Source organism: Bos indicus x Bos taurus, chromosome 7, assembly GCF_003369695.1.
Source record: "Bos indicus x Bos taurus breed Angus x Brahman F1 hybrid chromosome 7, Bos_hybrid_MaternalHap_v2.0, whole genome shotgun sequence".
NCBI lineage: Eukaryota > Metazoa > Chordata > Mammalia > Artiodactyla > Bovidae > Bos > Bos indicus x Bos taurus.
In genome coordinates this window covers 67,013,103-67,148,601 of record NC_040082.1, presented here as the reverse complement: position 1 = coordinate 67,148,601, position 135,499 = coordinate 67,013,103, and the positions used below count along the sequence as shown (strand labels likewise).

Genomic DNA, 135,499 nt, shown 5'->3' with positions numbered 1-135,499 from the left:
AGAGGAAAAGGTAGACTGACCCCTCCATCCCCCTATCTAGCTTCAACCAGTATCGACTCCAGATGAGTCTTGTGTTCCCTCTAGTCCACCCTTGGATTATTTTTTTCCAACCTTTTATTATGAATATTTTCAAGTGTGGAGAAGAATTGAAAGGATTTTGTGGTTAAAAACACAAAACCTACTTCCTACGACTAACACTTTATTTAGCACATAACTGAACATTCATCCTTTCCTCTATGTGGCTGCATGTTTGCGCACGCATATGTTAATGTGCCACCTATCTGAATGGTAAAGCCAAAACCAAAAAAAAGTAGACAAAACCAACTGCTGGCAAGGAGGCAGAACCACCGGGCCCCTCAGATGTTGTTGGCCAGTGGAATGCAGCCACTTTGGGAGACGGATCAAGGGTTCTCAAAATGGGAAATCCAGAATTGCCAGGTGATTCAGCTGTTCCACTCTTGGGTGTTACCCCAAGAGAAATAAAGTCTTCTGTACACCAAAAAAGCTGTGCACATGTATTCACAGCAGCAGGATTTGTAATCGCAGAAAACTGAAGACAGCCCAGATGGTCCTCAACTGGTGCATGGATGGAAAAAAACAACAACACAGAATGTCCATATGAACGGACATCATCCAGACCTAACACGGAGCCAGTGGTCACAACATATGCATCTCAGACGAATTCTGTGGGTGAATGAAGGAAGCCAGGATCATACTTTCCTACTCCATTGTATGGTACCTCAGAGAAGACCAAGTTATGAGGCCAAACTCAATGCGTGCTTGGGGAGGGCTAGGGGTGGAGGGAGGTGACTACAGGGGGCAAAGGGGACCTTTTGGGGTGATGAAAATATTTTATTTCCTGATTATGGTGGTGATTACACAACTATATCCTTTTGTCAAAATTCATAGAACTGTGCACTTAAAAAGGGTGAATTTTTCTGTAATAAATAATTCTCAGAAACTTGCATATGAGCTTTCTGGGTCTGCCATAAAAATGGCCTTTAAACAACAAAACTGTACACAGTCATACTGTGCAGGCCAGACTTCAGAGGTCAAGGTGACAGCAGTGTTGGAGGCTCCAGGGCAGGGGCCTTCCTGCCTCTTCTGGGGGCTGTAGGTGCCCTGGCTTGTGGCCGCACTTCTCCAGTCTCTGCCTCCATCTTCACATGGCTTCTCTCTGGCAGTCAGATCTCCCCTGTATGATTTTTATAAGGACAACTGTCATTGGCTTTAGTGCCCACCTAAGTAACCCAGAGCTGACTATGGCTCAGATCATGAACACCTCATTGCCAAATTCAGACTTAAAATTGAAGAAAGTAAGGAAAACCACTAGACTATTCAGGTATGACCTAAATCAAATCGCTTATGATTATACAGTGGGAGTGAGAAATAGATTTAAGGGACTAGATCTGATAGACAGAGTGCCTGATGAACTATGGACTGAGGTTCGTGACATTGTACAGGAGACAGGGATCAAGACCATCCCCAAGAAAAAGAAATGCAAAAAAGCAAAATGGCTGTCTGAGGAGGCCTTACAAATAGCTGTGAAAAGGAGAGAAGTGAAAAGCAAAGGAGAAAAGGAAAGATATACCCATTTGAATGCAGAGTTCCACAAAATAGCAAGGAGAGATAAGAAAGCCTTCCTCAGTAATCAGTGCAAAGAAATAGAGGAAAACAATAGAATGGGAAAGACTAAAGATCTCTTCAAGAAAATTAGAGATACCAAGGGAACATTTCATGCAAATATGGGCTCGATAAAGGACAGAAATGGTATGGACCTAACAGAAGCAGAAGATATTAAGAAGAGGTGGCAAGAATACACAGAAGAACTGTACAAAAAAGATCTTCATGACCCAGATAATCACAATGGTGTGATGACTCACCTAGAGCCAGACATCCTGGAATGTGAAGTCAAGTGCCTTAGGAAGCATCACTATCAACAAAGCTAGTGGAGGTGATGGAATTCCAGTTGAGCTATTTCAAATCCTAAAAGATGATGCTGTGAAAGTGCTGCACTTAATATGCCAGCAAATTTGGAAAACTCAGCAGTGGCCACAAGACTGGAAAAGGTCAGTTTTCATTCCAATCTCAAAGAAAGGCAATGCCAAAGAATGCTCAAACTACTGCACAATTGCACTCATCTCACACGCTAGTAAAGTAATGCTCAAAATTCTCCAAGCCAGGCTTCAGCAGTATGTGAACTGTGAACTTCCTGATGTTCAAGCTGGTTTTAGAAAAAGCAGAGGAACCAGAGTTCAAATTGCCAACATCTGCTGGATCATCGAAAAAGCAAGAGAATTCCAGAAAAACATCTATTTCTGCTTTATTGAGTATGCCAAAGCCTTTGACTGTGTGGATCACAATAAACTGTGGAAAATTCTGAAAGAGATGGGAATACCAGACCACCTGATCTGCCTCTTGAGAAATTTGTATGCAGGTTAGGAAGCAACAGTTAGAACTGGACATGGAACAACAGACTGGTTCCAAACAGGAAAAGGAGTTCGTCAAGGCTGTATATTGTCACCCTGTTTATTTAACTTATATACAGAGTATATCATGAGAAACGCTGGACTGGAAGAAACACAAGCTGGAATCAAGATTGCCGGGAGAAATATCAATAACCTCAGATATGCAGATGACACCACCCTTATGGCAGAAATTGAAGAGGAACTCAAAAGCCTCTTGATGAAAGTGAAAGTGGAGAGTGAAAAAGTTGGCTTAAAGCTCAACATTCAAAAAACAAAGATCATGGCATCCGGTCCCATCACTTCATGGGAAATAGATGGGGAAACAGTGGAAACAGTGTCAGACTTTATTTTTCTGGGCTCCAAAATCACTGCACATGGTGACTGCAGCCATGAAATTAAAAGACGCTTACTCCTTGGAAGGAAAGTTATGACCAACCTAGATAGCATATTGAAAAGCAGAGACATTACTTTGCCAACAAAGGTTCGTCTAGTCAAGGCTATGGTTTTTCCTGTGGTCATGTATGGATGTGAGAGTTGGACTGTGAAGAAGGCTGAGCGCCGAAGAATTGATGCTTTTGAACTGTGGTGTTGGGGAAGACTCTTGAGAGTCCCTTGGGCTGCAAGGAGATCCAACCAGTCCATTCTAAAGGAGATCAGCCCTGGGATTTCTTTGGAAGGAATGATGCTAAAGCTGAAACTCCAGTACTTTGGCCACCTCATGTGAAGAGTTGACTCATTGGAAAAGACTGTGATGCTGGGAGGGATTGGGGGCAAGAGGAGAAGGGGATGACAGAGGATGAGATGGCTGGATGGCATCACTGACTCGATGGATGTGAGTCTGAGTGAACTCCAGGAGTTGGTGATGGACAGGGAGGCCTGGCGTGCTGCGATTCATGGGGTCGCAAAGAGTCGGACACGACTGAGCGACTGATCTGATCTGATCTACTCCTTGAAAGGAAAGTTATGACCAACCTAGACAGCATATTAAAAAGCAGAGACATTACTTTGCCAACAAAGGTCCGTCTAGTCAAGGCTATGATTTTTCCAGTAGTCATGTATGGATGAGAGAGCTGAACTATACAGAAAGCTGAGCACCGAAGAATTGATGCTTTTGAACTGTGATGTTGGACAAGGCTCTTGCAAGTCCCTTGGACTGGAAGAAGATCCAACCAATCCATCCTAAAGGAGATCAGTCCTGAGTGTTCATTGGAAGGACTGATGTTGAAGTTGAAACTCCAATACTGTGGCCACCTGATGTGAAGAGCTAACTCATTTGAAAAGACCCTGATTCTGGGAAAGATTGAAGGCAGGAGGAGAAAGGGACGGCACAGGATGAGATGGTCAGATGGCATCACTGACTCAGTGGACATGAGTTTCAGTAAACTCCGGGAGTTGGTGATGGACAGGGAGGCCTGGCATGCTGTAGTCCATGGGGTTGCAAAGAGTGAAACACGACTGAGTGACTGAACTGCACTGAAGTAACCCAGGCTGACCTCAAGATCCTTATCTTGATGACCACTGCAGAGACCCCCTACTTCCAATTGAGGTCCCATTCACAGGTTCTGGGGATCTGGACAGGAACATTTCTTTGGGGAGCTTCCACTCAACATGTTACATTTTACTTAAAAATGAAAACAGTAGTGACAGGACTTCCCTGCTGGTCCAGTGGCTAACACTCCACTCTCCCAGTGCAGGGGGCCTGGGTTCGATCCTTGGTCAGGGAACTAGATCCCACATGCCACAACTAAGCATTCACATGCTGCAACTAAAGATCTTACATACAACAGCTAAGACCCGGTGCAGCCAAATAAATAAATATTTTTAAACACACACACAAAACAGTAGTGGCCACATCAGAACACTTTCTTCCAAATCCTTGGGCCTAAACAGCACACCCAGGAACATTTTGAAGGAAAACCCTGGACATTATGTCCTTTTATCTGTAGATAATTCAATGTGTATCTCTAAAGCTCTGATTGCCAACTGGGGGTGTGGGGTGGTCCTGCCCCACAGGGGTCACTGAGCCACCTCTGGGGGCATCTGCAGTTGTCACCACTGGGGACTCTCTTGGCATGCAGTGGATGTTGGCATGCATACTCACACACACACATACACACAGAGATACTCATACACACACACACACATGCACAGAAGCTCATACATATACACATATACATACACAGATGCTCACACAGAGACGCTCACACACAGACAAATGCTCACATATACAACATGCACACACACACACAGAAGGTCACACACACATACACACACAAATACATGCTCATACCACTCCAGGCCAGCCTCAGCCATGATCCTTACCTGCCCCCTGGTGGCCACACTAGCCCAGGCTGAGCCATCCCCTAACCAATGCCTGCTGGATTCCTGGTGGGGACTGACCTTGATTTTGGAAGGACCCCTCGGACTCCCAGCATTCCCTGGTGGCTCAGATGGTAAAAGCATCTGACTAAGACATTACTTTGTCAACAAAGGTCCATCTAGTCAAGGCTATGGTTTTCCCTGTGGTCATGTATGGATGTGAGAGTTGGACTGTGAAGAAGGCTGAGCGCCGAAGAATTGATGCTTTTGAACTGTGGTGTTGGAGAAGACTCTTGAGAGTCCCTTGGACTGCAAGGAGATCCAACCAGTCCATTCTGAAGGACATCAGCCCTGGGATTTCTTTGGAAGGAATGATGCTAAAGCTGAAACTCCAGTACTTTGGCCACCTCATGCGAAGAGTTGACTCATTGGAAAAGACTCTAATGCTGGGAGGGATTGGGGGCAGGAGGAGAAGGGGATGACAGAGGATGAGATGGCTGGATGGCATCACTGACTCGATGGATGTGAGTCTGAGTGAACTCCGGGAGTTGGTGATGGACTGGGAGGCCTGGTGTGCTGCGATTCACGGGGTCGCAAAGAGTCAGACACGCCTGAGTGACTGAACTGAACTGAACAATGGGGGAGACCTGGGTTCAATCCCTGGGTTGGGAAGATCCCCTGGAGAAGGAAATGGCAACTCACTCCAGTATTCTTGCCTGGAGAATCACATGGACAGAGGAGCCTGGCGGGCCGTCACGAAGAGTTGGACACGACTGAGCAACTTCACTTCACTTTCTCTGACTCCCAGTGGCCTCATTTCTCAAGTGGGGACCTCAGCTGGGCCCCTGGAAAAGGGGTGGCCCTGGGGCCAAGAGCTTAACATTTAAGAGACGCACCAACTGGGAGGAGACCCAAGGTGGGGCAGTCAGCCAAGAGAAGGGCCAGAAGGACGTCTGCCTCCTCGGTTCTCAAGGAGGGGGTAAGAGGGGACTTGGCATCAGAGGGAAGCAAGGGGGTCAGCCAGAGGAGTGCGAAGGAGCAGACGGGTCTGGGGACCAGCTGTGCATGCGTGTCTGTGAGAATTGTAGCAGGGCGGGAGAAATGATAGAGGTGTGAGGGATGGGGTAGGCAGAGGGGATGACTGAGCCCTAGAGGGGTCTGAGTATAACCTGCCTCTCCCTGTAAGCTACAGCTCTCCATTTATAATCTGAGGCCACCAATGTTTGCCCTGGAGTCCTCCACCTGTAACCAGGGCCCCCTGCTATGACCTGGGGCTCCGATCTATAACCAGGTGTTCCCCACTTGTACCTTAGCTCCCCCAGCTATTACCTGGTGCCCCTACTTATAACCTGGGGTCTCCACCTCAATCCTGGGGCCCCTCACTTTTAACATGAGCCTATAACCTTGGGTCTCCCAGTATAACCTGGGGCCCCCATCTATAACCTGAAACCTCCCACCTGTAACCTGGGGCTCTGTACCTATAATCTGGGACTCCCATCTATAACCCTGGACCCCTTGCTATAACCTGGGCCCCCAACCTGTAACCTAGAGCCTCCACATGTAACCTGGGGACCCCACCTAGAAATGGGCCTCTCAGTGATAACTTGAAACCCAACCCTGGGACCTCCAACCTATAACCCAGAGTCCTTAGTAGAACCTGAAGAATGGTGAGGGTGAGAGCATGCCGTAAAAGCTGTTTTTCCCCAGGGTTACGGAAGGAAAGTTATGACCAACCTAGATAGCATATTGAAAAGCAGAGACATTACTTTGCCAACAAAGGTCCGTCTAGTCAAGGCTATGGTTTTCCAGTAGTCATGTATGGATGTGAAAGTTGGACTGTGAAGAAAGCTGAGTGCTGAAGAATTGATGCTTTTGAACTGTGGTGTTGGAGAAGACTCTTGAGAGTCCCTTGGACTGCAAGGAGATCCAACCAGTCCATTCTAAAGGAGATCAGCCCTGGGATTTCTTTGGAAGGAATGATGCTAAAGCTGAAACTCCAGTACTTTGGCCACCTCATGCGAAGAGCTGACTCATTGGAAAAGACTGTGATGCTGGGAGGGATTGGGGGTTAGGAGGAGAAGGGGACGACAGAGGATGAGATGGCTGGATGGCATCACTGACTTGATGGATGTGAGTTTGAGTGAACTCCGGGAGTTGGTGATGGACAGGGAGGCCTGGCGTGCTGCGATTCATGGGGTCGCAAAGAGTCGGACACGATTGAGCAACTGAACTGAAATGAACTGATAAAGTAATAGCACACCTCACTTCCAATGGCCTCTTATATTTCATGACATACGGTACTCCTACTCCTCACTCAGAGGAATGGGAAGCCCCGCCTACATCAGCAGCCACACCCCCCCCACCTGACTCCCATCCCCACCCCAGACACTGACAGCCAGGAATCCACTCTCCTGTCTCTGTGGACTTGCCTGTTCTGGATGTTTTCCATCAATGGAATCACACACTATGTGATTCCTTCCGTTTGGCTTCTCTCACTGAGCATCGAGTTCTCAAGTTCATCCATGTGTGTCAATGCCTCTGTCCTTTTCATGCTGAATAATATTCCAGTATGTGGACATGCCATGATGAGTTTGTCCATCATCTGTTGCTGGATATGTGGGTTGTTTCCACTTTTTGACTATTGTGAATTGTGCTGCTGTAAACATCCGTGTACAGGTTCTTATGTGGATGTATGTTTCTTCCTCTTGAGCAGAAATCTCAGGTTGGAATTAAAGGGTCATATGGTGATTCAGTGTTAACCTTTCTTTCTTTCTTTTTTTTTTTTTTGTTTCATTCACAAAGTGTATTATGACCTTTTATTCCTGCTAAGTCACTTCAGTCGTGTCTGACTCTATGCGACTCCACAGACGGCAGCCCATCAGGCTCCCCCGTCCTTGGGATTCTCCAGGCAAGAACACTGGAGTGGGTTTAGTGTTAACCTTTCAACTGGTTTTCCAACCTGGCTATACCATCTATATGAAAGTTCCAGTTTCTTCACATCCTTGCTGATACTCCATTGAAAAAAAATCATAACCATCATAGTGGGTATGAAGTGGTTTTGTTGTTGTTTAGTTACTCAGTTGTATCAGACTCTTGCAACCCCATGAACTGTAGCCCACGAGGCTCCTCTGTCCATGGGATTTCCCAGGCAAGCATACTGGAGTGGTTTGTCCTTTCCTTCTCCAATGAAGTGTTACTTTTATATTATTTTATTTATTTTTTTGTTTGCGCCCTGTGACTTGTAGAATGTTAGTTCCCCAAACAGGGGTTGAACCTGGGCCCAGGCAGTGAAAGCACCCAGTCCTAACCACTGGGCCACTGGGGAATTCCCTGAAGTGGTTAATTTTAATAATATATTTCTTTTAACCTAATATATCCAAAATTTATCATTTCACTATGCGATTAATATGTTATTGAGTGCTTTCATATTACAGTTATTAATAAGATATATACATATATTGTTGTTGTTGTTTAGTCGCTAAATTGTGTCTGACTCTTTTGTGACTCCATGGACTGTAGCCTGCCAGCCTCCTCTGTCCATGGGATTTCCCAGGAGAGAACACTGGAGCAGGTTGCCATTTAATCCTCCAGGGGATCTTCCTGACTCAGGGATTGAACCTGCATCTCCTGCATTGGCGGGTAGATTCTTTACCGCTGAGCCACCAGGAAGCCCCATACGTAAATATCATACATACTTTTTTTCCCTTCACATTAGGCCTTCAAAATCCAGTGTGTAGTGCTTCCCTGGTGGTCCAGTGGTTAAGAGTCTGCCTTGCAACGCAAAGACACCAGTTCAGTCTCTGGTCTGGGAAGCTCCCATATGCCAAGGAGCAGCTAAACCCACGCACCGCAACTACTGAACCTATACTCTAGAGCTCGTGCTCTGCAGCAAGAGAAGCCACTGAAGTGAGAAGTGCATGCACCACAACGAAGAGTCGCCTCCACTCACAACTAGAGAAAGCCCGAGCATAGCAACAAAGATCCAGCGCAATAAAAAATAAATACATTATATATATATATATACATGTATATATATATGTGTGTGTGTATGTATATATAAATCCAGTGTGTATTACACTCATAACACATCTCAGTTCCAGCAGCCACATTACAGGAGCTTAACAGACACATGTGGCCAGTGGCTGTTGTACTGAATGACACAGCTCAAATTGCTGAGGACACAGCAGTGGCCAAGACATATCCAGCCTCAGCCCCAGAGAGTTTCCAGTGCAGTTCCAGAGACTAAAGAAATATGGGAAAAGAAATATATAAATAATTTCTGCTGGTGACAAGTGTTAAGAAGAAAACTAAACTTGAAAAGGGCTACATTCGAGGGAATGACCAGGAGGACTTCTTGGAGGAGGTCACATCTGAGCCAAGATTTCACCTTCATGTACTCTTTCTGCAATGGTCACCAAACATTTCCTATGTCCTTCCATATGTCCTGCACATCAGGAGAGTGGGATGCCAAGATTATCAAATACCCCCAGATTCTAAGAAAGTTGGGCATAAGTCAGCAGTTAAAAACAGAAAATACCAAAAGGAATTTGAGTTGGGCAGTGTTGCCTCTTCTTCGTTTTCTGCAAGATTGTTTAGAACCAATGTCATTTCTTCTTAAAATTTTTTATTATTAAAAATTTTTGGGGGGTGCCCTGGGTCTTCATTGTTGTTTGTGGGCTTTCTCTAGTTGCATCAGAGTGGGGGCTTCTCATTGCTGGGGGCTTCCCATATTGCAGAGCAGAGGCTCTAAAGTGCTGGCTCAGTTTTTGTGGCACAGGGGGTAAGCTGCCCTGATGCATGTGGCATCTTCCTGGACCAGGGATTGAACTGGTGTCTCCTGTATTGGCAGGCAGATTCTCAATTAACCACTGGACCAGCAGAGAAGTCCTTCCTAAAAAGTTTGATGGAAATTCATGAATGAAAACATCTGGGCCTTAATTGTCTTTGTTGAAAGGTTTTTCCCTACAGATTTAATTTCTCTAAAAGATATAATACTATGCAGATTATCTATTTCTTCTTCATTGAGTTTTCATTTTAGTGCCTTTTCAGGTGTTGGTCTATTTCCTATTGAATTTTGGGCATAGAGTTGTTCCTATATCTAATGCTTTTAGGTCACCTAGTTTTCTTGGTTAATCTTGCCAGAGTTTTATCAGTTGTTTTGATCCTTTCAATGAATAGTCTTTTGGCTTCATCAATTTTCCCTGTTTTTTTTTTTTTTTTCTATTCTGTTTCATTGGTTTCTGCTCTGCTCTTTATGATTAAGGAAAAGGAATTTGGGGCTAATCTACATGTTCTAATTAGGGCTGGCTTGTATGTTGGTGTGACTTGTGGTCCCCCCATCCCCAAAGCCACAGCAATCTGCCTTCTGTGGGTCATTTGAGAATCTGATGAAAGTCCTAGATGTCCCCAAGAACACACACAAGGACACACTCAATTTCACACATAGATTTAGGCAGTCCACAGGTGTCAGGCTCAGAACTCGCAGCCTAGAGCCCGAATCTGACAGTGTCAGCTCCCATCGTTCCCACTCAAGACAAGCAGTTTGCTCTGGCAAAATAATCAAGTGATAAAAAACAGAAAGGTAGAAAAAACCCACAGGCCTGGAGGAATTTTCAATTTCATCAAGCCCTAGTATTTTGCCATCTCTGTATTTTTCATCCAAAGCACTTTGCTGGCACCATGCCAGCTGAGTACTGCGTTTTACCCCGTGAGATTCTTTAGGGTAGAGACGGTCCAGCGCACTTCTCGCCCCGTCTGGCCTGAGAGATGCTTAATAAAGGCTTTCTGCCTTCAATTGGCCACTTTCGGCTACTTTTTGACCCTTGACCTCGCTTCAAAAGAGATTTCGGGGGACAGGCCCTAGCAGGCGCCCACCAGCATCTGTGAGCCGTATCCGGGACAGCCAGGGCTGTGCTCAGACACCCTCCCTCCCACGTCTCCCGGTTCCGAGGCGACCCTCGGCCTTCGCGAACTCCAACCCCAGCCTTCAACCCCTCCCAGGTCAACGCCACGGCCTCACCTCCCCGCACTTGCTTCCCGCCCCCTCCACTTGACGGGCGTGTCCGCGGACCAATGAGCGAGCAGTAACCACCCCTGGGGCGGGGCCGAACGAGAACCAATCCCCGCTCCGGGGCCCGCCTGGGTCCAGATGGCCCAATGGGCGGTGGCGGCAGGGTTCGCTGAGGGGACGGGGCTGGTAGGCTCGGCCAACGGGCGTGCACGTCGGCGCCGCGAGGGGCGGGCCCGCGGCGGGCGTGCGGCGGAGAGGCGGTGCAGGGCGGGGGAGGAGGTAAACAAGATGGCGGCGGCGTGTCGGGCGCGGAAGGGGGAGGAGGCCCGGGGCGCCCGCGACTGAGGCGGGGCGCGGCGGTAGCGGCGGCGGGCGCCGGCCGGCAGAGCGGCCGCTTTGCATGGGCTGGGCCCCCGCGCCGCCCCGCCTGCTCCACGCGCGCGGCGGCCGCGGCGCGATACGCGCCGCCCGGGCCCCGGCAACTCCGGGAACCCCGGTCCGGGGCCTGCGGCCTGCGCCGCCTCGGCTGCCCGGAGCCCCGCGCGCCCCGCTGTCCGCGACCGACGGCGTTCGGGCGGAGAGCGAGCGCGGGCTGCCGTTTGGGGCGAGGCGCCCGCCGGGCCCGCGCGGTCGCTGGGTGTCCCGGGCCGGTGTGCGGGCGCCCGGGCGACGGCTGGTTTGGACGAGCCTTGCTCCTTGCAGCCGGCGGGCCCCGGGCAGCCCCGGCGCTGGCGGGAGCTGGCCGAGCTGGACGAGCTGGACGAAGGTGCCCCGCGCGCTCCGGATACGCACCTGCCGGCGTCCCGGGCGCCCCAGACGGCGGGAAACGCCCCCGAGCTGCGCGCCCTGCTCCCGGCAAAGCTCACCTGTCCAGCTCTGGAAGCCCCAGAGCTGGCCTGCGCGGGACCCCGGGCGCGCGCCATGGCCCGCTGGTAATGGACGGCGCGGAGAAGACTCGGCCCGGCCGCGTCCGTGTTCGTTCGAGGGTCTAAAGTCCCTGGAGGATGACCTAGCACTTCCCGGCCCCACCGGCCTCCCGAGGGCCCCCGTGGACGCGCCTGCCCGCCCCGAAGGTCCGAGGTCGGGCGGCCCCCAAACTTGGGACGCTGCGCACGCCCGGCTGCCCGGGCTCTGGACCAGCCGCGCCTTTTGAACTTACGTTCAGTACAATCGTTTCTTTTCCAAGAGGGTTTTCCTTTGTTATTTTTTTTCTTTTTCTCTTATTTTTTCGATTTTGTTGACTTTTAATTTTGGAGAAGGGAATTTTGAGGCGGGGCGGGGAGGGAGAAACAAAAGGAAGAACCGCTCCCCGCGAAGTTCACAAAGGGGATAAGGGACCGCCGGCCGGAGTCGGAGGCCTGGAGTTCAGGATGGAGGTGGCGGACCCGCAGCAACTGGGCATGTTTACAGAGGGCGAGCTGATGTCGGTGGGGATGGACACATTCATCCACCGGATCGACTCCACCGAGGTCATCTACCAGCCCCGCCGCAAGCGGGCCAAGCTCATCGGAAAGTACCTGATGGGGGACCTGCTGGGGGAGGGGTCGTACGGCAAGGTGAAGGAGGTGCTGGACTCGGAGACACTGTGCAGAAGAGCCGTCAAAATCCTCAAGAAGAAGAAGTTGCGGAGGATCCCTAACGGGGAGGCCAACGTGAAGAAGTAAGTCCGGGCTTCCTGGGTGGGGACGCGCGCCGCTGGGCGGCCCCCTTCTTCCCCCTTCCCTCCCTTCCTCTTCCCTTCTCTTCTCGGTTATTTTCTTCCGTCCTCCGTTTCCTTAAGCACCCGAGTCGACCAGCCAGGGAGAGTCGTGGGCAACTCTTTGGGGAACTTTAGTGAAGTCAGGATCGCTCGTTGCGTCCTGCTCTCAGCCGCGGCGGGGCCCTCCTCGGAAGGGGGCGCCCCTCTCCCTCTGTGCCCTCTTAGCTGTCCGGAGGGCTCAGGTACCCGGCGGAGGCGGCCAGCGTTGGTTTGGCTTCGGAAAACCAAAAGCAGTTGGGTTCGGAAAGGGCTCTGCCTGCCGCCAGCAGGTTTCGTCCCAGCGTGAGGCTGTTTCTAGGGCCGGGACACGCCATTTGTTTACCTTGTTGGAGGGGGACGCTGCGGTTGCCAAAAATAATTGTTTGCACCGGTTTATCAGTCTGCAGAGGGGAACTTGGCCTTTTCTCACTCGCCTGGGATGTGCCACAGGACACATCCACGACTTGCAGGCTTGGTGGCTCCTGAGAAGTGGGGGTCGGCTTGTGTCCAGGCGAACTTTTTACACAGATTTTTTTCAGGCGCTTGTCTGGCCATAGGCATCCCCAAGGCGGTGGGAGCCCTGCCTCCGTCCTTTATGCTAGTTCTGGAAGGGGACACCCTCTCCTTATCTCTGCTGCCTGGGGATCCCACCCTACCCCAGCCCAAGGCTTTATCTAACCGGGCAGGCGGCAGGACTGGCTGGTGACCTTGGCAGGTCCTGGGAGTGCTGCTCCCTGATCACTCTCACCCCTCCCCCCAGCCCCGCTGCTCTCCGGGCAGTTTGACAGTGAGCGCCCAGCTGCTTTTGTCTGCTGTGGGACACCTGGAGAGCAGGGCAGTGGGGCCAGACCGGTTGCAGACCGTGCCCCAGCCATGGACCCCCAGCAACGGCAGGACCAGGCGTCCCAGAGCCAGCCCAGCCAGTTCTCTGTGCACATCTGCCACCTGCATGGTGAGGGTTAGGCAGGGGCCACCAGTGTCCTGGGTGAGACAGGCCAGGTGACAGTGGGTGCCAGTGCCCTCCTGCAGGCTAAGTTAGGCCACACTTCTGATCCAATCCCCACTCCCTGTTTCTCTGAGTCACCTTTTCTTCTTAATCCAGAAGTGTGTGGGGAAGAGGTGACCCTCGGGCTACCAGTTGGCCACCGCTGTGGTTTGAGGGCCAGTGGGCTTCTGGATGCTGCTGGCAGAAAGGGAACCCCCCCACACACACATTCTCTCCAGGGCTGGTCCTTGTCCTCCTGGCTCCTCTTAGGCCTCATTCCTTGGTCTGTCCCAGGAGTGGGGTGCTGGACTCTTCCAGCCTGGACAAGCCCTCCTGGATGGAGTTGGCGCAGGTCGCCCTAGTGTCTGGTGCCTTATGCTCTGCTGCATCCCAAGCTGGGAGGGGCCAGGCTCATTTCCAGCACCAATTGATGTTTGGTTAGGGCCACCCCAGCCACTGCTGGCCATCCCGGGGGCTTCAGAGAAAGTGGGGCACCCGGAACATCTGCAGATGCCCCACCCTGAGATGAGGGAGAGGTGTCAGGTGGGTGAGTGCCCAGTTCTTCCAAAGGGTGACGCACACCTGAGGTAGCCCCTCCCCATCTGCAAATGTATGTGCCCAAGGTCAAGTTACAGGGCGATCACCACCCAGAGATTCCCTCCTGCTTGGCCATCCGACGGAAGATCACGGCTCCCAGTTCTGGTTTCCTGAGCCATCAGCTGTGGTCTCTGGAACTGTGAAGACAGTGTCCATTGGAGGAAGCCTTGGGGAGACTGAGCCTGGGGAGGCAGGGTGGTTGGCATCCACAGCGGCCTGGGGGTTGCTGTGAGGTGCCACAGCTGCAGGGTCGGGCCCTTTTGTCCGTCTCAGCCCCAGAGGCACAGGTCTTCCCCTCTCGGAGCTCAGCTCTGGCCCCGTGCCAGCTGGCCACCTGTGGGCTGGTGCTGGGAGGGCCTGCTGGGTATGTGCCTTCAGGTTAGAACCCCCGTGCCTCCTTCCTGAATGTCATGAGGGCGAGCCCTGCTCTGAGTGCCCTGTTCCCTTGTCCTGAATCCTGACGATATGTGCTGGACTGTTCTGTGCGGGCATTCAAGCAGGGCCCCAAGATCCAGGCTTCTGGGTCAGCCTTGCTGGCAGGCAGCTACAAAGAAGAAAAAAGGCTCCTTTGTCTTGGAGAGACTTAATAAACTCAACTCCAGACTCTTCTCATGGAGTGAAGTGTCCAGAACTTTCCAGACAAGCCTCAGGAGTCCCGCAGCTCCAGTTGGGATGGACGCATTCCTTACGAAATGCAGTGTGTGACAGAGGAAGTCTCCCCTCCTGTGACTCCTCCCAGGAGGGCTGCTGTGGTTTGTGCTTGTCCCTCTTTGTTCTTTTTTTTTATGTGTGTAAGTCTCTCAGTCATGTCTGACTCTGCAACCTTATGGACTGTAGCCTGCCAGGCTCCTCTGTTCGTGGGTTTTCTACTGGAGGGTATTGCCATGCCCTTCTCCAGGATCTTCCCGACCCAGGGATGGAACCTGGACCCCCTGCATTGGGAGCTTGGACTCTTAGCCACTGGACTGCCAGGGAAGTCATGCTAACTTGTTCTTGTTGTAAAATAGGAACATTCAGAAAAGCATCAAGAAGTGAAAAAGAAAGCAGTTGTCATTTTAACACTGACACCTTTGAACTTCTCTTTACCAATCCAAGGACTTTGAATGAAAAGGGTCATTTTCCATATAAGTTGTATCTGCTTGTTTTTCCGGTCAGCCACAGAGGCCATGCTGGTGCCTCCCTGGCTGGGAGCAGCCCTGGGGCTTCATGCCTGTACAGATGGTGGGTACACACCCCTCTCCCCTGACCCCTGGGAGGGCAGATGGGCCCAGCTCACAGGATTCTCACCTGTCACAAGGTCCTATTCTTTGTGAGCTTTTCCATCAGCTGTTGAGAAGCAGGGACAGTCTCCATGCTCCCGCCCCACGTTCCCTCTGTGAGAGGGCAGCTCAGGGCCTGTGCCTGCTGTGTGCCTGATGCATGTGCTCGGTGAGCTGTGCAGAGCCGGGACTGGCAACTTGGGGCCCTGCCAGCCTCCTTCTTTATCAGTGTTCCTGGTGCTCCTGCCTTGCGTCCTGGCCCCAGTGCCCAGTGCCAGTCTCCAGGCCAGCAGTGGTGACTGGTGGGCTCTTGGACCCGAGAGTGAGTACTTGGGATTGTAGCTTAGCCTGGACTTTCCTGGCCCTCGTTCCCATCCCAAGTGGCCTCTGCCAGGTCCTGGCATCTGCTGGTACCCCCACTATCCAGGTATTGGTAAAGCTTCCTCCCTGAGGCCACCTGTCATCACTAGGGCACAGCTGCTCCTTGAGGCACCCAGGATCTCATTGCACGTCCTGACTTAGGGGTGACTATATGCAATGGAGCCCAGGGGCCATAGGGACAGCCCAGGCTAGAGCATGGGGGACGCTGGCCCCTCACCCAGAAGCCTGTTGGAAGTCACAGCCCAGTCGCCCATCATCATGTGTCTACTACACAGCTGGAGGTGGCATGTTCTCTGAACAGCTTTAGTGAGACACGTTTTACATGATTTGAAACTCAGCTGTGAGCAGGTAACTCAGGGTCAGGTACTTTCCTGGAGAGTGCGACCACAACCTATCTCTAGTTCTGGAACAGCCCATGTCCGAAAAGGAAGCCCCATCCCTGTCATCAGTTACCCCTGCTCCCCCTCGCAGCCCCTGACAACCAGGAACCCACTCTCTGTGGATCGGCATGTTCTGGACGTTTCCCATCAGTGTAATCACACGCTATGTGTTCTGTGTCTGCTCCTCTCGTGTTCTCAGGTGCATCCACATGATAGCGAGTGGCAGAGCTTCTGATGCTGCCCGTGTGTGTGGGGGGATGTGTATCTGACCCCATCAGTGGATGTGTGGGTCATCCCCTCCTGATGCCCGTGGGTGTGTTGTGTGGACGTGTGTATCCATCCTTAGCAGTAGACGTGTGGGTTATCTACTCCTGTTGCCCCTGTGTGTGGACATGTGTATCCATCCCCATCAGTGGATGCATGGGTCATCCCCTGTTGATGCCCATTAGGAATTGTGGTGCTTGGCAGTTGTGCGAGCACGTGTTGTGTTGAACTTCACTTTTCTTGAGTTTCTCCTCATTTTCGTCTCTTGCCCCTCGCCACATGATTGAAAGCATCAGCAGAAGGACCAAGGGGTGAGGGGGTCTTGCTCAGTGTCCCTCGGCCAGAGCAGCCATCACCCCTTCCTTGCTCTCTGTGGACCCGTCAGCATCTAGAGGGAACGAGGTGGCCGGTCCCGGGGCCCTGAGGTGGGTTGCCATGGGGGCAGCTGCACTCTTCTGTGAACTCCAGTGCTTTAGGACCCGGCTCTTTCATTGCCCTCCCCTTGTGGGCGGTCAGCGAGCCCACCCCAGCTCCACTCTGCTCCCAGCACCACAGGCAGGTCCCTGCGATGCCCGCCCTGAGCAACTGCGGCTGGACCGGAAGGCTTGCTTCCTCTCATTTCACTTCCTGCATCCTGGCTGAGCGCCCGGCTTTCCTCTTTCTTTAAATAATGTTTTTCTTTTTCTCTGGCCAGTGGTGCTATTCCTAGGTGACGAGAACATCTCGGCCCCTGCAGTGCATGTTTCAGGGATCCTCCTGCATCCCCTCACCCACTCGGAGTGTGTGTCTGTGCTGTCTCCGCTGCAGTCCTGGCCTTGTGGGTGTGCAATTCTCTTCTCATAGAGTTTGACACCGTGACCCCTTCCCTGGTGGTGGTGCCCCTTCCTTGGTGTTGACATCGGGCTCACTCACTTCTCAGGAGGCTGATGGGGATGGTCACCTGAGCTGTCCCTATGCCTCAGGAGTTTGGTCTGCACTGGGCCCTGTGTCCCATCCCCGCCCCAGCCTGCGGGCTCTCTATTGAGTTTGCCGCCATGTGCCGCTTTCCCCTCTGGGCTGCAAATCCCGTCCCCGTGGTGGGTGCCCTTGCTGGCCAGTTACCTTAGCAGACATCAAACACTGAGGGAGCTGCCCCAGGACCCCTCCCTGGGGCCCTCTCTCCTGGCACCTCTGCAAGGAGCTGCTTTGTACTCCGACCAGGCAGCACGCGGCAGAGACCCCAGAGGCCTCGTCACTACTGTCAGGACAAAGGCTTCCATTTGGGCGGCCTGGGGTGTCCACCTCTCCGTCGGATAGAAGGGGTGGAGAACTTAAAGGCAGGGGAGGGGCCCTGAGTCACCACAGTTGAGCTCTGGCCCTGGGGAGCCGGCAGCAGGCTGGGAGTCAGAGCTATGAGATGATGGGGGAAGGAAGCCTGGGAGCACAGGGCCACTGCCAAGGAGTGCTGGTGGGCCTGGAGCGTCTGAGGGGACCCCCAGGACAGGGTGCCCACGGACCCAGTGCCTGGCCCACAGCAGCCTGGGAAGGCCTGTTGCAGGAGTGAGTGGGACCTGCTGGTCCACAGTGGGCCCAAGCTGGGCAGGCTGAGGGAGGCCCTGCCAGAGGCAGGCTGGGGAGTCTGCTCCCACCTACCAGGACTCACCATACTGCCTTGTCCCCAGGGACACCCAGAGATACTGGGAGACATCGTGGTGGTTGTGTCACGATGTAGGGGGACTCCTCACATCAGAGTCTGCTCCCCACGTACCCACAGAGCCCGCACAGCCAGGGTCAGTACCCAGGTGGAGCTGCCGTGTGTGTGGTCCCTGCTCACCCTGGTGGCCAGATGATGTGAACCCGGGGCTAAGCCTCTGAGTCACCTCCCCCTGCTTCAGTTCAGAGGAGAATTTAGATGTGCATCCTCTTGGCCTAGAGGGGACCCTGGGCAGGGACGGAGCAGCCAGTGGGCTTGCAAGAAGCCACTGTGAAGCTGTGTTTCCTCCTGCAAGTGGAGGGCCTCCTGCGCACTGGCTCTAGGAAGTGGGGGCTCTGAGTGCCGGGCCATGATCGCGTGGAAGGAGGACCTCCACTATGAGGGCCCAGGATCGTGCACTGGTCTGTGAGGGTGGGGTGTGGGTTTTCTGGAATAGGCGACCTTTTCATGAAATGTGGACAGTGGGAGGGGTGGGAGCTGAGTCTCAAGAGGGCAGGCCCTCACCTGCCGTGATGTTCTTATGTATCACGCATGGGCTTCCTGGTGAGGACTTTACAAAACCTTTATTGAGGTATTACTCACATATCATGCAGTTTCGTGGCACTTGGTATCTTTTTAGTAATGGTCATCTCTGTGTAGGTCCAGGACATTCCATCACCCCAAAAAGAAGCCCTGTCTCCTCTGTCACTCTATCCCCTCCCCAGCCCCTGACAACCAGGAACCCACTCTCTGTGTCTGTGGATCAGCCTGTTCTGGACGTTTCCCATCAGTGGGATCACACCCTGCGTGTCCTGTGTCTGCTTCTCTCACTGAGCATCGTGTTCTCAGGGCCCGTCTATGTGGTAGCAAGTATTAGGGCTTCTCTCCTTTTCAGGGCTGAGGGATGCTCCTGGGTGTGGAGGGACACTGTGTCCACCCTTGGGCTTCCATGCCATGGATGGTGCTGCCATGAGCACATGTGCACATGTCGCATGTTCTCAGTCCTCCAAGGCACATACCCTGAGTGAAGGTGCTGGGTCAGTTGGTGACTGTTCGACGTTCTTCGAAGCCGCCTCACAGACCTCCGACTTTTCCCCCTTTACTACCACCGGCTCCTGCAGAGAATCCTCAGGAGCTGCACTGGCAACGGGGTGGGGGTGGGGGTGGAGAGGGCTGTCTCTGGAGTCCCAGCTCCCACACCCCTTGTGCTGCCCCTGTGCGCCCTTGCTGTGGTCTCCATGCATCTTCAGTCCAAGTGTTGGACGTTCCTGGTCTTGTTGCTATGTTGAAGCCCTGCTGGGCTCTGGCAGACCTGGCACCCTCCATGCGGTGCCCTCCACATGTTGGGTGTGCCCGGGCTGCCGGGACTCGACTGACCACCCGTCCTCTCTCCAGGGAGATCCAGCTGCTGAGGAGGCTGCGGCACAGGAACGTCATCCAGCTAGTGGATGTGCTGTACAACGAGGAGAAGCAGAAGATATATCCTGCAGGGGGTGGGGAGCTGGGCATGTCCCCACGGGTGGGTGGGCATATTGGCAGTCTGCTTGGCCTTCCCCTCTCCTCTTGAGCTGCGACTCCCAGAGGCCAGGTCTAGGGGCCTGGGGTCCTGCTGAGGGGTCTATCTCTGACCTTTTAGATGCAGAATTACTGGGCTTTTCACAAAGAGGTGTGGCTGGGGGGCCTCGACCTGACCCTGGCTCCCACCCTTTCTCACTCCCTCCCCACCCCCCCACTATTCCAGCCTTCTCTTCCCCAGGGCCCCTGGGCCTCTATCCCTCACTCCCCTTGGGGGCGAGGCTTAAGCTCCTCCTTGGGATGGAACAACCAGGGGCCTTCATGCTGGGCTGTGTGGCCTGAGCCCAGAGGCGGCACAGAGCTCCACAGGAAGGCGCTGGAGGATCTGTGGAGAGGTGGGGATCCACTGCAATGCCCATGATCCCTCCCAAGTGCTCCTACTCACTCCTCTGGTGCAGCCCCACCCCCAGCATTTGTCTGTGTCCCAGGGCCTGTCCTGTCCAGAGCGGGGTGCTTGCTGCGTATTTTCCTTAGCACGGCCCACGTACATGGTGATGGAGTACTGCGTGTGTGGCATGCAGGAGATGCTGGACAGTGTGCCAGAGAAGCGCTTCCCTGTGTGCCAGGCCCATGGGTGAGTGAACTCGAGCCCCGCCACTGCCCCCGCCCCTGCAGGTCACTCAGGGCCAGGGCCTTAAGGGACCTGGTCCTGTGTTCAGAGAGGTTATTCTGAGCACGAGTGAGATGGAAGTTCAAGTGTGTTTTAAAACTCAGGGCTTTGGCGCCCAGTTTGCGACTGTGTACCCTGGCTGCTGTGCATGCCCTGTGACAGCCCACTGGCTCCTCTCTGCACACACACTGCCCTGCATGCCCGTTGCCTGAGGCTGTGAGGCCTCCTGGTGCTGGGGGAGCCCCTGACTGGGCCTCACTGCCCCAAGGCCAACTTCTCCTGGAGAGTCAGCCCCCAGTTGCTTGGAGGACCAGCTGGCCTGTGGTAGGAGGGGACGGGGGGCAGGGGCGGTGAGCAGGATGGCTCTTTCCAGGCCAGAGACTAGGGTGACAGCACAGCCCAGGTGGCTGGCCCTGGGTGGTGGTCACAGAGCTGTGCCCGCAGGTATTTCTGCCAGCTGGTGGACGGCCTGGAATACCTGCACAGCCAGGGCATCGTGCACAAGGATATCAAGCCTGGCAACTTGCTGCTCACCACTGGTGGCACGCTCAAGATCTCTGACCTGGGTGTGGCTGAGGTGCGTAGGGGGGCCCGGGGCGGACGGGGCACGGGGTCCAGTCCCTGGGGCCATTTCCTAAGGGCTACCTGGCGCTGCCACAGGCACTGCACCCGTTTGCTGAGGATGACACGTGCCGGACCAGCCAGGGCTCTCCAGCATTCCAGCCACCTGAGATTGCCAATGGCCTGGACACCTTCTCTGGCTTCAAGGTGGACATCTGGTCAGCTGGAGTCACGCTGTAAGTGCCCTGGGCCTGGTGCCTTTAGCCCAGGGTCCCTCTAACTCACCCAACCCAGCCCCAGGCACTCGGTTCAGACTCCAGGCCTTCACGACCTGCCCCTCCTGGCAGGTCCCCTATGTCTGGGGAGGCCACGGTCAGGAGGCCTGTGGGGAGGGGCACATGCACTGGGACCAGTTGTCCTCTTGCCCACCTCGGCCTTGTGCTGGTGTTCCCCTGCGCGAGTCACCCATCACTGTTCGGGCGAGGCTTTCTGTCCTGACTCCTGGGCCTGAGTTCTTAAAGATACCACAAGTCGCCAGTGATGCTTGGCTCCGACCCAGACTGCCTTGCATCTATCCCTCTATAAGCCCGGCAGCAGCGAGGGGGCCTGTGTTCTCCCGCCCAAGGCGAGTTGGTGCTGCAGCCCCGTGAGGCAGCCAATGGTCTGGGCAAAGAGGCATCCGTTTTATTCCACTGAGAGCTCACTGACAGATGTCCCCTGACCCATCCTGTTAGAGCGCGCAGTCCAGTGGCTTTCCGTGTCTTCACAGTGAGCCAGCAGCACTGTGTGTTCCAGACCATCGTCCTCACGTCCGATCCCTGCAGGGGGTGGGGTGTGTGTGTGTGTAGTGGGGGTGGGGGAGTGTGGCAGAGGCTCCAGGGCCACAGGGCAGGCTCTGACTGGTCTGTCCTCCTGGGTCACAGCTACAACATCACAACAGGCCTGTACCCATTCGAGGGCGACAACATCTACAAGCTGTTTGAGAACATCGGGAAGGGGGACTACACCATACCGGGGGACTGTGGGCCCCCACTCTCAGACCTGCTCAGAGGTGAGGCCTTCAGGGTGAATGCTAGGCTGCAGGTGTGGGGGCTCCCGAAGGTCTTCCATAGACCACTGGCTTCTTGAGAGCTGAGCCATCTCTGTGCTGCAGCCGCCTGCACCACCGCGCCCCCCCCCCCCCCCCCCCTGCCATGGGAGGTGGGCACAGCCTAGCCAGGCTTGGAGAGCAGCCCGAGTGGAGCATGGGAGGGGTCGCTGGCTCCTTTGGGCTCTGCCACCTGCCCTGGGTCTTGGTTCCACCCTGTCCTGATTACCCATCCCTAGGGGAAGTAACAGTGAGTGGGGGGGTCTCCTGCAGGACCTCTTTCTGCTGCAGTTCCCAGGATGCTCAGCAGGTGGCACTGCCCCCCCCTCCAGGAGCCTGACCCAAGGTGGCCCCCATAAAGCCACACCAGCATCCTGGGGTTTGGCTGAAGTTAGTGTTTTATGTTTTTGTACACCACACGTGGCTTATGGGATCCTACTCCCTGACCAGGGATTGCACCCAGGTCCACAGCAGTGAAAGCACAGAGTCTTCACTCCTGGACTGGCAGGGAGCTCCCTGGTGAAGCTAGTTTTGATGATACAGCACATCCAGGATATTGCCTGTGTGACTGGTACCGTCCTAGGTCCTCTGCCGGCAATCCCGGGGCCTTGTGTAACTGACCTGACGTTCGGCTTGTGCCGGACACCTAATCCGTGCTTTAGCCTGTATGTGGCCTACAGATGAACAAGCAGCTTCACAGTCCTGCGTGGCTCCAGAGCCTCCTGATGACGGAGTCACGCCAGTTCTCTGGTTGTTAGTGAAGGTGAAGTGAAGCTGAGCAGCTGCAGTTCAAGTGCTCTGCAGTGGTGCAACCCAGTCCCGCCCTCCGCATCAGGGTCACCCTGGCAGCCAGGCACTGGGCTCCCGCCCTCCCAGGGTGTTGTTGGAATGTGGGAGGTGGCAGCCCCACAGACTCAGACCTGGCCCTCCCTGCCCAAGTGTTCCTTGAAGGCTCACAGCCCAACCCCCCACCACACACCCCCAGCCTCCCCCAGCTCTAGCAAGGACTGATGTTTTAGACCTTCCTTCATCGAGGACTGATGGGTTGGAATTCTCTCAGTTTTAAGCTTTCTTTGCTCCAGTGACACAGATGATGACCTGTTATTGCCTTCACACTCATAAAACACTTGAAACAGTCCCAAGTTAGGGGGACTTCCCTGCTGGTCCTGTGGTTACAACTGCAAGTTCCCAATGCAGGGGGCCCTGGCTCGATGTCTGGTCAGTGAACTAGATCTCATGCCTCACCTAAGACCCAGTGCAACGAAATAAATAAGAAGCAGCCCCAAGTCTGGCTGATGAGATGGCGGAGGGTCTTGGTTGTCCCTGTCCCCCAGGTCCAGGCAGTGTCCTGTCCTCTCTGCCTGGGCCTGCCTAGAGGTCTTGCCTAGCTGGGTGGCAAGCCTCCTGCCCACAGGTCTCTGGAACACCACCCCAGCCCTGCCTTTGCTCTCCCACAACAGGGCTGTGACCATGATCTTTCCTCTTCTGCACCACTCAGGCTCAGCTCTGAGTGCCAGCATCCCAGAGTTACACTTTTCTGAGAACAGAGCTACCTGCGGGGGGCGGTGGTTGGGGGGTGGCGGGCAGACAGGGACTGTGGGCTCTGCACCCCTGTAGCCCTGCCACCTCAGGGCAGCCCAGCAAGACCTATGGGCTGCCTTGCCCATTCTGCATGTCCGGGTTCCAGGCAAAGGCCTTCACACAGGTTCTAGAGTGTGTCCCCCTGGAGGCCCCTGGTTCTCCTGCTGCCGCCTTGGGGATTTGGGGTTCCGGCAGGAATTGCCAGTCACAGGCTTTGCTGGCCAGAGCCGGGTGGGCACTGCAGGGTCGACCCCTGTGCTTTGTCTTCCTGGGACGTGTGGACAGGTTCAGGATCCCTGGGGTGGGCTCTTGTCCTGTGTTCCAGCCTGCTCCGGTCTCCTTCCTGACCTCGCTTTGCAGCGGGGGCGGGGCTCCGCTCACATGCGCCACGCCCTCCGCCCCCACCCCTCCCAGGCAGGGGCGGGGCCTCTGCCCGCGCTGACCCCGCCCCCGGCTGGTCTCCTGGCAGGGATGCTGGAGTATGAGCCGGCCAAGCGGTTCTCCATACAGCAGATCCGGCAGCACAGGTGAGTCCCTGGCCCGGCTGGGTGCTGGAGGGGGAGGGTCGGGTGCAGGGGTCTTGCCGGCTCAGTCTTTCCTGTTGGCCCCACCCTTCTCCATCTCTGCACGCCACGTAGTTCTCTGTGGGAATTGAGGGTGGTCCCGTGTGGGGAGCCATCCTGGACACCCTGATGCCCTGCTCCCACAGCTGGTTCCGGAAGAAGCACCCACCAGCTGAGCAGCCGGTGCCCATCCCGCCCAGCGCGGACTGCAAGGACCGGTGGCGGGGCATGACAGTGATGCCCTACCTGGAGGACCTGCACGGCTGTGCTGACGACGTGGACGACGAGCTCTTCGACATTGAGGACGACGTCATCTACACTCAGGACTTCACAGTGCCGGGTGAGCCCCGATCGAGGGGAGGGCCGGGGGCTCTGCCCAAGGGTCCAGTGGCCCTCTTGGCGCCAGTGCCCTGCTGATGCCTGGCCTTCTTCCCCAGGTGGCGAGGAGGCGTCTGAGGCAGGGCTTAGAGAGAGAGGCCCACGGGAGAGCCCGTGCTCAGAACTTTCTGGAGAGGAAGCTGAGGCCAGGGCCTTGGAGGAGCTCCAGGCAGAGCCCAGGCCCTAGTGTAGCACCGCCCTGCCCGCACCCTGTGCACTGCGGGCTCTCGCTGACCCTGCCCAGGGTGTGAGGGAGGCTGGGCCACTGCCCCGCCACCGCGTCCGCGGTTCTGTGCTGCCCCAGGGCTGGTTCCACTGGCTCCGCATAAAGGTCTGCCTGCATCGCACGTGAGGTCCTGCTTGCCTCCTTCTGGCTCGTCGGCCAGGACTTAGGTGTTGTCTGTAGAAAGAGCCTGTGTGCAGGGTGGCCTGTGGGCACGGACCCAAACTCCCAGGACATGTCAGGCCTCTGGTGCACATGGTGGCTGGCTGTAGCCATTTCCCACTGGGGTCTTGGGGTCAGGTCAGAGACCCTGTGCTGGGAAACTCGGCCACAGCCCAGTCCAAAGTCAGGCCTCCTGGACCTCTGTTCCTGGCAGGATAGGATCAAGGTGTTCTTTTGGGAGGCACTGGGGCTCTGGGACAGGTGTCTGGCTGGCTGAGTGTGGACCCTGCTGGGCCCCCCCAAGGCCCGCTGGGCACTGACTACACGCTGTCCCTTAAGGCCTATGCCAGAGGCCTGGGCTACTTTTCCTTGGTGTGGAATGTTTGTTCAAGAGCAGTTGTCTGGGCCCAAGCTAGACCCCTAGTCCAGAAATGTCCGTACTCCAGATGGGGGACAAGCCTGCACCGGGATCAGGCAGCTGCCCCTTGCCGAACTGCCCTAGGCCAACGGCAGGCTGTGTTGGGGCTGCTCCAGTCCCGTCTTATGATCTGCTCAGTCCTATCTCATGATCTGCTCACCAGGGTCTCCCTGGTTTGTCCCTCGTCCTGCCACCCACCCTGAGGGGTTTTGCTTGGGCCAGTGCCCTTGGTGCCTTGAGGGCAAGTGGAGCAGATTCCTTACCTGCCGGCCAACCCCCAGCTCTGGTTGCTGTGCTGGAGGCTGAACCCTGGTGGTCTGAGCAGCATTGTGGTACTCGGCGCCCTGGCACTCCCGTCCCCTATTAGAGCAGGCTCCTGACACCCGCCCACCCTGCCATGCTCTTGAGTTCTGACCTGAGTTGCTGCCTGTACACATGCCTAGGTGGCTTCCAGTAAGGTCCAGAGGCCGAGTCAGGCCCCACATGCCGCTGGTGGAAACTCACTCCTGTGTGAGGACCAGACGGGCTCGAGGCAGCTGTGGTGGTTTCCTGGTATCCACGGGAGGAGGGTGTGCTGTGGTCAGCATGGGCTCCTGCACCCCTCCCTCCCCCACCGCTCAGCAGGCACGAAGCAGGGCCCCAGGAACCAGTGAGGGCTGGCAGGCCGTGCAGGAAGGCATGGGGTATGGGAGGCGCCCGAACCTGCCTCTGTGTTCTTTTGTGCCTGGCATGGAGAACCAGGGTGGGCTGTTTCGAGAGAGACATCAAGTCTGGACGCCTGGCTTGAGTACAGCCACTTGTGTTCCACAGGGCCCAGTGGGCTCTGGCCTTCACCCAGGTGAGAGAGCTAAGGCTCGGGCCCCAGGCCTCTGGTCCTCCACCACATTCCCACTCACCTGAGTGCGGAGCCCCTCTCACAGCTGAACGGGCAGGTGAGCGTGGGCTGGGCCTGACTCTGGTCGGTTGGTTCGAAGGCCCGCCCTCCCGCTCCCTGGATGAGGCCCTGTGGCAGGTCAGATGGGACAGGTGGTGGGGGCCCTGGGTTCAGGCAGGAATGATGCAGAGTGTGTGTGCTTTGGGATCCCCAGTCAGCACACTCTGGCCCTCTCCTCTTAAGGTCAGGTTCTGGAGGAGGAGGCTGGGCGGAGCGCACAGAACCGGGTCCTTCCCAAGGCTGTGTGCGTGAATGGCACCGACACCACCCAGCTGAATACCAGGTCGAGGGCAGAGCGCCGGGCCAGCGCCGCCTCCAACCCTGCCCGCAAGGCCTGCTCGGCCAGCAGCAAGATCCGCCGGCTGTCGGCCTGCAAACAGCAATGAGGGTGGCTGCCCGCAGGTAGGATGGGACCGGGACCAGAGGGGTCAGGGGGGTGGGGCACATTGTGGACACTACTGTCTGGTTTGTGTCACTGTTCCTGGGGTCTGGGTTGCAGTTGAAGGAAGTCACTTTCTGCAGAACACTGGCTACTTGGTGTGGGGCGGGGGCTTGGAGGGGTGTGTGTGCAGGAGGAGGGCCCCTCAAGCTGACAGGCTGTTTTGCAGACCCGAGGGGCTTGCCTCCTGTCCAGCCCAGGGCTGCTCCTGGCATTGGAGGAGTTTGGGGGGTGGGGTAGTGCAGGGGGCTGTGCTCTGACTGAGGCTGTCATTTCTCCCTGTTCCCTCCTCCCAGCCCTGACCACCCAGTCCACAAAGGGCGTTTTGGGTGGGCCTCACAGGTGCTTGCACACTCATTGCCACTCAGGATATGAGCAGTGGGGTGGAGGCCTGAGGGTCCAGCCCCTGTCCATCCATGCCCCCTCTCCCTGGGAGCTGCCCCTGAAATGGCCCCCACAGAACTTACCTGCCAGAATCAGAACCGGTCAGGTAGGGTAGAAGCTCTTTGCAGGGAGGCCTGGATCTGTGGCACAAGGGCCCTGCTTAATCCCACCAGGCGACCAGAGATTCCTGGGGTGGGCCCTTGAGGCAGCGCAGCTCTCCCTGGCCAGTGGAGGTGTCTGACAGCACTGTGTGACTAGGTCTCCATTTCCCCACCCTCTGGAGGGATCCAGGGAGAGCATGCTGCCTGTGACACAGGACCTTGCTTGGCCCAGAAGTGACCCACCTGTGTCCTGGTCTTAGTCCGTCCCCAGGAGCCTGGCCTGGTCCTGCTCAGTCTTCCCATCGACAGCTGGCCTGCTGCTCACTGCCCAGGAAGGCTGCCACAGCGCCCTCTGTGCTGACTGCTCCTCTGGAAGCCAGAGGGTCCTGGAGGGCTGTGGCTGGGGGACAGCAGGGACTGGAGTCTGGCCCTCCCTCGGTAGCCGGTGGACACAACCTCCTGCTGACTGCAATCCTGTGCTGAGCCCCTTCCCCCAGCTAGGGGAGGAGGGAGAGGGCCCGGCGTGGCCCCATGCCAGCCTTCGCCATGCACTTTACGTTGAGACTACTGGTTCTCGTCCACCCCAACTCCTCTTTTTACTCTGCCACTGGTTAGCACCTCCCACACCTGGTGATGTGTTCATATCAACCACAGCCGCAGCGGGATGGGCATGATGTGCAGGCCTGCTGACCCAGATGCATGCCCATGCCCAAGGGAACCAGGCGGCCTCCTTGTGTTTGTTGTTTGGTTGGTTCCTTTTTATTTTTATTTTTTAAACAAAAAATAAAACAGGTGGATTTGAGCTGTGGTTGTGAGGGATGTTTGGGAACTATGGGTGGCAGCATGCTGTCAGGGGATCTGAGCCTGAGCCTGGGTCCCTTTGTGGGTCCCACAGTGGAGGGGCTGGCCGGGCTACCTGCTGGAGACCTGGGCCTCCTAAGCATATTTGCTTCTAGCCATGCTGGATCTCTCTGCTCTCAGCGGGAGCCCGGCCTCCCCAAATTTCCACAGGCCCTTCTGCTCAGCCGGGCCCACAGCTTCACAGCATCGTGGCTAGGGAGTGCCTCATCCCCTTATCCCCAAGATGTCTGCGCTCTCGGGTCCCAGAAACAACCCAGAGCAAGCAAGAGTATGCAGTAAATATTTATAATCAACCAGAAAACAGAACACAAATTCCATCACTGGATGGTACACAGACTGCAGGAAGCTTCGAAAGGAGGGGCGGGGCAGGGCGACTCGGCCGCCGGCGAGGGCTGCCCCATCTTTTGGCAATAAATAAAGCTTGGGAAACTTGAAACCTTGACCATTTGGGTTTTATGTCTCAAACACTGGTGAGTCCTGGCGGCTCTTTGGACGGAGCGGTTACGGGGCGTGCGGCCCGCTCAACATGCGGAGGGCGGGTGTGGGGTGCAGACACGGGGAAGGAGCGAGGTGGAAGGCGTGTGCAGGGCTGGGGGCGGCGGCAGCGGTTATTGCTCGGGGGTGTGTGGGGGGGGTGCGGACTGCCGCGAGCACTCGCCGCGGTGAGGTAAACGGCTTCGAAGGGTTGGTGGCTGCGGCCTCGAGCTAACCTCCTAGCCAGGGACGGCTCAATCAAGAGATTGAGCTTTGACGCCCTGCGGTCCCTGCGCTTGTGTCTTGGCGCAAATCGTGGCGCGTGCGCTTCGAGCGAATCTCGAGGCTTCATTGGTCTCTGGAAGAGGCGCTGTGCGCATGCGTATTGCGCGGTAGGCCCGTATCACACCGTCTGGATGCAAGCCCTGCGCATGCGCTTTCCGTATCTATGTGCCAGAGACGCAGCGCCGCGCACTTGGCAACCCCCGTCAACACCCCGAGGCCACAGTCTGGGGCCAAGGGAAGTTGAGTGTGGCCCTCGGGACCCCAGGGTTAGAATCCCCCACACTCCCTCTAGTCGACTCTACCAAGTGCCTGGAGGGGACTGTGCGTGCGCTCGTTGGGGCGCCTGGGGAACCGCGCTGGTGCTCCAGGCCCGCGGTCCCAGCGCAGGCGCGCCGGGGCGTCGCACCCCAGGTATGTTCGGCACCGGGGCCCCGCCGGTGCCGAATAAGCTGACGAGGTGGGCACGGGGCGCAGGCTTAGACCGGGCTGTGGTCAGGGGACGTGGGCGCGGCCGTGGCCAACGCAGGGGCCACGGCGACCGGCTGGGCCAGCCGCGGTGGGAAGAGCCTGTCGTCGAGGCTGGCCGCCAGCTTGTCCAGCAGCGCACCCGGGGTCCCAGCGCACAGGCCGGACCCCGGGCATCCACCACCGGGCTCCTCCTCGATGACGGGGATGGAGGACGTGGCCGGGTCATCACCTGCTCTGCCGTCGGGCGGGCAGTCGACACTGTCTCCGCGGCGCAGGGGTGCGCGCGCGGGGCGGGGGGCACCAGATTGGGCCGTGGATGGGGTGGGGGGCGCAGCGCGTGCTCCAGGGTCGCTGTGCTGCCGGCCCCGCTGCTGCCACTGCTTGCGTGCATGAGGGTGCGGGTGCGCGCGCGCCCTATGGCGTGCTGTGGCAGACAGGGCGTCGTCGAAGTGCGGGTCGTGGCGTAGAAACTCGTGGAACAGCGCGTCTGTCTTCTCATCGATGCTGTAGTCGCGGCGCGGAGCGCGGCGAGGCCAGGCACGCGGGCTGCGGGGACGGACGGGTGTCTCTGGTGCGGGGCTCTCGAAGCTGCAGCCCACGGTGGCCTCGCGGCCTGCACTCGTAAAGGAGGAGCGCTTCTCGGGCGCGCTAGGGGGCCCATCATCCCCCACACCGCGGCCTTCGATGCTGGCATAGCCGCTGTCCATCTGCAGCAGCTTGCGTGGTCCGCCCGTCTCTCCATCCGCCGGCCGCGGCATGGGTGTGGGTGGCGGCGAGGGCGGTGGAAAGACGGGTGCGGCGCCCCCGGAGCCCGAGCCCGAGCTGTCGCCACTGCGCACCGAGTCACGGTCGTTGCCGCTGCTGCTGTGGTCTGAAGAGGCAGCCGCGTGCAGCTCGAGCGAGGCGCGCAAACTCCAGATATCGCGGTAGATGGTCGGGGCCTGCTCGAGCCCCGCGTCTCGCTCTCCATCTGAGTCTTGTAGCTGTTCAGGCCCCGCGATGATGCCACGCTCTAGGGGGGACTCAGGGCTCGCTCCACCTGCGGCGCCCACCTCCTCGGCTGCCTCTAGCCTACAAACCAGGCCGCAGTCAGGAGGCTGCATTGGCCCCCCTTCTTCCCCCCGCCCCGCGTCCCCTCCCCGCCCCCTCCTGACCACCCTGCTTCTCGGTCCAGGACGATGGGCACAGATGGGAACCCTTTAGGCTTGGCCGGGCTGTGGAAGATGATGTTTCTGAGTGCTGCCTGTCCACTTTGGCCTGGATGCTCTTGGGTTAACCCAGAGCCGTCCTGGCGCCTGCCAGTTCAACCAGGGTCTTACAGGAGAGATGGGAGGGAGGTTCAAGAGGGAGGGGATATATGTATAACACGTATATCTATGGCTGACTCATGCCGATGTATGGCAGAAACCAACACGATTTGTAAAGCGATTATCCTTCAATTAAAAATAAATAAAATGTTAAAAGAAAATGTGACCAGGGCATCTGCTGGTAGTGCAGGGGGTTGGCCCCTCGCCCTGAAAGAGTTAAGGTTCTTCTCAGGAAATGCCTTCTTACTAAGAACTTCGTGTACCAAGGGGTTGCTGGGGTTGGATTGGACCAAGTGGAGTCCACCTGAGCCCGGACACCTGGGTGACCCCTCCAGGGGCCCCCACCACAGATTGACAGGGACCCAGGAGGAAGATAACACATAGAAAGTGTTGTGATCTCCCTGACCAGGAAGCACCCAGGACTTGGAAGCCTGCCCTGCTCCTTGGGTCCAGTTGTCCATCCTGCTGACAGGGGCCCAGAGTTTCCTGGGAGTTGCCCTTAGGCTGAGGGAGAGGGTGGCACCCCCAGAAGTGGTGATAACAGTTTCTGAGTAGCAGCTGTCCAGCCCCAGGAGCACCAGCAAGCGGGAAGTACCCTGGGTCCACAGCAGAGACCTTCACGCCCTAGGCTTCAGCAGGATGCAGGGGCCCCACCCATCCCTCAACCCTTGCCCATTCTCCCCCACTTCCCTTCTGCAGCCCATGCTGGAGAGATGGCCCCAGTGAGGCAGCCTCCAGGAAGACTGTGGAGCCAGAGGGACTCGACCGCCCGTCCTCGGGGCCACCTATGGGGGATGGGATGGGGCAGGGGCCCACAGGTCCACCCCAGCACCTCTATCTACTGAAAAATACCTGCCGAGACTGGGGGGCGGGCTGGTGGGGCTGGCCAGAAAGGGGCGGGGGCTTGGGAAGACCATGGTGTCACCCGCGCTGGCAATGTACTGGATGAAGTCCACGTGGGGGGCATCCCCTTCCTCCTGCTCCATGCTCTCACTGGCTGCCCGCTGCCGCTGGAAGTGGTGTCGCTTGGGGGAGCCTGTGTAAAGGAAAACCGACCACCTGCCTAAGCCCCTCCTGGCACCAGGCCCACTGCCCACATCTGAGCCAGGCCAGCAGACACCAGCCTGGACCAGGTGAGTGTCTATCCCACCCTGTGGTGCAGCTGGAAAACGAAGGTGCTGAGGGTCGGAAGACCAGGACCAAGCCCAGCGGCCAGGGTGGGCATGCGTGGAGGTGCCAAGGCAGCAGGCAGGTGTGGCCAGAGCAAGGACTTGTCCTGGTCATCAAGTAAGACACGGCCTGGCTGAAGGGTGAAGGTAGGGCCAAGTAAGGGACAGGGGAGGGGGAGAGGTGATGCTCTCTCCTGCCAGCTCCAGATCCCACCTCACTGGTGGGCCAGGGAAACTGGTGGTAGAGCCTCAGGGGTGGGGATGGTAGTAACCCAGCAGACAGGTTCTGCGTGCTTCTTGTGTGCATTTGCCTGTAATCACCTCTGGAATTACAGGCTCCACCTAGGCTCCCAGTGGGGCAGCAGGACAAGCCCTCCCCTCCCCTTCCCGGCCAGGAGCACTCAACCAGAAATCAGCCCTCCCTCGCCCCATGGCGCCGGAGCCTGGCTCCAACAAGGTGCTGTCCCTAATCCCCTCACCCTGCCTCTCCTGGCACTGGGACCCAGGGCAGTAAGTGCCCTAGCAGCCTGGCCCTCCTGAGCTCCAGTGAGCAGCATTGGTCCCAGGAGTTGGTGCCACACCCGCCACCGCCACCCCCGACCTGCATGGCCCCTGGGTTGAGGTTTTAGAAGCCCTGTGTCCAGGGCACCATGAGGAGGGGTCTGCAGCATCAAAGGCTGACCACCTGTGGTTGTAAATAAAGTTTTACTGGCACACAGCCATACCATAGTACATGTCATCTAGCTGACTACAGCACCAGAAACACTGTACGAGGCCTCAAGGGAGAAGCTCACTGTTGTCCGCTCTAGCTGGACAAGCCCTGGCTTTACTGGCTCACTGTGTGCAGCCCCGGTCATCCTCCTGACCAGCTTGTGGGCCAGATGCCCACTAGTGAGCAGATGATGCTGGCCAGTCTGGGGTGGGGACTGGGGACCACCTCCCCACCCGCCCCCGACGGTGCAGAGCCACCTGCTGCTCCACATCCCCCTGGGCCTCACTCCCCACCAGCGGCTGCAGCTCACCTCTTGTGTCCAGACTGGATGCCCGCTGGCTGGGCTCCAGTTTCCATTTCTTGACCTTGAAATAGGGGCTGGCCCCGTCCAGGCTAGCATGGCGCCTCAGGCGGGTGAAGAACTGCAGGACGGGGCCTGCCCCAGAGCCTGGGCCCGCCTCCCCAGGCCCTGCTGCAGCCCCCTGCACACCAGGCTTGGCGCTCCTGGCCCCAGTGTCCAGCTGTGAGAGAAGAGAGATGCTCTGAGATCCGCTAACCCCTCCCTGCTGCCCGAGTGCCCGCCTGGCTTGGGCCACTTGTCACTCACTTGGAGTGCAGAGGAAGAGCAGAGAGCTGGGGCTGGGTGGGGGCCACGCTAAACCAGGGGGGGCTGGGCCTCTCCCCAACCCCCAGACCTTGCCTGAGAGGCTCTCCAGGCAAAGGCCAGCTCTGTCTTGCCCAGCCCAGAACAGGACAGGGTAGGGGGTGTCCTGTCCCACAGCCTGGGATGGTCCTGACCATGCCCTCTCCAGCTGCTGGACAATCCTGGAGGAGGTGAGCCAAATGCACGTGGGCCCCATGTATAACCTGACCCTCTTCCTCCCGGGGCGGGGACCAGGTAGAGGCCCATAGGCTGACCCATGCTGGAGAGGGGCAGAGGACGGAGCTGGGGAGGCCTCACCGAGCTGCCTTCCCCGGAGTCACTGGAGGCCGAGGGGCTGATCCCGAAGTTGGCAGGGCCCACGGCCGAGTTGTAGGGGTCACCTGGCAGGGCGGAGCTGGGGCCCACGGAGCGGCCGGTGAGGGCCTTCCCCGGGGGCTGTGGGACAGAGCCAGGGGGGAGGAGGAAGCAGTGACAGGTCAAAGAGCATGGGTGGGTGAGGGGGCGTGCTGGACCCCCACCCACTGGACCTGGCCAGGCCCCACTTCCCAGTCTGAGGTGAGGGGCACAGCTGGGGGAGGGTGTGGGTGGGCAAGGTGGTGCCTGCTGGGTGGGGGTGGGGTTGGGGTCCCACCCCTGAGCTCCGGGCCACCTGCCACCTGACTCACCTGGAATATGGCAAGGCTGGCCTTGGGGACAACCGTGGAGTGTGGTGTGGCAGTTGCACTGGCCTCACCAGAGTCACACTCGTGAATGGTGACGATCTTGAGGGGCGGCAGGTGCAGGTGGGTGAGGCGGGCATTCTTCAGGTGGTGGAAGTCCCCCTCCGTCAGGGTGTACCTGCGCCCAGCGCGCCTGCCTGTCACCTCGGGCAAGCCGGGCCCCCACACACACTCCAGTGCCCTCTCCAGCCCCGCTGTCACTGCCCACCAGGTGCTGGGGAGGGCGGGGGCGGCAAGGCGAGTTCCCAGGTTAGCCGCTGCACTGGCCCTCCTTACCGGCGGCCCTTGTCCTGCGCCTTCCGACTCTGCTCAAACAGGGCTGCTTCATTGAAGGACACCCGGCGGCCGGTGGAGCTGGTGGACAAGAAGCGCTGGGTCTCGGTGTCCTGACCCTCCGGATCCTCCCCCCTGAACTCGGGGTCTGCGAGGAGAGCCAAGAGAGGGTGGGCCACGAGTGGGCCGGCAGGCGACTAGGGAGGGGAGTGGTTGGGAAGGGAGCACAGAGGGCCCGGCTAACCACCAGGGGCGGGGCAGGGTGGGAGGGTGGACGGGCACTCGCTCATCCGCTCACACACTCACTCACGCAGCACGCGCCTGTGAGCACCTACGCGTGGGCTTAAGGAAACAGAGATGAGTCGGAATCGAGCCGCGCCCAGTCTGGTGGGGGAGACAGACAGACACAGATGGTCAGGCGGCCCAAGGGGGGCGGCTGCGGGGTGGCCAGGTGTGGGCAGACAGGCTGGGACAGGGCCTGGAAGGGAGCCTCACCTTGGGTGGGGTGGGCACCGTTGTCCAGGTAGGTGGTGGTCTTCTCTGCTTCCTCTGGGGCTCTGGGGAGTGCAGCGAGAGAGCACAGTGGGCCTGAGGACCCAGATTGGCTGCCCTCCCTGGGGCCCCAGCAGGGCTCCCAACAGGCAGCATCCCGAGCTCACTGGAGCCTGGGCACTGTCCTTTAGAAGTACGCCTGCATGCCTGCACCTGCTCTTAGGGGAGCTCTCACGCTGACCTGTCCCAGTTCCCCGAGGGGGTGGGGGAGAGGGGACTGCGCACCTGTGGAGGCGTCGGTGCGCCTCCCAGCAGCGCCTGCAGAGCAGAAGCGCACCCGACAGCACCGCGAGGGCGCCCCCGACAAAGAGCGCCATCACCACCATCAGCAGCAGATAGCTGTCCAGGATTGGGCCAGGCTCTGCCTGCGGGGCCAGCAGGTCAGGGGTCAGGGCCAGTGGGCATGACCTCTGGCAGCCCCGTCCCCCCCTTTCCCCCCATCCCTCACTCACTGTAGGGCGATCCGTGGCGTTGTCCCACGTCGTGGTCAGGGCAACCGTGGCGGTGGTGGTGGCAGCGGCGGCCGTGGCCATGGTGGCCGTGGGCTGCATGATGAGGCTAGGAGGAGGGGTGGGGGGCGGAGGCAGGGCCTGCTCAGCTCCAGCTCCCGCGTTCCCTCTCCCGTCTTCCTTCCCGGGAGCGGGAGCAGGGGCCCACACAGGGCGGTGACTCACAGAGTGGTGGTGCTGGGGGAGCCACGAGGCAGCCCCCACCGGCTCAGATCAGACCTCCATGTCCCCATCTTTGTAAAGGAGGAGGCGCGTGCGTACCAATAGCCAGCTTCCCCAGCCGGTGGGGCCAGCCCGGCAAGGTGGCGCAGGCCGGGAGCCCTGCCCAGGAGAGGGGAAACTGAGACCCGAATCAGCTCACTACCGCCAGACCCCAGGGTTCTGGGGTCCGGCCTGCCCCATCCGGGGAGAGGGAGGGGCTGCCTCGGCCCCAGGAGACGGCTTCCAAAATAGCCGGGACTCGGACCATCCGCGGGGCTGTCCAGCCAGGGGAGGGGGCGGAGAGGCCGAGCCCTGGGATCCCCAGGTCACGACTCCAGGAGGTTCAGGACTCACTCCGCCCAGCGCTAGTGGGAGTGACAAGGCCAAAGGAGGCGCATCTGTTCCCAACCCTCAAGAATCTGGTTCCCATGGTGACTGAGCTAGCAGGCCGAGATGGGGGGGGGGGGGGAGGGGGAGGCGGGTTGCCAGGGAGCATTGGGGAGGGGAGGGGGCGCGGGGGAGGGAGGCCTCCTACTGGGGCGGCTGGAGCCAGCCCGGGGCGGCAAGATGGCTGCTGCCGCCGCCGCCCGCCGGTGCCGGCCGCTGGCGTGCCCCCGCCGCACCCTTCCCTGCCGGAGCCGGCCGGCTCCACGTCTGCCTGACGCTGGGGGCACCGAGATAGGAAGGGTCTCAGATCTCAGCAGAGGGACTGCCTGGACGTTGCACCTGACCGCCCTCCCCAATGCGCCCTCCCGGTGGGAAGGACCGGCGGCTGCACTCTGGATTGTCAGGGAACGGAGTCTGGGGCAAGGATGACCAGCAGCTCTGAGTGGGCACTGCGCGCGGCCCCTGCCCACAGGAATGGGAGACTGTGCACAGGTTCCAGCGCCCCCAATCCATCGGGGTTTTCACCCAACTGGACGAAGGGAGGCGGGGACCGAGGCCCATAGCAGGGGAGGGGCCTGGCAAAAGCCAGGTGTCCTCGGCACTTCGGGTCAGAGGCTGGTCGCGGGTCCCCTGCATCCATGGGGGAGGGGGCCCCTCTATGTAGGTCGGGAAATGAGTTCAGGCTAGAGGAGGAGGTGGCAGAGGCACAGAGACGTTGACAGGAGACCAGGAAAGACAGTAGGAGGCCCAGGGGTAAGGGAGGTGGGCTTCTAGGGGGCAGTCGGGGACGTGAACCTAGGGCGAAGGTTGGCCACAGGCCACCCTTAAGACCCGCGGGGTCTCGGCTCCGGATCGGGCTCACCATTGCGCCCACCCCCGCGTCCCCAACCGGCCCCGGAGATGGGGATGGCGAGAAGTGAGATGCAGATAACCGACTTTGGGCTTGTCTCAATCTCGGGCTAAGCCAGGGGGCGGAAATGCCACGGCTCTGGCCGAATCTCTCAAGGGGAAACAGGCTGCGGTGGGCGTGGGCGAGGGTCCCTATCACGGGCGCTGAAGTTCGGGTGCAGAGCGCTAAAGATTGGCCCCCACGCCGACCACGGCTCCTCCGCTCTCAGCCTCCGGCCTCGCCGCCTCGCGGGCAAGGGCCGGAGATCTCTAGCCAGAGCTAGCCGTGCGGCCTCGCCCTGCCCCCCGCCCGACCCAGTGCAACCCCAGGCCCGCACGCGCCTACCTCAGCGCCGGGGTGCGCGGCCCATGGGCGGCGGGCAGGCGGCTGCGCGGCGCTCCCGGCTGGCTCCGGCGCCCGGTAGCGGCGGTAGCAGCAGGAGGAGAATTTATGAATGGAGAGCGCGGCGCGCGGGGGAGGTAGGCGCGAGAGGAGGGGCTGCACACGTGATCGCGTTGGCTGCTAGCCAGCTCCGACCAGCTCGGTGCCGCCCGGTCCCCGGCCGGCCGCCCCAACCGCACTCGCCACCGCGTCTCGCTCGCTTGCTCCGCGCCGGCCGTCGCCTCTCCTTCCCTTCCGGAGGGGGCGGGGGGCGGAGCCTACGCTCCCGGGCGCCCCCTCCCCACGCGGAGCCGCCCTCTCCAGAGGCAGCTGAATCTCCGTTCCAGGTCCACGGCGCACGATTCCTCGACCTCAGGGGAAGGGGGAATCAAAGGAGTGTTGGTCCTGGGGCGCAGGACTCCCCCCAGCCCAGTATCCTGGGGGTGCACAGACTCCCCGTCGATGGCTTTCCCAATTTGGGAGCCTATTGGGTGCACAGCCAGGGAGCTCCGGGGCACGTGTCCATCTTTCTTCCCTTGTGTGGGCTGCACTGTCAGGCTCGCCTTGTTAAGACTGGCAGAGATAATGGAACCCAACATATTGTGAGTGCCACCAAACAAGACTACCCTGCTGAAACTCCATGTCAGGTCAGCCCCAAAGCTGCTCTTTCTCAGACAGCTATGCATCATCCTTCTAGATGCTAAGGTCATCAACTACCACCAGCCTGGCTGGGGTCCCATCCGTTTGCCCGGACTTATGTTCAATACAGCTCAATGGCTCCGCTTTCCTGTGCAGTGAAAGTGGAAGGATCATTCCAACCTCAGGGCCTCTGTCCCGGAAGCTGCCAGGCCTGAACGGCTTGCTCCCTGCCTTGCTTCCTTCAGCTCTTACTCTCACCCCATGCTCCCATGCCCTGCTACACTTGGCTTCTCTTCGAGGCCCTGCATGTCGTGCCTGCTACTTGTTCCTGTGTGTTGTGTCCCTGCTCACCTCTGCCTCCTGACCTCCCAGAGCAGGAGTTCATTTGTGTTGGGTCCCTGAGCATATCCCCGGGGGGAGCACAATGGAGGGAACACGCGTGTTCAGTGCATGAAAGGGGGACACTGCCAAAGGAGGACAAGGGGCAGTCAGGGGAACAACTACCTAGGAAGGCTGGCTCTGGGCACGTGTGAAATGCATGTGCGAAGTCCATGAGGTCCCAGAGTGTGTGGGCTGAAGATGAACATGCCCGAGGAGCAGGGGGAAGCCAGTTTGTGGTTCCCAGGACGGGAGTGATATTGTCCCTCTTGGCTGTGCGTAGACGAGGCACTGTGGTGAGGCCAGGAAGGAGCGGTGAGGCCATCCAAGCCAGTAATGGCTGCAGTGGCGGAGCTGGGTGGAGGAACCTTGTTGACCGGTCCAGCAGAGAATTCCAGGATAACCCCAGGTTTGGGACCTGGATAACAGGTAGCCCCGTCCCCTTGGCTACCCTGGAAGGGGAATTAGAGACCAGTCCAGTGGATGGGTTTGAGGCGCGGATTAGAATAGGCCTCCATTCCAGTAGGATCCAGGGCTCCGAGAGGCGCGTGGACAGGACGCTCCCCTAAGAAATCAGAGTACAGGTTCCCTCTGCGAACATCCACCTAGGGCTAGGATGCTCAACGCACCCTAGGAGCCCTTAACAGCGCTGGTCTAGAGGGTCTGGCGGGGGTCTGGGCCCCAGGCCTCGGGCCTCCCTGGTGTGGGAGCCTCTTTTGGACACAGCACCTGCGCAGCCACGGGCCCAGGTGTGACACCTCTCCCCTGCGCTCTGCATCCGTCCGCTCCTCAGCCAAGGCTCTTCCCGATGTAAATCCCAGCCCCGCGGAGCCCTACTTCGCGTTTTCCCGGAGCCCAAGGTGGGGGCAAGGACCCAACCCCTGGAGACGCCCTGCCGGGGCGCGGGGGCGGAGCAGTGACGTCAGCGCCGCGAGCGAGGCGGCGCGGGCAGCGGTGACGGCAGCGCAGCCCTGGGCCGCCCGCGCGCACGCGCCCCTGCGTCAGCAGCGCACGGGGGCGGTGGCCGGGCGGGGCCGCGGGGAGCGCACCTCTGGGCGCAGTGCGCCCTCTGCCGGCGCCCTTAGGGTTACAGCCAAGAGGTTCCCGCTGGACGTTTGCCGGGAGCTGGACACTCTACCTGGGATGCCGCCCTGGTTCGCCGCCTGCACCTCCCACAGTCACAGCCTCTTCTATTCGGCCGTCGCCCCTTTGTTATTTTTATGTATTTGTTACCTCCTAACGTACTGCACAACTTATAAACTATGTTGCGCGCGTGCTAAGTCTCTTCAGTCGAGTCCGACTCTTTGCGACCCTATGGACTGTAGTCCACTAGATTATTCTGTCCACGGGATTCTCTCGGCAAGAATACTGGGACTGGTTGTCATGCCCTCCTCCAGGGGATCTTCCCCACCCGCGTTTCCTGCATTGGCAGGCAGGTTCTTTACCACTGTTGCCACCTCGGACGCTCATATATTACGTTAATGTCTGTTAAACGCCCCCACCACCCCAAACCAGAGCAGGAATCTCGCTATTTCCTTGATGTCTCCCCAGCGCCTGACATCCAACGAGCGTCCCCCAAATCTTGAATTAAGTGTTTCCGTAACTTCTCCGCGCTGGCTTCTGGTCCTCAGGGTGCAGAGCCATGTAACCGATCTCCCTCACTGTACCACCGGGCTAGGAGCTCTCGCCGGAAGGAAACTACAATCCCTAGCATGCCACGCGCCCAAGTGCTGCCTCGTCTGCAGCAGCGCGCGCAGCGCGCCGGGAGTCGTAGTTCGCGCGTGCGCTCTCGCCAGGCTCCTTCTCCCAGAAGTCCTCTCGCGTCGTCCTCCTCGCCCTCCAGGCCGCTCCCGTTTAACAGGAGTGAGCTCGCCTCTGCGTCGCCTTCCGCTGTCCGCCAGCCGTCATGCTCCCCTCCGCGTTGCTCCGCCGTCCGGGTTTGGGCCGCCTCGTTCGCCAGGTCCGCCTCTACGCCGAGGCTGCCGCTGCTCAGGCCCCTGCCGCGGGTCCGGGACAGATGTCCTTCACCTTCGCCTCACCCACGCAGGTTCGGACGTCCGCGGTGCTCGGGACCCCATTCTGGACCCCTCCCCCATGTGGCCCAGGATCCGAGCCCCCAGTCCTCAGGTCGGCGACTCCCACTCCAGACCCGCGCCCCTCCTCCGTGTGATCCTGGATGCGAACTCCCAACCCTCAAGTCGGAGACCCCCGTTCCAGACCCTCTCCCCTCCTCCATGTGGTCCGGGATCCGAGCCCCCAACCTTCGGGTCGGAGACCACCCGCATTCTGGACCTATGGTCTGGGATCCGAGCCCCCAGTTCTCGGGTCGCCTCCCCTCAGCCCCTATTTCGGCATGCGTTCGTCTTCGCGAGGTTCAGAACCTGAGCCCCTTGGCCCTTCTGCCGAATTCAGTGTCTCCTCCCCTGGCGGCTCGCTGGTGGTGCTTTAACCGTATCTGCTTCCGCGAAAGCTAGGGTGTCTGGATTTCGTCCTCAAGTAGAGGAAGGTGCTGTACCCCTCCAAAACATTGGCCGCAGCGGAGCCGCCTGTGCCCCCCTCCCCCGCCCCGCACCTGTCACTCCTGTTCTAGTTGTTTAACTACAGAGGACACCGACTGCTGGGCCTCGAGGGACTGGCCTTAGGTGACCCTTTCATCACGTGTGTTCTCTAGGTGTTCTTCAACAGCGCCAACGTCCGCCAGGTGGACGTGCCCACGCAGACCGGCGCCTTTGGCATCCTTGCAGCCCATGTGCCCACTTTGCAGGTCCTGCGGCCAGGCCTAGTTGTGGTCCACGCTGAGGATGGCACCACCTCCAAATACTTCGGTGAGTCGAGTGGGCACACAGATAGTAGGGGACGCACGTCTCAGCAGAGTGTTTTCAGTCCTGTTTTCAGGTGGCAGCTTGAGAAAGGGCGCCAGGGACATAGACCATCCCCATACGGGCAGTAGTCTAATTGTGGTTTGGGATGTAACTGCTCAGCAGTTGGGACTGACAGACTGGGGAAAGAGACCTAAGAGTGCTTGCCTGGCAGGTGCCTTTTGGAGAAGGGGTCCTTGGTTCTGTAAAGGTCTTTCACAGCATGGCTCCTGTCCAGCACTGGAATTCAGCTGGGGATCACCCCAACCTTAGCTCAGCTGCCGGGCAAAGAGAGGGGTCTCTGTCTCCGTGTCCAGCCCCCAGCGGATACACTTGTTGGCTGCCTGTCCACTTGTGTGCTGGGGCCTTTCAACCCTGGAGCCAGGTTGTAGGGTCAGCCTCCCAGCCTCACAGGGGCTGTGGGGCTGACTCTCAAGCTCCCTCTTCCTGCAGTGAGTAGCGGCTCTGTCACAGTGAATGCTGACTCCTCCGTGCAGTTACTGGCTGAGGAAGCTGTCACCTTGGACATGCTGGATCTGGGGGTGAGTGTCCTGGGGGAAGCAGGGGTTTGGTGGGAACAGGTGCCGGGCTGGGGTCCCTGCTCAGCCCTCACCCACCCCCACCCCCTGCAGGCAGCCAAAGCGAACCTGGAGAAGGCACAGTCGGAGCTGTTGGGGGCAGCAGACGAGGCCACTCGGGCTGAGATCCAAATCCGCATCGAGGCCAACGAGGCCTTGGTGAAGGCTCTGGAGTAGGCGGTGCCTGCCTCACACTGGTCCAGCTGGGAGACCTGGCCGGAGCTGGGCAAGGGTGGCCTGGCATGAAGACCCAGCTCCCCATGGGTGCAGGCTGACAGGGAGCGGGCCTGCGGGAAGCTGTCCTGTTAATAAGCCACTAGGGGGCAGCACAGTGCCAGTTTCTGCCCAGAGCGCCCCTTGGGGCCCTGCCCCTTTACGCTAAATAAACCCAGGTAAACAAGCCAGCTCTGGCAGGTTGGGTGGCTGGGGGCAAGCTGGGACACTTGCCCTGCCCGCGAGGAATGCTGTCCCCCTGGGGGGGTCTCCTGCCATCTGCACCACTGCTCTGCCCCTGCAGTGTCTGCTGCAGAGACCGCTGCTCCTAGCCACCGCCAGCAGCCTGCCCCCTGCCCAGCCCATATTAAAGACCTAGGATCCAACTTGTTTATGCTGATTTTATCCTGCTTGGTGGTGGGCTCCGGATTCAGTCCAGCGTCTCGCTGGCTTCCTGTGTCTGCCCACTGAGGCGGGGTGCTGAATGCTAGCTTCAGCTTTCCTGGGGCCGCAGGCTGTGTCCTGAAACATCCTGAGTGTCTGCAGTAAGCTGGGGGGGGGTGGGGACACTGCTAGTAAAACCAGGCTGGGTTCTGGTCTTCACCCCGAGAGGGTGGGGACAGGCAAAGGTCACCAAGCTGGGGCTGGGGATGGTGGGCAGGGGTGTGGTTTGCCACTTGTGGGCTGGGCCTGGGCTGCCCAGCGGACAGCAGGGCTCCACCAGGTTCCAGACTGACGTGTGCCCCGTGGGCGCCCCGCCCTAGCTGCCCTGGGAAGGGGCTGGCTCTGCCTGCTCCCATGGAGGCCCCGCCCTGTGTTCGCCTGGCCTGTGGGTGGCCCCAGCTGGCCAGGCGCCCAGTCCCTGGTGGTGTTGGCACCTCCGTGGCACCCCGGCCCCTGGAATGGCCCCAGATGGGTGGGGTGGCTGGGCGGGGGCGGTCCTGGCACCTGGAAGCTTCAGTGCTATCCCACCTCCTTCAGCCAGTCATTCCTTTTTTTGCAACCGAGGGGTGTCCTGGAACTGGCTTCAGGTGGCCGGCAGGAGTCGCCTTGCCCCCTTCCTGGCCCTGGGTCCAAGCAGAGCGGGCAGGGGATTCCAGGGGAGTGAATGTGTGGGAGAGCTCGGGCCTCCCTGTGTGTCACTGGCAGCCAGAAGGTGACAGAGAGGCCACTCCAGGGCTCTTCATTGGTACGGATGGGCTGCGCGGTCTTGTGTCATGGTCCCGTGCGAATGACTGTCCCACGGCTGTTTCTGAGGCTTGGTGTCCCGGGAGCTGCCATGCCAGCTTGCAGCTCTGAAGAGGGTGTTTGTCCAGGCTTGATCCTTCTGGGCAGGTGAAGCCCAAGCAGCCGGCCCCCACTTGCCCAAGAACCCCCAGCTCAGATAAAGCTGGAACTGCTGTGGGGGCTCAGGTGCAGCCCCCCCCCCCCCCAAAGGCTTAGGGCACAGATTTTCCGACTTCTGGCCAGCTCCTTATCTGGTCTATAAATAAGAGTGAGGACACGGCAGGGGGCCTGCGGAAGGAGACCATCGCCGACCACTGAAGCAGCGGCCCTGACACCAGGTAACCTGCCCCCGGCATTCTGGGACTGGGACACAGCTGGGCCCCACAGTGCAGAGCAGGCCCCCTGAGGGATGGGCAAGGCTTGGATCCTGGCCTGGGGACCCCTGTGCTGATAGACTGCAGGGATGGCCAGCACAGGCCAGGTCTTGTCCTGGGGTCAGGGCACCCAGGGTGGGAGTGGTCACAGGGCCAGGAACCAGGGACCATGACCCCCTACTGAGAGTGCAGGCTAGGTGGTGCCCAAGGGCTCATCTCCTTCCCGGGAAGGGATGCCCTCATATCTGGAGTGTGCTCGCAACCTGGGACCAGCAGCCAGGTGAGAGGGGTCTTCTGAGAAGGAGAGCCTGAAGCAGGCTGATCTGGCATGTTTATCAACTTGGACTTGCAAAGCCAGGCAGGGGCTGGTCCCCTCCTGTGTGTGTGACCTTCAGGAGCCCCATGCCAGGACCAGCCCACTCCCCTGCAGGCAGAGGAACCCAGCCAGGTGAGATGAGAGACCCACCTGAGGTCTCCACAACACCCCCACCCAGTGCCACCTGCTCACTTGAGGGTTCCACCTGGCCTGCCCGCCCTGGAGTCCCACTGTGCTCAGATGCTGCGGCTTCAGAGCCCACGTCCCCGATGCTGCCTCCCTGCTCTCCCTGAATGTAGGCCAACGGCCTGGTCCCACACCTGACCTTGGGGCCCTCTTTCAAGCCTCTTGTGCTTGTCGTGGACTTGCTCCTCCCTGGAGCTCTTCTGTCTCTGGCAAGCTCTTGTCCATCCCTCAGGCCCAGGCCTGATCCTGTGGGACTGGGAGTGTCTGGGTGTGCCTGTGACAGGGTGGGGGGCAGAGGCTGGGGGGCCTTGGGTGGGAGCAGGATGAGGACTGGCTCCATCCTAGAAAGGAGCACAGCCCTGGGAGGGGCCCCAGGGCAAGGGTGGAGGTGGAGGTGGTTGGGTGAGATAAAGGGAGGCACAGATAAGTGGATGGGGGTGGCCTGGGGTCCCCCTCCTCTGGACAGAGAGGGCCCTGCCCTCAGTCAGGGTCACCCTTAGAAAGCCTCCTACACGAGGCAGCCTGCAAGGACAAAGCTGCAGACAAACCAATGGCTGTATGCCCTCGGTTTCATCACCTGTAAGATGGGTAGGGTGAGTACACCCACAGCCAAGGCTGGACACCAGCAGGTGAGCTAACCTAATGGGCTGATGTCGATCGCCAGGCTTAGGTGAGGGCCCTGTATCCCTGGGGTTCTGGAGAGACCTGCTGTATTTTACTCCATACCACAGGATCTCATAAAGGTCACTGCCCTCCAGAGTCACAAAGCCCAGCAGGTAATGACGGATGCACAGGGCAGGCCTGGAGCTGGTGAATCGCTCCATAAATACCCTCTGAGGTCACCGTTAAGGGATGCAGGAGGCCAGGGCAGCTGGCTGGGGCACCCCCACTGCAGGCAGGTGACTCGGGCCTGTTTTCCTGGACGCAGGCCGCTGACTCAGGCACCCTTTCCCGTTCCCCAATGCTGGCGCCCCCAGGCGGAAACACCGGGCCTGGGGTAGCAGGAAAGGGGCGGGGCAACAAATCCAGCCGTGCACCCCAAAACCCTATGGCGGGGGCCGGAGTGCGGGTGCCCTCAGTCGTCAGCGCTGCCGACCGTGACCCTTGATTCGTAGCATTCAAGGAGGGCTACACCCCGCCCCCCACCCCGCTTCCCCCCGTTTAAAAGGGCGAAGCTTAGGGGGCGTGTGGCCCAGGCCGGACGGTGCCCCAGGGCCTGGCCGACAGGCAGGGGCGGGGGCCAGCCTGCGTCACCGCCCGCCCGGCCCCCCGCCCCCTGGCCACCTAAACTCCACCCCGAGGGAAGGCGGTGCGGATAAAGGCTCGGGGGCCGCCCGCTTAGCCCCAGACCGGCTCCGCCACCGCGTACTCGTCCCGGACGTGGGTACACTCAGGACAGTTGGGACCTCGGACGGGCCGCTCCCGGTGAGTGGGGGGCGGGACCTCACTGGCCGAAGAAGAGGGTTCTCACTCTAGGCTCTTAAGGGTGCCCTACTTTTCTTTGTTCTTTGAGCAGGCAGGGTTCAAGGTGTCTCCAACCCTGGGGAGCCCCTTGGGAACCGGAATGGGAAGGACTCGGCGCTGCCGGCAGAGCCCAGTCTGGACCTCTGCCCCCGCCCCGCCCCCGGGGCACTCCCACTCCCCGTGAGTGACCTTGAGTTAGTTTCCGTTCTGGCCTCTGTTTCCCCGACTGTGTAGCCCCAGTCTACTGACACAGAGGCTTAACGCTCTTAGGCTCCCTTAACGCCCGCAGCCCCGTCTGACTGCCCCCTACCCCGGGCTGCATCGGCGCCCCCTGCCCGGGTCTCTGGGCAGCGCTCCCGGGCGGGGCCGGCAGAGGGCGCGCCAGCGCTGCTGACTCACCGCAGCCCCGAGCGGCGCGCGCGGGCGCAGCCGGGGACGCCGCGTCACGTCACGGCTCGGGCGGGCGCGACTCGGGAAGCGGGCCCGGCCCGCGGGACGGGGGTGGGACGCGAGGTGGCACAGGCGCGGGAGGGGCCGTCCGGCAGCGGCCACGTCACCGGAGTGCAGGCCCCGCCCGCAGCTCCACCCCGTGCAGGGGCTTCAAACTTCTCGGGAAAGTGGGCGCCGCAGGCAGACCCTGCCGCGAGTCCTTCAGCGGGGACCCAGCCATGAGGCGCGGGGATCGCGTCCCGCTTCCGCTTGCAGCGGTTTCCCGGACGGGCACAGGGGGAGGCCCCGGCTTCCTACTCTTCCAGCTTTGGGCCGCCGCCTTATCCCACGGCAAACCACCCCAACCCGGGGTCCCGGGCCCCGAGCGCCCCGCCGCCCGCCCTTTGTTGAGGGTCCCGGCCTTATGAATGGCTGCGGCGGGGCGGGGCGGGGTGGGGGCGGGCCGGAGCGGCGCCGGCCCCGCCCCCGCCGCACTCCGCTTGGCCGCCGGGTCGGGGGCGGGGAGAGGGGCGGGCCCGCGCGGCCACGTGGGGCGGTGCCTCGGCGGCTCCCATTGGCCGGACCGCGCTGCCGACTGGGCTTTCGGCGCACGCTGATTGGTCGGCGCGGGCCGGCGGAGTAAGTAGTGAATGGGAGGGGGCGGCGGCCCCGCCCCTCGGAACGTTGATACATTATAACTTTTTTTTCTGTTACTTTCACCCCCAGATCCTCTGGCGGCGGCGGCGGCGACGGCTGTTGCTAAGGGAGGGGACGCGAGGGGAAGCACGGCCCGAGTAGCAGACATCCTTGAGCGTGGCTGGGTGAGCGGCGCCCCCTTCTCTGGGACCCTTCCCCGAGCCCGCCGCCCTGGAAAGGAGTTGGGAGTGTAGTCCCCACCTAGGAAGGCGCCCCGGCGAGCCGACGCGACCTCGGAGCTCCACTCGGATTTCTGATTCCTGATTCGCTTTCCACTCCTGGGAGCTTCTCCAAAGGGACGCTCGGTGCCCTCCGCTTCCAGGGACGCAGAGGAAACCAGTTTGGGATCTCTTCCCCCAACCCGCCCTGCCCGGAGGCGCGGCGAGAATTGGCGGCGCCCCGCGGACCCCAGCCCCTCAGCGCGGGCCGGGGATGGAGCCGCAGCCCGGCGGCGCCCGGAGCTGCCGGCGCGGGGCCCCCGGCGGCGCCTGCGAGCTGAGCCCGACGGCCGAGACGGCGCCCATGAGCCTGGCCATCCACAGCACGACAGGCACCCGCTACGAGCTGTCGGTGCCCCCCGACGAGACGGTGGAGGGGCTGCGCAAGCGGCTGTCCCAGCGCCTCAAAGTGCCCAAGGAGCGCCTGGCGCTGCTCCACAAAGACACGTAGGTACCGCGCGCCCCCAGCCCCCGCGCCGCCCCCTCGGGCCCCGGCCCCGGGGCGGGAACAAAGAGCGCGCCGCTCGGGGAAGGAAGGGGGCGGCCAGACGGGGTACGGGGGCGCGCCGCGCGCTCACGGGCGCCCTCTGCTCGGCCTGCGTGTCTCGGCCCCCTCCCCCGCCCGGGGTCGCTGCACAAAGGCGGTTGCGAGGGCGCCTCGGGTCGGGCTTAGGCGGCGTCCCCCACGGGAAGGCAGGAGGCCCGGAAGGAGTAGGGGTCCCAGCTGCGGGGGTGGGGGGCTCTGCGGGGGCCTCCTCTGCCTGCGACCCGCCGGCTTCCGCATCTGTTCAGCGGCCCCCTTTGCGTCTGGCTGTTTCACCCCCCACTCGCGTCTCTCTGCCCCCCTTTGTTCTCGCCACCGAGCGCTCTCCGCAGTCTACCCCTCCCCCCTGCCATTTAAATCGCCTCCAGGCCGGGGAGCCCTCCCTCCGCGGGCCTCCGGGGACACGCAATGTCCATCCCCAGCGGAGGGGCCCGGTGGGGGAGGGGAGGGTGGGGGAGGGTCTCCTTTGTCTGAGCGGCGGCGGCTTGCGCCTGGGAGGGAGGGAGGGAGGAGGGGAGCCCGCCCGGCAAAGCCCCGAAAGGCTAAGCGCTTGGCCCGCAGGGACAGCCCAGGCCCGGGTGGTTGAATTACAAGGGGGCGGCCCCGGGGTGGGGGGAGTGTGCCAAGGGGCGCGCTGTGCCTGGATGGTGAAAAAGTGCTTTGCTGAGGCGCAACTGGAGTGTCCCAGTCCAGAACTGGGGTTCCTTGGAATAAGGGGTTTGAACTGCCAGCATGGGACTCCCAGGGTCTGACCTCCACCCTCCACACAAACTCGGGGCCCTGGATCTGGAAACCAGGAAGGGGTGGGGGCGATGGACTCCTGTCTCTACCACATAAGCATAGCCCTCCCCCGCGGACTCTGCTTCCGAGTCCCTGCCTTGTCTCGGCGGCGGCATAGCCTCACCCTCTTCCTTCCTCCCCCCCTCAGCCGGCTCAGTTCGGGGAAGCTGCAGGAGTTCGGCGTGGGGGATGGCAGCAAGCTGACGCTCGTGCCCACCGTGGAGGCGGGCCTCATGGTAAATGGCTGGGGCAGCGAGCCCCGAAGCCCCGCGTTAGCAGGCAGCCCTCTCCCCTGCGAGCACACCCCCCAGCACTGACACGGAACCCCGTCCCTGCAGGGCTGCCCACCCCACCCCACCCCACCCCACTCCTCCTCAGGGCCCATCCTCAAGGTCTCCTCTTCTTCCTTCCTCTCTCTGTAGTCTCAGGCCTCCAGGCCAGAACAATCTGTGATGCAGGCCCTGGAGAGCTTGACAGAGACCCAGGTAAGATGCGCGCCAGCGCCCTCCCCACCCCTGGGGGCAACCAGTGGAGTGCCCGGCCACTCCGGAGAGCTTTGGGGTTGTTTGTGCTCCCAGGAGGCCTGTGGGAAGGGGAGGGGACGCGCCGCTCCGCCTTCGTGCCAGCTTGGCCTGGTCACCCAGCTTCCTCTTCCTCCTCCCCGCCCCCCCAGCACTCTCCACCTGACCTTGAGAGTCTTCTCTCCCACGGTGGCCTCCATGGGGGAGGGGGCCCAGCTTTCACAGGCCTGCCTGCGGGGTGACCTTGGCCCATGCTCTCACACCACTCCCACACACCCGGGCCTGCGTCCCCAGCCCCACCGGCTTTGTCGTGGAGCTCCCCCTGCCCAGACTGCGGTTTCCCCAGAGCAACATTTCTGATAGGAGGGTGGTTCTGGGTGACATTCCTTCCGCCTTCTGTGACCCCATTGTGAGGGGTGGGGAGTCACCCCTACTCCTCCTTCCTCTGGCCTTTGTTCTCTGCCCCAAAAGGGGGAGGGGGTGGGGGCGCCCAGCCCTGGGGCCAGCACAGCCCAGACAGGATGTTAGGAAAATATTTAGTAAGCGCGGGAGGGCGATGAGGAGGAAGGCTGGGGCTGGCCCACACAGGGTTCCCGGTTTTGTTGCAGCTTTTTTTTTTTTTTCCCTCCTTTCCTCATTTTTCTGGCAGTGGGGCCCTCCTCCCAGGAGGGTGACACAGGCCTCAGCTATCCGCCTGCTGCCAGGGTGGGGGTGGCAAGTCCTCGGCCTCCCTGGCTGGGCTGGCCCCCGGCCTCAGAACCTGCTCAGCGGCTTCCCTTCCTCCTGCCCCGAGGCCCTCGCCCCCTCCCCGGCGTGCTGCGTCCTGCCCTTGCCAGCCGGCTAGCACAGGGGAGGAGAAGGGGCCCTGGGAGCTGGGTGGTCCGCCACTGGGAGGGGCAGAGGAGTTGGGGGAGAGCCGGGAGCCAGCTGGGGTGTGCTTTCTGGGGCAGATGTGACCCGAGCTCCCTGCTCCTGGGGAGGGGGGCGGTGCTGTGGTTGGCAGGGGGCCCCTGGGGCGTGTTGGGTTCACATCCGCCCCAGGGTGCCTGCGTCAGGAGGGAGTCGGGGAGGCGCTGGGGCTGGGCGGAGTGACTGGGCTCCCAGCACTGCTTCCCTGCCTGGCACCAAGTCATGCCTGCCCCTTCGCCCTCCCCTGGGAGGAAGTTGCAGGGTGGAGTTGGGGGGGCAGCCACTCTTACAAAGCCACCCAGGCCCTTTCTGCAAAGGGCATATCTGGGGCTGGGGAGGGCACATGCAGAAGGGGCTGCGGGGAGTGGGGAGTGCACTTTGTCCGCCTCCTTTGCCTCCTCCCCATGGCCCCCAAAGTAGGGAAGGTTACACCAGCCGCTGCCAGCAGAGAGCAGGGAGGAGGAGGTGGTTCTGAGTCATCCCAGCCTGTGTCATTTCTCAGAAACCTCCACCCCCCCCACAATCCCGGCCCCTGGGGAGAGCGCAGTGCTGGCGGGCCCCCAAAGGAGGGGTCCAGTGCAGATGGGGGGATCTTACAGGCTCCTCACCTGCTCCAAAGGGGTTGCCAGGTTGGAGATTCATGTTTGCATGGGCTGTATTGAGGCCTTGGGGGACTAAGGCCACAGAGTGAATGGTCAGGGCCCCCCCACTGCCAGCAGAGGCAACGCCTCCCCCTCAGCCTCAGCCCCGCCCAGGACAGATAAATATTTATCTTGAGAAAGCAAAGGTTAGGACAAGAATTTGTCCAGGAATTCCACCCACTCGCTGTCCGAGTAGTAGCTTAGCTGGGAGGGGGCCTGAGCCTAGCCCCTGCAGTGTGCACAGGCAGAGAGAGGGTGAGGAGAGGTGTGAGCTGGGGGTTGTTTGAGAGCAGAGATGCCGTCTGGGCCCCGCCCCCTCTGGCTCGGTTTCCCCTTGAAAGAACCAAGTTGGCCAGGGTGGGCCAGGCCCCCGTCTTATCTGCCTCTGTCCCGCCTCTGTCCCCCCACAGCCCCCAGCGGCTCCCGACCTGGGCCGGGCTGGCGGAGGCGGCTTCCGGAAATACCGATTCATTTTATTTAAGCATCCGTGGCACCGACAGGGACCCCAGAACCCACAGAGGGGCGGCGAGAGGCCCCAGGTCACACAGCGTGGGGGGCCGGGCCGGGCCGGGCTGGGGACACTGCGGGCTGGGGCCCTAGGCTTGACGGGCCTCTCTCTGCAGGTCAGTGACTTCTTGTCAGGACGCTCGCCGCTGACCCTGGCGCTGCGTGTGGGGGACCACATGATGTTTGTCCAGTTGCAGCTCGCAGCCCAGCATGCCCCGCTGCAGCACCGCCACGTGCTGGCTGCTGCTGCTGCCGCCACCCGCGGGGACCCCAGCATGACCACCACCCCTGTGTCCTCTCCCTGCCGGCCAGTGTCCAGTGCTGCCCGTGTCCCCCCAGTGCCCACCAGCCCTGCCCCCGCATCTTCACCTGTCACAGCCGGCTCTTTCCGCTCCCATTCAGCCTCTACCACCTGCCCCGAGGTAAGTCTGGGGAAGGGTGCAGCGGGAGGACAGCAGACCCCCAGATATGTCTTCTGTATCCAGAATCCCATAGTTGTCCCCACAACCTGGTCTTGCATGGTATGGTGGGTGATATCCTGGCCCTGAACCCTAAGGGTTACCCTCACACCCCAAGCTCATGTGCCCTCCTTCCCCATCAGCAGATGGACTGTTCCCCCGCTGCCAGCACTGGTGCCAGCCCCACATCCCCGACTGGGAGCAGCCCCACCTCCCGCTCCCGCAAACCTGGCGCAGTCATCGAGAGCTTCGTGAACCACGCCCCGGGGGTCTTCTCAGGGACCTTCTCTGGTAGGTGTCAGAATGTCCCCATGAGCGGTAACACACACACTAGGCATGAGACGCTCCCCGGGGTGGCCACGTACATGCCTGGCTATACGGCCAGCCACAGGTCCACTAATGGGGGTGCAAGTGCCCAAGTCAGCCAGGGGTGCCCTATGTACACGTGGAACCCCGCACTGCCAAGGCCACACATCCACCACTGCAGTGTCCTCATCCGTGTCTCCCCACAGGCACACTGCACCCCAACTGCCAGGACAGCAGTGGGCGGCCGAGGCGGGACATCGGGACCATCCTGCAGATCCTCAATGACCTCCTAAGCGCCACACGGCACTACCAGGGCATGCCCCCATCACTCACACAGCTGCGTTGCCACGCCCAGTGCACCCCAGACCTCGGCCCCAAAACTACCTCCTGTGAGAAGCTGGCGGCCGCGGCCCCGGCCTCCCTGAGCCAGGCCCGCTTGTGCAAGCCCCCGGGTAAGTGTCCCCCTTGCATCCCCCCTCCATGGGTCTCTCAAGGCTCCTCTGTGTGCTTCTTCCAGCAGCTGAGCCCCCGGTGGTGGGGAGGGGGTCGCCAGCTGCAGCTCGCCCTGCTCTGTAGGCGCCTGTAGAGAAGGGAGTGTGTGTGTTGGGGCACACAGTGTCTTTGTGCCCTCCAGAGGGGGTTCCATCCACACTTCCTCCTCACCCCCCTCGGGCACCTTATCCAGATGGTGGGTGAAGCCACTGTGAATGGCCCAGTCAGCCTGAGGGAGGGAGGGGGTTAGCTTCTCCTCCTGCTCAAAGGCAGCTTGTGCCCCCCTGCCCCCACAAAACCTGGTTATTCCGGACACATTCTGAGTCCTTCGGAATTGTGAAGTGGGCCCCCGAGCCCAGGTCCTGAAGGGGAAACAGACACAGCCTGAGCAGCTAATGTTTATGACAGCTGAGTCACTAAGGGCTGTCTTGGGCCAGCCCTGCCCTCGTGGAGCTGACATCCCCAGTTGACGGAAAGTTCAGTAGATATTCTTGTCTGGCTCCCTCGTTGGAGAGAGTGTCTTGGGTTGGGCTTGATATCCAGGGGCAGCTACTGGGGGTCCTCACATTTGGTTGGGACTCTGGCCTCCAAGGGACCCTCAGGGTCATGCCCACTGCGTCCTCTGCAGGGGACCGGCTGCGGCAGACGGAGAACCGAGCCACCCGCTGTAAGGTGGAGCGCCTTCAGCTGCTGCTCCAGCAGAAACGGCTCCGCAGAAAGGCCCGGCGTGATGCCCGCGGTCCCTACCACTGGCCGCCCAGCCGCAAGGCCGGCCGCAGCGACAGCACTGGCAGTGGGGGAGGTGGCAGCCCCAGCGAGGCGGCCGGCTTGGGCCTTGACTTCGAGGACTCCGTCTGGAAGCCAGAAGTGAACCCCGACATCAAATCAGAGTTTGTGGTGGCCTAGGAACCCTGTCCCTCACCCCAGCCCTGGGTGGCCGCCAGCGTGGCCTCACACGGGAGGGCAGGCTGTCTGTCGGTGCAGCAAGAGGCTCCCCCCTCCCGGTTCCGTGTCCTTCTGGTGGTTTTTTTTTTTTTCTTTTTCTTTTTTAAAATTTCAATTCCTACCATGGTTTTCCGAACTGTCCATGGACTTGGGTTCCTGCCTCCTTGATTCGGCTCACACTCCCGCCCCTTCCTCCATTGCCTCATCCTTCTCCCGACCTGCACTGAGTCCCTCCCGCCCACCTTCCCAAGCTCCAAATATGTAGCAGTCTTTCCAGATGGTTGAGAGAGAGCGGAGACAAGGAAGCCGCCCCCCACTTCCGTTCTGCCGTCCTCCCCACTCCTTTCAGGTTTAAGTCAAAAACGTAGATGCCTCATTATGCACTTTACAGACAGGGGAGGGGGCCGCAGAGAGGAGAGCCCCCACCGCAAACCCTGGCTCTGAAACCACCGGGCGAGGAACCCCGCGGTCAGGTGCGCGTCAACCGCGACCAAGCCCATGACGGCCAAGGATTGCTTCTTTTCTTCCATGTTCGAACTCTTGTTCCTGATTTCCTTTTCCATGTACCTTTTTCCTGGAAAAGAAAAGAAAAGCCGTTTCAGGGGAGAGGCTGGCCAGAGCCTGCCTTGGGGTGCGGGCTGGGGTGTGGGACCCTTTCCTGCCAGGAAAGGAAAGAGGGGGGAGCCTGCCGCCAGCCTTCGCCGCCGTCCACGCACTGTGCGTTTTCTCCCACCCCACCCCGTTTTTCTGCGCTTGGGGTATTTATAGACTATTAATTTTCTGACTGAGCCAATAGTGGTTGGGAATCTCTTGAAAAATAGGGAGAGAAATGGCTGGGGAGAGGGGCGGGGATGATGCCCCACCCCCAGCCCTTCCTCCCCACCCAACCTGAGGGATCTGGGCCTGTGGACTGTGTCTGGGGGGCCCTTCGGCAGCCAGGAGGGGCGGGGGTGCTGAGCTGTGAAACCCCCGCTAGGGGCAAAGCTGTGTAGCATTAACCCCCCGTGGGGGGGGTTCGCTGCTGGTCTAATTTGGACCCCCCCCCACTCACGCCCCTGCCCCAGGGGCATCCCCAGGACAGAGGGGCAGACCTCCCCACTACTGGGGCCATTTCAATGGGGGTGGAGTTATTTTTTCATTCACTTATTTTTTACTGATAATGGAGACGTTTGGGCCCTGCCCCCCACCTGTCAGTCTTGTCCTGGCCCCGCCCCTCTGCTGCGCAACACTCCCCCCACCCTCTGCCTGCCCCTCCTTGTTAGAAGAACCCCAGGTCCTCACCCTACCCCAGGTTATGTGTTTAAAGTTAATGGTTTCAGATGTGAACATCTTGTGTTAACTGTAGCTCTGTACATTTTTTGTGGGGGGGTGGGGTGGGAGGGGGGGGGTCAGAGGGGAGGGGTCAAGGATTTTGTTTTTATTTTCATTTTTCAAAAAAAAAGAAAAAGGGGCGGGTTTGTTTTTGAAACGCTGTCTTGGATATCTATTTAATGTGTGTTCTGATGGTTATTTTTTTTTTTTTTTTTTAACGATTTTTAAATAACGTATGTGCCTCCGCTGGTCTGAGGGTGGAGGCCCCAGGCAGGAACTGTCCACCCTTTCTGCCCTTGGGAGGGCCCCTCCCCAGAAAGCATTACCCATCTTCGGGGAGGAGGGGTCGGGCTGTGGGGTGTCCCAGCACCTTGCGGGAGTTTCCTGTATGAAAACATGAAATTGGAAAAGAAGCCTACGCAAACACCGTGACTTCAAGGAATAAACAGAAAATGAAACACAAGTGTACGTCCGGCCTGCTCGCCTGGAGGGTAGAGTGGTTACTGAAGGGGTTCTGAGTATGAGAGAGGGTGGTCTTTCCCAGGAGGGCCACCAGGTCAGATGCTGGGGTAGCCCACCACCCCGGAGAGTGGAAGGGCTGCGGGGAGAGGGGTGCGTCCCATAACAGTTCCCACACCCCCTCCCCGCCCTGGGTTGAGGGTGGGCAGGAAGCTGTCTGGCAAGGGAGGGAGGGGCCGGCCACTTCCCGGTACCCAAGGCCGGAAGTCCTGCAGGGTGTGGGCACGGGGCTGCCCGAGGGCTGTGTGCCCTGGGTGGGGCCTCAGTTCTAAGTGGGCTGCAGGCGAGCCCAGAGACTCAGTCTCCAGGGAGACCTGGCCACACACGAGGCCACGGGTTCCCCAGGCACAGAAAGAGGGAAGTAGTTACATCCGCCCGCCCACGCAAAGGGGGGGGGGTGGGCAGCCTGAGGACCCCTGGCCCAAGCTCCACCCCTAGGGGGGTGGTGCCAGGCCTCCAGGACACCCATCGCGCCCAGAGTCCAGCCAGGGCCTAGGGCAGGTACTCAAGGCCCTTCAGTTTGGCTCCACCCTGACCCTTAATGGACTCCTTTCGGCTTGCCAGGCCTTGCATTCCAGCTCTCCCCAGCCCTGACCATTGCGATCAAGTTTCCAGGCCTTTGCTCGGGTTGTGCCCTACCCAGGAACACTCCCATCCCAGCTCCCCACCTCTGGCTGGGAACTTCCCTAGTCTGCGTCTTGCACCGCTGCCCACCTGGGGCTCCCTGAGGGCCGGGCCAGGTCAGGTGGCAAGTCCCACCTTCATCCACTTTGGGGTTGGACAGAGACACACCATAATATACTGAAGGTCGTTTTACATGTATTTCCTCACTTAGCACCGTCACCTAAGAGAATTAATTATCCTCCCACTTGGTAGATGAGAAAACCCAGGCTCAAAGAGAAATACCATTTGGTCCAGAGCACTGGCGGTGTTTGTTAAATTAGTGACCACCGTCCCTAGGCTCATTTCCTGTAGCCAAGACCCAGCCCTCCTAAGCCCCAGTTCCAGGAGCCCCACCCAGGGGGAAGGGAACAGGTGCAGTCCAGGAGTGTCCTGGGAGTACTTGCTAAGGCCCTTCTGCCCCTCCTGCTACCCAGTCACCCCCAAATCATTGCACAACCAGGCCGGGAAGGTAGTATGCCCGGATCCGCCTTATCCCTTCAGATCTTAAGGTCAAAAGCACAAACTTCCCCTCTGGTTCGGAGAACCACAAGGTGGAGGTGAGAATGGGACAGTTAAGGTCGAAAACCCTGCCCACGCAGCCGGACCCCCGGAGGTTAGGGCTGTGAACCAGATGGCCACTGCAGGGCTGGGTAGGGGATAAGGAAGGAGGGTGTAGATCAAAGCACCTGCTGAATCACAGGAGTTGTGTCTGCACGGTGCAGGGCGGGGGGCACTTGGTCCACTGCTGGGTACTCTTCAGGGCGCTGTCTGGTGCCTAGCCCTGGGGTCCGAGGGTCACAGCCCTACCCGGGAGTCCTAGAACCCCACCCCGGGTTGGGGCTGTGGCCCTTGGTCCCTTCCCGCTGTGCGGGCCTGAAACGCACACGCCTGAGAGGGGGGCGAGGACAGAGAGGTGCCCAGCCGAAGGGGTGCAGCGACCTGAGAGGCGGCGGGTCAGGCCACGTGGTCGTGGGCAGCACAGAAAGGTAAATTGAGGCCCAGTGTAGGCAGGGGCTGCGGAATCACAGGAGGCGGGGACGGCCCTGCACCAACCAACCCCTCCTCCCAGGGAGGAAAAAGTTGAATGGGAGGGGGCGGCCCCCGGAAGCCCGCAGGGATGGAAACGCGGCTTCCATGGCAACGCGCCGCGAACCGGGCCTGACGTCACTGTGAGGCGGGTGCCCCGCCCGCCCCCGTCCTAGCGCTGAGAGGCTCAGGCCCCGCCTACTCTTGGGACGCCTCATTGGCGGCCACCTCATCGCTGGTCTGCTCGCACCAATAGCCGCGCGGGATTGCTGCCCGGAGGCGGGACTGCGGCGTGGCCAGGCGGAGTGCGCAGGCGCGGAGCGGGGGCGTCCGCCCAACCTCCTCCCCCCCCCACCCCGCCCAACCTCCTTTTCCCACTGGCCGCACGTCCGCAATTTGGGGGCGGGAGGCGCGCCAAGGGGTCTGACTACCGATGCAGCTTTGAGACGGAAGAGGGGGCGTACCTGAGGGTGCCGCACGTGGACCCCCGCACGGGCGCGATCGCGTGCACCCGCCTTTCAAGGCCGGGCATTGTCTGTTGTCTCTTCCCCATGACCCTGTGTGCACGAGCTCCAGGCTAGGGGAGCGCAGGGCGGGGAGCGGGAGAAGGGCAGTTGGGCTGAGGCTCTGCCAAAAGAATAGGAGTTTGCCAACTACAGGAAAAGGGAAATGGTGCCCCTTGTTGGGAGCACGGCGTGCGCAGATGTCTGAAGACGTGAATGCGGGTGCATTTTGGAAACATCTGAAAGTCAGTTTGGGGGACCTAAAACAAAAGGCGACGGCAAGGACCCAACAGGAATGATTCCTCAAATCTGGCTTGGGGGCGATGAGATGGGGACCCCAAGGAGGAGGAGCAGGTGGAAGGAGCAGAGGCCGGAACATCCCAGGAGGTGTCTGGTCTGGACGCTCTGCTTAGACAAGCCTGGGAAGGGACAGATGAGGCATTGTCTGAAGGGGGCCTTTGGTTCACAGTGCGATGTCTTCAAGGGGGCTGCAGGGAGTTTGGAGGTTAGGGACCCAGGAGGGGTCATGGCGGCAGGAAGGCCTCGTCGCTGCCTGGCTATGCCTCAGTTTTGCTGTGACCAGTAGTCCACTCAGAGAAGGCAGCGATCAGTATAAACAGGGTGGCCTTTGCCAGGTCGGGATGATGTGACCCAAAACCTCTGGTCCGAGTTACCCCTGGGGCTAGCTGGGGCGGACAGAGAGCCCCAACACTTAGATGGGGGTTGGCACTGGACGTGTGGACAGGTGTGGCTGCCAAGGTGTGGAGTCCAGACAGAGGCCTGGATCCAGGTGCTGGCTCACAGATGGGCCGTGCTTCTGGGGTGATGAGGCAGCTGTAGGCGGGCAAGAGAAGGTCACTGGGGTCACGTCTTTTTGTTCAATGCCAGAGTCCCCTGCGCGTGGCCAAATGGGTAACTGGGGCTAGCTGCACGGTTTTGAAATGCCAAAGGACGCGGCATTGGGGTGGCTTGGGAGGAAGGCTGGGAGAAGCCAGGTCCCTGGGGAGGTGAGGGTGAGTGGTGCCCCGCTGGGGCCAGCGCCAGCACCCCCAGCACCGGGCGTGTGCCCCAGCACAGCCACCCCCGCCCAGGCCTGGCGGGAACGCCCTCCTCTCCAGGCACCTTGGGAATGGGAGTTGCCAAGCTACAGCCAAGGGTGCTAGGACTCAACTCAGGAGTCTCCCCTCCAGCCCCACCCACGGCCGCCCCCACCGGGCAGGGCAGAGGACAAGGAGCCTCCGGTGTCACTCGGGACGGGTGAGCCGCCCAGCTCGCAGGTGTGGGCGGGGCCGCTGTCACCTGGGGCCCTTTCCCGACTGGAGATGGCCCCCAGCCCTGCTGCCTCGTTTCCCCTCACCCACGTATGCCCCTCCCCCTCCTCCCTTTGAGTTCTCCTTTCCTGTGTCTTCCTGTTCCCCTTTCTTTCCGCCTTTCTTGGTTTCTAGGTCTGTCCGTATTTCTGTCGGAGTCACCATCTCTAGGCTGTCTCCCTCTATTTTCGTTCAGTCTCGGCCTTACCGGCTCCTCCTCCCGACCCCTCCCCCGCTTGTTCCCCCTCTTGGGGCCCCCTCCCTCACCCCCGGCATACATTCCAGCCTCCGCCCCCGCCTCGCCGCCCCTCTCTGGAGCCAGCTGCTGCAGTGGTGGGTTCTCGAGATGCTGCGGGTAGGCTTGAGCTGAAGTCAGAGGTCGGGAGCCGGCGGGGGCTGGAGAGGGCACCCCCTAACTCCTCTGGAATGTGGGCTGGTCCGGCCCCACGGGGTCGGGGGAAGGAGGTCGTGCGCCCGCAGGCGGAGACGGCTGGCTACATCTGCCCTGCGCATGGCCCACACCCCGAACGCTACCCACGGGCCTCGCAGAGAATCAACCCAACCCCGGACGCCCACGCAGGGCCCCTTACTGCCACCAGACCCAGACTAACCCGCCTCCCCGTCCCACACGCGCGCTGCACCCGCTCTGCAGTCCACGGAGAAGCTCATCTCGCCTGCAGCACAGGGACCCCCATACGCAACGCCCCCCACAGTCCCAAACCCGCCCCAACCTACACTTTTGGGTACCACAACCTCAGTCAACTGTGTGACCCTCAGAACCCGCTCTCACCCAGGGCCAAGACCTCCCTGACAAAAACCGCAGCATTGAAGGTCACATCAGGCAGCCCAAAATCAGACCCTCAGAGACGCTGCTCAGCGGAGGCAGCACTGAAAGCCGGGGCGCCCCAGCCACAGACACTGCCTACGCGCCCTTCCTCCTGCAGGCCCAGCAGAGCAAAGCGGCCACTGGGGTGGGCAGGTGCAGGAGCGTAGGTGCACCCTCAGAAAAAGTGGAGCTTCCTCCTGCACGGCGGACCATGCCCTGAGCAGCCTAAGACCCAGAGGAAGAAAAACGGCCCTAGGAGCCACTCCAGGGTGAGGCCTGGTTGCCTCGCTATGACCCGTGCTGACGCGGGGAAGTGCTGCTGTTGCACCCATTCTCAGCTGAAGCACCCCAGACGCTGCCTGCCCTCACAGCTGGGCACCCAGGCAGTCGCTGACCCTTGAAGGAGGGACAAGGATGGGCGGCAGGCAGGACAAGTCCTGTGGGCACCTGTGTCTCCCAGCTTGGGTGTGGGGGTGGGGATGTGGAGGCTGCTATGTACGTCTGCTTGGACACACAGGTCACAGAGGTGTCTTTCCTGAGCCCTTGGCAGCTGCCCCAGGAGGGCGGACTCTCTCCCTGGTTGCCACTCCCAATGTTGCCGTGGAAACTCAACAGCCCCAGTCAGGGGTCCTTTGGCCCCTCTGCCTGTCTGCAGTGAACCTGTATATAGGACCAAGGTCAAGGGAGTCGACTGGGCTTCAGTGGGACAACTCCTCCTGCCTCTGCAGTGGGGCTGTAGACCACACAGTCCTGTCCCAGTCTCAGAAACCTAGGGGGTTGCCTCCCCAGCATCCCTACCCAGGGAAGCTTTGGGGTTTCCATGAGCATGCAGTGGCTGCACCAGGCCTGCATTTCACACACACTTGATATATCTCATGCATGAATGCATGTATTGGTGTGGGCCTCCAGGTGTCCCCTGGGTCCCTTCACAGTCTGCCTGCAGTTGGTGGGGGTTGTAGTCACTAGCATGGTCCAGGAGCTGCCTGACCTTTGTATTCCTGGGACGAGGGACTGGGGCAGGAGCAGAAGAGAGGCAGCCATCACATTCCTGGGCCATGTGTCACAGGGAGCTCCACCCAGGTGCCCACCACGAACCCCTCCACCAGGAAGCCCCCTCCTAGGAACAGAAGGGAAACAGAAGCCAGGCTGCAGTCAGCTGACTCCTGTACTCATCATGGGCAGCCACCTGGGCTTCCTAGGGATCTCACATGTGCCCCCTACGCATGCAGGTGGGAAATGAGGGGCAGTTAACCTCTTCTTCCGGGCTTCTGGCCTTCTTCCTGTCACCCTCCTCTGCCCTAGAGGCCCTGGTTGCTGCTGACACAGCACACGGCTTGTGCCCACCCCAGGGTCATGAGTCAAGACACACCACCAGCCATGGGCACATATGATCTGGGAGTTTTGGTCCCCTGAGTCACGCACACCCAGCCCTTCTGGGCTGATTCCACATCCTGGTTTTGCACATACTTTGGGGTCCGTGCACAACCCCTGTTCTTGCACATAGAAAATGACCATGCAAACATGTTTCCATGTGTGCACACGCATGCACACACCTCCATGCCACTTTGTAAATACACATACACGTGAGTTCTGTGCACACACTTCCACACCTATGTGCACGGGCACACAGCGCCACTTTCATGCTCACACAGGCATGGTCCTCAGATCCTGTTTCTCCATCTCTGCACCCACGGGTCCCCTGCGCAGAGGCACACATGTGCACCACACCTGGCAACATACATTCATCCAGTCCCCACTTCTCCCTCCCTGGCTCTGGGCCCCGGGGATCTGGGCCAGGCTGGCGGGCTGGAGTTTCTGCCCGGACCGTCCCACTTCCGCGCCCCCGCCGGGCGGCCGCCAGCCAGGTGCACCGGCTCGGCCCCCGCCTGGTCGGCCGAGAGGGGGCGGTAATTACGCGGCCCCGGGGTCTCTCACTCTCCACGTGCCTTTCATTCCGGCCACGCCCGACCGGAGCCCAGACGCTCATTACCGCCTCCCGCCCGGTCATTAGCTGGGGTCGGGGGAGGACCCGGCGTCCGGCGGGCCCGACCCAGCGGGGAGGCCTGGGGGTTCGGTGCGGGAGTGCATCGGCCACGCCCCCGCCTTCGTGGCAACGCGAGTGGGTGAGGTGCCCTGCCCGGAGGAAGCCGGGTGGTCCTCGCCGGGCGCCTGTGGAGGGGCGTCTTGTGAGTACGTAGAAGTAGACCTTCGGCCTAATCCCCGTCCCGCCGGGTAGGCGGCAAGCCGCGCATCTCGGCCACGAATAGCAGCTTCGCCCCCGCCCAAGGCTATTTTAAGCCCCCTCTCCCCGACCACCCCAAGCGCTCGGGCGGAGAAGTGGGGGGGCCTGAGGGCGGGACGGGAACCCCACCCCCCAACGCCAGTGCTCCTGGCAGTCAGCTGGACAGCGAGGCGGGCCCGGGAGCCCCGGGCCAGGCTGACAACGAGGCCGCAGCGCCCCCTTGTGTCCTCGGCTAGAACGTGGAGCAGGGCCGAGGCAGGAAGGAAGGTGGTCCTAGCCCCCTGCGACCACCCTCCCCACCCCACCCTCCCCACCCCGCCGCTCACGGGGACAAACAGTCCTTGTAACACACTGAGTCACAGGGACACGCCGGCAACCAGGTACGGATACAGGAATCACACCTGAGACGCAAGCACACACTTCCCACACTGTGCCCGGGGCAGGCGCACCTGAGGACAGGTATCCACAGGTATAGGACCACACTGCGATGGTAACCCGGGACAGTCGTGGGTACTTACTCAGCCCTGTACCAAGCAACAGCCTCGTAGTTAGTACACGCTGAATAACTGCTGGTGGAAAAATGAATGAACCAAGGTACTTCATAAAACCAGGAGAAGGCAGATTAGGAACCACAGAAGAGTGGGGGCGGGGGGCAAAGAGTGATGAGGGTCCCCTGTGATTCCGTCGTCTAGGCTGGGGCCAGGAGCCACCGACCTGACTTTGCTTGGGGAGCAGATCAGAACGCCGGTGGAGGCGGGGATTACTCTCCGGCTGGGCATGCCCGGCCCTCCGGCCCCACCATGGGCGCGGCGGGAGGGGGAGCTGAGCGATGAGTCCCTCTGCTCCTTTTAATAACCGCCCTGCGTGAGTGGCTGACGCAGCAGCTCCTGATGCTGCTGCTGACAGTTGTATGGTGGGGGCTGTGGTGTGGGGGACGAGGTGCAGAGAGACGGCTGCCAGGAGTCATGAACTACTGCCTGAGCCTGGGAGGTGTCTCAGCGACCTTGTCACAGGAGACTGTCCATGCCTCCGTCCCTACTGCGTCAGCTAGACCAACCTGAGTGTGGGACCGAGTGTGGGGCTTAGGGAGGACTGGAGCTTGTCTAGTATGTGTGTGAGGTCTCTCTTCTCAGATTCCCTCTTTTTTTTTTTTTTTTAACCTCAATTTGAGGCAGATGGGATCCTAGTTCTCAGACCAGGGATTGAACCTGCACTCCTTGCATAAGAAGTGGGGAGTCCTAACCACTGGACCAGTAAGGAAGTCCCTCAAATCCCTCTAACTTTTAGCAGAATGTCTGCCTTTGAAGACCGTCTGGAGCCCAGGAGTATTACCAGAGGTCTGGGGAGGCAGAGGTCTGCACTAGCTTCTTGCACCCCATGGAAGAGTCCAGGGCCACAGAAGGTACTGTGAGCCAAGGCCTGGGCAGGGGAAAGGGATGACCTCAAGAGGAGAAAGTGGGAACAGCCTTGGGGGTGAATATCTCTGCAATAGCAGAGGTCTTGGGACCCCCAGACAGGATAAAGATTCATGGGGAGGAGCCAAGTGGCACGCCCCTGGCATAGGCAGTGAGTGGGTTCTAGGTGCAAAACAGTGTGCTTTGAGGAAAGGGGAGGGGGCTAGAGCACACAGTGAAGTTGGGGGCTGAGCTGAATGTTGGGGTGCAGTGCAGACTCCAGGGCTGGGCACAGAGCCCAGCTCTGTGCGTTTGAGAGCCCAAGTCAAGGTCAGCCTGCAATCTAGAGCTAGGATGCACAAAAATGTCTGGCCGGCTGACTGTAGGGTATGGGTGCCACCTACCAGACCTGGTGAAGTCAGGGTTGGGGTGGGAATTAGGTGTGGATGCAGTCTGGAATTTGTAAAGAAACAAACTTGGGAAGCTGGAAGAGAATACTGGGGTCGTGGAGAATACGGGGGTCCACATAAATGGAGTTTTCTCAGTGTTAGGGTTTGGGCGGGCTTGGGGGCTGACCACATGAAGTTGTGTATTCAGGAGAGTTGAGGTTCTAGGACTTCTGGGTTGTCCGTTAGGTTGGCAAGTTTATAAGGACTGATGCCAGGATTCAGATGAAGGTGGGGTGTCTGAGAACTGGATCCCGGCTGGTTCTGGGGACCTAAGTGAGGTTGGTTAGTCGGTAATTGCTGGAGCACCGCAAAACTAGGGGTTTCAGCCACCCCAAGAAGGTTCCCAGGAAATGCTCTGGCACCATCCGCCAGAGCCCCTTTGTTCTCCGCCACAGGCCAGGGGGCTGGCATGCGGAAGTAGGCCCGCTCCGCCCCGCCGCGAGCCTGCCCCGCCCCCCACTCACGGACTGGGGGGTGCGGACCCGGCGCGTCCCTGTGCACAGCGCCCACGCGCGGGAGGGGGCGGGACCGCCACAGGCCCGGCCCCCCAGCTCATGAATATGAGGCACAGCCACGGTCTCCAGGGCCTGGGATTGGCCGGTGCAGCGCGGGGAGGAGAGCTCAGGGGCGGGGCCTGGGAGCGAAGTATATAAGGCCAGGCGCACAGCGCCCCCCTCCTCACTCGCGCGTTAGGAGGCTCTGGTCGTTTTGCTCTCCTGTCTTCCCGCCTGCGCCAGGGACCTGCCCAACTCAGTGGTGAGGGCCCTGGCGGCACCGGCTCCACGGGCCCGGGGCGGCGGGCGGCCTGCGGCTAGATGGACGAGGCGGGGCGGCGGCGGCACGCCCTTGGGCGGGGGCGGTGCCAGGGCGGGCACCCCGTGGTGGGTGGAGGCGGGTGGAGTCCGCCCCGCCAGCGGCGAGGGGCAGCGTAGACTGGGTAGAGTCGTGGCCGGACGGCATTCCCTGTGGGCCAGGCCTGCCGCGAGCGTGACATCTCCGTAAAATGGCGGCCGCGAGCGCGAGACAGCGCCTATCGAAATGGCGGGAGCGCCGATACCCGGATGGTGTGGCGCAGGACGCGCGCGGGGGCGCATGCGCATGTTGGGCGTGGCCGGGCCAGGGCTCCTCCCCGCCTTCCTATTGGTGTTCTGCGAGGGCAACACAGCCCCGGTGCTAGCCACGGCTTAAGTTTGGGTCCTAGTTTCGCGGCTGCAGGTCGCCTTCTGGCCTGTTTCTGGCCCCTCAGCGGAAGCCTGTGTTCCATAAAGGGTCAATCTAAGCACCGCCCCACAATCCCGCCCTGCGTTGGCATCCCAGCGCAGAACCCCCCGCGCCCCCTGCCACTCCCTGCACAGTACCCTCCAGTGGACCGAGCACTTTGCCATGATGGTCTAGTTAGGACTTAATCCTCCGGTGTTTGCAAAGTGCGGAAGCCAGGCTGCACTCAGCCCGTGGCAATGGTGGTCGATGCCCTCTTTAAGGGTCCAGTGTTAAACCTCCTGTGAGGCTGTTAACTAGCCTGGAGTTTTGGGGCCCCATGGTCAAGTAGCACTGAGGAGCGAGGCAGAACCGTGGTGTGGACCCAGCTCTCGGAGCTCCGGGTTTTGACTGAGAGGGGTGGACTTGCCCCACGTACAGAGTAGAGGCAAGGGGCCCGAGTGATAAAGGAATTAAGGGCTTGTTTGAGATGAAGTACTGGGTGTGGGCTTGGGACGGTTAAAGGGCAGCAAAATAATTTCTCACGGTTTCCCCCATGAGCATATGTTACTTGTATAAAGTAAAATAGGGAGGGGTGAGTTTGGAAGCCCCTGCCCGACCTCAGAGTATTTCATTGGTGTTTGCCTCAGGCCACCATGGCATCAGATGAGGGCAAGCTTTTCGTCGGAGGGCTGAGTTTTGACACCAATGAGCAGTCACTGGAGCAGGTCTTCTCAAAGTATGGACAGATCTCTGAAGGTGAGACTGGTGCCAGAGGAGGTGGCTGAGCAGGGCTGCATACAGGGAGGGCGGGGTCCTGACCTCAGACCTCTCTACTGCACAGTGGTGGTCGTGAAAGACAGGGAGACCCAGCGATCCAGGGGCTTTGGGTTTGTCACCTTTGAAAACATCGACGATGCCAAGGACGCCATGATGGCTATGAATGGGAAGGTGAGGGGTGGCCACTTTGGGGTCCGGAGGGTCTGGGCTGCAGACCTAGGGCGGGAGGTACAGAGGCTTACCGTGTTCACTCTTGGTCTCCAGTCTGTGGATGGGCGGCAGATCCGGGTGGACCAGGCAGGCAAGTCATCTGATAACCGATCCCGTGGATACCGTGGTGGCTCTGCTGGAGGCCGGGGCTTCTTCCGTGGGGGCCGGGGCCGGGGCCGTGGTTTCTCCAGAGGTGAGTGCCACCTGTGGGGATGAGGTGGGGGGCATTGCTGCAGGAGCTCACACTTTTCCTTCTGTGCCCTCTGTAGGAGGTGGGGACCGTGGCTATGGGGGCAGCAGGTTCGAGTCCAGGAGCGGGGGCTATGGAGGCTCCAGAGACTACTACAGCAGGTGGGGGCAGCGGTCCTGCAGAGGGTGGGGGCTGGTGGAAACCCCCTGAGGTGCCCTTCATGCCCATCTATGTCCTTTGTGCAGCCGGAGTCAGGGTGGCGGGTACGACCGGAGCTCTGGCGGGTCCTACAGAGATAGCTACGACAGTTATGGTAAGTGGCGCTCCAAGGGCTGGTGGTGGGAGTTCAGTGCGCCTCAGTGCACTCTGCCAGCCTCGATCAGAGCTGGTTACTCTGCTGACCCTGTAAGGGACAAGATTGTCCTCTCATGTCTCGGTGCCAGCAGCCACTTCTGACCAAGGAGAAAAGGGAGATCCAGGGCTTCCGAGCAGAGTGGGCAGGCAGTGTCCGTGCGTGTGGGCCACGGCCACCCTCGGCTATGGGGGGGTTGGTTGCTCCTGAGGCTGCAGGGCTGGGCCCCGAGGGCCGGGCCAGGCGTGGACTGCTGCCTCTTGCCGTCTGCTTCTGCGCCTTTACACTGTGCCTGCTTCTTGTTCTCAGCTACACACAACGAGTAAAAATCCTTCCTGATCGAGATCGTCCTTCCAATGGCTGTGTGTTTAAGGACTTGGGGAGCGCCGCTGCATCGTTAGTGTGTAGTGACCACGCCTCCTTGTGCCCACTTCTGTAGTCTTGTTGGTTCTGATCTTGTCAAACACAGCCTGACTGCTTCTGACCCCCAAATGGCCTCACTGCTGCCCTTTGCTTTTTAAGGAAGTGCTTTCTGTTTTTAAGGGTTTTTAAATCGTTTGGAAACGCACTTCTGGTTTTACTTTTAACCTTTGTACCACTAGCCAAGAGATTTTTTAGAAAATAACTGGGGGTTATTTTGTTTTTGGTTGTGTTGCTATTTTCGTTTCTTTTCAGCGGGGTCAACCCCGTGAGGTTGCTCTTTTTTGAGGTTGAACGAACTCTGGATCCGCTCTCTTTGTCGGAAGCTGAGCAAGCTGTGGCTTTTTTCCAACTTGGTGTAACATTTCTGAGTGTAGCGTGGTCAGACTGTGCAGGAGGCAGTGGAGGTGCCCGGGCTGCCCGCCTGTCCTGGGCGACCCACAGTCCCCAAGAGGTTCTTGACAATGTGTGTTTATATTGTCCTTTTTTACTGGAAGTCATACACATATGCCATCACTGTTGTATTTGAAGTGGTTGAGGAATCCTTGTATGCCGTTTTCTTTGGCTTCACGAAGCTGATTAAAAGACTGTCTGAATGAACCTCGCTCTGAGCATCTCCCTTTGATCGCACCACACGCGTCCTGCTGCCAGCTTGAGGCAGGCAGAGTAGAGCAGAGCTGGCAGCTAGAGGACTAGGGCTGCCATCCTGCCTGCAGCTCCCAGGGCTAGAGGAGGAAGGTAGAGCCAGTGATGCTGGCTGGGCCCCTGTGACCACTGACTGCCCCCACCCAGTTAGGCGAGCAGGTGGGTGATGGGAGTGGGCTCTCGGACTGCAGGACAGCCCCGGGATTCTTCTGGCCGTGGCAGCTGGAGGGCTCGATGGGCGGGCAGCCTAGCAGGGACAGTGGACATGGGGGCGCCCAACGCTGACCCTGAGCCCCTTAATCTAGAATCAGGCCAGAGAGCGAGCGGATGCAGACAGTGTCCCTGGGTGACCACAGACTGACTGGCTCATTAGCTAGCTCTGCTGTTGCTTTACAAGTTCTGAGCATTCTCTGCTAGCCTATGGAAGCTGCAGCCCCTCGGAGGACAGAAGTGTTGTGCGCCCAACAGAACCCTCTGAGACGCAAGCCGCTCCCTGGGCTAGCTCATATGTGGAGATAGTCCTGTCACCGAGGTAACTCCTTTTGCTCGTCCGCATTCCTCTTCTCTCGGGCGCTCATATGGAAGCCATATTACCCGGGGAATGTTCCTTTGACTTTTTGTTTTTCTATTTTTTTTCCTTTTTTTTTTTTTTAAATAAAAACAAGGTGGAACCAAAGGCAGGCCCCGGCCATTTGCCCTTCCCCACCTGCAGCCAGGTGAGCAGCCTGGGCAGTTGAGTTTCACCAGTAGGTTCCACCCGCTAGTAGGATTGGAGACCACCAAACGCCCTGCCTTTTGGAATTTTTTGTTCATCAATTGACTGTCTTTTCCAGACCTCTTTAAGTCACACTCCTAACTAGTTCTCTATGGTGTCTGCTGCTGCCATGACATTTTTCCCAGAGCTTGTGCCGTTTTCTAAGCAGCTCCGTCCCAAATAGGTGGCTGGCTCTGCTTAAGAGTGGAAGGTAGCCTGGCCCACCTGAAAGGCTCAGGCCTGCCCATGGTGGGGCCTCAGGTTGGCCCCGATGACTAGCTTGAGACCCTCCCAGGAGCTGTGGATTGTTCTGGGGGGAGGCAGGGAGGGGAGCTCAGCTCTGCCAGGGGTAAGGGCTAACATTCGTTTGCTTTGGCAGGTTGAATGGAAGTCAGTGTGACCCGGAGGAAGTGTGGCCTGAGAACAGTGTTGACCTGGGGTCCCTGTCCCAGGAGGGACTCTACCCAGGATCGAGCCAGAGGCACGGATGCCTGCCCTCGCGGCCCGTCGCCTGTAAGTGCTTCCCGGGGCGGGAGGCATGTGGCCCTTTGGCCCAGGCCCTTGCAGTGGGTTCTCCCCTCCTGGCAGCGTGATCCACTGGGGACAGCATCTTCACTTCTTGCCGGAGTAGCCCTTGTGCTCCCCCCAATCCCTCCTGTCTTTCCAGCAGATGTTTTACTGGCAAGGTTGGGGCACGGGGTTCAAGGTGCTCCAGGAGGACAGGCCTGTGGTGCTGGCATGGCGGTGTGTCCTCACCGGCGATGTGACAAGAAAGCGTGGAAGTCACGTTTGAATAAAGGGATGGTGTGTCCACCCACAAATCTTGAGTCTTGTTTGGGGTGTGGTGTGGAGGGCGGACACTGATCCTGCAGGGGTGGTCCAGATGGAAGGGGCGGGGAGGAGAGTCCACTGGAGAAAACCCTTTTCGGCCTCTGTTCTGGGCATGAGCTGGAATCAAACCAGGAAGACCAGCTTGGCAGCTCATTGCCTTCTTGGGCAGTTCTCCTGGGACTGTTCTCTCAGGGTCTGAGAGGGTGTGGCAAGCCTGAGCAGAGGAGGAGGTAGTCCCTGGGGCCCCCCATCCCAGGGGGAAGGCACCTCTCCCAGAGCCCAGGCTGAGGTCTTGGCAGTGACCGTGGACATCTTCATCTTTGCAGCCCATGGGGCTGGCCTTGCTCCCAAGCTGCTTGCTTTCTGCCCCAGTCCTGGGGTACAGAACCTTAGGGTTGAGCCCTGGTTCCACTGCCTCGGGTTCTGGGCTGGTTATGTCAACTCTGAGCAGGGTGTGGCCCTGTGAGGTCCAGGTCACTGGCTTAACCCCCTCTTCTCCCACGGGATGTGTTTGGTCTCTTCTGGTCCCCCCGCCCCCAAAGGCAGGATGTGCAGGTTCGGGGCCTGGATGTCTCCTCCACGGGAGAATCAGGCCCAGTGTGCTACTGCGCAGGTGTCACCGTAGCCCAGGGTGAGTTGGGTGGGGACGCAAGTGTTCCCAGGGCCCAGGTGGGAGGGAGGCCCGCCGGGTTCGGTCGCACCTGCCTCCGCATCAAAGTCCCTGACATTGGTGGGTGTTCCCGATAACCCGTCCCCGGCGTGGTGGGCGGGGCGGCCGCGGTGCTCACGCTCCTGTCGGGGTACAGGACTGAGGCTCTGAGCTCTCGGGGGCAGGCTGAGCGAGGACCCGGCGAGCTCGGGACGCGGGAAAACTTAGGGGCCCAGATGAAGTGAGGTGCACGGCCGGGGGCGTGGCTAGGCGTTTCCGGCTACGAGGCCAGCCCCTGAATCCCATTGGCTGACACTGCCCCGCGCCATTGAATGACAGCCCCTAAGAGGGGGCGGGGCGCAACTAGCGTTTCCGCCGGGCCATGGGGCCGCGCTTGCTACCGCCGCGGCTCCTGCTGCTGTCGGCGCTCTTGCTGCCGCCACTGCTGTACGGAGCCGAGGATACGCCCCCGTCACCACAGGCCACGTTGTCGCCGCCGCCGCCCGTCGTGACGAACGGGAGCCAGCCGGGTGCACCGCACAACAACACACACCTGTGGCCACTGGGCTCGCCGGGCTCGCCGCTGCTGCGCTCTCTCTACGTGGTCACGGGCCTCATCGTCCTGGCCGCGCTCTACTTCCTCATCCGGGCATTCAGGTGCGTCAGGCCCACGCCGCCGCCGCCCGGGCGCAGCCAATCCTCGCGCGCCTCGCGCCCCCACGTGCTTAGGCTCCTGAAGCCTAGTGCGCCAGCGTCACGTGGGTGGGTGCGGTAAGAAAATCACGTGATGCACTATTATTTTTCTGAGTTTGGGTGCTGCTGCTAGTTTTCTAGAGGGAGCCACGGAGGCGGGAGGTTGTGGGTTGTGTAGGGCACCGGGAGTCTCCGGAACACTAAGCGGCTCCGCCAGCCTGGCGACGAGCGTTGCGGCCACCAATCCAATTTGCGTCTGCGAGCTGGGGCTGGCCGCAACGTTCGCTGTGGTTGACGTTCACAGCCCGGCCGGTGCCAGACCGGAGCCTGCCCCTGCTCTTTGCTGCTCCTGTTCAGTCCAGGGCTGGCCATGATTATCAGTGTCTAGGTTCTGCCCTTGCTCCCCCAAGAGTTGAGGACCTTTTTGCTTTTCCCGCCTACAATACGGGAGACCTGGTTTCGATCCCTGAGTTGGGAAGATCCCCTGGAGAAGGGAAAGGCAACCCACTCCAGTATTCTTGCCTGGAGAATCCCTTGGACAGAGGAGCCTGGCAGGCTACAGTCCATGGGGTCGCAAAGAGTCAGACACACTGAAGCGACTTCACTTTCTTTCACTTTGGTTTTCCCGAGGCATACCCCCTGCCTGGTGCAGGCCCTTTGCCCCCTCCTCGGGCCCCTGATCTCCGCATTTGGCTTCCTCTCTGGGGTTGATCTCCAGAGAGCCTGTGTCCCACAGAGTTGACCATGTTCAGGCGCTCTCAACGGGCATTTTCTGTCTTCCTCGAACACTGCTGTGGGTGCACAACGCTTGTCTCCATGTCAGTGCACGCTGTATCCATCGTAGAGGCCTCATATAGAGACCTCGCGGTTTTCCTGGTGGTGGTCAGGAGCCAGAGCTTCTGTCTGAGACAGCTCTCCACTTGATGTTTCTGGCAAACCCTAATACTTTCTCTGAGACTCAGTCTTCTTATATGTATAGTGGGATAACAACATCCCCCCCACCCCGCCCCCACCAAGGGTCCTAGCTCCGGGGCCTGCCAAGGGAGATGTCCATCCACCTTTTGTTATTGACATAAGAGCAATTGATAATCGTTGTGACCATTGTGAGAAGAAATGCAATTAGGCCGGGAAAGTACACTGCAAGGCTTTGGGAATCATGGAGAGGAGGATTATGGGAAAAGGTGGGAAGCTGGACAGGGGGTCAGCAGCTTCACGGAGAGGTCGTGAGAGAGTCACTGAGTGAGCCTGGGCCTGCTTTCAGATTGAAAAAGCCACAGCGGAGGAGATACGGGCTCCTGGCCAACACCGAGGACCCCACCGAGATGACCTCGATGGACAGTGACGAGGAGACAGTCTTTGAGACAAGGAACCTGAGATGGTAGGGTAGCACTCTACACACTTTCAGGGGCTCCTTGGGTGGGTGGAGGGTGGGATCAGCAGGAAGAGAGTCAGGTGGACCACCTGTGCCTGTGCTCAGTGTAGTCAGCACCCAGCAGCAGGGGTGGGCCTGGAGTGAGCACTGCTTTGCCGTCACAGGCTGCGTGGCCTCATCTGAGGCCCCTGTCTCACCGTTTCAGTTTCCCATTTCTTTAACATGGGAACCAGCTGCATGGCTGGAGTAGGTGAGCACTTCCTCTGTGCCTGACACTGAAGGCCAAGATCAGTGTCAGAGATAGAGGATGCCTGCCAGGTGCTACCAAAGCTGGGGGATGGGTCTGAGACTGCCTCTCCACCGCCCAGCCCTAGGAAGAGTGTCCCAGGCACAGGGAGCAGCAGAGACAGAAAGGGGGCTGACAACTGAGGTGACCCAGGGGCTCTGGGCTCAGGGCCAGCGGCCGCCTGAGCGGGATTGATGGCCCCTTTAACCCCAGCATGTTGCGGGCTCAGTCCCCGAAGCTTGGAGACCGTAGGACAATTCTGACTTTCCGGCCCCCCTCCCACACATAGAGGGAGGCGTGGGTATGGTCGCGAATCCCTCTGGTGTCTGCATTTTCTGGCTAGGGCACCTACTCCCTTTCCTCCCAGGTCTGGAGTCGGCAAGGCCTGCAGGCTGGGGGCGGGGGCTGGGATGTTAGAGGGCTCAGCACTCAGCCTCAAACACAGCTGAATGGGGGCAGAGCGGGGTGGGCTTACCCACATTTCTCACCACCTTCTACCCCTCCTTTCCAGATGTTTGGTTCAGGAAGGCAGCATTTCCAGTGGCCCTGGGGGAAGGACGAAAGGCAGGGGCCCTCCCAGTGCTTGGAACACCCCGCCTGGACCAGAGAGCATGTGTGGGCCCTCCCGGCCCACTGGAAGCCAACTCAGCCCTCCCTGCAGACAGGGCTGCCCAGGTTACCGGGTGGAAGCCAGAGGGGCACTGGCAGCCCTATGCAGGACTCTGAGGCCCCTGGCCATGATGTGACTTATACCAGTCACCCTCCCTGGTGGGAATGCGGCAGCCCCAGGCTGAGGCCTGGAAGGTGGGCAGGCTGGGTGTCCTGTCTGGGGGCACCGTTCCTCTGGGGCGGGGACAATAAAGGCAGCAGTGCTTTTGTAGCCGGTACCCAACTCCACAGCGGGCCAGACCCAGTGCCCCTGGCTCACGGGTGGGGCAGGGGGCAGCAGATCTGGGTCCATGTCAGCCTGTTCTCCCACCTGTGACCATCTGGATCATCCCTAACTGTTTAGAGGGTCCCATGCAGAATCCCACAAAGGAGGGGGAAAGATGGAGGAGACCTGCCCCCACCTGCCTGGAAGAAGACCCTGCCACTAGTTATCTCTAGGCTTAGTAAAGGAGAACTCCTATTCGTCCACCAAACTGCTTAAGGGCTCCCCTTCCAGGCCAGCTTCAGCCCAGGGCCCCTCAAGGGCAGTGTCCTCTGCTTCACCACACACTACTACTCCAGGGCCATTTCTCACAGAGCCCCAGGCTGCAGCATCCAGGTCTGGAGCCAGCCAAGGCTCCCCGTGCCTACTCTGCCTCTCTATTTTCAGCCTCCAGTGAAATCACTGGTGAACTTGATCCCCCATCCCAGGCAATCTGTGCTGGCACTCAGGCCTCTGTCCTGGCCTCCCGAGTCCCACGGAGACACTTGAATTCCACAGCGTGTGGCTCAGTGCCCATCCTGGCCACCTCAGTCCCATATTTGGATCTTGAACCCCTTTCAGGCATCTGAGTCCCATCAGGGCAACTGATCCCCATTCTGGGCACCTGAACCCCTTAGGGGTACCTCAGTCCCCATCCTGACCATCTGGGATTCATCCTGGCACCTGATCTCATGGGGGTGTTTCAGTCCCCATCTTGGCCATCTGAGGCCCATACTGGTCACCTGAGTCCCATTGGAGTACCTTGGTTCCCATCTTTTGTGATGGGCTTGATGAGTTCCTCTGTGGGCCTTGTTTCTAAGCAGAGTCTGGCTCTGGCCTATTCCCCCCTGGACCCTATAAATTTGGTTGTGGGAAGCAGGACCAGTGTGGCTGGCCTGTAGCTCTCTGCCCAGCCTGAAGTTACCCTCAGGCCTCTGGCTGAAAGCATGGAGGCCACGTTGTTAGAAGGAGCTGTCATCAGAGGGGGCTGCCACCAGGTGGCAGCCTTGTGCTGCACAGTCTACCCAGGTGTGGCCTGAGCCAAACTGTACAGGTGGGGAAATAGGTTCGGCTGGGGGCCCTGTTTCTCACACCTCAACTCCACCTTGTTGCCATGTCTACCATGGGATGGTCTGAGCTTGCTGCCCATTCAAGCCTCGTCAGCCCCTCTGGCCAGTCTCCCTCAGACCTGCTGACCCTTCCTGCCCAGCCTGAGCCTGGGTTCCTGAAGAAACACCATCTCTGTCACAGTCAGCTGGTCCCCCCTCCCTCCAGCCGGGGTCCTTTGCCTTGGCCCCCAGTTGACTTTCTTCTCTGTTGGCAATATCTCCCATCATGCCCCAAGGCTGTTCACAGTTCCTCTTCCCTTTCTGATGCGCTGTTGCCACCTCCAGGAGGTCTTCCCTGACTGCCTACTACCATTCTTTGGGAGAGCCCTGTACAGAGTGGCCAGCAGGTCCCCAGTAGCCAGGGAAGGTTGAGGAACTGAGGCCACAGTCCAGGGAGGTACTGAGATGACATCCCCGAACCCAACGCCCCTGCGCTCTCCCCATCTGTTCGCCCTGTGGGTCTTTCCACACATCTCTGCTTTTTTGTCTCTGTGTCTCTGTCTTTATTTGATTCTGAAGCCTTGCTCACCTCCCTATTGGTGTCTCTCACCATCTGCACTGCCTCTCCCTTGGCCCCCCTCCATTTCCGTCTGTCCCTCTCTGTCACTCGGGCTCTCTCTGTGCCTGACTCACTGGGACACACTTTTAACAGGCACGCAGACACCGTCCACGGCCCCCCCACCCTGTGATCTGCGCCCCTTTCCCACAGCTCTGAGCGATTTCTCCAGCTTCAAAAGGCACATTAATTACTCTAATGAGGTCAGGAGAGACCCCACGCTCTGCCATCCGGAGCTGGGAACACACCGCGTGCCCCCCCAGCCCCGTGCCTCCTGCCCGTCCCCCTTGGGTGAGAAGGGGAGCCCCGCCCGCTACCTGGCCCCTGCGCCTGTTAGCGCAGTCAGCGCCCGCACCAGTCCCCCCCCCCCCCGCCCCCCGCATTAGTGTCGAGTAATTGGCAGCCCCCACCAAGGTTAATGCACTATTAGCAGGAAGTTCTCTGAGGCTAAAAGCCGGGAGAGGGGCCTGTCAGCGCGAGATGAAAGGCCCTGGGGCCCGGCAGGCTGGAGGGACGTGTATGCGTGTGTGTACGTGTGCATGCCGGATCGGGAGGCCTTCCAGCACCTTCCTCCACCTTGTGCACTCATGCATGGGCATAGGCATGACACACAGCCACGGGGACACGCGACATGGCAGCCACGCATGCGAGATGCACACAGAGGACACAAGCCCACACTCGAGCACGGGTGTCGCCCTTGAGGCCCCTCCCACCACGTCCGTCCCCTCCTCTCGCCACCAGGGGAGTGCCCACTGTCACGCCCACTGTCACTGTCCCTTGGCCTGCTGGGGCCACGTGGGAGTCTCTGGCTTTTGGGTGGCTCACTGTGCACAAGACACCCTGCCCCCAACTTCCTATCCCCATCTGCGGAATGGGGCCAGGTAGGGGCGGGGGAGACTGGACACCTTGGGCTCAGAAAGTGGGTAGCCAGTGGTCAAGGCCAGGCATCTTCCCTGGAGAGCGGGCGTCTTCCCTGGAGAGCGGGCTCCTCTGCCGGCTCTGACGTGGGTCTCCCTCCGACGTGGCCCCAGGACCCAACAGGGCCGCCACCTGCTCACCTGGGGTCAGCAGGCAAGGGAGTTGTGCCCTCTGGATGTTCTGGGACCTCTCCCCTGACCCCCGATTCTTCCGGTGGGACTCAGGGCCCCCTATCTCCTGCTCCCTGGGCTGTCCGAGCCACCACCTCCCTCCTCCTGGCAGCCCTTCATGTCCGGGTGCCCACCGAGGCGTGGCTCCGCCCACAGCCGTGTTGCCTGTGGAGCAGCTGTTTAGATGTAACTTCGCTGAAAGTAAGTGATGTCTGAAACTCTGCTCCTTATCCTGTTGTCACATGTTCTGTGCCCAGTACTCACATGGAGCTGCTGGTGGTGCCTGTGTCCTTGTGGGAAGTTCTTTTGGACAGCAATAGTCTAGTCCCCAGACTGGCAGGTGGCCCTGGGAGGAGGGGTCTGTGTCCTGGGCCCTGAGACTGGGACGGTGGACGGTGGGTAGGGAGGAGGTGGGGAGGGGGGAGGAGGAGGGAGGGACACTGCAGGGGAGGCGCCTGGTTGCGGGGGTTACAGGGATGTTAGATGTGGGCTGAGGTTTCGGGGCCTGATTGGACACTGGACACAAGGGTGGGAATTTTAATTGATCAGCAAGAGAAAGGGACAGGTGTGTTTGTTTATTCTTAGTAACAGCCTGGGGAGCTCTCCTTGAGACCTCTCCCACATGCCAGCAGATGCCTGCTTCCCACTGCCCGTGGGGACACACACCACACCCCGCTCTGACCTGGGTCTGTGGAGCACCAGACCTACCAAGGCCCCCACCCTCCCAGCAACCCCTTCCTGCCTCCTGAAAAACTCTTGAGCCGAAGCAGGTGATGTATTTGATCTACTTTTTTCTGTAATGAGAAATTCCTCCACGCATATTTTTAGCTTTCTCCAACGCACTGAGGCCTTTGAAGGTTGAGGGTGCCCTGGACACTGATCCCCAGCCCTGGCGATTCTGCCGATGGGCTGGAGTACCACAGGTCATGGGTGCTGGGTGGTGGGCACTGGACTTGGGATCAGTGGGCAGGTGATGGGGGCTGGGTGATGTGCTGGGGGAGGTGGGCAGTGGGTGAGCAGGGGTGGGTGCTGGGTCAGGCTAGTGGGTGCTGGGCTGGGAATAGTGGGTAGTGGGTGATTGGTCACAGTTGTTGGGCAGCAGGTGGTGGGTGGTGGACCAGAGCTGATGGGCACAGGCTAGGGGCAGGTCTGTGCCTGGCTCAGTTGAGACCCTCCCAGAGTCTGAGGCAGACCTTCAAGCCTGGGAGAGGAGACCACTGTGAACAGGGACAGACCCCCAGAAAAGACCCTGTCCTGGGTCTGAAGCTGAGGCTGACAGTCAGCTCTCAGTGACATCTGTCCCTGATTGAACCTTGAACTAAGACTGACCCCTGTCCCCAGTGTGAGTCTGACCTCTGACCCTTGACTCCATGACCCCTGACCTCAGCTTACCTCCTGATGGCTGGTCTGGAGGCCAGGATGGCCACGCACTCTGGAAGGGGACAGAGCCTCCTGGGCACCCACAGCGGTCCCCACCAGGCAGGGGTCCCCAAGGGCAGCTGGGCAGCTGTGCCTGCGGCCCTGTCCCCGCCTCGCCTGGGGCCAGGCCGTGGAGCTGCCCTGCCCTCCCCTCCCTGGGCCCCCTCCTCCAGGAGCGGCCAGCGGGCACAGGGAGGTTGAATGGGGGACGTGCGCTTTGTTCCTGTCCCCGCTCGGGCTCTGACCTTGAGAGAGAGACGAGAACAGAAGGAAAACGGAGCTTCTGCTCAAATCCTCTCAGCAGCGGCGGTAGCTCCCGCCTCGGTGGCCCCTGCATGCAAATGAGTCGACCCATCCCGGCCTTAGGCAGGGCATCCCCTTGCCCCTGTGCCCTTCCGACACCCCCACCCCTGCAGGTCCAAGTCCTGCTGGGTGTGACAGAGGAGACCACCCACCCTTGAGGTCTCATGACATGGGAGGGGGCTCTCGTCCCAGGGCAGTGAGAGCTTCCAGGCGGTCCCCTTTGGCAGCCAGCCCTGGCCACCTGGGCTCATGGCCCCTGTCCCTGGGCTTAGGCCCCACGCCTCCCTGAGTGGCCACCCCATCACTCCCCAGAGAGCCAGACCAGCCAGCCTGGGCCAAGCCTGGCCTATGTGGCTGGAGCCCCAGACTCAGGCTCCAGTGGTCCAGACGGACTGTTTGGAGGGCTTGCCAGGTGAGCCTGGGCCAATTCTGGTCCTCTTTCAACCTCTGGGCCTGCCCCGGCCATTGCCGGGGGCGGGAGGTGGGGGCATGTTCCTACCTTCCTGTGTGGAGCCCTCTAGGCCAGGCCTGGGAATTCAGACTCTGGCAGCTACAGTCAATGGACAAGATCCAGAAGCCAGAACACCCCAAACAGATGGGCAGAGTTCCCTGGAAGGCAGAGGACAGACAACCTTGCGGGTAGGGCTGGAGGTGAGGAGGGCTGAAACACAGGGAGGACAGGCCTTGAAGGAAGAACTGAAATTTAACAGGAGGAAAGGGGAAGGCCTCTCAGGGAGCGGCCTGAGCAAAGAGGGGTAAGTTCTGGAGGCGAATGCTCAGGGAACACCTGGCACATGCCCCCAGCACATCCGAAATGCATTTACCCTCCCCACCTGGCTGTGGTGAAGCTCTGTCCGCTCTAGTGAGTTTTATGCAAGGAGTTCTGATAATGCCTCACGCATGACCTTTCAGCTCTAGGCGCCCAGACTGCTCCAGGCCAGGCCTGGAAAAGAGAAACAAGTCCAGAGAGGTAGAACCTGGCCGGGCACTGCTGACGCTTTCCAGCCAGCACTTGGTGACAGTGTACCTTCAGAAACTCAGTCTAGTGAGGGAGAATAAGAGCAGAAACGAAGAACAGGACCCAAGTTCCTGGCCCACAGTCAGCTTCCTCCCAACCAATTTGCTCCCCACACCCAGGAGTGGTCACTTTGAGTGCCCCAAATGGGTCAAGCACTCTAGCCCTCTGCTCCACCCTCTTGCCAGACACCCTTCCTGCCCTTTTCCCTGGTTAGACTCCCTGTCCTCCCACCTCCTGCTGGCCTGGACCCCAGTCTGGGCTCCTGGGTATACTGGGCACCTGCTATGCCTGGTACCTTTCGTGGCTGAGGTCAGGATTTCTGTTTTCTTTCCTAGACAGGAGACAGACTCAGTGAGAATTGACCACCCCGGTGAGGGGTGTGCGTGTCGGGGGTCCTGCAGGGAGGCAGCAGCGGCCGCTGACTTCCCATTTTGGGCAGTGAGACTGCAAAACCCTTCACCAGGCTGGACAGGGTGGCTTGGTGTTGGGGGAGCCTGGGTTAGAATTCTGAGGTCCGGGTTTGAGTGTGGGAGGGCACAGGGCGGTGAACCATTTCTGGGTCTTCTGTTCCTTTGGCCTGTTGACTCTGCAGACCAGATTGCTGGCTTGAATGGAGGTGGTTGAGAACAATCCGGACCCTGGGTCCAGCCCCCATGATAAGGAATGTGCACTCAGGGCCCCACAGAGTTGGGGTGACAGGGGGCAGGACCTGGGGCAGAGGGTACAAGCAGCCCGACCGGCGGAGGCCTCCAGGACGGTCTGGGCGGGGCAGGGGGATGGGGAGGTGGGGGCGCGGTTGGGGCTGCAGCCCCCGCGTGGCCGGGGCACGGCAGGAGGGGGCGCCCGCGGCCCTCCCGGCGTTCGGGCGGGACAAAGGCCGGAGCCCCGGCCCCTCCCCAGCGGGTGCGGTGGTGACGGCCCGCGCTCTTAGTGTCCGCGCTGCCGGGCAGGCGCCCGGGGCGACCCCGGCGCCCCGCCCGCCGCCGCCTGACTTCTCGGCGCCCGAGGTCGCGCGCGCTCAGGCGGGGGTGGCCGGGGATCTCCAAGCGCCGGCGCGCCCTCCTCCCGCCCGCCCCGCGCCCGCCCGCTCGGCGGCGGCGGAGGAGGCGGAGACGGCTGGCAGGCGGCGGCCAGGCGAGCGCGGCGGCCGGACCGGGGCCATGGCGCCCGCGCAGCGCCCGCTGCTGCCGCTGCTGCTGCTGCTGCTGCCGCTGCCGCCGCCGCCCTTCGCGCACGGCGAGGACGCCGCCCGCGCCAACTCGGACCGGTACGCCGTCTACTGGAACCGCAGCAACCCCAGGTGAGTGCGGCCGCAGGCGAGGACCGCGCGCCGGGAGACCCCGGACTCCCCCACCCCAGCCTGGCCTCCCACCCCGGGCTCGGGGCGCCCCTGCGCGCTGCCCTCAGTAGTGGGGACGCCCGCTTCCCACGGGAGCCTCCAGGGAGTTCCGGCCACCGGAGTTTGGGGGACTCACTCTGCGTGCATCTCCCCTCGGGGCGCCCCTCCGCCTACAGGTTTGGGAGACTTGGCGCCCTGCATGCCTCGGAGCGCCGCCGGCCCAGGAGTTTGGGGATCCCCTCTGGCACCCTCAGAAGCCGTTTGTCCCTGAATTCCCTCCCCTTTCTTGGGGGACCCAATGCTCAGGTCTCTCCGGGGACCTCCGCTAGCTTTAGAGTTGGTGGGAATGCCCAGGAATCTTGTCACTGAGCCGCGCCCAAAGGTGAGGGACTGAGGTGGGGGACCGTGGCCCCGCAAGGGAGGGTTCCTCAGGCGTGTTCTGTCGGAGGCTCCCCAGATGAACTTGGGGAAGTTGGAATGTCCCTCTCGGTGGACCAGTGTCCACATTTGCTTCAGGGGGGTCCCTGGTCCGGGGTCTCAAAGGGACGGAGAGACTGAGGCACAGAGGAGGCTCGGGGTCTGTCCCCAGAGTCCTGATCAGGCAGTGTTCTCCACTGTCCTCCTCTCACTGACTGGGAAACTGAGGTATGGAGGGGCCAAGCAGCTGGCTCAAGGTCACGGTGAGGGGAGCAGATCTGGGGCTAGGACCCAGGTGCCCCACCCGCCTGCCTGCAGACCTCCTCTAGGTCGGGTACTGAGTACAGTCTGGGGGCAGCGGGAGCCCCTGCTACTCCAGCGAGAAAAGTTTGCTGGGGACTGACCACATCCTGGTCAGCAGTGGAAGCCTCGGACCATCTGGGGTCTGGGAAGAGGGAGTGGGCTGAGGGGTCCCATGGGAGATGGGTTCTAGGGTCCTACAGCTCCTGGTCCCCCCCACCGTCAGGGTCACGGTCATATCCAGGCCAGCTGGGCTGCACGTGGGGGCAGGGGCGCCGGCCTCCCCGCCCCCTGATCCTCTGCCTGCAGTCACTTTCTTTCGGTTTTCAAGAGCCAGCCGAACTGCCTGCCTTCCAAGCCAGCAGTACCCCGCCATCCCTTCGCCGTCTCCTGCTGTCCTCGGTCCTCCTGCAGAAAGTTGCATAAACGACCGTCTTTGAGGCCAGCCCTGGGACCAGGGCAGCCTGTGTCCCAGGTCGGGGCAGGGAGCCCATGCGGACACCCCCCTCATTTGCCTGGCTGTGGGGTCAGCCCCAGGGCTGAGGGCAGAGATCCGGGGTCGACGAGGGACGGCCAGGCTGCTGTGGAGCGGGTTCCCTGCACCACCCGCCCCACTGGTCACATGTGGGTTTGATTATGGTTCTTCCCTGCGGCCAAGCAGGGAGCCCAGCGGGCAGCGCTTCCCCGGCCCAAGTTTTTGGTTTCAGTCTCAGAATCCCGTCCCAGCATGGCCTGTCCTTTGTTCTAGCAAATGCCAGACCCGCCAGGAGCTTCCAACGGGGACAGAAGGGGGTTGCGGAGGAGCCCGGCCGCTGCCCCACCTGCTACAGGGCTGCAGGCGGGATGCCGGCTGGGAAGGAGGCAGCCCCTGAGGCCGGCTCTGTCCAGCCGCTCAGCTGCCTCCTGTTGCTGACCCAACAGCTCTCTCTGACCAGCGCCCGAAGGGACAGCCTCACTGTCCAGCACAGACCCTGGCGGTCAGGACTGGTCTCTCCTCTGCGTCCTCCTGCTTGGGGTGTCCTGGGTGGGAGGTGACCTCCCCTACTTCCTGCAGCGGGGCCTGGGGTCCCAGGAACCCTCCGCCTGGGAAGCCCGGTTGGGTCAAGAATCAGGGCTTCGTTCACCGCCATGGTTGGGGATCTCTGCTAAAGGGTGGCCTCCTTGGGAGGTTGGGTATCCTGGGGTGTCTGGAGCAGAATCTGTGTCCAGTGACTGGGTGAGTGCCGGGCACAGGAGGAGGTTGCTGCCCAGCCTCAGGCTCTGAGGGCACCCGGAATGGACATTTTCTGAGGGTGCCCAGTTGCAGGGGCAGCTGCCAGGATGCAGGGAGAGGTGTGAAGTAGGCGGGTGGGCCTGATATGGGAGGCAGTGCCTCGAGCAGAGATGAGAGACAGGCCTGTGTGGGGACAGGCAAGAATGGGGTCGAAACAGGGAGACTGGTGGCGGCGGCCAGCAGAGGAGCCAGGAAACGCAGGGACAGGCTGTGCAGAGAGAGAGGGGGGCACACACAAAAGGCACCGTGCGTTGGGAAGGGGACCGAGCCAGGGCTGGGCCGCCTCGGGTGGGGTACTGTCAGGCAGCAGAGGAGCCACGGGGATGCATGCGGGCTGGTGGAGGACCACCAGGCCCAGGCAGTGCTGCAGTAAGGCTGGCCACCCTCGCCTGGCTGGCCTGTACCTGCGCCGAGGTAATGAGTGTGTGGCTGTGTTTCCCCAATTGCGTTCTCCTGCTGTGCCGTGGATTTCCTGTGCACACGAGGCTGGCCGACGCTGCCAGGGAGCCCCGCACCCACCTCCACCGCCGCTGAAGGGTGGAGACTGGGTCCAGCCACGGACCCCTGCACCCTCACTGGCCAGCTGTTCAGCCGTTTATCCGTCCTGTCCCCGCCTGAGCTGGGCACTGTGGGTCTGGCTGTCGGGTGTCTCTGGGCCTGTCTGTGGCCAGATTGGACTGGGCCGGGCATCCTGGCGGGCTGCTTCTGGGGCTGCGGGGGTGCAGGGACACCTCGGAGGCTTGCTGGGCTGCAGGGCACGTATGCCCTGTAGCTGCGTGTTCTTTCCCATGCTGTTTGGGGGTCCCAAGGCCTGGGAGGTGCACAGCTGTGTGCATGGAGCACACACACTGCCCACCCCCAGTGCCACACAGATACTGAAGTGCCTATGTGTGTTTGGCAGCCCTGGCCCTGTGTTGTCTGCACACGTTTCCGCATATGTGTGCCTGGAGAACACATGTGTGCAGGGTGCATGCATGTTTGCAGCAGTGTGTCTGGATGTGGAGTGTGCGTGTGTATCTGTGCATGCAGATCAACACCTGGGGAGAAGGTGTGTCTGTATGTGGGGTGCACGTGTGTCTTTGGAATGTCTTCATGGCGCGCACACATGTCTGTGTGTACGGCCTGGCTCTGGGGGCCCCGGTGCGGGGGCTGACAGCCCACACCAGAGGGGGGTGGTCACAGCTTGCCCTCCGTGCCCACCTGACCACTCCTCCACCCCCTCCTCTAGCCCAGGTGGGTCCCTGCTGGGGGTATGTGTCCGGGTCCTGTGGGCTGGGCTCCTGGCTGCCCATGGTGCAGAGGGGCCATCGATATTCAGAGCTGGCACCGGCAGGGACCCTCCTGTCCCTGAGTCCTCCACCTGGTTGGAAGTCTGCAGCCTGGGTGGACCCAGTGGTGCAGACCCTGACTGGGGTCCTGATTGCCCTTGCGTGTGGGCAGCGGCCACGTTCCCGTCTCAAATGACCAGGGGGAAGATAGTGACTAGGACTACGTCCTCCCTGTGGGGGTGTCAGGCACCCCTGGTGCCTGCCAACCATGCCCAGGCTTCCAGAGAACCGGCTTTGAAGGGGGTGATGCCATATTTTGCCGCATGAGGCTTTTTTGTTTTGTTTGAAAGAAGCTCATCCACTCGACTTCAGGGGGACTTGGAGAGTGAGGACCCATGGACCCAGGAGTCTTGGGGTCTGAGGGTGTGGTCTGGGGGGCCATGGAGGGCTGGAGCTTGGACTTGGGGATCTGGGAAGCCCTTGGGCTAGTGGCTTGGCTGCTCAGAGCCCCTGCGTTGTGTTTCCTCTGTGAAGTGGGGTGGCGGGCTGTGCCCCTCTGCGGACGGCAGCAGGGCGGGCCCCGGTGTGGACGGGCGAGGCATGGATGTGACCCCAAGGGACCAGAGGCCCCCAACGGGGACAGGAAATGGAGGCCATTCCTCCCTGCAGACAAGCAGGGAGGCTCCAGGCCGGCCCACAGTGTATCTGCAGTAGCGGCGAGGTTCAGGTGGTTATGCAGCAGGGGGAACCGCAGTGCTGGGGTAGGGACCAGTTCTGAGGTGCCCCCACCTGCTGGTAGCCTGGGCTCTGAGGCTGGGATCCACAGGCTCCCTTTCCCCAGCCTTGGTCTCTCCCCACGGTGGACAACTGCCTCTCACCCCCACCCTGGGCAGCTCAGCGTACAGAGGAGGAAACTGAGGCAGCAGCCAAGCTCACGACTGGGGGAAGGGGAGGGACTGGCCTCTAGCCTACCTGGGAGCTGGGCCCGGGGAAGGGGCAGCCATCTCTGACCTCAGGGGCCCTCAGCAGATGTCCCCTGAGGGTCATGGGTCCCTCGAGGCCGCAGGTGCAGAGGTAGCTGACCTTGGGATGCGCAGGTGTGTGAACGGGGGGTCTGGGAGTCAGGGTTCCTGCAGGTTCAATGGCTTGTTCTGCAGCCCCTGAGCCAAGCCCAATGCAGGGTCCTGCCTCGGCAGCAGGTCCCCTCCCCTCACCAAGGCACCCAGCACGGACCAGCCTCAACCCCCATCCCCCTGGCATTGCTTTGGGGAAATTGTCTGTGGTGGACAGTTCCAAAAGGAGGGCTCGACTGTGTCCCCTGCCCAGTGGGCCAGGCAAGGAAGGGCACGGCCACCTTTGTGCTGCCCCATTGCAGACACACAGCTGAGAGCTTGGAGCACACAATCCAGATTCCGAGCTCTGCGGGCTGGCCCCGGTGGGGGCTCACCCCCATACCCACTCCCATGCGGGGTCTTGACTTCGAGGGGCTCTGTTTGCCACCCTGGCCACGCACCCCCTCATCTCGCCTGTCCACTTCATGGGTCGGGCTCCCCATTATGCCCCCGTTTCATGAACCCAGGGAAAGTGATTTACCCATGGTCAGGAGGAAGTTATGTCCAGTGGGGGGACCCCCTCTGAGAGGCATGCAGGTCTGGGGCTGGCTGAGGAGTGCGGGGACACCATACACACGGTGGGGGCTGAGGAGGGCGGGGTGACCCAGGCAGGCATGCCCCGTGGACTGGGCACCCGGGCCTCCTCCTGCCTGAGACCAAGGCCTGGTGGGGTGTGGGCTGACCCTGCGGCCCTTCCCTCACCTTCCCCACCCACCCCGCCCCATTTGTTTCACCTCCTGCTTCCCATGGTGGGGCCCGTGCCTCAGTTTACCCTGTACCCACAAGGCCATAATCGTCCTTTCTCAGCTGATGCTGCACTATCGTGAGGCCATGATTTTCTTTCCTTTTTCTTGAAAGCCTTTTCTTATATATTTATTGGGCTGTGCCAGGTCTTGGTTGCAGCACGCGGGATCTTCGAGCTTCTTTGTGAGATTTAGTTCCCTGACCAGGGATGGAACCCAGGCCCCCTGCATTGGGAGCATGGAGTCTTAGCCACTGGATCCCCAGGGAAGTCCTGAGGCCCTAATTTTCAGTGAGGTTCCAGCCTTGGCCTTTGGAGGCTCTGCTGTCCATTTGGGCAGGCCTGGGTGTCTCTTTGCTGGGGTCTTCATTGGCATCTCTGAGCCCTTTAGTAGGAGCTGTGAAATGGCTCAGACCAGGGAGACAAGAGACAGAGAGTCGGAGAGTGAAGGGGACACACTCCCCCGCCTGCCCACCCCTGCCTCAGTTTCCAGGTTGGGAAGGCAGCCCAGCACCCCACTCGCATTTCGGGTGAGACTCCTAATTAGTTTCTGTGCTGTTAGCATCTAATGACTTGACTGTCGCCTGACTGGAGCTAATTAGCTGCAGGCCGGGTGGTTGCCAGAGGAAGGGGTGGTAGGTGGGGTTGGAGTGGCTGCCTGCAGGGTGGACATTGGCAGGGGGCAGGCAGGGTGAACCACTGGGGGTGAAGGTGTAGAAGTTGGGGGCGGGAAGGTCTGAAGCCTCGGGGAGCCCTGTGTCTGGGAACCATCCCAAGTCAGTCATTAACCCCTTAGTGAGAATTTCGATCTGTATCTACTGCTCCCAGGGATCATTTGCATATCAGGCCTCGGCACTGGTGGAGGAAATGAAGGCTTTGTCTTGCTCTCACCAGGTTCGGCTTGGGGTGGGGTCCATCTCCCCTCCATTGATGCCACCCTGAGCAGGGGCAAGGTGCCAGCTTGGAACTGGGAATGCCAATACAAGGCCATGGCTATTTTAGAGCAGGGAAGGGAGAAAAATGTCCATTTTGGCTCCCAGAGCTCAGGTGTGGGGATAGGTGGGTGGGGCTTCTCCTGGGATCCACCTGCCTGGGGGTCCCGGTTTCCCCACCTTGAGGCAGCTTTCTGCTCCCCATGACTCTATCACCTCAAAGACCTTGAGCGTTTGGCCTTTGACCTACTAACAAACATGTATTGAGCACCACTGTATACTGGGCTCATGCTGGCCACCAAGCAAGGTACAGAGAAGGAGGCTGACCCCCAGAAGGCAGACAGTGTAACGGTATAAATACAATGATGTCCAAAAGATATGAGTTGGGGAAAGTACAGAAAGGCTTGTCAGGCCGAGGGAACAGTGTGTGCAACGGCCCTGGGACAGGAACAGGAGCAGCCCCGAGGCTGGCATGGCTGGAAGGGAGTGAGCTGGGGAAGTCAGGGGGTGATGAGGTTGTGGGTGGGGGCCATATGAGGCCCCATGAGCCTGGGAGGACTGTGGATTTTGTTCTGAGTGATGGGGAGCCAATAGAAGGCTTTGAGCCAGTGGATGGCGAGGTCTGATGGATACCCAGAAAAGTGAGTCCTGGATTTTGGGGGGCCCGAGTGGGACCTGGATGTCCAGCCTCTGACCCAGCAAAGCAGGTTTGGCCACAGATATTCTAATGAAGGTGAGCTGGGGGGACCTGATGGTGCTGGTGTCAAGAGGGGAGGAAGGCCAGCATGATGGGGAAAGACAGGCAGGAGAAAGGGGAGACAATGCAGCCCACCTTTTCTCCGGAAGTGCCCTGCGTGGAGTCACGTCCTCTTCCAGACTGAACGGACATCCCCGGCATCAAGCCAGGGACAAGAGGGAAAACTGAGGCTCAGAGGCCAGGACCAGGACTCCCCAACCTCTGCCTATGGCTCCCCGTCACAGCCTCCCCTGCAGGGCCTGCTGGGGTGAGGGTGGGTCCCTGGGCGGCTGCTGGGCCGTGGCTGTCATCGATCGGTTGATCAATTGGGCTTTCAATGGGGCCAGGAAGGAGTGAAAATGACTTTTCAAAAAGCCTGGAGCAGCGTCTGCATCGATCGTGCCCAAGGGGCCGGAGGACGCGGCTGGTCAATGAGACGCCTGTGCCCGGCCAGCCGCAAAGCAGCCCATGGGATGGGCAGGCTCCTAGCCCCACTCAGGGCTGCCCTGTGTCTATGGGGTGCTTGCTGTGTGCACAGCTGAAGTTCTCCCATCCGCCTCAGGGACCATCTCCATGACAGAGTTGGAAACTGAGTCTTTGAGAAGAGAAGGGAAGACCCAGCTGGGCTCCATCCTGGGTTGGAACCAGATGAGGTTTCTCGGCCCCCAGTGGACCTGCACTGCCAGACACATTTATTCTGCAAAGGCCTTCCCACCTCTGCGGGAGGGAGTGGGCACCCTATTCCTGGGTGAACCCAGTGCAGCAGGGAAGGGCTGGGATTTAATCCACTCCCCCTACTTCCCAACCTGAAATTCTCTGAACTTTGACTTCAGCCACAGACTTGATATCATCATCCGGGGGCCCTCCTGACGGGTGGGGAAACTGAGGCACCATGGGCCAGTCCCCTGCTTGCCTTCTTCCCAGCTCAAGGGTCCCCGGAGCCCTCACCCCTGCCTGACACGGTCTCGGGGTGGTGGGGGGCCAGCCAATGCCATGTGATCATCCAGCCACCCCTTCAGGTGCCGGCTGTGCCAGTTAGTGCTCCTGGTATGGGGGCCGCCTTGCTCCCTTCCGTGGTACGGGGCAGCTGGCACGTGGGCATGCACAGAGGCAGCGGCGGGGCCGGGGCCCCAGTGGCCTCGCCCTCCCTCACTGCTGCCGCCCCTCATCAGGCCTCAGTTTCCCTGCTGGTGTGAGGAGGGAGGAGGTGGGGGAGCTTGCCCCCAACCCTCCGCTGCCAGGCCTTTTATGTGCTAATAATCCCCTCTTGGGAGGCCCCCTTGTCCCCCCTCAGTCCAGGCCGCGTTTACATGACTGGGACCCGGGGGACTGCGTCCCGGAGATCTAAAGGCTCCTGGCGCTGTAGCCGGAGGCATTGATGGAAGGGGAGCGCCCTGTCCCTCGCTCAGCTGACCTCCATCCTTGCCTGATGAGGCTAGGTCAAGGGGGCCCCCAGGGAAAGGGGTATAGGCTCTATGACAGCTGAGGAGACCTCCAGGGCCAAGGCTGGGGGCAGAGCTGGTGAGCTAAGGTGTCAGGGGTGGGGAATCAGGGAGTTGTGGGGTAGCTGCCAGATTTTGGAGGCTCTGGAGGGAGGATGAAAAATGTCACTCAGGGTGGAAGGGTTGGGGCTGAGGGGGGTCAAACCCAGGGCACCCCTGAGTTGGACTGAGGGATGAGGGTGTCTGAGCATCCTTCATGTCAAGCCCCCCCCCCACCCCAGGGATACAGGAGAGGGGCCAAGCCTGTCTCAGAGAGGCAGGGATCATTGACCTGTGTCCCAGGTACCCTGGGTCTTCTTGGCAGGCAGATCTGCAGAAGGAAAACAGGAGGTTATCTCTGGGGATGGCATGGAGGGCTGCCTGGAGGAGGGGGCATTGAAGTCAAGCAGTTAAAGCCTTTGGAGTGGGACTTCCTGGTGGGGGGGGGGGGATATCTTGTGCCACGCCTGTTGTGGCTAAAGGGCCCAGATGTGGATTCTGCAGGGAATTGAGGGTCTGGGGGGCTGTGAGTCACAGGGCACCTGCTTGGGTGCATGTGGTTACCCAGAATGCCTGGGGGCAGGCCCTCGTCCCTGGGACAAACCTCACGGTGGGCCTGGGGCTCAGGGCTAGTCTGGGTCTCCAGGCACCTGCTCTGGCCTTGGTGTGGCAAGGTTTTTGTGCCAGGCAGGGGACCATGGGCTCAGACCCTGGCACCTGACTGTAGGCAGGGTGTCCCCCCCACCCCCCACCCCCCACCCCGCAACCCCTCACCCTTCCCCCATCTCCGACCTACCTTTTTCCTCTGCACTGACCCATCACCCACACACCCTCCCACGGCTCCCCATCCCCCTGTGCTGACCAGTGACCCCTCCCCATTTACCTTTTCGCTGACTCTGCGCTTGCCGCCTGCACTGACCCATCAACTCCACACCCTCCCCGGGCTCCCCATCCCCAGGCCCTGCCCCTTCCCTGCGCTGACCAATGACCCCTCCCCATTTACCCCATCTGTTAACTTTCCCTTTTCTCCTGCACTAACCCCTCACCCTACTCCCGGCCCCTGCTCCGCATCCCTGAGCCCTCCTCCCCCGCGCTGACTGCCGGCCCCGCCCTCAGGTTCCACGCGGGCGCAGCAGACGACGGCGGCGGCTACACCGTAGAGGTGAGCATCAACGACTACCTGGACATTTACTGCCCGCACTACGGGGCACCGCTGCCACCGGCCGAGCGCATGGAGCACTATGTGCTGTACATGGTCAACGGCGAAGGCCACGCCTCCTGCGACCACAGGCAGCGCGGCTTCAAGCGCTGGGAGTGCAACCGGCCCGCGGCGCCCGGGGGCCCGCTCAAGTTCTCCGAGAAGTTCCAGCTCTTCACGCCCTTCTCTCTGGGCTTCGAGTTCCGCCCGGGCCACGAGTACTACTACATCTGTGAGTGGGGGCGGGCTCCCTCCTCCTCCCCCTCGTCTCCCTTCCCCTCCTCCTCCCTCCTTCCTCCTCTCTTCTCTGCCGGGGCCTCTGGTCTCCATCCTCGCGCCCTCGGCCTGCAGGTCAGCCTCTGGGCTACTGAGCCAGTGGCCCCACGGTCAGTTCGTCTTACCCTGAGACCAGGGGGGCCCACCCCATGTTGCACTGAAGCCAGAAACTAGGCCTGCCTAGTCTGGTCGGGGAGGAGGGATGGAGGACACACCGTGAACCGGGCAGGCATCTCCCAGGCCTACCCCGTCCCTTCCCCTCGTACCAGATTCCCAGAGGAGTGTGGAGGCGGTTCAAGGTCGGAGGCAGCCTTGGTCCAGGTCCACTTGGCATTCATGCTGTGCTGTAGGCCTGGGGGAGTCGAGCCGGTAAACTGTCCCCTCCTCTGCTGGGGTTAGGGGCTCCCGAGGGCCCCCTTCTTCCTCCTCCCCACCAAATGCCAAGGGCAGGGCCTGGTGTGGCGGAGTGTGCCCAGAGTTCAAGTTCCCAGTAGCCAGGCCTCAGCAGCCCCTAGTCTCTGAGAATCTGAGAACAGGACGGTCCCCCATAGCCCCTGCCAAGATGGGGGCCCAGGAAATCCACCTGGGCCCAAGGCGCTGGCTCTGAGGGGTTGTGCGGCCCCATTTCTCAGCATCCTGGAGACTGATGGGGAGCAGGTGGGGAGGCCCCCCTACCCCCCAACCCAACCCCCGCCCTGGGCTTCCGGGAGGGACCCAGCGCCTCACCACCCTGGTTCCCGCTGAGTCAAATTAAACTCTACGAGGCTCCATTTCCTCCTTTCTCTGCTCTATTTGGATTTTTTCCTTTTAATTCAAGGAAGAAGAGGGTGGGGGAGGGGAAGAAGGTGTTTAAATTAAGTCCCTGTAATGTAAGAAAAATTACATTTTTCTTTCCGAGATGGGAGTTTCATAAAGATAATTATTGTAATTATTCGTCCTATCTCTGTGACGAATGTTATTTTTATTACGTGCTTTTTATCTTCATCTCCCAGCACGAGGGACTTCTTGGGGGCAGGCAGAGGTGACGGCCACAAAGAGGACCGGCCAAGAACAAAGGCGGGGATGGGCCTGGCCGCAGCCATGTGGGTGCCTGCACCTGTTCACCTGTGTGAAGCCCACCACCCACATAGCCTGAGGCCTCCCTCCCTGTCCCCAGCCTGGCCCCCAAGCCCCTCTCTCCTGACTCATGGCCAGTGCTATTGGACCTCTCCTGTCCCCAAAGTGGACCAAGAAGCAGGGAACCCTGTGGTGGAATTTTAGGTGTGAGGACTCAATGCACTTCAACCTCCATGTGACCCCGGGCCTTGTGGGTCACTGTCCAAGGGAGGCCGGATGCTGCTTCCTTCCCAGGCCTAGTGGGCTCAGGCAGTCACCCAGTTGGGGCTTCTCTGGTGACATAGTGATAAATAAATCTGACTGCCAATACAGGAGACGCAAGAGATGTGGGTTCGATCCCTGAGTCGGGAAGGTCCCCTGGAAGAGGGCATGACAACCCACTCCAGTATTCCTGCCTGGAGAATCCCATGGACAGAGGAGCCTGGTGGGCTGCAGTCCATGGGATCACAAAGAGTGGGACACGACTGAGTGTACATGCACACCAAAGCACCTACCTTGGGCCACATGAGGCCTAGATAGGGGGTGACTTGCCAACATCGCAGATACCTGACAGCAGGGATTTGATCTCAAGTCAATCATTTGTTTGTGGGGTTTTTTTGCTATTTGATTTTGTTTTGTTTTGGTTTTGGCTGTGTGGCATGTGGGATCTTAGTTCTCTGATGAAGGATCAAACTCCTGGACTGCCAGGGGATTCCCTTTATTTGCTTATTGAAAACACACACTTTTATTCATCACCTTTGAACCTTGTCCTGTGCTGCCCTGGGGTAAGATGGAGTCAGACATAGACACCCCACCCCCATCTCTGGGGTTAGGAGTCAGCGAAGTGAGGGGCAAGGGCAGCATGCAAGAAGACTTCTGGGAATTCATGGGCATTATGTCTGGGCCTTTGATGTATGATGAGGAGTTTTATGTATGGATTCCCCTACCTGGGGTCAGGCTTGGGTCACGGGCATGGGGAAGGAGATGCAGTCCCAAGAGGTCCCAGGCACCAACAGTCCCCTGCTCTACTAATCCCCAGCCCCTCTCTTCCAGCTGCCACACCGCCCAATGCTGTGGACCGACCCTGCCTGCGACTGAAGGTTTATGTGAGGCCAACCAGTAAGTGCTTGGGGGTCAATGGGGTCCTCAACTTATAGAACCCACTGAGTGGTCGGTGGAATCAGGAAGGAGGTGGTGACAGCGTACCCTAGGGAGTCCCACAATTTCACCAATGGCTGGGACAGGCCCTGCAAATGGGGCCATGTCAGACCTTCAAGAATGAAGTTTCAGTTTTTCCCTGGTGGGCTAGTGGTTAAGAATCCTCCTGCCAGTGCAGAGGGTGTGGGTTCGATCCCTAGCATGCTGTGGAGCAGCTAAGCCTGTGCACCACAACTATTGAAGCCTATGTCCCTAGAGCCCGTGCTCGGCAGCAAGAGAAGGAGCCAAAATGAGAAGCCCACATGCCGCAATGAAGAATAGCCCCCGCCTACTGCAACTAGAGAAAGCCTGTGTGCAGCAATGAAGACCCAGTGCAACCAAAAACAAATAAATTTAAGAAAGAATGAAGGTTGAAGTCTGCAGCTGGGCCTCCCTGAGGCTGAAGCCCTCTTTACCCAGAGTGGGCTTCAGGAAAGTTCTCTAGAATATCCATGTTCTGAGCTCTTGAAACATCGTGATGCTCAGAGGGAAGGGGGATTCCCATGGCCTCACCACTTTACCCAACTCCAGGCACATTTATTGGGCTCCTGCTGGTTGCCACACTCTGTATTGGAGGCGTTGCCCCAGAGGTACAGGGACATAGATCCCTTAGAGCAGGGTCATGATCTCAGGCCAATCATCTGGTTACACTGTTTTTTAATTTTTGCTGTTTGATTTTATTTTGTTTTTGGCTGCACTGTGCACCGTGTGCAGTCATAGTTCCCCAATCAAGGATCAAACCCGTGGCCTCTGCAGGGAAAGCCTGGAGTCCTAACCACTCCAGGGAAGTCCTGAAACTGAGATGTTTAACAACACTGGGTATTGAGGTCTAGGAAGCAGGGTGGGGGTGGGTGGGCCTGCCACTGACCACCCTGTCTCTTTGTCCCCCTACAGACGAGACCCTGTATGAGGCCCCCGAGCCCATCTTCACCAGCAATAACTCCTGCAGTGGCCTGGGCAGCTGCCAGCTCTTCCTCAGCACTGTCCCCGTGCTGTGGACCCTCCTGGGCTCCTAGCCCGCCAGAGGACGCTGGCTCCACCTCGATGGCCCGCCTCTGAGACCAAATAGAGACGCCGCTCCTCCCGCCGCTGGTGCTGCTCTGTGAGGCAGGGCTGTCCACACGTCCCAGGCTGGCCAGGGCGGGGGCAGCCGAGGCCCCCCCAACCCGTGCCCGAGAGGCTGGTTGTCCACCCAGCTCGTGGCCACGCCGTCTTGTCTGGAGGCCCTGGTGAACCAGGGGACCTCTTGGCAATGTTGGATTTTTGTTTTGTTTTGTTTTGAGTGTATTTTTCATGGTTGGATCGGAAAGACTTGAGTTTCTAATTTAATTTATTCCTTGCTGTCGCCTGTGACTTTGGGAAGGAAACAGAATGGATGGATGGGGCAGGGGTTCCCGGCCCACTGGGAGAAGGGGAACCAGGGACCCCTGGCCTGGTCATTCCATTTGTTGGTCCTGGCTGGAGGTGACCGTGGAGTGGACCCCCAGGTACCCTGGGACAGGCTGGCCTGAGGCAGAAGGGGCAGGCAGGTAGTGAGTTCCCCTGACTCTGGTCCATGGGCCCTCAGACCCCCATCAACCCAGCTCTCCCCTCCTCTCTCCCGGTCATTGTCTCCCACAGCAGAAACCACGAGGTTTCACTGGAGGTCGCCATGGAGCCCTGGTCCTGGGAATCATAGCATCCTAGTATCTTAGCGATGTCTTAGGCCCCCTCATCCCCTCAGCCTCACACAGTCACCCCAGAGGCAGAGAAGACATTACATTTCTGTAAATAGAGCCAGCAAGTATATACTGTGATTTATTTTTACTGTATTCCTGAGGATGGACTGGAATGTTTCTTTTTTTCCTCACCCCTTCATGTTGGGGGGAGGGTCTTTTATTTTGGCGGGGGGGTGGGGTAGACTTTTTAGTGTAGAAGCTGCACTTCGCAATAAGCTCCTTTGTCTGTCAGACCCCCTTTCCTCTCCTCTATGACTAATGTTTGTAAGAAAAAAGGAAAACAGGACAAAACAAAACTGGGGGGAGGGGGGTGTTGAACATCACCACCCAAAAAAGAAACCCCCTCCGGAAGACACTTTAATGAAGTAAACAGCTCATTTATACAGATTTCATATTTCTACCCGCCTTTCCTGATCTGTGTTTTATATATATTATATATAAATATATATGGTGCGTGGCCGCTGGGAGCCGGCTCAGGCACGCCGGCGGTGCGGGGGCTTTTGTAGGGGTCATGGGCGGGCGGCCTTGCCACGCCTGGAGCTGGCGACGGGGCCTCCCCAACTCCGTCACAATCAACTTTGGATTCTGTATTTTTTTATAATAAAATGAGCGTAAGCATCCAGGGTGTGTATTTGTATTTGGGGCCTGCCAGTCCTTGTTGGAGGGGTGGTTTGAGCTTGTAATTTGGGCTTGGGTCTGAGATCTGCTGGGGAGCCATGTCTGCAGACCGTAGGGCTGATGGCGAATCTTTGCTTCTGGGTGTGTGTCGTTTGGGCGCAGGGCCCTGGCATGAGCATTTGTGGGGTGCTGTGCCTTTTTTCATCTCCCTGGGAAATGGAAACAAATCCCTTCTCCCTGGGGCAGCTATGGGGAGGCTGGGAAGAGGCGGGGCTGCCTTTGAGTACACTGCTGCTGCTGCTGCTGCTAAGTCGCTTCAGTAGTGTCCGACTCTGTGCGACCCCAGAGACAGCAGCCCACCAGGCTCCCCCATCCCTGGATTCTCCAGGCAAGAACACTGGGGTGGGTTGCCATTTCCTTCTCCAATGCATGAAAGTGAAAAGTGAAAGTGAAGTCGCTCATTAATGTCTGACTCTTAGCAACCCCATAGACTGCAGCCTACCAGGCTCCTCCGTCCATGGGATTTTCCAGGCAAGAGTACTGGAGTGGGGTGCCATTGCCTTCTCCGTTGAGTACACAGCAGGGGCTTATTAAGTATCCACCACCTGATGCACCTGAGCAGATTGGAACCCCCAGACCCCAGGGCCAGTCGTTTCCCGTACCCTTCATCCATGCTGGGGGGCAGTCCCCAGGTTCTATGACAGGTCTCTTAGGATCCTACCAAGTTCTATGTGTGGTGGTCCACTGCCTAAGACTCTGAGCTCCCAATGTAGGGGGCTCGGGTTCGATCCTGATCAGGGAACTAGATCTGACATGCCACAGCTAAAGATCCTGAATGCCGCAGTGAAGACTGAAGATCTCTCATGCCACAACTAAGACCTGGTGCAGCCAAACAATAAAACAATGAAAAAAAAAAGTTCCATGTCATCTTGGTCACCAGGCTCTGCCAAAGTGTGACTCAGTGTCCCCAGTGACTCCAGGCCAGCGTGGAGGTTTGTCTGTCATCTTGAATCCCCTCCCAGCTTCCAGGCAGCATGTATCAGAGGGTTCTGGAGTCCCAGGGGCCTTCACCCCAGCCTGGCCCAGGAGAGGCACAGAGTGGGGCTGAGGGAGGGGGCCTCGGGGCTGCTCCTCGCCTCAGTGCCACCCGAGGGGACTGTAGCATCCCCGGCACAATGAGTGGAGTGGGAAGGCTCTGGGCTAATTAATTCGGCCGTGCTGGGTCCGGCGACGGGGGCTGCCTCTTAATGAGGCCAGCAAGCGACACAAAGATCCCTGTGTGCGCCCCACCCGCCCTGCCCAGCATCAGGGGACGCAGGGTGGCCACTGTGCAGAGTGCCACGGAGGGAGAGCCGAGGGACCCCTGCACTCCGAGGCTTCCTTTGCCCACCCTTCCCGAGACCCCTCACCCAAACACCCCAACTCGACCACAGGGCTGGAGGGAACTGGTGAGAGAGGGTTAAATGCAAGGATTGTGGGGCAGAATCGTAGCAGCTCATTTTGATTTTGTTACTAAAAAATTTGAGATATAATTGACATACCACACAAGCCATCCGTTTCAAGTACAATTCCACAATTTCTATTCATTTACAGGGTTGAGCAACCATCACTACTGATTCCAGAACATTCCATCACCCCCCCAAAAAACCCACTCCTGCCCCAGCCCCTGACAACCAGGAACCTACTGTGTCTGTGGATTGGCCTGGATGTTTCCCATTAGTGGAATCACACCCTGTGTGTCCTTCTGTGTTTGCTTCTGTCACTGAGCATAGTGTTCTCAGGGACCATACATATGGTAGTGGGTGTCAGGGCTTCTGTCCTTTTCAGGGCTGAGTCATATTCCAATCCATGGAAGGGTGATGTTCTGTCCATCCACCAGCTTATAGACATTTGGGTTGTTTGCTTTTAGCTATTATGAGGCTTTTATTTTTGAGACAAAGTTTTAACACAAAAGGTGACCTGGGATGGGTAAGTACTAAGAGCTCTGTTCACACATTGGAGTCTTTGCACATGTTCCCTCAGCAGACCACACCTGGCTCTCTCCCTGACCCCCTTTAAATATGTCCCATGTCCCCTCTCAACCTCCCTGGTCAAGCAGTCCTCACCCCACAGCCCCTGCTGTCAAATCTCTGATATTTTTACTTGTCCATCCATCTTCCCTATGGGCTGAGAGTCCCCAGAGGGGAGGAGGACTGGTCCACAGTTGTGTCTCCCCTGGGACTTGTCACCTGCCATGGGCACAGACATACATACACACATATGCAGAGAAACCACACAGCCTTGCCCACCTGTGTGCCCCCTGTTTGGACAGGTGCTTGCATTTGGGGCCTAGGTCTCTCAGGAACCAGGCCATCCATCACTGGCCACTGGTAATGGCCTTGAAAGCCCACACCAAGGTGCAGGGTGGCCCCCACTCCGGGGGCTGCACTGGGCACAGCAGGTACCCCAGGCAGCCATGGGTATGCGGGTCCCGTGTGTACCTGGTGGTTGCCCACGGAAAGAGGGTTGGGAGGCGGGGTGGGAGAACCCTGAGGTTCCCCTCACATCATGACTGTCACTCTTGGGTGGAGCTGGGCTTCCTGATTGGGTACCTCTTTGATTTGTGGACATCTTGGTTTGGGGGGTCAATGCCCACAGTCACAGGATGTCACCGCAGCCCCTCCCCTCTGGGTCACTGTGTCCCCATCTAGTCTGAGAAGAAGCCCCAGGCCACGTCTTGGGCCCCAGCTCTGGGACCATGACAGAAGGGGCTCGTACATTGCCCTCCAGACTGATGGGGACCACCTGGCTTTCAGGGGGTCTGATCAAGTCCCTTGACCACAGGCATGCAGTGGGTCATATTGGAGGAAAGGCCACTGTTCCAGAGGCCCTGGGCTCACTGCCCCTCTCCAGATGCCTCCACCCCCTCCTCCCTCCTGACACCTGCTCCCTCAGGGACCCTCCGACATGATGCCCCACTGTCTACGTTTCCCGCATCAGTGTCAGCATCCCCAGCGAGCATTCAGTGAACGCCTCCTGTGTGCAGTCAGTGCTGAGCCCTCCCTCAGTCTGTGGGGTCAGGGCGAGGATGTTGAGTCCTGCCCGGGTGGTCCCTGGGCCCCATATTTGGGGGCATATGGGCCATGAGAGGAGGCCACAGTGATGGGCACCCTGGACCTGGTTGCAGGTGGCCATGCAGACAAATAAAAAGTGAGTTCATAGCCTGGGAGCCCCCAAGGAGCCATAAACCACCACAAGATGACACACAAGCTGGAAATTAAGAGGCTGCAGCTGGGCTAGTGAGGCCGGTGGGGCTGAGATAGGCAGTTGTGGTGGGCGGGAGCCAAGAGACCCTCCCACCCTCAATTTCCCATCCAGGCTTGCAGGCAATGGCCCTTATTGGACCTATGCTGGAGATGATCACTAGGGCTGTGGTTAGGTGTGGACAGGGGCAAGACAGTTGGAGAGGGGAGGGAAGGGCTCAAATGTGGGGCTCAGGGCAGGTGCAGGACAGGGACAGATTGCTGGAGATTCAGGCACTTCTTTGCGTGGTCTTATGGGAGGCTGGGAGGGAGGGGGCAGGGCAAAGAGATGGGTAGGGGGGTGGTGCACAGGGGGCTCTGGGGCAGGACTGGAGGCCAGGATGGAGGAGTGAACTCTGGGTGGGGTCTGCTGAGCCTGAGGCCTCAGCTTCCCTCCAGGGAGGTGTTCAGGAGGCCATTGACCCTCCCTGTCTCCTCCCTGCACTATCGCCTGCTGCAGGAGAACTGTACCCCAGCCATCCTCTCCTCGCTCTGGGGAGCCAGCTGGGAACCTCGTTGTGGAGGCAGGGAGGTTGGGGGCCAGACCCCTCCCTCTGAGGCCAGAGAGAGACTCTCCCAGAGGGCTGCCCGCCCGACAGCCCCTGACTTGCCCCATTGATCCCGAAACAGAGACTGAGGCCCAGAGGTGATCTATGGGCCCTAATGGACGATGCAGTCCTTGGGGAAGGGGATGGACGAGTGGTGGAGGAGACCCCTCTCCTGTGTAGAGGGGGAAACTGAGGCTCCACAGGTCAATAAAGGTGGATCCAGGGTGAGCCCCAGGCCTCCCTGGGGCCAGGAGTTGGATCTGGGTGACTCGACCAGTTCCAGCCCCTCTGTGCACAGACGGTGCGCAGAGAGGCAGAGGGAGTGGGGAGGCTACTGTCTATGGCACTCCCAGAGTTTCTGGTCCACCGGGCCTCCCTCCTCCGCGGCTTCCCTGATTCAGGGGTCCTCACTGACCTGTTGAGGCGGCGGTAGAGTGGTGGGGGGTACTGAGGCAGCCTCCAGGCGTTGTCCCAACCCCACGTTGTCCCAACTTCCTCCGACGCGAGGAAGAAGAGGCAAGAGGCGGTGCTGGGCCCCGGGGACCCTAGGGCGGGTTGGAGTGGGGGCTGGAGAGCCAGCAGCTCGCCTCACAAAGTTTGCGGCTCTAAGTGCTGAAAAGCCTCCTGCAGCCCCTGGGATCCGCGGGCGGGCGAGGGGGACGGCAGTGGGGACTGAGGCTGGGGGCGCCCCCACGGGAAAAGGCCTTGACCCTAAGATAGGAGTGGCATCCGGGCACCCCACCCCACGCCGCAGAACCCAAGGTCCCGGCTCCCGCACCCCTTCCTCTGCTCCAATTCCTGCGTGGCTCCCCAACACTTAGGACAGGGCCCCACCCCTCCAGTGAGGCCCCGCCCACTGCGCGCCGCCGCCCAGGCGGGTCCCCCATCCCACCCGCGCCACGGTCCCCTGCTCGCCTTCGCTTGCGAAAGGACGTCACTTCTTCCTCGAAGACCCCACTCTGGGCCTCAGTTTCCGTGTTTACGAAGTGGGGGCGTGAGCTCCGGTGTTAGGGGTGGGGGAGGACGGGCAGGCATGGTCGAGTAGTCGGCTTCCCCAGGACTCAGTTTACCCAGGTGTGCGAAGTGGTGCAAGGCCTGGGTCCCAGCCCCCCATTCAGCCTCTCTCTCCACTGGGACCCCCCCACTCCCCGCTGGGCCTCAGTTGACCTCCCTACTAGTAGAAGAGACCCAGCTGAGACCCATTTTACAGATGAGACGCCGAGGCCGGAGGAGGGGGCTCCACAGCTGGGACCTGGCCGTCAGCGAGGGGTGGATAAGGAGGGAGGCAGCCAGCGGCTCAGGCGGGTCCGGAGTCTTTATTATGGGCAGAACCCTCCGCAGCGGCTCTGCTAGGGCGCCTGAGCGGGCGGGGCGCGGCGGCAGGACCGGCGTTGGGAGTCCTCCTTAAGCTGCAAAAATGAGAGCCTGCTATTACCCTGCTGCGGGGGGCACGCCGAAAGGGCCCTCCCTCTGCGCTTCTGCCTCCGCGCCGCCCGGCAGGCGCTCCAGAGTTATGGTTTGCAATATCCTGCTCCCCTCCCGGCCGAGTGTTAATGACGGAGCGCCGCCCCCGGCCCCGCGCACCCGGGGGTCTTCATTAACATCATGCATCATGCCTGCAGCCCCTCTGAGGTTAGAGACTTCCGGTGGCCGGGAGGGGAAACTGAGGCACAGAGAGGTTAGTGCCCCACCTGGCCGAGGGCATAGCTGTAGGCATCAGACAGACTGGGGTTTCATTATAGCGGCCTCTGCTATCCACCATACCTGAGTCATCGCTCTTCTCAGAACCTGTTTGCTGGCCCAGAAAATGGTGCTATAGTGGCACATGGTGGGGCCTCTGCCTGGGGGTGGGGGTGGGGGGTTCTTTTATTTTTTAAGTCTATTTTTTTATTCCTTTATTTATTTGGCTGTGCCGGGTCCCAGCAGAGGCATGCAGGACCCTTTACTTGAGGGAGTGGGACAGAGGATGAGATGATTGGATGGCATCATCAACACAATGGACATGAGTTTGAGCAAACTCCAGGAGATAATGGACAGGGGAGTCTGGTGTGCTACAGTCCATGGGTTTGCAAAGAATTGGACACCACTGAGCAACTGAACAACAACATGGGATCTACCTCCCCAACCAGGGATAGAACCTGGGCCCCCTGTATCAAGAGTGTGGAGTCTTAACCAGTCTTCCCTGAAACACCAGGGAAGTTCCCTGCCTGGAGGATTCTCCATGACCCAAATGGCCCCATAAAGGCAGGACTTCCGGTTCTCCCCCACCCCCGGTGGCCCCAGCATCTGGCACAATGTCAGCCAGCCCCCACTGAACATTTGTTGAATGACTTACTGAATGTGTTTGGTGCATGGACTCCAACTTGAGTGCTTCTGCTTACCAGCAAGGCTGGCGGTGCTGGCCTCCTTCTCTGGCGCTGGTTCCTCAGGGAAGGCCTGGGTGTGGGGAGGTAGTGGGGAATAGCCTCTCTCAGACGAGGGGGGCAGAGGGGGCACCACAGGAGTCAGCCCTGCTGGCTGGCAGATCTTTAAATTAAAATACATATATACACCAGATAAATAACCCAGCCCACATCCTGGTGACAGGCGGAATTAAGTCGCCCGGTTGGGGACCCTGCAGCAGTGGCTGGGGTGGGGGTTGGGGAGGCCTTGCTGGCTTCTTGCCCCTGGACCACCCTTCATTCTATTGGGGAGCATCCCAGCACCCTGGAGCCTGCTGGGGACCTGGGGGGACTTTAGGGGTCAGAGAGCAAAATCTGGGTCTGAGACCTGAATTCTGAGCCCCAGGGTGTGTGTCCAGGACCTGGTCCTACTAGATGAGACACCCCCCCACCCACCCAGTCCGTGGCACTGGACGTGGGGCTGGGACACAACAGGTTTGAATCCTGGTTGGGCCCTTCCCCTCCCGGAGGTAACAATCCTGGTAACCCCCCACCCAGTCAGGTTGGCTGCGAGAGAGACCCCCTCTGAGTTCAGGGGGAGGCCCCTGTGGGGCCCACATGGCTGAGGGGTGCTCCCGGGCCCCATCCCTCTGCCTGAGCGCAGCCCGGAGGGCCAAAGGGGGCGGAAAGGGAGTTTTCAATTAAGGAGCAGCTAATCACCCAGCAAGGGCCGTTCTGGGGCCCAGTAAATCTATTATGAAAAGCCTCTAAATGTATGTAAAACCGGCCTCCACAATCCTGGGATTAGGCCTCCGGGAGGGGAAACCGAGGCGCAGGCTGGCTGGTGGATTAGTGGAGTGAGGCCCCTGGAGGGTTGGGGGAAGCTGTCCCTAGGGGTGGGCAGAGGGGGAGCAATCTCCCTCTGTGGAAGCCAGGACCTGTGTTCAGCAAGGGTCTGAGGCCCAGATAGACCCGGAGTGAAGGTAAAGATTCTGCCTGCAATTCAGGAGACGCAGGTTTGATCCCTGGGTCTGGAAGATCCCCTGGAGGAGGGCATGGCTACCCACTCTAGTATTCTTGCCTAGAGAATCCCCATGGACAGAGGAATCTGGTGGGCTAGAGCCTATGGGGTCGCAAAGAGTTGGACACAACTTAGCAACTAAACAACAATTCCTTTGTGCCTTTATTGAGCACCTGCAGTTTGCCAAGCCCAGTGCTGAGGGCAGAGTGAACAAGAAGGAGGGAGCCTGGGGCCTGGGCAGCTTGGGGTCTGTGTGCGTGCATATGTGCTCAGTTGTGTCCGACTCTTTGCAACCCCATGGACTGCAGCCCACCAGGCTCCTCTGTCCATGGGATTTTCCATGCAAGAATACTGGAGTGGGTTGCCATTTCCTTCGCCAGTGGATCTTCCCAACCTAGGGATCGAACCTGCATCTCTTGTGGCTCATGCACTGGCAGGTGGGTTTTTTTACCACTAGCGCCACCTGGGCAGCTTGGGATCTGGTGGGAGATAGATGTCCACTGGACGAAGGATGAATCCATGAAGAAGTTGCCGCAGGTGGAGGCAGTGAAGGCTGGAGCCCAGGAAGGGCTGAGGTTGGCGTGGGAGGAGCCCAGCAGACAAGAATCTCGTCTCTCCTTCTGAGGGGGCAACAAGAGAGCCCTGTGAGGTTTTTAGCCCAACTGGCCCCTGTCTCCCTCCCAGCATCCTTTGTGGAACACTGACCCTCAAAGGCCACCTCCCTCTGGGGCTCAGTTTCCCCAGCGTGGTCCCCGCATTCCCGCTGACCCCATCTGACCTTCATGCTCCATGAGTCTGCTAATTATTCTTGGCCCAGCTGCTTCCTCCTCTCCTCCTGAGGTCATTGATCCCTTCCTATGGAATCCCTTCCAGGCACCCAGGTGCGAGCGGAGGAGGAGGAGGCGCGCCCTGCCGAGCGGCCTGAGCACATGGCAGCTAGCCGTGTCTACCAGCCTTGGCAGCAGCCAGTGGGGCCTTCCCTGGGCCCCTGGCCTGGCTTTGGTCCAGCCACCTGTGTGTACCTGCCTCCCAGGTGCTGGGAAATGAACAGGAGGCCCGTAGTTCCCATGACTCAGCTGGGTTCAGGCCCCAAAATTCCCCCAGGTCACTGGCGAGGCTGTGTAGCTAGCGGGGATGGGGAGGCCTTGGTGAGGCTGGCCTGGGGTCTGGGCCTCGATGGGCTGCCAGCCCTCGATGTGTGATATAAGAGGTCGTGTGTGCTCCCGTGACTCAGTTTCCCCAAGTTGTCATCAACGAAGGCTTGAGGCTGTTCCCAGCACTAGGGGGTGTGGGGGGGGCCCCAGGTGCCCCCCCCATCGGCCTGGCCGTCAGTCAGGCCCGCGGGGCCCCTTCAAGTCGTCACGGCCCAGCAGTGGTCGCGGGAGGGATTATTCCGGCCTGTCCAGGATGGACTCAAGTGGAACCGACGCTGACGAGCGGAACGCGCCCCTGCGGGCCAGGCCTGCCTGCCTTTGTCCGCCGCCAGCCCCGCCTGCCTGCCTTCACAGACACCGCCTCCAGCACTGCACAGCACAGCCTCCAGCCTGGTGCTCAGCTGTGGCCGGCACAAAATTCCACTGGGCCTTTGGCAGAGCAGCTTCTGGCCTGGAGCCCTGGCTGAGCCCCTCCCCAGCCTCAGTTTCTCCATCTGTAGCATGGGTGTGTCCGCCGTGGCTGCCCGCGGGTAATCTAAGGATTGATGGGGCCGTGTGGGCAGAAGCCGGGGGCGGGGGCAGACACCTTCCCTGAGCTGCTGCAGTTTTCCCAGGGGTGCTTGGCCCGGCCCTCCGCCCGGTCCCACCACCGAGCCTTTGTCCAGGAAATTTGAGGTGGCAGGGAGAACGGATCTGCTGGAGGCCTGAAAGGAGCCGAGGCAAATGCTGTTGACCCCTGACCCCGGCCCCCTAATCCCAGGGTTGAGGCCCTCACGGGGAGGGGCCCTGAGAGATGGGCCCGGGTGTGACCCTCGCCCTAGGCGCCAGGGGGGGCTTCCGGGTCAGGGTCATAGGGGCTTTGGAGAACACATTAGTCCCCTTGGCCACGTGTCCGGTCACCACCCTGCAGAGGCCTGCAGAAGAAACTGAGGGCCGGCAGAGCTGTCAGCAGCCCCAAGGCCCTGCCACGTCCCGGCTGGTGACCAGAGGCCAGCAGCTACCCTTTTTGAGCCTGAAAACGGGAAGGTCTAGAAAGGCTGGGAGTCTTGGAGGACGGCTCACAGCCATGCTGGGTGTCCCAACTCTCAAGTGACTCTGTGGGTCAGTGCACCCCTCCGGGCTGAGGGATGGCTAAGAAGGTACAGGGCCCTGGTGTCCCCTCTGGGAAGGCCTCCACAGACCCTGGCCTGGAGTGAGGGAGGGGCTTTCTGATTGGACTGCCCTCCTCTGATCTAGATCCCTCCATTGCTCCCACTCAAGACGGTTTTCCCCACGTAGACAAAGGCTGCAGAAACAGTGATGAAAGCTTTGGCCGTCAAGCTCTATGGCCTGGCTTCTCATCTCAGTTCCTCCTCCCCAGGTGTGAGTCCATGGGCAAGCTGCCTTCTTCTCTGGCCCTCCCCCGGTGGCCAGGGCTGTTGTGAAGATAAAATGAGGAAACACAGTAGTCAGGCTGAGCCCAGTGCTGGGCATACAGCTGGCACTCAATAGATGCAGCTCTGGATGGTGCTGGACTTTAGCCCTGGCTTTGGTCCTGACCTAGGGCCACCGTGCATGAGCGTTCTGCCTCTCTCTGCTTCTACTGGCCCGGCAGGGCTGGCTGAGGAGAGACTGAGACAATTAATAAGCAGATGCTTGCTAAATGCCCGAGGAAGAATGGGGTGAAGGGATGAGGGGAGGCGGGTGTCCTGGCTTCTGGCAGCTGCGGCAACTTAGACTGCCGCCTCCTTGGAGGCCCCCTCTAGGAGCCTGCACTGAAGATTAAACGATTCCCCACCACTGGCTGGCTGCGATGCGTTCACACGCTCGGGCGCCCCTGCACTCCCCGGCGGCCGCGTGTCTGTTCCACCCTGCCGAGCTGTTCCCCACGATCAATTTCAATTTGGCCTGGTCTCTGCCTCTGCAGCCTGGCCCTCCTTGGGGGCTGGGGCTGGGGAAGGGGAGGTGGTGGCTTCCTCAGCCTGCCCACCCTCAGGTCCCAGCACCTGTGTCTGGTGCCAGTTGCTGCCCCCTTTCTGGGCCTTAGTTTCCTGAAAATAATGAAATGGGGAGGGGAAGGCAGCCTGGGGTCAGGCCTGTTTCATCTGACCTCCTGCATTTCTTGAGTGCCAACTGTGTGCCAGATCCTATGTGGGATGCTGGGAACATGGTGGGAACCAAGGTAGACAAAATTGACATGGGCTTAGTCAGGGCAAGTTAATTGGGCCTGGAGGTGTTGGCGGGAGGGTTGGGGTAGCACATGCAAAGGCCCTGAGGCAGCTGGAGGAACATAGGGAAGGCCTGTGTGGCAGGAGCAAGTTAGGAGATTGGGCAGGGGAAGCATGGAGGAGCCCAGTGACAGTATTACTCAATGTTAATCAACAGCATTTATTTAGTGCCAACTGTTTGCCTCATCTCCCTGGACCTCACAACTACCTTTTATGTGCTCAGTCGTGTCTGACTCTTTTGCCACCCCATGGACCGTAGCCTACCAGGCTCCTCTGTCCATTGGATTTCTCGGGCCAGAATATTGGAGTGACCCGATTTCCTCCATTGCCATTTCCTCCTCCATGGGATCTTCCCCATATCTCCTGTGTCTTCTACTCTGCAGTAAGATTCTTTACCACTGAGCACTTGGGGGAAGATTGAAAATTGAAGCCAAAGAGGGGGCCTCTGGCCAGGGTTATCATCTAGCAGAGCTGGGGTTTGGTCCCCACTCAGATATATTCCAGGGTCCCAGGCAGGATGGTGGTAGGGCCCGTCACTCCCTCTGCAGTGCACTGTCAGCCACCATACTGCACCCCCCCCAATCCAGGCACCCCTCTCCCCCCCCTCCCCGCCACTATTCGGGGGCTCCAGGCCCCTTTCAATTTCTGGGGTAAGGAAGGACATAAATTGGGTCCAGAGTCCCTGGAGTTTGACTTGAATTCACCTGTCCTTCTGGGTGACCTTGGGTCACGCCTGTCCCTTTTGTGCCTCCATTTCCCACCTTGTAACAAGGGACTGTGGGAGACTCTTTGCTCTCAGACTAAGGTGGAGGAGGGTATGAAGCTCCCCTCTCCTGGCTTTGAACACACCCTGCAGCCCTGCTCAGGCCTGGACCTGCCCTGTGCACCTGGCGGGGGGTGACCCCCCCACCCCCACCGCTGTACGCCCCAGGGAGTGGGTACCCCCGGCCCCAGCCCGAGTGGTGCGCCTGGTCCCCGCGCGCATACCCAGTTGTGCGTCCTCCCTGGGGCCCGACCCAGGCTGTGTGCCCAGCGGCACCGTGCCCTCCCTGGGCCCCACGCGGCTCCGGCTCCGGCCGCCGCTAGGTGGAGCGAGGAGGCCAGCGGAGACGCCGCGCGGGAGGACGCGCTCCGGTGCGCGGAATCCCGGGACGGCTCCGCGCTCAAGCCCCTTGCCCTGAAGACAGGGAAGCGCGCCGCCCCCGGGCGGGACAGCTTGGGAGGGGTGCGCGTGGGGAGCGGGAGGGGCGGGTCCGGAGCGCTCGGTGAGGTCCCACCACCGACCCGACCTTGACCCCCGACTCCTGACTTGGCTGCCTCCTGCGGATGCTGGTGTCCGGGGAGGTTGAGGCTGCCTTCCTCCAGCGTGCAGGGGCATTCGAGAATCCTTTTGGGTCAGGTCCTCAGGACCCGCTTCCCATCCCCAGGCAAGGACTCAGTGTCAGGGCAGACAGGTGGACTTTTCTGAGGAAGTGGCCTTGCAGCTGACCTGGAGCCTGAGGGATCCTGAGCAGGCTGAGCGTTCTGCAGCAGGCGGGCAGCTTCCCCTGACCCCAAGGTGGGCTGCAGGCCACCCCTATTCCAGACCTTCCTATGCCATAGGAGGGGGGTGATGCACTTTAGTTTTGTGCAGAGGGTACTGGGGAGCCATGGGGGGTGAGAGTAGTAGAGTGGTATATGTAAGTTACTTTGTTTCCCAGCTCCCAGCACGGGCAGGGGTAAGGGCCCAGGTGGGCCAGGGGGAGGCTGGGGGTTCCAGGTGGGGCCTGGGCAGGGACGGAGCAGGAAGGCTCAAGATGTGGATGGCCTGAGTGGGCTCAGGTGTTATCCCCGGCCCTAGGCTGTCCTCTGCCTCCCAGAACCTCAGGGCTGGATCCATCCCCAACAGGAACCCCCAGCCTACCCCCACCCCCTCACCCCCCGCTCTCTCCTGCCTGCACCAGCTCCATCTGCCCTCTGAGGAGTGGCTTCTAGCTGCATTCTCTTGGAAGACCCATCTCTCAGAAAAGGAAACTGAGGCAAAGAGGGTTTGGTCACTCACAGCACATCTGGGGCTCCCTCTGTGTAATTGGAGCTTCCCAGGTGGCTCAGTGGTAAAGAATCTGCCTGCAATGCCGGAGATGCAAGAGACATGAATTTGATTCCTGGGTCAGGAAGATCCCCTGGAGGAGGGCATGGCAACCCACTCCAGTATTCTTGCCTGGAGAATCCCATGGAGAGAGGAGCCTGGCAGGCCACAGTCCGTGGGGTTGCAAAGAGTAGGACATGACTGAGCCACTGAGCTGTGTAATTTGCACGTGTGGGTTTCCTTTTCTGCAATTAGCACATGTGGTTCCCCTTTTGTACAGTTAGCACACGTGGCTCCCCTTTTGTGTAATTAGCACATACAGGGCTCCCTCTGTGTAATTAGCACATGTGGCTTCCCTTTTGTACAATTAACACATATGGGCCCCCTTTTGTACAGTTAGCACATGTGGATCCCCTTTTGTGTAATTAGCACATGCAGGGCTCCCTCTGTGTAATTAGCACATGTGAGATTCCCCTCTGTACAATGGTCACATCTGGGGTGCATCTGTGCAATTAGTGCCTTGTGGTCCTCATGACCCCTTCTATGTCATGAGCACACCTGGGTCCCCACTGTGGTATGATTAGCCCATCTGTGTCCTGGACCACAGAAAGGCCACATTTCCCTGGCACCCCTGCTTGTTTCCATTGTGTGGAGGGGATCCCCCAAAACAATGCTTCGTTCCCCCCTGCACACCAGCTGCTCTGGGGGCAGCCCTGGGGTCCCAGCATTGTCGAGCTGCCCTGCTCTACCCTGAATCACGTCCCCAGCCGCTTTCCTACACAGGTTCGTGCACCAAGAGCCAGAAATTTGACACCCACCTTCTCCCCATAGGCCACCTCTCTTCCTTGCTCCCTGCCCCCAGCCATCCTGTTCTGTTTGTCTCTGCCTCAGGGCCCTTGCACAGATGTTCCCTTCCTGTGTGTGACAACCCTGGGCCAGCCAGGCAAAAAGCACCTACCCTCAGACATACCCTTCCCCACGTGCCGACGCCATTCTCACTTTCAGTCCAACAATATTTATTAAAAATGAGGTGGGGGTTGTGTTCCTCTCCCTTCAGAAAGTCACTGTCAAGTTCAGGAGACAAACATGCTTGAAAAAGGGTTACCTCATACACTGACAGAGTGAGAGGTATGTTCTTACCCAGAAGAACTATAATTGCGCACACCACGTAGTTCACCTGTTCAAAGTGGGCAGTTCAGTGTTCTCAACTCTATTCACTCTGTTGTGCAACCACGACGTCTAATTCCAGAACATTCTATTTCCTTCAAAAGAGACCCTGTCTCCATCACCGTCACCCGCATCTCCTCCCCCAGCCCCTGACAACCAGGAACCCACTCTCTGTGTCTGTGGATCTGCCTGTTCTGGACGTTTCCCACTAGTGGAATCACACCCTGTGTCCTTCTGTGTCTGCTTCCCTCACTGAGCATCGTGTTCTCCGGGTCCGTCCATGCGGTAGTGAGTGTCAGGGCTTCATCCCCTTTTCATGGCTGAGTGATGCTCCCGTGCATGGATGTTCCCATTTCATCCTGTCCTTTTCTCCACGTTAGTCAAGGTCCTGAAGAGATCCATGTCCCAATATCATATGTAGGCCACTGGAACTGGCCCTTCCTCCCTGTGGCCAGCACTTCCAGGCTGGGGTCCCACAGGGATCCACAATTTTCCCCAACCCCCCCAACTGTTCCCCTCTAGTACAACACACATGGAATCAGTGTGCTTCCCTCATGCAGCACTCTGTTCCGGGCGAAGCCGGACGCTCCCTGCTTCCCGGGGCAACCAGGGCACTTGTAAAAATCCCCAAATCAGACCGTTACCCTCCTCTGCCTAAATCTGTGGCTCCCGACTGCCCTTGGGGTTAATCCGGATTCCGGGGCATGGCTGGACACCCCTGGTGCCATAGGGTGGGGCCGCATCATCCTCAGGAGGGTCCTGGCTCAGATGGGAAGGGAAGGGGGGCGAAGGCTGGGTGCGTGAGATTGGCCCCATTTCCAGGTAATGAGACGGAGGTTTGAGTGGTATGGTGTAAGTCGGGACTCCAGAGAGTGGGGTCTCAGCTACCCTAGGTGATGTCAGCTGAACCCCTAGATATGCGGACCCTATTAGCCGCCCAGCATCCCTACCCGGAAGGAATGGCCTTTGTGGGCAGTTCAGTGTCCGGCTGTGGCTTCCGGGACGGTGAGGTGGGGATGGTGCTTGTCAGAGACCCTCAGACCTGCGGGAGCACCACCAGCCTAGTGAGGGTCCCCAGGGCCCCCGGATGGCCCACTGTCCCTCTGCCCCCACCCTAATGGGATTGAGACTTTTGAAGTTAATAGGAAACCAGGAGGCTCCCACGTAGAGAATAGACGAGAGGGCTTAGAGGGGCCTTTGTGAGCCAGGCCCGCAGTGATGAAAGTACCGTGAAATCCACGGTGTCACCGATGCCCCGTGACCATGACAGGCTCCTTTACTGGAAGAAAAGAAGGGAAAATTCCTCAAATAGTTATATGTGTGCATGTGAACATACATGTACGTACGTGCAGTGGCAGCAGCCCTGGTAGGCCTGAGGTGCCATCTCAGCAGAGCGCTCACCCCTGGGGCCTCTACGTCAGGCAGGATGGTCCAAGATACTGGGGACTTTTAGCAACCAGGAGTTCCCAATTTTCAGGCTTGGCCTGAGTCAGAGGCCATTTGTCACCCAGGGCAGGGAGCCCTGCTCACAGCTTATTGCTCTCTGCTTGCATGCCTCTGGAGATGGGAAGATCGCTACCTTACAAATCTTCCAGACAACACCTCCTTGCATGTGGACCTGGTTGAGGGTGAAGTTATGCCTTACCTGGGGGTGGACATCCAAATTCAGGGAGAACAGGGACACAGGACAGAAGGGAGTGCCATAGTTTCAACATTATTGAGATACTAATATATCTTACTATTTTTTTGGGGGGGGTCTTTATTCTTTGGCTGTGTTGGGTCTTTGTTGCTGCACATGGGCTTTTTCTAGTTGCGATGAGCGGGGACTACTCTTTGTTTCAGTGCTCAGGCCTCTCATTTCAGTGGCTTCTCTTGTTGCAGAGCATGGGCTCTAGAGTGCGGGCTCAGTAGCTGCAGGACACAGACTTAGTTGCCCCACGGCATGTGGGGTCTTCCTGGACCAGGAATTGAACCCATATCCCCTGTATGGGCAGGTGGATTCTTATCCACTGGACCACCAGGGAAGTCCGAGATACTCACATATCCTACAGCTCATTCATTTACAGTGTACAGCTCATTTGTTTTACTCTATTTACAAGGTTATGTGTCCATGGACACAATCAATTCTAGAACATTTTCATCCTTCCCAAAAGAAGTCCTCTCCCCATCAGCAGTCACCCCCACCGCCTCCCCAGCCCCTGACAACCAGAAACCCACTCTCTGTGTCTGTGCATCGGCCTGTTCTGGACGTCTCCCTTCAGTGGACCCACACCCTGTGTGTCCTTCTGTGTCTGCTTCCCTCACTGAGCATTGTGTTCTCAGAGTCCATCCACATGGTAGCCAGTGCCACAGCTTTACCACTTTCCAGGCTGCGTGGTATTCCTGGGTGTGGAAGGACACATGTGTTTATGTGTCACCATTGAGGAGCTCGGGCCATTTCCCCTCCCTTGGAGTTGATGGAGAGAATACTGTTCTTTTGAAAACCCTTAACCATTCTAGGCCTTGTGTGTTAAACCCTCACACAAGGTCAAGGCCCCCTGAGGCCAAAAATAAAGTACTGTCCCAACCCAGTGAGGGCATCTGCAGCTCCAGGGGAAAACCTCCGTGGGGTCAAGGGTATGGACCCTGAGTCTCTTCAGGTGACCCCACCCTGACCCTGGTGTCTGCAGCTGCCAAAGGGCTCTAACAGCACTGTGTGTCACAACCTGGGGACAGCATCTGTGTCCGTACCTGCTTTCACTTAAAGGTGGCTCGCACGCTCCTGTAGATGGGAGTCTCACTGCTGCTGTGACTGGAGGGCAGGCCGAGCATGGGGAGGGGGTCTCCCCGTGTCCATGACCCCTCTATTTTCTGTTCAGATTCCCAGGAGGGCGACTTTCTGCCTGTGGTCCCCAACCTCCAAGGGGGTGGTCCCAGAGGAGCATGTTCGTACCTGCTGTGCAGAAGTGGGGAAGGAAGGCGTGGGGGTGGGGTCCCTGAGCCCACCCTGGGGGTGGATCCACCTGTTGCCTGCAGCCCAGTGAGGGCACTAAATCCTCCTTGTCCACTGGCTGGGCCGTCCCTGGACCTGCCCCACTCTGCCCATTGTGCCAGGCAACCTGCACCCAACAGTCCCCAGGGAGGAGGGGGGCTGCATAAGTCCCTGCCCTCATCCACCTCCAAGTGCATCCATCTCCTTTCCTTAAAGGAGGTCCTGGAGACCGAGTGGAGACTGTGTGGGGCAGAGGCCAGAGAGGTCACGGGGGCCAATGGCCACACGGGGGTTCGGAGACACAGAGACAGAGAGACTCAGGAGCAGCCGGGGCCAGGTTGAGGTTTCCAGGCTGGGAGCTTCATTCTCAGCTCCCAACCCCCAAACCCCACGCCCTGACTGACCATGACCTGTTCTGTGGCCTCAGGTGGGAGGCCACCTGACTCCTCTGAGTCTGGGATCAAGGGTGAGCTGGTGCTGCCAGGTCAGGGCTCCTAGGAATTCAGGGGCCGCTTCATGGCCACTCCCAGTGTCTGGAAGCTTTGGGGTGGCCCCATCTGAGTGCCTGCTGAATGCCAGCCACAGCCTCAGGGACTGGGGAAAGTGCTGGCACACCTTTGGGCTCTGCCAGGCCTGAGTACCCCAGGCCCCTAGGAAGAGCTGCTGGGCCTGATCTTGGAGCTGAGGGGGGACCCTCTTCTGTTTTTTTTTTTTGGCTGCACCATTCAGCATTTTTGTTCCCAAACTGGGGATTTTTGAAATATAATTAATTAATTTTTGGCTGTGCTGGGTCTTCATTGCTGTGTGGGCTTTTCTCTAGTTGCGTTGAGTGGGGTTACTCTCTAGTTCAGGAGTGCAGGCTCTTCACTGTGGTGGCTTCTCTTGTTGCAAAGCACAGGCTCTAGAGTGCATGCTCAGTAGTTGTGGTACGCAGGCTTAGGTGCTCTGAGGCATGTAGGATCTTCCCAGACCAGGGATCGAACCTGTGTCCCCTGCATTGCAAGGCATTCTTAGCCATTGGACCACCAGGGAAGCCCCTGAAATGAAATTTTAGAGGATGATAAACTAGGGACTTCCCTGGTAGTCCAGTGGTTAGAACTCTGTGCCTCCCTTGCAGGTAGGTGTGGGCTTGATCCCTGTTTGGGGAACTAGGATTCCACACGCTATGTGGCACAAGCCAAAAAAAAAAAAGATAATAAAATAATGAAGACAGAGCAGTCCTGTCCTCAGGGAGCCTGTCTCTTTCAGCCCCGGTCTCTCCCTGTCCGTCTCAACAAGCTCCAAGGGAAGGGGCAGGAGGCCTTCCCAAAGGAGGTGTCATCTGAGCTGAGACCTGAAAGGAGAGGAGTGTCTTGAGGTGAGTTGGGCAGAAGGCATGAGAAGAGCAAAGGCCCTGAGGTGGGGGCGCAGCTGGGTGTGTCTGTGGGTCTACTGGGTGGCAGGTGTGGCTGGAGTGAGGGGCTAGGGGAGGGAGAGGTTGGCACAGGCGGCCAGTGAGGGCTTGGGGAGGGTTCCAGGGAGGAGTTTGCTTCCTCCCCCAACTCTCTGAGGTCCCTGGGCAGCCGTGGCAGAGTTTGGAGCAGGGGAGGGACATGATCTGGTAGTAGCCCATCAGGAGAACCAGGCACAGAGGGCTGCCTGGAGGCAGTGGAAAGAGCCCTGGGCAGAAATCCTACCAAAAGGAACTTGGGTGGTGGCTCCTGTGCCCGGTGGCGAGGGTACTGGTGCCCACAGCCACTCTCTGAGAAGAGGGGCCCAGCCGCCCTTCCAGCCCTCAGCTGTTGTCTGAACTCTGAGGGAGCACCAGGCCCAGCAAGAACCCAGGGCCTTGACCAGCTGCAGCAGGGGCAGCTCCTCCCCATCCTGGGCAGGTGAGGGGGGCCTGGTTTGCAGAGGAAACAGCATGTCCCTGTGGCTGGCACAGCAGTGTCTCTGCTAGAGGAACTGCCCCTTATGGCCCCTGGAATGGCCAGCCGGTCACCTCCACCTGCTAGTTCCTGCAGGATTCAGTTTAGTGGCTTAGTCACGTCAGACTTTTTGTGACCACATGGACTGTAGCCCGCCAGGCTCCTCTGTCCATGGGATTCTCCAGGCAAGAATACTGGAATGGATTGCCATTTTCTGCTCCAGGGGATCTTCCTAACCCAGGGTCTGAACCTTCATCTCCTGTGTCTCCTGCATTGGCATGTGAGTTCTTTACCACTGAGCCACCAGGGAAGCCCAGCGTCCAGTATACAAATGAAAAAACTGAGGCTGGGGCTCTGACCTTGGCTGGACTGCATCTTAGGCCCTGTCCTGGTTCCCAGGCCCTCCCTGGCCCAGGACGCTGTTCCCTCCTGGAACACCCAGATTGAAATTCTCAGGCTGTGCACGCCAGCAGAGAATCCATAATGCATTGTTTAGACAGATGCCTTTAAACTGCTCTGTGACAGGGGGTTGGGGGAACGGCGGGGAGGGGGGCTGCATTGGGAGGGTCACCCTTTTCTCCTGCACAAAGGTCAGCTGCAGACTGTTGCCAAGGCAACGGCTAGCTTAAAGATGGAGGCTTAAGGAGAACAGACACTCCCCCCCGAAGTACCCAGTGCGAGGGGCCTGGTCGTAGGCTCTGGGGGTGGGGGGTGGGGCCCAGAGTCCAGGGAGGTACAGAGTGGGGGCCCTGGGAGGAACGTGGGGAACCAGGGGGCAGATCTCAGCCCTGCCCCTGCTGGGTCTGGGGCCCGCTGAGACCCCCGAGCCTTGGTGTTCTCAGTGGTGAAGTGGGAACAACAGGACCCCTGGCCCAGTTGGTGGTGGAGTTATCTCCTGGGCCCTCCAGTGGCTCTGATGCAGCCAGTGGGACCTGGGGCTTAGAGGGCATCCCCGTCTCCTGGGGGTATGTCCCATCCTGAGCAGTGCCCCAGAGGATGAGCTGAAGCATGGGAGAGGCCAGGGTTCTCCTTCTCTGATTCCCGAGCTCAGGGCAGGAACCCTGCCAGCCCTCTGGGTCTGAACAAGACCCAAGGCTCAAATTTGCAAACCCGAGGGCAGTGATCTCCATGGAGAAACCATCCCCCACCCCGCCCAAGAGGGATGATGGGGCCTGAGACCCTTGGGTAGCAGCCACTTCTGACCCTGTGGGCTTCCAGGTCCTTCAGAGCCAGCAGGAGCAGACGTGAGCAGCCCTCAGCTTGGGGGCCACATCTGTGGCTGACATTACTGTTTGGCTGTTACATAAAAACAGCCTGTCTGCACAGACGTCTCTCCCAGAGAGAACTTTGAACTAAGGTGTGCGCCTCCTCGCAGGCTACAGTCTTTCATGACAGCTTTAGTTAGCAGTGACCATGTCTGACTCCTGCGATACAAGGGATGGAATTAGGAAGGCAACCTTTTCGTTGAGATGAACTTCACACAACATAAAATTAATTGTTTTCAGGCAAATACTTTTGTAGAATTTTGTACATTCACAGGGTTAGGGTTACTAACCATCACTTCTGTCTGATTCCAGATCACCCCATCCCCCCAAAAGGAAGATTGTCCCCATCAGCAGTCACCCCCTACTCTCTCCCCAGCCCCTGATAACCAGGAACCCACTCTCTGTGTCCGTGGATCAGCCTGTTCTGGATGTTTCCCACCAGTTTAATCACACCCTGTGTGTCCTTCTGTGTCTGCCTCCTCACTGAGCGTCATGTTCTCAGGGTCTGTCCATGTGGTAGCGAGTGTCAGGGCTTCTCTCCTTTTCATGGCTGAGGGATGTTCCCGTGTTTGGAGGGACAGAGGCACCTTTATGAAAACCTGTGCTGAATCAGGCTCTACATGCTGATGGCACCCACCACCTAGGTGGATCAGAGCTGCCCCAGGGGAGCAGGAGGGCCCAGGACAGTACGCACGGCCACAGGGCCCAGGGTCCCTGCCCAAGTTTATTCTGGGGTGCTGGCCCCAGCCGGGGCTTGGGGGTCAGCAGGTGGATTAAAGGGGTCCACAGCAGGTTCTCATGTGTTTGATGAGTATGTATATACTGTGTGATAGGCACTGCTCCGGGCACGGGGAAAGTAAGGCTCCAGCTTCCCTCGTAGGCTCTGGGGGAGGGTCCATCCTGCCTCTTGGAGCTTTTGGGGGCTCCAAGCATCCTGGGCTTGTGGTCCCATCACCCCAGTCACTGTCTCCATTGACACGTGGCCTCTTCTGTCTCATGAGGAAGCTTGTCAGTGGACTTGGACCACCCTAATCACTTGGGGCTTCCCAGGTGGCTCAGCACTAAAGAATCTGCCTACCAATGCAAGAAACACAGGTTGGATCCCTGGGTCTGGAAGATCCCCTGGAGGAGGAAGCGGCAACCCACTCCAGTATTCTTGCCTGGGAAATCCCATGGACAGAGAAGCCTGGTGGGCTATAGTCCACCGGATCTCAAAAGAATTGGACTTAACAATTGAACAACAGCAAATCAGAGAAGGATCCCAGGGCCTTGACTGGCTGTAGTGGGGGCGTCTCTACTTGGGGAATTGCTCTTTATAGGCCTGGCCAGCTGTTCATCTCCTCTTCTCTTTTCTCTAGATCCTTAACTTAAAAAAATACGGACTGTGTGGACCAGAGAGTCAGGTTGGGGGGCATTCAACTCCAATTCTAAAGTCAGAGTCACCCCCACCACGTGGGTCAGGACACCAGGAGGCCTTGATCCTCTAGCAAAGCAGTGGGCCCTCCCATCTGGGACCTGGGGGGTTGAGTACCAGCAGCTTCTTCATTTCCATATTTTAAAACCATGTGATAAGATACACATAACACTAAACCTATCACTTCAACCATGTTTAAGTGCATAGCTTGGTGGCGTTAAGCATATTCACACTGTTGTGCAACAAGCCCCCATCATCTCCAGAACTTTTTCATCTTCCCAAATGGAAGCTCTGTCTCCATGAAACACTAGCTCCCTCTCCCTTCCCCTACTCCGGCCCCACCATCTACTTCCTGTCTCTGGATCTGACTCCTCCAGAGACCTCCTGTGAGTGGAATCAGATGGTTTATGTCCGTGTGTCCTTCCGTGTCTGGCTTCTTTCACTGAGCATCATGTCCTCAAGGTTCGGCCACAGTGTAGGAGGTGTCAGAACCTCCTTTTTTAAGGCTGAGTAATATTTCAGTGTGTGAATGGACCATCATTCATGGATGGACATGGGTTGTTTCCACCTCTTGGTTACCATGAATCACAGTGCTGTAGACATGGGTATGCAAATATCTTTTCGAGACCCTGCTTTCAATTGGGCAAATACGCAAAGGTGACCCAGAAGTGGGATAACTGGGTCGCATATGCATCTATGTTTAATTTGGAGGGAGGGAGCCGCTGCTAACCTGTTTTGCACAACAGCTGCCAGTGTTGGGCTCCATCAGCCGTGCACCACCCCTCAGCCAGCCTGGCTGCCCAGCACTGTGGCAGAGATGCCACGTTTGATTACTGAGTTTTTACCTGCTATTTTCATAATAAATACAGATTTGGGGCACCCTCTGTAGGGGAACCTGTTTGGAGACACACCTGCTTGGGGGCTCCCTGTCAGGCGAAGCTCCAAGGCAGTACTTTGGAGGGTGCACACCATGCCTAGACAGCATATTAAAAAGCAGAGACATCACTTTGCTGACAAAGGTCCTTCTAGTCAAAGCTGCAGTTTTGCCAGTAGTCATGTACAAAGGTGAGGGTTGGACCATAAAGAAAGCTGAGCACTGAAGAACTGATGCTTTGGAACTGTGGTGTTGGAAAAGACTCTTGAGAGTCCTTTGGACTGAAAGGAGATCAAACCAGTCAATCCTAAAGGAAGTCAACCCTGAATATTCACTGGAAGGACTGATGCTGCAGCTGAAGCTCTAGTACTTTGGCCGCCTAATGCAAACAGCCGACTCATTGGCAAAGACCTGAGTGCTGGGAAAGATTGAAGGCAGGAGGAGAAGGGAACAACAGAGGACGAGATGGTTGGCTGGCATCACTGACTCAAGGGACCTAAGTTTGAGCAAACTCTGGGAGATAGTGAAGAACAGGGAAGCCAGGGGTGCTGCAGTCCGTGGGGTCGTGAAGAGTTGGACACAAGTGACTGAGCAACAACAACACCACGCACTGCAGCCATTCAGCATCCTCTGGCTCTCGCCCAGTGTATGGTTTTCTGGGGGCAGCTTTAGCAAATGACCACAAATTGAATGGCTTCGAATGACAGGATTGATTCCCTCCCAGTTCTGGAGGCCAGAAGGCAAAGGTCCAGGTGTGGGCAGGACCGTGTGGCCCCTTGAGGCTCCAGGGGAGGGTGCTTTGGGCCTCTTCTAGGGTCTGGCAGCTTCCTGATAATCCTGGGCCTACCTCGGTTTGAAGCTGCAACACCCTGATGTCTGCCTCCACTCTCACGCGGTCTCTCCATGTGCATCTGTGTCCCAATGTTCTTCCTACGTGGACACCAGCCATGGCATCAGGGCCACCTTCATCCATTGTGATTTCATCTTAACTTGATCATGTCTACAAAGACCTGATTTCCAAATAAGCCCTGGATACCAGGTTCTGAGACGGGACATGGACCTATCTTTTGGGAGCATACACAGCAACCCACAATACTGAGGGATGAGAAAACCCACCTTTATAGATTAGAACTGACTCTGCTGCTGCTGCTGCTAAGTCACTTCAGTCGTGTCCAACTCTGTGTGACCCCATGGACGGCAGCCCACCAGGCTCCTCTGTCCATGGGATTTTCCAGGGAAGAGTACTGGAGTGGGATGCCATCGCCTTCTCCAAGAACTGACTCTAAGTTTGTGTAAATTTCATGTCAATGCCCTTGGGCGGGAGGAATCAAGCAGATTCTTATATGACAGTAAGATCTGGCCAGAGGAGCCTGGGGATGTGAGAACTCTGAAACATGAAATGAAACATGAAATCCTAGATGAGATCCAGGAGCAGAAAGAAGATATCAGTGGAAAAATGTGTGAAATCGAAGAAAGGCTGGTTTCCTTGTTAGGGAACTCCCCCTCCTGTCAGAGGTTCCCATGGGGAGCTGGGTGTCAGGAACCCAACAGGCTGACTTTACAACTTTTCTGAGAATCTCAAATTATTCCACAATAGACAGCTCACTTGAGAAAGACATCCTTGGATCGTCTATAGATCCATAAAGTCCTAGAAGAAATTTCAGATAAGTTTCTTTTTAGTTTTGAGATGAGGGAATCCTTTTAAAATTTGCTCTAAATGCCAGAAACCATCAAGAAAACAAACAAACCCTTCAGGGACTTCCCTGGCAGTCCAGGGTGGTTAAGACTCCATGTTTCTACTGCAGGGGGCTCAGATTCCATACCTGGTCAGGGAACTAAGATCCCAAGTGATGCTTGGTATGGCCAAAATAAAAGAAAAAAAACCTTCAACTATCAGATCATTGAAAAGTTTACAACAAATTATATACAGGTAAACATTGGGACACACAATTAATATCATTAATGTAAAAAACTCTGCTGTGAATCAACAAAGACTGGCAACCCAGGAAAAAAAATGGGCAAAGTCGGTGAAAATGCAGTTCTCCATGCGAGAGATGTTCAGCTCAACAGCCAAAGAAATCACTGAAAAGAGATGTCTTTTTCATTTTTTTCTGTGTTTTTTTGGACAAGGCTGAATGACTGATAGAGATTTAAATTGGTTACACTCTATACATCCTTCATGTATTATATATATTGGTTAAAAAAAACAATTTTTTTAACCAATGGTCTGAATCATCTATTTTTAAAGATTTAATGCATGCTCAGTGAAATAAGTCAGAGAAAGGCAAATACTATTTGATCTCAGTGCCAATGTAGAATCTGAAACAAAAACCAAGCTCACAGATGCAGAAAGCCAATGAGTGGTAGATAGAGGGGGTGTTCAGGGGAATTGGTTGAAGGTGAAGGGGTTCAGAAAGTACATTATTCCAGTTGCGAGACTGGTAACTTACAGCTTGGTGACTATAATCAACAGTGCAGCCTATATTTGAAAATTGCTAACAGTGATCTTTAAAGTTCTCATCAGGAGAAAAAATAATTTGTAACTTGGTGTGAAAGGATGTGAACCTATCATGGTGATCATTTCTTAATATACACAAATATGGAATCATTCTGTATACCCTCAATTAGCACAATGTTATATGTCAATTATATCTCAATTTAGCAAACAAAAAAAAAGGCAACATAAAAAATGTTTAAGGGCAGTTGGGGTGGGGGCATGTGGCTCCTCATATCAACACCAGCTTGGGTCCTGGGCTCAGTGGTTCTACTTCTGGAAAAACGTTGTCTGAAAGCCGCAGCAGTCGGGGGCAGCGAGTATCCAGGGCTGTGTCCCCACCAGTGACCTGCACGTTCATCTCCAGGGATCCTAAGGATTCACTCCCTTCTGTATGGAGGGGTCCCCAGCAGCCACTGTAAACAAGCGCGTCTGGCTGTGAGGGACGCTGTCCTTGATATGCTGGTGTCAAACTCGCCAAACAGCACGTAAAACATGGGACGCGCCCCAGCCATCGCTGCATTTATCCCTGGCGTTCGTCCCAGAGAAGTGGACACTCACGCTCTGCTCACAGTCTGTGTGAGAACATGCAGGGCAGCTTATTTTCAAACCCCCCTAGTGGGAACCAACCCAGATGCCCTCAACTGGTGACTGGCCACACTGGCTGGTACGTGTGCACCACAGAATGTTCCTATGCACAACGTAGGAACCAGCCACAGGGACGGGCAACACAGTGTGGGTAACACGGCTGCCGTGTGGAGCTCTGAGGGCTCTGAGCTGCACGGTTGCATCTACAGAACAATCTCAAGATGAGAAAAGACGGAGAATGGACTTGGGACTGGGGGACGGGTGGGGCGGGGGTTACAGGAATCTGCACGGGAGATAAGTGATACAACCAATTCATACAACCTATATACAATGGATACAAAGAAGTCTGCATCCACCCAGCCTTATGTAGCATCTTAGTATCAGATGCCTGGTTTTGACTGTGGAAGGAAGCTAGGTGATGGGTATTTGGGCCTCTCCGTGCTGTCTCCACATCTTCATGTGATTTTGTAATTATCTCCAAATAAACAGTAAGAAAAAAAATAACAGCATAAAAAAATACGATCCTGTTTGTGTGAAAGCACAGACTCCCTAACAGGGTGTTCCCGGGATGGTGATGTCCGTGCAATCTAGGGGAATGTCTCCTTTCTCCCTTTTCTGAACGCTCACAGAGTTTTTCCACAGGAGGTATATTTTTTTTTACCATACTAAAAAAGAAAAAAAAAGACGGAGGAGGGTTCAGGATGGGGAACACATGTATACCTGTGGCGGATTCATGTTAATATAAATGCAAAACCAATACAATATTGTAAAGTTAAAAAATAAAATAAAATATTTTTTAAAAAAAGAAAAAAAAAGAGCAGTTTTTCATTTTTTGGAAAAGATGCGCCTGTGTTCTGGCGAGCCTCCGTGTGTGTGTCATGTCCTTGGTGCCCGAATGGATGAATGGGAGCTGCATTACATGTGGTCCCCGCAGACGCGACAGTGTGATTTAACACTTGTCACGGCTTCCTGAGGAGGGTCACGCAAGGGCAGCGGTAACCCTGCTCCGACAGGGAATTAGTGTCAGCCCCGGGCTGGGGTGCGAGACTGGCCGCCCGACTCCTGCCCTTTCCCTGGCGGGCCGGCGACCCCCAAGTCTCCCTGTGGCTCTCTCTCCTCCTGGCCATGACAATGGGGCACCGGCATCGTAGAAAGCATGGAGAACACTGAAAATAGTTCTAGACCAAGCCACAAACTCTCACTCGAAGGTCTTCACCCAGAACCCACCCTGGCACCGAGGAGTGTATACCCCCCTGCCCCTCCCCTCCCGGGTCCGTGTGTGTGTGTGTGTGTGTGTGTGTGTCCGAGCGCCTGTGTGTCTGTGCTCATCCACTTTTCCTCTCCTGATTAGGGGTATTTTGCCTGCTGATTTGTAACTTGTTTACCCGCTAACAACGTCTCCGGAGCTACCACGGCACTTCTCTCATGAGGATGGTGCTGGGACAGAAGTTTTGGCGGCTGCAACCATCCTCCTTCAGGTCCAGACAGTGGTTTCATGTTTGCTGGGACTTCTCCCAGGAGGCAGCCCCCTCGCCCCCCTCCTCCAGGGATCTGAACAGATGTCCCCTGATCGCCCTCCAGGAGGACAGCTCAGGTCCACACGCCCGCTGGCCATGGAGAACAGGAGAGACCGGGCAGGCGAGGCTGATTTAAAAAGCCCCAGAGGTAGGTGGTTACTCTAATATGGGTGGGATTACAGGTGATGCTCGGCCTCTTCCTCCCCCCAGGTATTTTTAGTGGTCTTGTATCTTCTGACACCTGCTGCCTTGTCTCTGGTCTGCTTTTCTCTCTGGAGTCTTTGTTTCCTTCCCTCTGGCCAGACGGAGCTCTTTCATACAGCCTGGGAGTGTGGTGATGGTGAACAGTGTGGTTTGGGGGTGACGGGACAGTCTGTCCTTTCTTGATGGCCCCGGACCCAACAGGGGCCGATGGCCTGCCTTTGGAAGTGGATAGGATGAAGAGTTGGGGTGTCCAGGTTGGCTGTCCACCTGGTCCCCTGCTCAGGAAGCCTCACTCAGGTAGGACCTGGGGACCTTCACCCCAGTCCCTTGCCTACTCCTTCAGGCAGGAAATTTCTGTGTCTTCTTTTGAGATTCCTATCCCCCATTTGGCTCTAGGTGGAATACTTCTTTCTTTTTACCCTTCTGGAAAATTTCCTGCAGATTATATTCAATTCTCCTTAAACACCCTCTACACATTCACCCCCAGCCACCAGGCAGAGCCCCCCAGATCTGATGCAGACTGGAGAACAGGCTGGTGTCTGGAGGGGGCCAGAAAGGACCTGCTACAGCTCAGCTTGTCGTATGACCGGGGCAAGACCCAGGCCTCGGCGCCCGACCCCAGGCACAATGCTGTGCGGGGCCCACGCTCAGCAGGACCCCAGGCGTCCTGGAGGGGGTTGGGGTGGGCGAGGAGGGGAGGTGGGGGCACAATGGGCCCCTGAACCCTCCCCCGGGGTCCGGTTCTCCTAAAATCAGATGGACACGGCTGTGGAAAGCTGAGGCTTGTGGTGCGGCGAGGCGCTGGACGCACAATGAGGGCTGTCGTCCCGAGTTTTCTGCCATCTTCACGGCCACCATGGAAAGCGGGGGCCAAGGGCCCTTCCAGGCCGACTGTCTTTGTCCCCTTTCTGTGCTTTCCTTGGGGGAGACAATAGGGACACTTCGCTTCCACCCTCTGGACAAGTCGGGTGACAGCTCTCGGTCCATAGCGGTCACGGTCGGACTCTTGCCATGGGGCACTTGGGGGAGGAGTGGGAGTGGGGGTGGGGTGGCTGGCTCTGTGGGTACCGACACATCCCTAGCCAGCAGAGTCCTGACCTGGGAAAAGCGTGTTTCCTGCGGGGACACGGGGTCTCCCTCCGAGGCCAGCTAGGGGAAGGTGTGGGCAGTGACTAGCTAGGAGGGGCTGGAAGCCAGGTGGACTTGGGCTGAGGGTAGGGACTGGAAATACAGGTGATTATCTGACTCCTACAGATCAGGGGCTCCTTCGGGTGAGCAGGTGGGAGGGGGGCTCTGGAGCCCCCAACCCAGCCCAGGCCAGCACCTCGGAGCTGCCTGGTGCAGAATTATAGAACGGCGCTGAGAGGCAATGAGCACAGACCCAACTTCTACGATGGTTGGAGACCAAAGACTCAGGCAGCAATAAACTAAGCGTCTCCTTTTTTTATAAAATAAGAAGCCCGCTGCCCCCCATCAGCCAGTCCCGAAAGTCCCTGGGATTGGCACATTTCCGACCAGAGCCTCTGGTTCTCCGGCAGAACCCTTGGTGGGCGTTTCGCCCTGGAGGTGCCGCTGCTATCCTTCCCCTAACCTCCAGAGTGGCCGTGGCATGGGGATCACAGCTCCTGGTGTCGGTGGTCCTGGCCTCCCTGCTAAAAACCTGTAATGGTTACACAGAGTCGGGTTCCATGAATAAAACACGAGGCCAGCCTGGCGCTTCCTCTCCCACGGTGAATGTATAATCAGAGCAAACTGCAGTGGCTGTGGCAGTGCATGGGGGCCGCGCCCCAGCGACAATCATTGATTCATACCCAGTGGCTGATGGCCTGCTGGTCGGTGGGTTATCCTCGCTCTGGTGCGTCTGCCAGGACCAGGGCTCTGAGGTGTGTGTTAGGTACCTGGGGAGCCCTCAGGGCCAGGCAGCACCCTCTTCCTCAGGGTGCCTGTTTCATGGAACTGGGATTGTGGGTCAGGGGAGGAGGGGAGAAGCTGGCAAACAGAGTCGATTTCTCAACTGAGATATGGTGGCTGTTCCCCCCGGGGGGAGTTAGGGCGGAAGTCCCCGTCTCTGTGAAGCCCTGGGTGGGGTGTCACAGCCCCACCTGTGGAGAATGTCCTCCAGCCGGCAAAGTGGGCCCTGTCGGATGCCTGGGCTTATGGGACAAATTCCTCCCTGAAGTGGTCCCCTGAAGTTTTTTTTATTTTTCCCATTGATGTGAAATTTGCATAAAATGAAAGTAATCATTTTAAAGTGAACAATTGTGTTTAGGACCTTCATAAGGTTGTGCAACTATCACCTCTACGTAATCCCAGAACCTTCCATCACCCCAAAGGAAGCCCTGTCCCCATCAGCAGTCAGCCCCCAACCCCTTCTCCCAGCCCCTGACAACTAGGAACCTTTTCTCTGTGTCTGTGGATCTGCCTGTTCCTGGCTCCCAGGAGCTTCCCAGGTGCACAAACAGCATCACAGAGACCTGCTTCCAAACCATGAGGAGGGGCACCCATCGTTCACCTGGAGCTGAAAATGTAAATGGTGTCAGAATTGCATCAGGGCTGTGGGGGAGACAGAGCCCCCACCTCCTGCCCTGTGCCTTCTGGGGTGGAAATGGGTGCATGTGGATGCCGACGGGGACCCCCGATTCCCAGCACAGGTCTGGGCCCCAACCTCCACCCTGAGTCAGGAGGGCTTTGGTCAGGGCAGGAGGACTGGTGGCTGTAGGGCAGGGGTCCCCAGTCTGTTTGGCACCAAGGATGGGTTTCACGGAAGACAATTTTTGCCACAGATCAGGGCAGGGGTGGGGGGGTTGTTTTGGAATAATTTAAGCACATGACATTTATTGTGGACTTTATTTCTATCATTATTACATGAGCTCCAGCTCAGATCATCAGGCATCAGATCCCGGAAGTTGTTGTGGTTCAGTCGTTCAGCCGTGTCCGACTCTCTGCGACCCCATGGACTGCAGCACGACAGGCTTCCCTGTTCTTCACTATCGCCCAGAGTTTACTCGAACTCATGTTAATTGAGTCAGTGATGCCAGAAGTTGGGGACCCCTATTCTATGGGACAGACATAGCGTAGGCCTTAGCTGGGTGTCCAGTGCCCCCCAGAGAATGACTCCTTGGCCGCCCCTGGGACCAACCTGGGTGACTGCTTAACAGGACAGGGAACACTGTACTTGTAAAGCATTTTCCGAACATTTGATTACTCTTCTTACTATTATTAATACACTCCACTTTTTTGGAAAGTCTTAGAGTCACAGAAAGGTTGCAAAGACAGCACGTGGCTGCCATATGCCTGTCGCCAGTGCCCCCACTGATAGACAGCAGCTCACCCTGACCTGATGCGTTGGTCACAACCAACATGCCAGCACTAACTGCTGAGTCAGGGCTCGCCAACGCCCACATGTAGTTCCCTGACATCCTCTCTGTCCCAGGGTCCCTCAGGCTCCCATCTCTGGGGTCCCTCTGGGCTGTGATGGTTTCTCGCACGCCTTGTTTGCTGCCCTGGGCAGTCGTGAGAAGGCTGGGTCAATTCTGTGGATGCCTCTCTACTGGGATTTGCCGATGTGTTTCACATGGTCAGACTGTGGTGATGGCTTTTGGGGAGGAAGACCAACACATCACACATACTGACAGTCGATAAAAGCACTTTAAAAATTTTTTTAAATAAAATAAATTGAAGTATACTTGATTTACAATGTGTTAATTTCTGCTGTACAGTAAAGTGGTTCATTTATACACATAAGAGGCTTTCCTGTGGCTCAGACAGTAAAGAATCTGCTTTCAATGGAGGAGACCCAGGTTTGATCCCCGCATCAGGAAGATCCCCTGGGGAGGGAAATGGCAACCCACTCCAGTATTCTGGAGAATCCCATGGACAGAGGAGCCTGGCAGGCCACAGTCCATGGGGTCGAAAAGAGTTGGACATGACTGAGCGACTAACGCTTTCACTTTCACTATACACATACACATATACATACACATTCTTTTTTATATTTTTAAAAAATTTTTTATTTGTTTACTTATCTTTGGCTGTGCCGGGTCTTTGTTGCTGCACGCTGGCTTTGTCTACTTTCAGTGAATAGGAGCTATTTTCTAATTTCAGTGCACCAGTTTCTCATTGCCACGGCTTCTCTTATTGCAGAGCATGGGCTCTAGGACATGGGCTTCCGCAGTTATGGCTCGACGGGTCCAGAGCACAGGGTCAATAGTTGTGGCGCACGGGCTTAGTTGCTCTGCAGCATGGGGGATCTTTCCAGGCCAGCAATCAAACTCATGTCTCCTGCATTGGCAGGCAGATTTCCATCCACTGTACCACCAGGGACATCCATCTTTTCAATATTCTTTTTCTTTATAGTTTATCAAAGGATATTAAATATAGTTCCCTGTGCTATACAGTAGGATTTTGTTTATCTATTCTATATATAATAGTTTGCATCTGCTAACCTCCATCTCCCAATCCTTCTCTCCCCACCCCTCCCGCCTTGGCAACCACAAGTTTGTTCCTCTATACCTATGAGTCTGTTTCTGTTTTGTAGATAAATTCATGGAAATGGTATCATCTGGTATTTGTCTCTCTCTGACTTACTTCACTCAGAATGATAATCTCTTTTCTCTCCTTTTTTTTTGGCTGCACTGTACAGCTTCTGGGATGTTGATTCTCTGACCAGGGATTGAGCCCATGTCCTCGGTAGTGAAACTGAGGAGTCCCAAGCACTGACCCGCCAGAGAATCCGCTAGCGTGACAATCTCTAGGTCCACCGATGTTGCTGCAAATGGCATTCTATCATTTTTTATGGCTGGGTACTATTCCGTTGCATGCATGTACCACATTTTCTTTGTCCATTCCTCTTTCGATGAATGGTGAGCGTTCAGGTTGTTTCCTTGTCTTGGCTATTGTAACTAGTGTGGCTATGAACATGGGGTGCATGTGTCTTTTCAAATTATAGTTTTGTCTGGATATGTACCCAGGAGTGGGATTGCTGGATCATATGGTAGTTCTATTTTTAGTTTACTGAGGAACCTCCATACTGTTCTCCATAGTGGCTGAACCAATTTGTATTCCCACCAACTGTGTAGGAGGGCTCCCTTTTCTCCACACCCTCTCCAGCATTTGTTATCTGTAGATTTCATAAAAGCAATTTTTAAATTATAAACTTTTTAAGTGGTAGAGATTTTGGAGAGAACAAAACTCAGAAAAGAGAGCAAAAAAAAAAATCCATCAAACTAACTATACATATACAAACATGTGTAAAATATAAACATACATATGTATATATTTAAAAAAATTAAACCTATAATTTAAAGGTTGAGACCGTAGCATAATACTGAATTAAAAAAAAACAGGTTTATTAAAACATAATTTACATATCATACAATTCACATATTTAGAATGCACGATTCAATGGTTTCTGGAAATATTACATTATCAATTTTTTAAAAATTGCGTTAAATATATATATCATAAAATGTGCCATTTTAACCACTTTCATCGGTACAGATTCTTGGTATTTTTTAAAAAACATGACAATTTGGAGTTAGTCCCTATTTTCAATTTCCTGCTGAAGATAAAGACGTCTTTCTCCCGAGTCAATTGAAAGTGCAAAGTGAAGTGTTAGTCGCTCAGTCGTGTCTGACTCTCTGCGACCCCATGGACTGTAGCCTGCTAGGCTCCTCTGTCCGTGGGATTTTCCAGGCGAGAATACTGGAGTGGGTTGCCATTTCCGTTCTCCAGGGGACCTTCCCAACCCAAGTTGATTAGCCATTTGTATATCTCTTCTTATTGGCCTCCTGCTTGTCTTTGCCTTGGGGACCTGCTGGCTCCCCACGGTAAGTGATGAAGCCTTTCCCAGCCAAGCCCTGAAAACCTGCTTCCGTCCTCCACTCTGCAGCCTGGCTCCCATCCTGGGAAGTAGGTCAGGGTTTCAGTTCGTGGTCTACTTCCAAGGACTCTGGCAGCTGTTGAGAGGAGGGTTGGAAAAATACCTTGGGAACGGCTGGACCATGAGGCTTGTTGGTTTCCCGTCAGGTTTAGAGTGACACTAGCCTGTGTGTGCGTGTGGCGGGTATGTGGGAGCCGCCAGCGGTAGTCCTCAAACCTCCTCTGCCCCCTCCACCCCAACCCCGCTGCCCTGGACCCTGCACTCTCAGCCTCTGGCTGGTCCCTCTGGAGTGCCTCCTGCTTTCCGGCTCGGGCAAGAACATGTATAAAGTGTTCTGAGAGGCAGATTGTGTTTTTATTGTTTAGGACGGGCTGTCATTGAAGCCTTAGGTCCTTGGAGCCAGAGGGATCTTGAAGCTGATTCCTGGGGCTTCTCTCCATAGCCGTTGGGTTTCCTACGGGGGCTGGAACAAACCACTGCAATCGTGGTGGCTCAAAACACAGCTTGATTCTCTGACAGTCCTGAGGTCAGGAGTCCAGCTTGGGCCTCATGGGGCTGAATCCAGGGGTGGGCAGGGCTGATCCCTCTGAAGGCTCCTGGGGCTCCACGGGGCTCCCCCCTTTTCCAGCTTTTAGAGGCGCTGCATCCCTGGCTCACAGCCCCTCCTTCCATCCTCACAGCCAGTGGAGCAGGCTGTCTCTCTCCGGTCTCTCTACCTCTGACCCTCCCCCTCCCTTTTATGAGGGCCTTCACCGAGTGAGATGATGCCTCCACAGGCCCTGGGCCAAGGAGTGGACACCCTGGGGGCTGAGTAGCTCCAGGGGTTGGGAACATTCTGTCTGGGCTCTTGGCACCCTGTCTCTGTGGCCTCGAGACAAACTGTGTACAAGGCTCTTATGAGCTGGGTGGGCCTGGGGTCTGGGGAATGCCGGGCATGGCCAGCAGGCAGACACCGGGCCCCTCCATCCCCTAGGGGACCAGACTGAGGCCCAAGCCTCAGAAGGTGGGTCCTGCCTGGTGTCAGGGGCACAGGCCAGCCCCGGGAGACTGCACGGGGCAGAGAGGCCCCTTCAGGCCGGGTCTGGGGATTCCGTCCAGAGAAGGGCTGGAGAAAGCTGGGAGGCACTGCAGAGGCGTCAGTCCATGAGTCCAGGGCCGGGGGTTTGTGAGCTGTCAGGCCTCATGCCATGCTCTCTCCTGGCCATGGTATATGGCTTCAGGTAGGTCTTTGAGCTGCCCCAGCCCCCCAGCCAGCTGGAAACTGGGTCATTGCAATAGGAGCCGATAACCAGGGAGCACGACTCGTGGCTGGGCTGTGGGGATCAAGGTGGACCCTGGGGCCTCAGCATTGCTGGAGTGTACACAGCCAGGGTTGGGGCCCACACAGGAGATCAAAACTCCCCCAGAGGCCCCCTCAAATCTGTAGGGGTACGGGGAGAGAGGTGGCTCCAGGCAGGAGCCAGCCTGGGACCCCCTCACAGCTGCAGAGCTCATGGGCAGCTGTGGGGGAGCAGGTGAGCATCCTGGCCCAGGAGGTGAGACTGGGCACCAGGTGGGGTCTAGGCAGCGGGAAAGAGCAGGCAGGTACCCAGCCAGCCCTTGAGATCCCAAGTGAGATGCCCTCAGCCCTCATCACATCATGGGGCCACGTGGAACTGCGTGCTGGGGAAGAAGGGAAGAGAAGGCTCCGGGTGCCCACGTTAGCTCCCAGCATGTGTGGACTAGTGTCCTTAGAGTTCAGGTTCTGTTATCAGTTGAATTGTGCACCCCCCACCCCCCAAAAAATTCCAAAGCTGAAGTCATGACCCTGAATCTCAGTGCAGAATCTGTGTGTAACCGGCAGGAGGAGTTAGTTAAGGGAAGGCTGCCCGGGAGCAGGTAGTCTTGATGAAGCAGGACTAGGGGCCTCATGCGAGGGATGCTTGGACACAGACACATGGGGAGGGGCTATGTGAAGGCAGAGGCAGAGTTGGGGTGAGGCCTTTACAAGCACAGGGTGACCGGCAACCCCCAGGAGCTGGGAGACAGTGGGGTAGGGGGAGAGAGGTGGTCCCTGGGCAGGAGCCAGCCTGGGACCCCTGATGTCTGGCGTTGTTCAAGTCTGTGCTACTTTAACTGAACACAGGCATTGATTTTTAATGTTATTGCAGAAGACATACCGATTGTCCATGTTCCTCCCTCAGGGGTCAGGGGAAAACCGAGTGTGGACACTGTCATCAGCTCGGTGTGTGGCTTCCCAGGGGGCCGAGGGGCTGGGCTGCAGGGGACCTGCGAACCAGCCCACCCAAATGCACACTTTGAAGCCCTGGTCCCCTCATGCCATCCGTTTGTCACAACCAGCAGACTAGAGATGTTTAGGACTCATACCCGTGCTCCGATTGCATTGGCTCAGGTTCTCTGATGTCCAAGAGTCCCCGGTGATGTCCGGGCCTCCTGTCTGCTGAGCCCGCCTAAGCTGTGATATTTCTTGCCCTGGGCAGTCAGGAGGGGTTCATTGGCTGTTTTTCTTGTGGTTATCAGCCTGGGAGGTGGTTTTGGAGAGGGGTCCTTAGTCCACACCCACCTTTGTGGTTCTCCTGTGAACTCGGGTCACATATCCTCGGGATCCAGGTCCTGGAGGGAGACCCCAGGACACACACCCAGCATCTCTAATGTATTTCACATTGTTGATAACTGGGCTCTTTCGTTTCCTAAACTTGTTTTGTTCTGGTGTTCTGTATGTTTTACTCATATTTTACGACCTTTAAAAATGAAAGGATGCCACCTGTATCTGTAATTCTAAATGAAGCGTCTCCTTTGTCCTGCTTTTGAACTTTAAAGAGAATCATACTATGAAAAAAAATTAAAGGAAAACCTCAGATCTCAGAATCTGAAAACAAAAAGTAACATTTTTGTGTCCTTAAAAAAAATTACTCAAGTGTTTGGTCATTCATATTGAAAAAAAAAAGTGCCCTTTCTCGAATTTCAGAAGTTAACACTGCTTTTAATCGCTGGTGGCCTCTCTCTAGGACATTTTAAAGGAAATTGCATGTTCTTTAAACTGAAAAAGGCAGCACTTTAGCTGAGATGAGTTTAATAGAGGTTTACGCATAGCCATGGGTCTCACTTGGGCAGTCCTGCCTCCAGGGGATGCTAGGTGACGTCTGGGGTGTCTGTGGTCTAGGGGGGCTCCTGGCATCGAGGGGGTGGGGACAAGGAGGCTGCCCCACACCCCACAGCAGCCAGGATGTCCCCCCAGACATCCTGAGGGGGGTCCTCAGGAACCCAGAGGGATCCAGGAGATGACCAGTGGATGTCAGCAGCCTCAGGGGATGGAGCAATCCTGCCCTATGCTGACAGAGCCCACCCCTATGTGTGTCTGTGTCCAAACGTCCCCTTTTTGTAAGGACACCGTCCTGTTGGCTTAGGACCCTACTTACACCTGCAACAGCCTTATATCCGAACAAGGTCACATTGTGAGATTCCGGGGCTCAGGTCTTCATGTGTGGACTTGGGGGTCGGGCTCAAGCCCCACCACTACCATCTCTTCACACAGGGGACTCGCCACTGCCGAGGGGGTCTTTACCTTGTCAAGGTCACCTGGATTCTAGTCCTGTCCTTGCCGGCATCTTTGCGTCAGCACCAGCAGCCTCAAGAGGCAGAAGCAGCATTTAAAAGCTTCCTTTCAACTTGCCACCTCCATCCTGGGGCCGGCACGGTCTCTGGAGTGGCCTGGAGCAGCCCCAAGTGGCTGCCTCCTTGATTCCAGACGCGGTGCCCCGAGGACAGGCACATTCAGGGAGCCTTGGCCATGCCCAGGGCCCCCCGAAGCCAGCATGGGGGTGGTGCAGGCACTGCTGCAGTCAGGCACCTTGTTTTAAGCCCCCGAGGGGCCCAGTTGTGGCCTCCCTCTGGCCTGGGGTCCCGGAGTCCCGCAGTCCCATCGAGGCTACATTTTCAGAACAGCGTGTGTCCGTTACTTCCGGAACCTTTGGTTGCCAGTAGAATATTGAAAGTGAAAGTGACAGTTGGCTGAGTCGTGTCTGACCCCCTGCGACCCCACGGATTGTAGTCCATGAAATTCTCCAGGCCAGAATACTGGAGTGGATAGTCTGTCCCTTTTCCAAGGGATCTTCCCAACCCAGGGATTGAACCCAGGTCTCCTGCATTGCAGGCAGATTCTTTATCAGCTGAGCCACAAGGGAAGCCCAGTAGAATATTAATGCCCTCTTTCATCTCAAAAAGGACACGGGCACTGTCTCTGTGTAGGGCACTCCGGCCCTGACATGGGTTTGCGGAAATATGACATGCTTCGAGGTTCTAGATGCCTTACGGGGCTCAGTCCCCATGGAGCTGGGCCCCGTCAAGGATACCTGTAGTCTGGTGCCCCTGAGTTCCCTACTTGCAGATCTGGGTGGAGGAGGGCATACTGGGAATGCTGAGGAGGAAAGGGGCTGGTAGGGGTAGCCAGGGCTGCTCCGAGACCCCCAGTTGGACAGACAGCAACTGGTCCTGACTTGAGTGTGAGAGGAACACAGTGTCAGAAATGGTGCATTCCCCCAGGAGGAAGGACCTGCCCGCGTCCCCAGGCATCCCGCTCCCCGCCCCATCGTTCCCCTTGGTGTGGGGTCACACAGGTGTCCACTCACCTCTGTCCTACTACAACCCTGCTGGCTTGCAGAGAGAACTGATTTCTGGAGTGTTGCCCTCATTTTTTTAAAATGCATTTTTCAAACTTTTTACTTGAAATAATTACAGTCACAGAAAGGTACAGCGAAATACACAGGTAGTTGTGTACGTAACCTGGAGAAGGAAATGGCAACCCACTCCAGTATTCTTGCCTGAAGAATCCCATGGACGGAGGAGCTTGGTGGGCTACAGTCCACGGGTCGCAAAGAGTCGGACACGACTGAGCAACTTCACTTTCACTTTCACTTGTGTATGTAAGTGTTCTTGGCCCAGCCTCCACCAGTAGTGACACCTGGTAACCGTGGCACTGGGACCCTACAGCATCTGGTACCAGAGCCCCAGAAGGAAGCTGATACTAGAGTAAGCAGAGTAACTAGATTAACTAGGTACTAGTATGTACAGATAGTAGTTGGATACAAGAGTCGGCAAAGGGCTGACTCATTGGAAAAGACTCTGATGCTGGGAAAGATTGAAGGCAGGAGGAGAAGGGGGTGGCAGAGGATGAGATGGTTGGATGGCATCACTGACTCAATGGACATGAGTTTGAGCAAACTCCGGGAGAGGGTGAAGGACAGGGAAGCCTGGCATGCGGTAGTCCAGGGGTCACAAAGAGTCAGATACAGTGACTGAACAACAACCAGAGTAAGTGGATGGCAACTAGATTAACTAGGTACTAGTGCACACAGATAATAACTAGACACCAGAGTAAGCAGATGGTAACTAGATCACCCTGGTACTAGAGTGCCCAGAGAGTAACGAGATCCCAGGAGAGCCAGACGACAGAATGGCTGCCCTGTAGAGCATCATCAAGTCCAGGATGCTGCTACTGGCCCAACCCCAAAGCCCACTCGGCTCTCCAGGTCCATGCACACTTCTGTTTGTGTTTCCCTGCCATCCGGTCACAAGCACAGATGTGAGTCACAGCTCCCCGGGTCAAATTACAGGAGGATGTGGGCTCCCTTCCTGCCCCCCCTGCAGGCCTGCCCTCACCTGGATGCCCTCCATCCTGGGTGCCACTTCCACCAATGCCGTGGGTGCCTGAGGACCAGGCAGATTCCGGAGCAGGTGGTGGGAAGATTGAGAACACAGCAAATGCACTGTGTGTCTGAAAGTTTGTTCTGATTATCTTTTCTGTTTCCCTCACTCCTTTATATTCTGATGTATGGTGCTGATTAAAGCAGGTCTCAGAGCCTAGGACTTTCATACAAAAAAGGTTGGGGGGTGTGTTTATGGAAACATTCACAGCTACATCGTACCACCGATGAGGTGTATGTTGATGAGCGGTGACCGGTGACACGGGGCAGCTCTGTGGCTGGGCAGAGGGCACTGGCGATTGGTGCTAAACCCTCTAATGAGGACAGAGGCTCCCTAATGATGGGAGACGGTCAACACACAGATCCAGGCGGCCTAGGAGAGCTTTGCACACTGGAGATGCGAATGTGGTTGGTCCTCAGCTGGAAATGCGATTTATCCTCCAGTTGCCATCACTCTGACAGGCGATCCTGGGGTTTCACACTCTTCATGAAACACAGTTTCACATTCAGAGAATGAAATTCTGGATGGTAGGGAGATAGACACCTCCCAGCACCATCCCACTTCGTTTTGGCAAGATTGTTGAGCGAAGTCGTCTGGTCCTTATCGAAAGAATTAAGAGCCTAAATACACCATGGTTCAGGTCATAAGCTGACCCGTGAACCGTGGCAAATACAAAATATGACTCGACTAAATTAACTAGACGCTTGCAGTTTTCATCTCTTAACCAGATTTACGATGGCCTCTTCTGTCCAATGACAGCTTTGGATGGACACAAAAAGTAGAACCCAAGCTTCTAAACAGGCCCTGAGTCGGGGGTTGGGGACAGGAGAATTTCATGGGGACAGGGTTACAGTTTGGGAAGATGGAAAGTTCTGGAGATGATGGTGGGGATGGTTGCCTGACAATGTGAATGTGCTGAGTGCCACTGAACTGTGTACTCAGAGAGTAAATTTAAATTATGAGTGTTTTACCATAATTTTTGAAAACTGCCCCGTGTAAGAATTAGACACAGAAATAAATAACCCTTCTCATCCACCTTGAATCTATACCATGGAACTGAGGTATACCTGCCAGATGAGAGGCAAGTGACAGTCCCTCTGCCTCTGGTGTGCAGCCTGGTTCCCACCGGGGTCCAGCCTGGAGTGAGGACCTGGCGCCGTGCTGCAGTCCTGGGTCCTTCGAGCAACTGTCGACAGGGAGGGGCGGCCAAGGTTCTAGGGGACTTAGAGAGGCAGAATCTTTGTTTTTGCTCAGTGTGTCTTGTGAAAAGTGAAAGTGTACGTCTCCCAGTTGTGTCTGACTCTTTGTAACCCCATGGGCTATAGCCCGCCAGGCTCCTCCGTAGAAATCTCCAGGCGAGAATACTGGAGTGGGTTGCTATTTCCTCATTCAGGGGATCTTCCTGATCCAAGGATTGAGCCCCAGCCTCCTGCATTGCAGGCAGATTCTTTACAGTCTGAGTCACCAGGGAAGCCACTGTGTCTTGGGTGGAATGGAAACAAGGTTGCGGAGACCCTGAGAATTGGAGTTTTTGGTGTCCCGTCAGAGGGCCGGCTTGGAGCCTGGGGGGACTGGAAGGGGACGGTCAGCGCTGTGTCCGTGTGGACAAGCTGCAGACAAAGAGGAAAGTTACTGCCTGGAACAATGTGAGATAATATGATAGAGGACCTTGAAGAAAACAAATAAAAGACGGTTGTAGATTACCGAGGTCTGGGAGAAGAACAAGGAAACAGAAAAAAAGCAAGAAAACAAACCCTCACAGCGGCGCTTGTTTGAAATGCAGATGACACTGTGCAGCCTGCCCTGAAATGCCTAATAGTTAAAATGAAAGGCTTTTTTTAAAAAATCAAAGGCAAACAGGATGGAAACTCAACGGGGCCTAATCCTTGACTCTTTGTTGAAGAGACACTGCAGTGCGCCGCCCTCTCCTGGTCTGGGGATGTGGGGATCTCCATGGAGTGGGGGACGCAAGAGAACAACTGAAGGGGGGCTGCGGCGGGGTCACGTTCCCGGCAGGGTGGCGGCTGCCCTCTGAGCCGAATAGTGAACACAATGGGAGGTGTCCCACTTGGTATGGGAAATGCTTGCTGGTAGGGATGAATTTAGAGAAAAAATATTTTTTATGTGGTAAAATATACATAACATAAAATGTACCATTTTTAAGTGCACAGCTCGGTGGCATTAAGCACGTTCACACGGTCGTGCAACCAGCCGCACTGTCATCTCCAGAACGTTCTCATCTTCCCAAACAGAAACTCTGTCACTATGAAACACTGACTCCCCAGTCTCTGGCCCCACCATCTACCTCCTGTCTCTGTGGATCTGACTCCTCTAGGACCTCCTGTGAGTAGAATCAGCGTGTCCTTCTGTGTCTGGCTTCTCTCACCGAGCATCACGTCCTCAGCGTTCATCCCTGTTGTAGCAGGTGTCAGAACCTCCTTCCTTTTTATGGTGCAGTAACATTCCAGTGTGTACATGGACCACATTGTGTTTATCCGTCATCCATCCATGGACACTTATATTGCGTCTACATTTTGGCTGTCCTGAATGGTGCTGCTAAGAACATGGGTGTGCAGATATCTCTAAAAATTCCCTAATCTCCCTTCTTTTGGGTCTGTACCCAGGAGTGGGACTGCTGGAGCATATGGCGATTCTATGTTTAAATTTTTGAGGAACCTCCAGACTGTTTCCACAGCAGCTGTACCATTTTACATTCCCAGCATTCATGGAAGAGGTTTCCAATTTTCCTGCATCCTCATCAAGTTGTTATTTCCTGTGTTGTTGTTTAGTATTTGTCATCCTAATGGCATGAGGTGGTATGAGTTTTTGAACTCCGTTCTTAGTAATATGACCAGGCTCAATATTTTTTACTTCTATAAAGGTGGGTTTGGAAATACGTAAAATGGGGATTAGAAAGCATGGGTAATTTTCTTATTCCATAGTCCACAAAGGCAATTTTTTTCAAAGGCTTAAAACTACACACATTGATTATCTCATAGTCCTTTACAGTCCTGCAGGTCAGGAGTCTAACATGGGTCTCTCGGGCTGAGATCCAGGTGTGGGCAGGGCTGTGCCTCTTTCTCAAGCTTCTAGAGGCATCTCTGTCCTTGTCTGGTCACACACTTGTCTTGCCAGGGGTACCCAGAGTGCTCTATAGACAGGGTCTGTGGCCAGGTATTGTAGCTGCTGCCCAGTTAGCATTTCATCTGCAGGGCTAGTCCCTGGTCAGGACAGCACCGTGAGTGGCATTGAGTCCCAAGCCCGGTGAATGACTGACTTTTCAGGAGCCAAATGCGCACGGCTGGTTACTGACGTGCTCGACTGGACCCGTCTCGGATCTCAGGAAGGAAGGTTTTGGGTGAGGAGAAAAATCAAGCTGTTTGCCAAAATCAGTTTGGGAATGCCAGGAGATGGCAGGCAGGGTGGCTGGGCGGGGTGGGGGACGATGGGGTGGGCTGACATTGGGAGCTGGTGAAAGACGTCATGGGATATGCTTCCTCACCCCGGG

General features: G+C 58.3%; 7 protein-coding genes across 26 annotated transcripts; 6 read left to right on the top strand and 1 right to left on the bottom strand.

The window, feature by feature from the left end:
- Positions 1 to 11,412: 11,412 nt before the first annotated feature.
- STK11 (serine/threonine kinase 11) lies at positions 11,413 to 28,386 on the top strand. 7 transcript variants are annotated; one of them, XM_027546622.1, is made up of 10 exons: positions 11,413 to 12,457; positions 19,469 to 19,552; positions 20,133 to 20,222; positions 20,703 to 20,835; positions 20,919 to 21,055; positions 21,743 to 21,870; positions 23,957 to 24,014; positions 24,197 to 24,390; positions 26,354 to 26,567; positions 27,350 to 28,386. In XM_027546622.1, the coding sequence occupies exons 1-10, from the start codon at positions 12,168 to 12,170 to the stop codon at positions 27,570 to 27,572; spliced, it is 1,551 nt and encodes a 516-aa protein (XP_027402423.1). In that variant the 5' UTR covers positions 11,413 to 12,167; the 3' UTR covers positions 27,573 to 28,386. The 7 variants fall into 7 exon arrangements, with proteins under 7 accessions (XP_027402423.1, XP_027402426.1, XP_027402424.1 ...); XM_027546625.1 differs by having other exon boundaries at positions 26,349 to 26,567; XM_027546623.1 differs by having other exon boundaries at positions 27,280 to 27,366.
- On the bottom strand, positions 28,220 to 36,968 carry CBARP (CACN subunit beta associated regulatory protein). Of its 6 annotated transcripts, none has more exons than XM_027546618.1 (10): positions 36,905 to 36,968; positions 35,026 to 35,131; positions 34,799 to 34,938; positions 34,517 to 34,578; positions 34,025 to 34,169; positions 33,695 to 33,866; positions 33,327 to 33,464; positions 32,676 to 32,886; positions 31,337 to 31,520; positions 28,220 to 30,248 (listed from the first exon to the last, which is right to left on the bottom strand). In XM_027546618.1, the coding sequence occupies exons 2-10, from the start codon at positions 35,122 to 35,124 to the stop codon at positions 29,186 to 29,188; spliced, it is 2,214 nt and encodes a 737-aa protein (XP_027402419.1). In that variant the 5' UTR covers positions 35,125 to 35,131; positions 36,905 to 36,968; the 3' UTR covers positions 28,220 to 29,185. The 6 variants fall into 6 exon arrangements, with proteins under 6 accessions (XP_027402419.1, XP_027402420.1, XP_027402418.1 ...); XM_027546619.1 differs by lacking the exon at positions 36,905 to 36,968 and adding an exon at positions 35,248 to 35,730 and having other exon boundaries at positions 33,327 to 33,423; positions 33,695 to 33,790; XM_027546617.1 differs by lacking the exons at positions 34,799 to 34,938; positions 36,905 to 36,968 and adding exons at positions 34,332 to 34,405; positions 35,248 to 35,729.
- A 2,764-nt stretch (positions 36,969 to 39,732) lies between these two features.
- ATP5F1D (ATP synthase F1 subunit delta) lies at positions 39,733 to 41,992 on the top strand. Its single transcript, XM_027546615.1, has 4 exons — positions 39,733 to 40,004; positions 40,629 to 40,782; positions 41,269 to 41,357; positions 41,448 to 41,992. The coding sequence occupies exons 1-4, from the start codon at positions 39,864 to 39,866 to the stop codon at positions 41,568 to 41,570; spliced, it is 507 nt and encodes a 168-aa protein (XP_027402416.1). The 5' UTR covers positions 39,733 to 39,863; the 3' UTR covers positions 41,571 to 41,992.
- Positions 41,993 to 45,021: 3,029 nt separating this feature from the next.
- On the top strand, positions 45,022 to 54,393 carry MIDN (midnolin). 4 transcript variants are annotated; one of them, XM_027546612.1, is made up of 10 exons: positions 45,028 to 45,134; positions 45,226 to 45,353; positions 46,329 to 46,963; positions 47,989 to 48,076; positions 48,263 to 48,325; positions 50,322 to 50,450; positions 50,535 to 50,840; positions 51,020 to 51,167; positions 51,389 to 51,634; positions 52,303 to 54,393. In XM_027546612.1, exons 3-10 carry the CDS (start codon positions 46,731 to 46,733, stop codon positions 52,578 to 52,580), a joined length of 1,491 nt encoding a protein of 496 aa, XP_027402413.1. In that variant the 5' UTR covers positions 45,028 to 45,134; positions 45,226 to 45,353; positions 46,329 to 46,730; the 3' UTR covers positions 52,581 to 54,393. The 4 variants fall into 4 exon arrangements, with proteins under 4 accessions (XP_027402414.1, XP_027402411.1, XP_027402415.1 ...); XM_027546613.1 differs by lacking the exon at positions 45,226 to 45,353 and having other exon boundaries at positions 45,022 to 45,134; positions 51,023 to 51,167; XM_027546610.1 differs by lacking the exon at positions 45,226 to 45,353 and having other exon boundaries at positions 45,026 to 45,134.
- Positions 54,394 to 63,497: 9,104 nt separating this feature from the next.
- CIRBP (cold inducible RNA binding protein) lies at positions 63,498 to 68,289 on the top strand. Of its 6 annotated transcripts, XM_027546606.1 has the most exons (9): positions 63,511 to 63,618; positions 64,710 to 64,818; positions 64,904 to 65,010; positions 65,104 to 65,242; positions 65,319 to 65,400; positions 65,485 to 65,552; positions 67,074 to 67,188; positions 67,790 to 67,923; positions 68,078 to 68,289. In XM_027546606.1, the coding sequence occupies exons 2-9, from the start codon at positions 64,716 to 64,718 to the stop codon at positions 68,272 to 68,274; spliced, it is 945 nt and encodes a 314-aa protein (XP_027402407.1). In that variant the 5' UTR covers positions 63,511 to 63,618; positions 64,710 to 64,715; the 3' UTR covers positions 68,275 to 68,289. The 6 variants fall into 6 exon arrangements, 5 of the variants coding, with proteins under 5 accessions (XP_027402409.1, XP_027402407.1, XP_027402405.1 ...); XR_003511835.1 differs by lacking the exon at positions 67,074 to 67,188 and having other exon boundaries at positions 68,081 to 68,228; XM_027546604.1 differs by having other exon boundaries at positions 63,543 to 63,618; positions 64,710 to 65,010.
- Positions 68,290 to 68,953: 664 nt separating this feature from the next.
- On the top strand, positions 68,954 to 72,121 carry C7H19orf24 (chromosome 7 C19orf24 homolog). Its single transcript, XM_027546609.1, has 3 exons — positions 68,954 to 69,547; positions 70,845 to 70,961; positions 71,753 to 72,121. Coding segments are annotated over exons 1-3 (393 nt in total). The 5' UTR covers positions 68,954 to 69,272; the 3' UTR covers positions 71,754 to 72,121.
- A 6,660-nt stretch (positions 72,122 to 78,781) lies between these two features.
- Positions 78,782 to 93,350, top strand: EFNA2 (ephrin A2). Its single transcript, XM_027546603.1, has 4 exons — positions 78,782 to 78,944; positions 88,361 to 88,674; positions 90,867 to 90,932; positions 91,905 to 93,350. The coding sequence occupies exons 1-4, from the start codon at positions 78,805 to 78,807 to the stop codon at positions 92,024 to 92,026; spliced, it is 642 nt and encodes a 213-aa protein (XP_027402404.1). The 5' UTR covers positions 78,782 to 78,804; the 3' UTR covers positions 92,027 to 93,350.
- The last annotated feature ends 42,149 nt before the right edge of the window (positions 93,351 to 135,499 follow it).

Bases quoted from the DNA above. Each gene is read 5' to 3' on its own strand.
- C7H19orf24 (XM_027546609.1), top strand. From the start codon at position 69,273: ATGGGGCCGCGCTTGCTACCGCCGCGGCTCCTGCTGCTGTCGGCGCTC. The intron at 69,548-70,844 runs GTGCGTCAGGCC...GCCTGCTTTCAG, and splicing joins TTCCTCATCCGGGCATTCAG to ATTGAAAAAGCCACAGCGGA.
- EFNA2 (XM_027546603.1), top strand. From the start codon at position 78,805: ATGGCGCCCGCGCAGCGCCCGCTGCTGCCGCTGCTGCTGCTGCTGCTG. The intron at 78,945-88,360 runs GTGAGTGCGGCC...CCCCGCCCTCAG, and splicing joins TGGAACCGCAGCAACCCCAG to GTTCCACGCGGGCGCAGCAG. The intron at 90,933-91,904 runs GTAAGTGCTTGG...GTCCCCCTACAG, and splicing joins GGTTTATGTGAGGCCAACCA to ACGAGACCCTGTATGAGGCC.
- MIDN (XM_027546610.1), top strand. From the start codon at position 46,731: ATGGAGCCGCAGCCCGGCGGCGCCCGGAGCTGCCGGCGCGGGGCCCCC. The intron at 46,964-47,988 runs GTAGGTACCGCG...TCCCCCCCTCAG, and splicing joins GCGCTGCTCCACAAAGACAC to CCGGCTCAGTTCGGGGAAGC. The intron at 50,451-50,534 runs GTCACACAGCGT...CTCTCTCTGCAG, and splicing joins GGGGCGGCGAGAGGCCCCAG to GTCAGTGACTTCTTGTCAGG.
- ATP5F1D (XM_027546615.1), top strand. From the start codon at position 39,864: ATGCTCCCCTCCGCGTTGCTCCGCCGTCCGGGTTTGGGCCGCCTCGTT. The intron at 40,005-40,628 runs GTTCGGACGTCC...TGTGTTCTCTAG, and splicing joins CCTTCGCCTCACCCACGCAG to GTGTTCTTCAACAGCGCCAA. The intron at 41,358-41,447 runs GTGAGTGTCCTG...CACCCCCTGCAG, and splicing joins TGGACATGCTGGATCTGGGG to GCAGCCAAAGCGAACCTGGA.
- CBARP (XM_027546616.1), bottom strand. From the start codon at position 35,315: ATGGGGACATGGAGGTCTGATCTGAGCCGGTGGGGGCTGCCTCGTGGC. The intron at 34,170-34,516 runs GTGAGGCTCCCT...CTCTCCTCGCAG, and splicing joins CGGTGCCCACCCCACCCAAG to ACCCCGAGTTCAGGGGGGAG. The intron at 32,887-33,326 runs GTGAGGCCTCCC...CTTCTCTCACAG, and splicing joins ACTCCGGGGAAGGCAGCTCG to CTGGACACTGGGGCCAGGAG.
- STK11 (XM_027546622.1), top strand. From the start codon at position 12,168: ATGGAGGTGGCGGACCCGCAGCAACTGGGCATGTTTACAGAGGGCGAG. The intron at 19,553-20,132 runs ATATCCTGCAGG...AGCACGGCCCAC, and splicing joins AACGAGGAGAAGCAGAAGAT to GTACATGGTGATGGAGTACT. The intron at 20,223-20,702 runs GTGAGTGAACTC...CTGTGCCCGCAG, and splicing joins CCTGTGTGCCAGGCCCATGG to GTATTTCTGCCAGCTGGTGG.
- CIRBP (XM_027546604.1), top strand. From the start codon at position 64,768: ATGAGCAGTCACTGGAGCAGGTCTTCTCAAAGTATGGACAGATCTCTG. The intron at 65,011-65,103 runs GTGAGGGGTGGC...CTTGGTCTCCAG, and splicing joins TGATGGCTATGAATGGGAAG to TCTGTGGATGGGCGGCAGAT. The intron at 67,189-67,789 runs GTAACTCCTTTT...TTGCTTTGGCAG, and splicing joins GAGATAGTCCTGTCACCGAG to GTTGAATGGAAGTCAGTGTG.